Source organism: Medicago sativa, chromosome 6 (assembly GCF_051527215.1).
Source record: "Medicago sativa cultivar Bolivia chromosome 6, Bolivia_mono, whole genome shotgun sequence".
In the NCBI taxonomy this organism is placed as follows: Eukaryota; Viridiplantae; Streptophyta; class Magnoliopsida; order Fabales; family Fabaceae; genus Medicago; species Medicago sativa.
Genome location: NC_140754.1, coordinates 20487727 through 20631905, shown reverse-complemented (window position 1 = coordinate 20631905; position 144179 = coordinate 20487727). Strand labels below are relative to the sequence as shown.

Below are 144179 nucleotides of genomic sequence, written 5' to 3'. Positions count from 1 at the left end.
AGGTTACAGTCAACAAGAAGGCATTGATTATACTGAAACATTTGCTCCAGTTGCAAGACTGGAAGCAATCAGGTTACTTCTGTCCTATGCAGTCAATCATGGCATAATATTATATCAGATGGATGTCAAGAGTGCTTTTCTTAATGGTGTCATTGAAGAAGAAGTGTATGTCAAACAACCTCCTGGATTTGAGGATATTAAATATCCTGACCATGTTTTTAAACTGAAGAAATCACTATATGGCTTGAAACAAGCTCCCAGAGCTTGGTATGATAGACTAAGTAATTTCTTAATCAATAATGATTTTGAAAGAGGTCAGGTTGATACAACACTCTTCAGAAGGACCCTTGGGAAAGATATTCTTGTTGTGCAGATATATGTTGATGATATAATATTGGCTAAAGTGCAACTTTGGTCCCCTGTATTTCAAAAAGTTGCGATTTTGGCCCCCTAAGTTTGAAAACTACAATTTTGGTCCCCTATATTTTAGCCCCTTTGCATATTTGGTCCTTTTGATCAATTTTGACCGGTCAACGCCCATGTGGCATGCCACATGCGTAATTATTAAATTAAAAATAAATAAAAAAAATCATTTTTTAATTAAATAAATGAAAAATCTAATTAAAAACATTTAAAAAATCAGGAAAATTAAAAAATTAATAAAAAATTGAAAAAAATTCTGAAAATATTAAAAAATTCTGGAAAAATGAAAAATTAATAAAAATATAAAAAAATTCTGGAAAATTGAAAATTAATAAAAATGAAAAAATATGGAAAAAAATTTAAAAATTCTAGAAAAATAAAAAAATCTGAAAAAATACGAAAAATTTTTAAAAATTCTCGAAAAATTAATAAAAATAAAAAATGATTAAAAAATAAAATAATCTAATAAAATGAAAAATAATGAAAAATTCTGAAAAAAATAAAAAAGATTAAAAAAAATTGGAAAAATGAAAAATTAATTAAAAAATTTCAAAATTTTCAAAAAAATTAAAAAGATTAATCATGTGTATTTATAAACCGAGCTTAGGTTTTTTCAGTGTATTTATTTCCAAAAAATTTCAGTGTATTTTTGTGTATTTATAAACCGAGAATAAGGGAAAAAATATGTGTATTTATAAACCAAGCTTAGGTTTTTTGTTTATTTTTCGAAATTTCGAAATTTTCATCAGTATTTTTTCCGGGAATTTTTGTGTATTTATAAACCGGGAATTTTTGTGTATTTATACACTGAAAAAACCTAAGCTCGACATATATACTAATGAAAATTTTGAAATTTCGAAAAATACTAATGAAAATTCTAATTAAAATTCTAATTAAAATTTTAATGGAAATTTCGAAATTCTAATTAAAATTCTAATTAAAATTAGAAACGTGCCGAAATTCTAATTAAAATTCTAATTAAAATTTTCCATTAGTATTTTTTGAAATTTTCATTAGTATATATGTCGAGCTTAGGTTTTTTCAGTGTATAAATACACAGAAATTCCCGGTTTATAAATACACAAAAATTCCCAGAAAAAATACTAATGAAAATTTCGAAATTTCAAAAAATACACAAAAAAACCTAAGTTCGGTTTATAAATACACATATTTTTTCCCTTATTCTCGGTTTATAAATACACAAAAATACACTGAAAAAACCTAAGCTCGGTTTATAAATACACATGATTAATCTTTTTAATCTTTTCGAAAATTTTGAAATTTTTTAATATTTTTTTCAATTTTTTATTAATTTTTCATTTTTCCAAATTTTTTTAATCTTTTTTATTTTTTTCAGAATTTTTCATTATTTTTCATTTTATTAGATTATTTTATTTTTTAATCATTTTTTATTTTTATTAATTTTTCGAGAATTTTTAAATTTTTTCCTTATTTTTTCAGATTTTTTTATTTTTCTAGAATTTTTAAATTTTTTCCATATTTTTTCATTTTTATTAATTTTCAATTTTCCAGAATTTTTTTATATTTTTTAAAATTTTTTTATTAATTTTTCATTTTTCCAGAATTTTTTAATATTTTCAGAATTTTTTTCAATTTTTTTATTAATTTTTCAATTTTCCTGATTTTTTAAATGTTTTTAATTAGATTTTTCATTTATTTAATTAAAAAATGATTTTTTATTTATTTTTAATTTAATAATTACCCATGTGGCATGCCACATGGGCGTTGACCCGTCAAAATTGACCAAAAGGACCAAATATGCAAAGGGGCTAAAACATAGGGGACCAAAATTGTAGTTTTCAAACTTAGGGGGCCAAAATCGCAACTTTTTGAAAGATAGGGGGCCAAAGTTGCACTTTAGCCTATAATATTTGGTTCTACTAATGCATCTCTTTGCAAGGAATTCTCTAAGTTAATGCAGGATGAATTTGAAATGAGCATGATGGGAGAGCTGAAGTTCTTCCTTGGCATTCAAATCAATCAATGCAAAGATGGAGTTTATGTTCATCAATCAAAGTATACAAAGGAGCTTCTGAAGAAGTTCAAGCTTGAAGATTGTAAAGTGATGAACACTCCAATGCATCCTACGTGCACCTTAAGCAAAGAAGATGAAGGAGCTAAAGTAGATCAGAAGTTGTACAGAGGTATGATTGGTTCCTTGTTATACCTCACTGCATCTAGGCTAGATATTTTATTCAGTGTATGCTTGTGTGCAAGATTCCAATCAGATCCTAGAGAATCTCATATGACTGCAGTCAAGAGAATCTTCAGGTATTTGAAAGGAACAACTAATCTTGGACTCCATTATAGGAAATCCTTAGATTATAAGCTAATTGGATTCTGTGATGCTGATTATGCTGGTGATAGGATTGAAAGAAAGTCAACCAATGGCAATTGTCAATTTCTGGGTGATAAGCTTATATCCTGGGCTAGCAAAAGACAAACAATTATTGCTATGTCTACAGCAGAAGCAGAATACATTTCAGCTGCAAGTTGTTGTACACAACTACTTTGGATGAAACATCAGTTGGAAGACTATCAGATAATTGCTAACAGTATTCCCATTTATTGTGACAATACTGCTGCTATTTGTTTGTCTAAAAATCCAATTTTGCATTCAAGAGCTAAGCATATTGAAATCAAACACCATTTTATCACAGACTATGTTCAAAAAGGAATTTTATATATACAATTCATTGACACTGAAAATCAATGGGCTGATATATTTACTAAGCCTTTAACTGTTGAAAGATTTGATTTTATAAAGAAAAATTTGAACATGCACTTCGTGTCTGATTAAAGCTTGCTTGCTCCTGAATAGAATTTTTGGTTCTGAAGTCAGTTCAGAAGCAGTGGTCCATCAGAAGCTCTTTATTGAGATTCTGAGGAAAACTCATTTCTGATGATGACGTCAGCATCTGAAGTTCAGAAGCTGGATTTTATGCTTCTGAATAGTTGAGTTAGTGGAAACATTGGGAGTTACTTTATTTGGTAACTCCTGGCACACTAACTTGGTAGTTACTCTGAGAACTTCTGACGTGGCCTGTCTGTATTGGTGTATAACTTAAAAGGGCAATGATGATTCAATAGGTTTGAAAAGTACTTTCATGCACCCCCAATGTCATTAATGTTATATTTGTTTGTCTCTTTTGAATTGCAATCGTTTTTACTCTTAACACATTGACAATTTACACACTACTCACTTCACAACAAACACTTTGCTTTCAAACCTGTTCTTGCGAAGTAAGCGCAATTCTTTCAACCTTAGAACCCTAAAAGTATCATCTTCATCATCATCAATGGCGTCATCAAGCTCACAACGAGATGTTCCAGAGTCTACTTCAAACATGCAAGGCACATCAGGATCTGGTCCAGTAAGCAAACCCAGAACTATGTCTATTCCTCTGAAATCGCTGATCGTTCAGATAGAATCACTAGTGGACTTCGTTTCACTCAAGAAGTATGATGTGGACATGAAAGCATTGGTAAAAGCTCAGAAGTTGATTGAGTACTTCAAGATGTTAAATGGGCCAACGTATGAAAACTTGGTCAAAGACTTCTGGATTAGGGATGAAGTCTATCAAGAGAAGGATTCAAAAGTAAAGATACAGGCTTTGTTAAAGGATGAAAAGACGGAGATGGAAAAGAATCCAACTTCTTTCAGTAGCCTGGAAATAAGGTCTGAAGTGATGGGTATCCCTATAACCATCACCGAGGATGTTATAGCAAAAGCATGCAAAGTGACTGCTGAAGGAAGATTTCAGGAGATAGTAAAGAAGGATGATATTTTGCTAAAGAGCTACTATAACTTGCTTCTGGATGGAAACCCAAAAACGAAGACTTCAGAAATGGAAATTCACAACAGGATGCTAGTGAAATTCTGCAATGATTGCTTCTTTCAAAGAGGTGGAGGGTCTGACCAACCCAACAATCAACAGAAGCTAGCTATCTATTTCATGGAAATCCTTGACAAGATTAATTTCCCAAGATATGTTATGGATCATCTCTGCTGGGCAATAAACGAGGGCATCAACAAAGGAAGAAAGCAAGTGCCTTATGGGAGATTGTTGTCTGAAATCTTCCATCAAGGTAATGTGCTGGAGACTCTGAAGAGATCAAGGGATGCATCTGATAAATTCTTCGAAGTTTCTACTTCTAATAGGACTATCAATAGCAGGAGCTTATACTCTATGAAGTTTATCAAGAAAGCCCTTCAAGATGAGAAGTGGATGGAAATGACCACAACTGAATCTGAAAGGATCAGAGATTTTCCATCTATCTTCAAGCAAAGTGGTTCTGAAATCCTAGCTGGAAAAGTAGCTGTATATGACAGAGAGTCAGGTGTCAATTCTCAGGATGAGGTTGCTCCTGTTAAAGCTAAAGGAAAAAGGAGCAGAACTGAAACTGAATTTGTTGCGGCTAAGGAGAAAGGAAAGAAGCAAAAAGTTGTGGCTGCTTCTATTCCCATGAAAAGAAGTAAAGGCAGATCAGAATCCATCATCACCAAAGAGCATATGGATAAAACTCTTGATAGGATAAAAGCAAAAGAGCACAAGCCCAAGAAGAAGGCATCTGAACTAACCTTCACTCCAATGGTTGTAGTGACTCCTGATATGGAGAGAGAAGCTAATGAGCAAGCTGCTCAGATGTTGGCTGAACAAAAGAGAAAGGAAGCTCAGTACAAGCTGGAAAGGGATGAAAGGCTTAAAGCATCAGGGCATGGAAAGTGCGATGAGTTCTTCAAGGAGAAGTCTATGGAAGTCAACAAAGTGGCTAATAAAGCTTCTAAGAAGGTTGGAGCTTCAGAAGTTGGTGAAAACATAGAGCAAAGTCAAAAGGATCAGGGAGAGAATCCTGGTACAACAGAAGCTGATGCTTCAGGTTCTGTTTCTTCAGCTGGTGCACCAGAGGCTACCACTTCAGAAGCAAATAACTCTGTCAAGGTATATCAGATTCCAGTCATCTCTACCCCTATCCCACCCTTTTCATCACAACCACCAGCACCTGATCAAACAGAAGACACGTCTGTCTTGGACAATCTGATTAGTCACTGCTCAGGTGAACTATCAGAAGTCAATCCTAACTCAGAGAACGCCTCTGAGACAACCTCAGAAGCAGTTGTTTCTGATAAAGTTGTTTCAGAAATCCCCCAACAACAACAACCAGAACCAGAAAATACCACCTCACTCCCTTAACAATAATCTTTCGTTCTTGAACAAACCGTTCCAGAACATACTGTTCCTGAACCTTCTGTTCCTGAACAAGCCATTCCTCAACCCAACATTCAAACAGACCAAACCTCACCACAACAACCACCAACTAACACTGAAGCTGAAACCCAACCTAACCCATAACTAAAGCAAGCTTTACCCCAACCTACACCAATGGATATTGACAATCATCAAGTCAATTTCCAAGCTTCAACTTCAACAATACACATTGCTTCTGACCAACCATCTTCCTCAACTCAATCTGAATAACTCACCATTCCAGAACCTAATCTTGTTCTAAACCTATCCTCTAGTGCTTCTGACCAATCCTCAGACCTAGAAATCCTTGAACAACCACCCCTAGACATCCTGGAATCTGAGTACATTGTAACTGAGCTACTCAAGATCGCATCTGAAATGCAAGATCTGCTTCAGCTCAGAAGACTGCTGGACTTGCCAATTGCATATGAAGAGCAATGGTCATCCTTGAAGAAGAAAGCTTCTGACTTGCTAGATGCAGTAGGCAACAAGTGCATCAGAACAAAAACTGTTGCTGTCAGGAGATTCTTCAAGACCTCTCAGTCAGCCAAAAGAGCTAAAGGTCCAAGGTGGCTTCTGACAAATGAGTCGTTCTACTCAGAAGCAGAATATGTGACAAGGGAAGAATGAGTGTTCAAGCTGCTGAAGCAGAAGCTAGCAAGGCAACAGGAGGAAGCTAAGGCAAGAAAAGATGCTCTTATTCAGAAGCAACAAGCTCTTGAAGAGCTAGTGAAGAAGCAAGAGGAACAGATGTACGAGATGATGAAAATGATGCAACAGCAACAACAAACCAAACCTTAGTTGCACACCCTAGTGTCTATTTTCTTTGTTGATTGTTTTAGTTCCTGCTTCTGAACATTTCATGATTTGAATTTCTTACTGCTTCTGAATGATATTAACTTGCTTATTTGGTTCTGATTTGTATTGCCTTGATATTTTGTTCATATACATATATATTGCTCTGATTTACTAAGTTATTTATGCTCTGATTATATTTTGATAAGATTATAGCTTCTGATTGTAGTTATACTTTCTTCTTGTTTGAGTTTTTCTCAAATCTTTTTGTCTTTTTTGCTTATTTGCTTTTTGCTAATGACAAAAGAGGGAGTATATGTGATAGTATTTAAAGGCTCTGAGCCCCATTAATGATATTTGAAAATTATTTTGAAAAACTTCTATCATTTTTTACCTGAAAGGTATAAGCTATGAACGAAAGAAGGGGTATCAAATTTCAAATAAAATTAATTGAATCATTCTTCTAATCTCTAATCTATTTCTCAATTAATTACTGTTTAAAGCTCTGATCTTATATTTTTGTGCGCTCAATGAATTTAATTAACCTGGATAGAACTTAGGGGGAGCTTACAAACCTCACCTTAAAGACTATCAGACTCAGGGGGAGTTAGAGCTTACAAACCTCTGACTTTGAGCTTACAAACCTCAGAACCCCAAAGTCAACTTGTTAATTAGATTAACAACAATTGATCAATTTTAAATATTATTATTTGTCATCATCAAAAAGGGGGAGATTGTTGGAACAAAATGTGTTTAACAATGAACCTTAAAGAGTTTTGATGATAACAAGGTATTAAAAATTGTAAATTGGACTAGCTAATATTTGTTCAAGTGTACAGGACCATAGTTAAAAGTTTACATCATGTAAAGGTTCTGAAGAACAAAAAGAGAGCTAAAGAATCAAGAAAAGGAAGCTTTAAAGCATCTGAAAAGAAGTGCATCTGAATATGAAAGAGCATCTGAAGACAAAAGTGCGCCTGAAGAATGATGGCGTCATCAGAAGCTGAAGGTCATCAGAAGCTGAAAGTCATCAGAAGCGGATAGTTCAGAAGCGACTTCATCAGAAGCTGAAGCTCATCAGAAGCTGATTATCACCACAAGCTGAAGATTTAAAGATCAACATTTAAAAAGCTGTCTATTGGATTTGAAAATACTGCAGAAGACTAGTGGATGGTTGCAACGGTCATTTTGGTGAAGATTTGAAGGCATTGGAAGCTTATCTTCAAAAAGCGTTGACATTGTACTTTGTACGAACTGTACAACCACCTTCTCCACTACTCTGTTTTGTGTCCACGCTACAAGACAATAAAACAGCTCCAGAATAACAGCTATGCCTGCAAAGATGTTCCTTCACAATGGGAATGGATTTCAAATTGGTTCTTCATAAGACAACAACCAAATCAGGCAAAAGATCATTGTTGAAAGATCAAGCTTCAACAACGACTCTTTTGATGTGCTGGCAATTTCACAACGTCTCTTTCACACCTCTATATAAAGGAGTGAAGACTTAAGAGTTTTGGTAATGCTGAACAAAAGACTCTCAATATTTTTACAAGTGCCAAATCTCTGCTGAAATTGTTCTGCATTCACTTAGAATTTCTGTGTCTCAAAGTCATATCTTAGAAATTCTTAAGTCTTAGAGTTTGTATCTGATTTGTATTGTGAGCACCTCTGATTGTATATCAAGTGTTCAACCTTAAACAATTTTCTGTGTAATTTTGTTTAGTTAGAAGTCTCTTGTAGTTGTGCTTGAGCAGGGAAGTCTCTTGATTGTGTTCTTGAGCATAGGAAGTTTCTTGCAGTTGTGCTTGAGCAAAAGAAGTCTCTTACTGTGTGTTTGAGCATTTGTAATCAGATATTACATTCTAGTGAAATCTCCTTGGAAGTGCAAGGGGGACTGGACTACTTCCGGATTGTGGAAGGAACCAGTATAATTACTTTGTGTCTCTCTTCTCTCTCTCTCTCTCTCTCTCTCTCTCTCTCTCTATTTTATTCTGCTGCGTTCAGATTCTGATTATCACTTTAGAAGCGGTATCACTTAGCTTCTGATCAGTGTGTTCAGTTTTTAGGAGAAACGAATAATTTTTCAAAACACAATTCAACCCCCCTTCTTGTGTTTTTCTCACCTTCAGTTTATTCTGTCACTGATACTTAACTCGTATTTAGCTGACATCACGTAATAAACTTTTTCCATCATACTTACTTTCCATAACATTAATCCTATGGCACGTTCGACTGGTAATATTTCAATAATCGTCGAGTGGGATATTACAGTTCTTGTGGTTGACGCGTTTGTTGATTCGATTAAATGTGTACCTTGAAGGTGGTTAGTATATAAGAAAAAAGCGGCTCTTGATTCAATGAAATAGGTTTCCAATTTATTAGATTGTATCTTTAAGTATTGGCGGATCAAGTATTCTTTGTACTTAATCCTAGATTGTGGGTATAGTACCATTTAAATTTTGTCCACTATCAATATATATAATATACTTTTGTTGTTAAAAAAACCAATGTTTTCCAAAACCAAAAAAATCATGTAGTTTATATTGTGTTCAGAAGGCAATCATCAATCAAAAAAAATATTGCATTGAAGGGACTGAAAACCTCATTACAATATCATTTAGAGCACACAACATGGAAATCAAATGAGATAAACATAACTTAATTCAAAAGCTAATTGAAAACGTGTAAATCATACAAAACACCTAAATAATGAAACACACAAATAATGTCGATTATAGACTGTTGTTTTTGGATTTCCAAATTCTATTATCTACCGAAGTTGTTACTAGGTTGAGTCACGATCAGGTCGCTCTCTTTAAGACGTTTCGACTGCTATGTCTACCGAAGAAATTACTTATTGAGGTTTCGTTGTCCCTAAATACAACAAGGATAAATCAAGCAATAGAAATACATCTTTTCGACTGAAACAATGAAGTGCTTGTTGTTATAACAACAACACTAACGAAATTCACATATGCTACTTCGAATCCGTTTGAAATTTATTTTCAAAAATCAGAATCGCACTGTGAATGAATAACTCTAATTGCCAAGGGAATAGGAACCCAAAAGGTCCTAAATGAAAATCAGCAGCCACCATCAAGAATTGACATTGGTTCACAATTAATTTTTAATACAATTGTGAGAAACCATGTCATATGTCCCACAATTATATGAACATGTCAAGTGCTGCTTTGTAGCCTAACATGACTAAAGAGAAATTCACTGATATGTCTAGTTAAATCTTTCTAGTTGGTGAATTAAGTGAATGATGAATAAACATTAGCGCATCGTGGCATATTTGATATGATTATGCTATGTTCAAAACATATGCTACTGCTAAAAATAAGAAAGTGTTGTTATAATATTATAACACCATTAAAGTTGTTGGCATTGGAGATATGAAGTAAGAAAGAATCTGAATTTCAGATTTCTACTGAATAAGACTGAGTTGAATCAGGCTTGAAAGAGAGACTTGTGTACCATGCATTCATGTGGGAAAAGACTGTGCATTTGATGGTATGTTCAAAATTAAATTCTCGTTATATTTTATAAGTTGTCTGATTTTAATATTTGACATATCAAACCTTATTATGTGAACAATCGTTTAATTTTAAACTTGAGTAACTTGGACTTAATTCCAAAGTTATATGATTAGACAATTTTATTTTTTGCAGTCAAGATAAATGAACCAAAAGTTCATATAAATCAGTGTTTAGAGAATTTGAATCTCTAAACTTAATAAATTATGATATGCGCGAACTTGATGGCACATGACCTAGAAATGATAAAATGATAATTTATCATATTTATTGATGACTGCAAATTTTGAAAAATAAAATTGATATGCTTGAAATGTTCAATTTCTTTAACGAAAATTGAAATTTATGTTGTCTATAGTACTTTACGTTATTGATATAACTATCAATAATTATAAGCTATTGTTGTTTTTGGATTTCCAAACTGTTGTATTTGGATTTCCAAATTCTATTATCTACCGAAGTTGTTACTAGGTTGAGTCACGACCGGGTCACTCTTTTTAAGACGTTTCGTGGCACTACCCAAAATTGTGCAAGGTAGACTATCAACCACGCCGCCTCCAGGATAAAACAAGCTCAGGTACAACTGTGCGGTTAACTACTGCACTGTAGAAAACTGTTCGAGAATTACACATTCAGTATGGTACTAAGACCACTCTTTTAATACTGAAACCAATATGGTATTGTAACCACTCAATTATGGTGTTGAGACCACTCAAATATGGTGTTACCACCATTCTAATTTTTAACTTCTCCAAATATCAATATGGTATTTCAACCACTCAAATATGGTGCTACGACCATTCTAACATCTAACTTCTCCATGAATTGAAGAAGAATATATATGTTTAAGATCATTCTTATTATACCGAAAAGGGACTATGATCTTAAAATATTATTTATTCCAAAAAGACATAAATAATTGAAGGGACTACGCTCTTAAGACCATTCTTGATTCCGAAGGGACTATATGGTCTTAAGAACACTCTTAATTCCGAAGAGACAGAAAGAAGTAGAAAAAGGAGAAGGACTTGTCAACACAAGTCGAAGGAGGGAGAAGAGAGGAAAAACACAGGAAGCATCAACTGTGAATTTCGGTGTGTAGAATTAACTGTGTGAGCTCTCTATTTATAGAAAAAATTCACAACTAATAAATGAGAAACTTTGGGTACAAGTAATACATTACTTTGTGATTAAGTAATTCACATATTAGATCTAGTACAAAAATATCTCAATTGAGTACCAAAATATATTATATTGAGTACAAAAAATATATTTCAGATCAAGTACTAAAATATATTAGATTGCCTACCAAAATATTTCAGATTGTATTCCAAAATATTCTAGATTGCGTTCCAAAATATTTTAGCGAAACTTGGGGACTAAGAAAACACTTTCTAATAATGATTAAATTAATTATTTAATTTATCATTTCCAAATACTAAAATATATTAGATTGCCTACCAAAATATTTCAGATTGTATTCCAAAATAATCTAGATTGCGTTCCAAAATATTTTAGCGAAACTTGGGGACTAAGAAAACACTTTCTAATAATGATTAAATTAATTATTTAATTTATCATTTCCAAATAATAAAATATATATCAATATATATATTTTTTCCTCTAGTGCTTACTTCGTTCACATAATTATGTACCCCCATTAATTAGAGGTACACCCCCACTATATACACACTACTAATGTGTGTGTTCCAATGTGGACTTCCACATTTTTCAATTCACACAACACTAGTTCTACCCAACATGGAAATTTGTGTTTAGTCTTTTAACTCAATTTCCACACATGTTCCAACATAGACAAATACTACATTATAGACAAAAAAAAAAAAAGACAAATACTACATTAAATACTAAAATACACATGCCATAGAGATATGTTATTGAAATGAGCCACATAAATAATGGCGAATGTAGACAAATATTACGAAAAATATGATGCCTAAGAATCATTGAAGCAAGACAATAGTGCATCTTAAAACGGCAATCACAAAATATCTGGCTCGAACTAGATATTAATAGTGAGTAAAATCAACAATCAACTTGTTGTAATTACAAACACTTAAACAACACGTAGTCAACCAGGAGAGGGAAATCTTAGATATGGATATTGTGAAGCCGCCTAAGTCAGTAACGAGGATACCATCAGGTGATAATCTAGCTACGGTGGCTGCTAGACCGCGAGAGAGGCAAAGAGGTAAAAAAAAAAATACTAAACTCAAAACGTGTAGTTACCTTTGCATTAAGAGTAAATACTAAGATTTGTATATGTTAAATCTCCTATGTATGAGGTTGAAATCCAATACTTTACTATCTTACAACGACGATTTTTTGGACTAGATTGTGTTGAAAAAGTGAGAAAACATTATGTTGGTTCATGGCTGGATGTAGGGGATAATTCTTCTCATACATCTATCTATGAGCCAAGATAATTTTTTGAGTCTTTTTCAATACATACTTCACAAAATCGTCGGTATGAAAATAGAAAGAATTGAATATTTGGGCTACATATTAACTCTATAACAACTATTGGACATCTAATTTGCGATGATATTCTATTGATCGGAAATATAACATGATTCTAGAATCTTTGAAGTTAACAAAAATACTAATAATCAAGCATAAGATCTCTTCATCTTAAAAGCAAGGATGATATCTTGATCCCAATATAATTTTGGAACATATAGCTCGAATCTTCAAGCATAGAAATTTATTCTTTTACATAAATTAAGACTTTAGCACAAGGCTTAATCTTCCAACGTAATTTTTTGTTACAGAACATTTTTTGTGGTGTACGGGGTTTGAATTCGGACCTTGCATATATTATGCATTATCCTTACCAACTGAGTTAAACTCATAGAAACTTTTTGTTGCAGAACATGTACTTAACATATACATGAACATAAATATAAAACTTGAAGATAAATAAAATGCTCCAATATAAATATAGAGCATCAAAATAAATAATTTGCTTGAATATAAGAAAGGGCTTTAGATAAAGAGATTCAGTTTAATAAAGAGTTTGAACACAAACATGAATCATCTACTATTTGCCAGGGCCGGCCCTAGGGCATGGGCCGCGAGTGCGACGGCCTAGGGCCCTTGCCGGTAGGGGGCCCAAAATTTTTTTAAGGTGGGGGTGTATATGGAAATATTTGGATTTTGGAGGGTATATATAGCAAAATTCTCCGAAAAGGCTCAATCTTTGACATGATATAGGAATGGGCTGAAATCTGTTAATGTTTTTGGCCCTTTTAGTGACCCTCCTATAAAAATATTTGGTTGTTCTTAATAATATGCTCGAAAATTTATTATCAAAGAAATTTGTGATTTTTTTTTGGCCCTTTGTTCCTAATAATGTGTTTCACTAATATTAAAAATATCGACGATATTTATTATCCAAGAAATTGGGATAATTTTCATAACAAAGCAAATTCTATTTTAGTTGAAAATGGGGTTCTAAAATTTCAGTCTACTTCGCATGTGCTATTTTTCTCTATTTCTACGATATTTTATTTTGTTTTGGTGTATATAGAGTATTTAATTTATTTTCAGATGTTGTCTAATTTGGTTGTGAAAAGCGAAATAAAAAAACGAAATAAAGAACTAAAAAAACACAACAATAAAAATTATGATGTATTATGTAAGGGCCCTATTTTCATATTATGCCTAAGACCCGTAAAACTCTAGGAACGGCCTTGCTATCTGCTATTTTAGTAATCAAGGATCACATAATGGTCCCAACATGAATTTGGGGACACAAAATTTGTACCTTTAAGCAAATGAAAATTTGAACTTACCACACACATTAAAGTTGAGCATTACTCTCGAAATAAAACACAAAGATTGAATTTTTAAGAGTAGAATTCGAGACTTTATCATGAGGATAGTAACTTTGTTGCAAGGCATAAACCTTTGATATAGTTCTTTCTTATACATATAAAGTTTAGCGTTTTGAATCTTAACATAACTTAAACATAAGAAGAGGCTAGAAATTTGAAACTGTAATATAACTAAACGTTTGAACATACCATAAAACTTGAACATAATTATATAGCTTGAACGACATAAAACTTGAACATAATTATATAGCTTGAACAACAAAATAATAAACGCTTAAACTCAACTAAAATTTTAAAATAAATATAGAACTTGAAAAACAAAATAATGCTTAAACATAAATAAAGAAAACCTTAAAGATAAATATAGAACTTAAACTTAACATGTATCAAAAAAAACTTAAACTTAACAAAAAAGAAAAGACAACTTCTTTCAAAAAAAAAAAAAAAAAAGACAACTAGAAGTAGAATTAATGAGATAAGATGGATAGAAGAAATTGAAGTTTTTTTTTTTTTTTTTTAAGAAGAAATCGAAGTAATGCACCCATACACATGCCAACTTGGTGGGGAGAGGGAGGGAAATTTCTCTCTAAATGTTTTCTAAGTGTCTAAAATACATAGAGGAAGAGAATAAGTGTCTTGGTTCTCATGTAATTTGGATCCTTGTGAGGGCTTGGTTGGTCATTTCCCCCCTTGATTAGGGCTTGATGGGCCATTTTCTCTTATTTCCTATCTAATATCTATTTGTCCACATCTCATTTTTCTTACATAAAGCTTTTATGTTTCTTTCCTTCTTTTGTTTGTAATGACTCAAGTCCATTCAACAACCTATTTTGACTCATTAACAATAAATATTCACTTGGTAAAAAATTTAGAACGAAAATTATCAAATAATATTTGCACAATTGTTTTCTCTACTGGAAATTATAAACTTAGTCAAATTCTACTTAAGAATATTACTAAAAGCTATGGTTCAATTTTTATGAAAATCTAAGTTCATTTGAACTTCCTTGTGTGGTAAAAGTTACTCGACAATTCAACATGATGCGAAATTAATTTAGTTAGATTTTTGACGGAATTATAGCTGAGAAGCCAATGTATGCATAAGAAGATTGAGTTATATTCCATCACAAAAACAAAATCCTATAAAATTATGCCATTTATTCTTTTTTTTTTTTTGATCAAAGCTAGAAAATTAAATTGCAAAGCAGGAGAAGGCCTGAACCTTATTACAACATAAAAGCAGGCCAACTATGACCAAACTCATCAAAACAAAACTCAACTAAAACAACATAGATGCAAAGAAGCAAATCAATTGGCAAAACTAAGCTGCCAAACAACTAGCTACTAGCACAAATTAAGAAACATCTTTTAACATTCAGGCATATTTGGGATTGCTTTTAATTACACCCTTTTTGGAACGAGTTTGGACTTGCTCATTACTTGTGATGCCATCAGAGCCTTTGCCTCTTGCAGAGCTGCTACTCTTTCTTGGCTTCCTGCTGGACTGATGTTGGTGAAGAGCATCTGGTTGTGCCTCTAAGTACTTCAAAGCCACAGGATGCAGAATCATTTTTTCATTGTCAGTGTCAGGATCCAAAGTGCCATCTGTGGTGTTGTCAGAGTCCACCACATCACCCCACAATGTACTAAGAATTTGAACACTCTTCTTGCTTGCCTCTGAGCAATGCTTAGAGTTATTATCTTTCTGGATCTTTCCTTTGTCTGGTCCTAACACTTCATAGACAGTCACAGGTTCCACCAATTTATTAAAAATGGGCACCTCATCAACAGTAGTGTTAGTGATAACCGATTGATCTATACTCCTTCTTTTTTCAGGCCCTGGAATCGAATCTAATGTAATGATAGGAGCAGTTGGGAACTCAGAAGTAACAGTAACAGTGCAGTCAACAGGCTTTTCAGAAGTAATATCCATAGCATGATAATCTGACACAGGAGTATTGGCATAGCATAGCAGCCTCCCAGACTTGCTACTCTATGCTAGAGATGATGGGCCTGCAGTGGGGAATGACTGCCTCCCAATGGCAGAGCTCAACATAGTATTACTAGTACTCATAGTCACAAGCTCAGAGGTCCCCTCATTCATACCTGGGTCCTCTAAGTTTGAAGGTTGAGCCAAGTTTTCCTTCTCTAGTGAAATGTCCTCAACATTCATATTGATAAAAGAAGCCCCTATAACAGGCTCACACTCAGTTCCAAGCAGCTCAAAGGAGTTGTGCAGAGATACTTTTGTAGAATCCCCAGCCTTCTGACTTAAAACCATAACTGAACTTTCCACATCACCATTAACTCCTTCCTTCTCCACAGTTTCCAACAAAGGATTCTCAGTGTTCAAGGCATTTTGACCAGCTATAGTGAGACTCTTACCAAGTGAATCATTTATCTGCTGTTCTATGTGCAAGCTTGGTTGCTTTTTCTTCAAATTCTTTAGAGGTTGCTGCTGCTGGGAAGTAGCCTGAGTAGGAGGTTTTTTGACAGGTTTAGAAGCACCATCTTGCTTGTTCAGAGAGCCAAGTCTCATACAGTGTTGGAGAGAATGACCAATAGCTTTACAATGCTGACAATAACCAGGTTGTTTTTCATACTGAACCATGATTGATAGAGCATGCCCCTCTCTTTCCACCACTACAGATTCATACAATTTCTCAGAAAGATCCACATCAATTAAAATTCTGGCATAAAGACCAAATCTTTTGTTGAGTGTAGCTTCATCAATGGATAAAGGAGTCCCTAATCCAGAAGCTATTTCCAGCAAAGTTTTCCTACGCCAGTATTCCTGTGGTAAATGCATTAATCTAACCCAGATTTGTGCATGAGATTGAACCTGAGCCTGAGGGGTAAAATCCCTTGTCCAACAGTAAAATCTCAAAATTCCAGGGTTTAGGTTTAACACTCCCATGGCCCAAACCTTCCTCATATCTTCAACAGAATTAAAATTGAATTCGAAATAACCCTTTGCTTAGAGTCAATCGGCCATGGAGGTTGCGGCTGCAATCAGCGATGCCAAATTCATACTCCGCCTGGGAAATCTTGATTCGAACAGAATCGCCCATAACTACTTTGGATGGGAATTGAGTAAGCTGAACGTCTGAAGAGGTGGACAATGCCATTTATTCAATTCATACATATAATAAATTACAAGCAAATAAATAAAAGTAAATGAAAACTAAATGCAAGTACAAAAATGGATATATTCTCAATTATTTACCACTTTTCTTTTCGTTTTTTTTTTTAATATGGTACACACTCATAAAAACAATACACTCAAATCATAAATCACTCTTAACATTCCTCAAAAAAGTCACATTTCTTGGTTATTTGTTATTTGTTCAAATTGCAAAATTATTCCTAACACAATCTTTTCTTTAAACTCAAAAGACATGTCACTTGTTAAAAATTATTGTAGAAGGTCATCTTTTCTTTAAACTCTACAATCTGAGGTAGAGATCATCTTCTTTCCCACGACATTTAATAAATTTTCGAAAAATTTATATAAAGTGCAATGATAATGTACCAAAAACTACCGACACACATAGTTCATAACACTTGATCTCAGAAATCAGAATGTTAAGCATACCCCAATCTTGGTTACAACTGCTCTATAGTCCAAACATGGGCATACTTGGCGAAATTTATAATCAAACATTGTGTTTCATTGTTTGCATTTTACGTTTTTTCTTTCTTTCTTTCTACTTTCTTTCTATTTTCTATTTTTTTTGTACAAAAAGTTCTTTTTTTACTATGAGAAATGAAGAATCAGATTGAGACTTCTATTTGTTCTTCTTGGTGTTATTGAGTTATGAGTTTTCCTTTGTGCATATTTTCCTTTATGCGTATTATTAATTTGGTGTTGATATAATTTATTTTGAACAAGTTGGTTTTGATATAATTAATTGGAAGGAATTGTGATAGATACAAATTCTTTATAGTGGGATGCTTATAGGATTCCATTGGTAACCTGTAATTTTTTGTATTAATTATATTATCATTAAATAAGGGATTATTTGAGTCAATCACACTGTGTTCAATTACAAAGATAATTTGGCATAATTCCTTTTTCAACAAATCATGACCCAGGTTGCATATTTAGGATCAGGACCCTAGATCAGGGGTGCAAACACTTTTGTTTTGGATGACAAAACCAATACTCTTAAACAGAATATTCATGGACCTAAAAGACATGACGTTGTTATGCATGACCCTTTGTCTTATACAATTTTTATTTTTTATTCTCATAAAAAAGTCGGCACATTTTAGTACTCCTTCGTTTACATAAATGATTTTTTTATGTCAAAGATACCAATTAAACTTATTCTTTTTTTGGTACAAATTATATCACTTATTTTAATATGAGTTTTGCTAACAAGTGCTCTTAGGGCACTTGCTAAGGAAACCAAAATTAGTAGTTTTACATTGGAAACTATAATTTTTAAATTTTTAAGAAGTTGAATTCATCATTTTTAACACAATATTTCTACTCTTATTAATTTAACCAATGTCCTAAAAAGACTCTTTAGCATTTCCCTTCTAATATTTACCATTTAAAATTTGAGCGAGTAATATTTTCAATAATAGATACATATTGATCATATGAGAGGAAAAATCAAGGAAAAAAAAGAAGAAAACATGATAGAAGTGATGAGGAATAAATAAGACAAAAGCAAAAGTATATTACTGATGACTAATACAATTTATATATTACATTTGTACAATTAGGACATAGATGTTACATTGGCCCCAACGGTAGAAAATCTTGCTAAGTTCATGTTTGACACACTGTTGTCTTACATTAGACCCATTCGGCTGCTGGGATAGTTCTTTGTGCCTAATGTGTAAATTAAAACTTACAAAAGTGCAAAAAGATAGCGAAATTAATGCAATTTTTCAAAGTTGAAGGTGTGCACGTATACACTAAGTATCTCCACATATACGCATGTCCTCTTCTTCCCATTCTCTATATTTCTTGAATCATGTATCATCCAGATTTGTGTGTTCATTATTGAATTATGTATCATCCAGATTTGTGTGTTACGTTATGTTAATTTTATTTAATTGTTAATTTCTGGAATGTAAGTTAAATCTTTCTTATTTTAATTGACAAATTGCATGCAATACATAAGTCTTTATTTCTCATGATTGTAGTTGCCATCAACCTCCGTTGAAAATTAATTAGTAAAATGGAAACAATACTAAATATCCTCAGCGACGACAAAATTGAAATAAAAAAAAATGGAGGAAAATTTTTATAGAAAAAATGTTGAACCATCACCAAAGTCCATGTATGTGGAAATATTCTTTGCCACATCGAGGTCTCATGAGTGACTGAGCTACAGAAAGACCAAAATAGGATGAATCTGAAATGATAGGGGTAGAATATATGTAATTTTTTTATGGGGCTATTTTCATGTTTCATCTATTTACACGGGCAATTTCAATATTTAACCCTATTTTTAAAAATAAAACATCTTCTCATACATTTTAGATCTATTTTATGGGATTTTGTTCATAAAATGGTGTTTATTTTAAAAAATCTTAAAATATTTGTTTTTATGATTATATTATAGACTATTTGTTTTGCTCCCACTTTGAAAAGACTCTGAATATGTCGTTGGCCACCATACATAAAGATTAAAGAGGCACCAATAATTCATATATATAGTATAGTATACGTGTATATAAATATATAGAGGACACACAATAATAATATATGTTAATAGTTTGAGCAATAGCAAATTTTAGTACATGTGGATTCACAAAAGCGTATTTTATTTTACGCGCTTTTGCAAAAAGGAAAAAAGAAAATACAAAAGAATATATGAAATTGAATGAGAAACTAAATAATATCGATTTGACAATTTCACAAATATTAAGAAATATAGTTAATTTTGTATTGGAAAGAGAAATTATTTGTGATTTTACAAAATTATCTCTTATTAATGACATAAAAAAAGAATAAAAAAATTGTAGAAGATAGAATAATAAATGGTAACAGGTGTGATAGGAAATAATTCATGATGCATTGATACTTTAAACAAATTTGCATGCTAATTTTTTGGTGTCACTCAAAAGATAAGAATTTATATTATTTTTATTATATTGTTGATGTCACTGAAAAAGATAAGTATTTTTTGTTTTTTTTAACAAGATATGTATAGTTTATTTACAATATTAAAATGCAAAATATCTTTATTTATAATTTTAATCAAAATTAAAGCTTCGTAAGAAGTATTATTCATAACTTATATACATTAGAGTGATAAAAAGAGAAGACTGACGACACAAAGTGTGAGTCTGAACATATATTATATTTATTCTCACATGACATGTGTGAGTTAGAGTTATATTTAATATACGAAGAATGAAGAAGATGTGTATTCTTTGCAAGATATATTGGTGGTTCACGCATACAATTTGTGACGTTATTTGTGATTGAAAAGGATGAGTACAAGCAAGATTCATGTTTAATACATGAAGAATAATGGATGTATTCTTTGCAAGATATATTGGTGGTTCATATATGTAATGAGTGTTGTTGTTTGTGGTTGAAATGTATGACTCTAAAAAAAAAATTTGTTTTGTATGATTTATCTAATATTCATAATTTTTTAATTAAAAATTAACTATATATTAATTTTGTTAGGTTGAAAAAATAACGTTTTTGTTAGGTTGAAAAAATAATGTTTGTTACCCAAGTGAAGTTAAAATATTTAAGTTAATATTCCTAATTATCACGGCAGTAAAAATTGAACAAATATTAACTTCCAGAAGTATATGATAGAAATATAAACAAGCACCTAATGATGAAGCGATAATTCAAGGTAGTTATGAGTTTGTTATAATTGTTGACATTTAATTTTAACAGTTATGTTTTTTCTTTTTTTGCTTGTGTATAATTCAAGTGTGAAGGTTCCATTAGTCAGTGATCCAGGTTAATTGCAAATAAAAATAAAAACACTTGCACATTGTCACATGCTATCCTACACTTATCTCTTTTCCATTTATATTGTTTCCAATTCACCATGAATATGTTATGATATGTTTGTTCTCATTTTGTTGACAAATATAGTTTCGATTATACCCAAATTATTAATGCATTTTTAGTTTAGATTTTGCACAAAAGTAATCTGTCTTCCTATTAATACGGGCAGTATGCTCAAAAAGTATTATGATGCCATATGCGATAAGTTTCTCACAAGTTGGGGGTATTACTGGTTATAGAGAAAAAAATGAAGATAAATTTTTTGTTTTTTGTTTTGTCCCTATAAAATACTATTATCTCTTGAAGAAAAATACATATACACTATCATCTTAGAAAGAAGACAAAAAGAGGAAAATACTAAGTTTTTTGAATTATAATCATATTAAGAATCATAAAAAAGCAAAAAAGGACAATCCTCAAGTACAAAAGGATTTAGGTGGTGAATAGTAAAAGACAAAGGAGGACAGTTGTTGGAGGATTGTGTTGAAGAGAAACCTAACAACCTGTTAAAAGGGTTAGTTACACCAAGGAAATCAATTACAGCATAGACCGAAATCAATTTTTGTAGAAAGATCAAACATGGGAACCAAACAAAAATCTTGCAAACACCTGAAATAATGTAGGTGTGTTCACGGTTAACTCAAGTTATAGATACTTGTATGGTTCTATTCTCCTTACTCTCGTTTTTAGGGTGGATTTTTCTTGGCAATTGCTCCTTGCTCGACTTCCAATTGGAGCTAAATTTATACTCCATGGTGTCAATTTTTTAGTTGGCTTGGTGTTTCCCTAGTGGTTTTTGAAATTCTAGTGTACTTGTTTTATTAGGTTCTGTCAGATGTTTAAACGTTTGTGATGTTCCGATTAATGTTTCAACATCATGTGATAAACAGAAAATAAAACAAGAAAATAAAGTGCAGAAAAATAAAGAACACAGGAAGTTTGTTGACCCAGTTCAGCACAACACGCTTACATCTGGGGGCTACCAAGCCAGGAAGGAAATCCACTAGTGTAGTAATTATTCAATAGCTCTCAGCAAACTCCTCGTTTACACTATATGACCTAGGACCTACCCGTCTAGACTTCAACCTAGGAACTCCTAGATCTGAGATCCCATCTCACTATCCTAATGGTCAGTCACTACCCCAGTGACCTATTAGACATCAAACACAATAGAAGTAGAAGTTACCTTCCAACACAAACAACCAAACCTTGTTTCACAACTTCGGTTTGATGCACAAGAGTATCAATACTCACAAAACCAGTCCTAAACAAGTATCTAAACACGACACTAGCAAGAACACAGTAAAGATCCTAAACCTGCATCACAAACGATACAAGAGTAGAATACATGAAGACTCAAACCCTAAAAATCTAAACTTTTTAGCGTGACGGCTTGAATGAGCAATTAGGTCTTGAAGTCTTCCTTTTATACTGAAGCAACTTGGGCTAAATAATTCATTGGGCTTCAGTAAAATTGCAGATCGGTTCAGCAAACCTGCAAAACAGAATCATATACAAATCTGGAAAGTCCTAATATGTCGGAACCTATATTAAAACATTCCAAATCGTAACAAATATTTCCTAAAATAAAATGTCTATTTTAGTAATATTTACTTGGTCAGTAAGTAAAAGGAAATATGATTTCCTTAATGGATAAACTACGCGCAGATAAGGCAAAACCCAGGCATACTGAACCATGCCCGGATGTTGGAACATTGTATCCAACATCTCACAGAGCTACCTAACTACATGCTGGAACATTGGTTCCAACTTACAGAACAAGGATATTTGTTTTAGCAACAATGCAGCCAATACAAATACCCAACAATCTCCCCCTTTGGCAGATTTTTGGCTAAAACAAATTAAGCCCAATTCTTATGAAACTGAGGGATACAAAAATATATCATTCCTCCAAGAGCATGAGCACACACCAATGAAGAAACAACTAGCACACAGAATCCAAAGAGACACCATAGACACACTTCCTCAAGTCATCACGAACACATATTCAAAAAGAAGAAGTAGCAGATGATTTCACTCTAGAAGAAGCAAAAGTGTGCATACATAGAATACCCCACATATCTTCAATCACAGCTTGAGCTGGCAGAGGTATTACACTGGATCAGAGACATGCAGCAGCGGATCAGAACAGTAGTACAATCTCTAGAGCTAAGAAAAAATAAATTCCTGAGCTACAACTAGGGAACCTAAGTTCTTGTACAGGAGATGAAGAGAGAACCAAAATTCTCTCAAGAGCAGAGGAAAAATAAATCCCAATGCTACAGTCAAGGAAGATAACTTCCAACACAGAAGTGGAGAGAAGCAAAATCTCTCAAGAGCATAGGAAAAATAAGTTCCAATGCTACAGAAATAGGTTGTTTCAACATCCTATAACACATCAGACAGGAGTACCTGCCACACATAGAGGCAAGGGAAAAAATAAATTTCCCATACCTACAGAGTACTGTCACCAACCAACCATAGAAGCACAGAAAACTAAATTCCTATACTTACATGTGACAGACCTGGATGTCTTCATAGAACTATCACCACTAGCATTAAGAAGTCAGGAAACACAAATTCCTGAACTTACAAGTGATAGAAACAGATGTTTAAACTTCTGACACAACATCCTCCACCCAACTTGGTCTAAGAACAAGCACACATAGAAGTATCACTCCCCCTGAATATAAGATCTTATGAGTGACTACTTACAGGAATATTCCAATACTCCCCCTGAATACATGCATATAGAAAATCTGGACATTTAAAAAACTCCTAATGCATAGACATAAAAGATTCAGGATCTGGGCATAAAACATTCTAGGAATATTCACAAACTAGCAACCTATCAGCAGAGGTGTGCTAGCAGACCTGTCAAAGGTCACACACTTAACATTTGACTTAAAAAAGTCAACAGACATGTTCCATAAAATAAAGAATTTGCAAAGAACATGTACACTGGAATTCTAAGACAATACTCAGAATTACAACAAGATGTTGCAGCTGAAGTGCCAACATCTGCACAGAGTCTCATAGACATGTTCCAACCTTGGATAGAGCATTTGCAGGGAACATGTACAGCATCTGAGAAAAAAACCAGAATCTCGGAAGCAGAGAGATGTTCTAGCACAAGTGCTAACATCTACAATAGTCTTCATAGACATGTTCCAACAAATCAGAGAATGTCAGCAAGGAACATGTACAAACAAAATTGCTGAGAACAGATTCTCAGATTATCATGAAGACCTATAACAAATCATCAAGATGTTGCAACATGAGAGCCAACATCTACATATAAGCCTGAAATAGTTACAAAAGAAAATGCAACAACATGGAGTAGCAGCAGCAGCAATCATAATCAAACAGGCATACAGTCAAACAGGCATATATATATATAGATACATGCAAAGCACATATACAGAAGGGAGTATAAGCAAGAAACATCAATTTTTCTCCCCCTTTTTAGCCACAAAATATGCCAAAAAAAAAATGTTCAGAGCATCAGGAGCACATCATTGATTGTATACTCCACATTACAAAGACGTGCAAAAGTAGAAGTTGGTCAGCACGCCTCACACAGCAGATGATTAGGCTTCCTCATGTAGGCAAATTCCTAACTTGCCTCTTAGGTGTTCAAACTGTTTAGCATCCAAAGCCTTGGTGAAGATATCTGCCAGTTGCTCCTCTATGTCTACATGTTCAAGTGTCACAACCTTTTCTTCAACAAGATCTCTGATGAAATGATGTCGAATGTTCATGTGCTTTGTCCTGCTATGTTGAATAGGATTTTTTGAAATGTTGATAGCACTTAAGTTGTTACAGTATAAGGTCAGAACATCTTGTTCCACATTATACTCCTGCAGCATCTGCTTCATCCAAACATGTTGAGAACAGCTACTCCCAGCTGCTATGTATTCAACTTCAGCAGTAGATAAAGACACACAATTCAGTTTCTTGCTAAACCAGGAAATCAGATTATTTCCTAGAAAGAAACATCCTCCAGAAGTACTTTTTCTGTCATCAGCACTTCCAGTCCAGTCAGCATCACAATATCCTATCATCTTAGTATTTTCACAGGATGAGTACAAAATTCCATAGTCACTGGTGCTATTGATGTACTTCAGAATTCTCTTCACCTGAGTAAGATGACTCTTTTTTGGGTCAGCTTGATATCTTGCACACACACCTACAGCAAAGCTGATGTCTGGCCTGCTTGCAGTAAGGTATAGTAAACTCCCAATCATGCTTCTGTACATGCTTTGATGAACAGATATGCCTCCTTCATCCTTTGTTAGCTTCAAGTGAGTGACAGCTGGAGTTCTTTTGTGACCACCATTATCCAAGCCAAATTTCTTCACAATGTTCTTGGCATACTTACTCTGAGAAATGAAGATTGTATCCTCCATTTGTTTAACTTGAAGTCCAAGAAAATAAGTTAGTTCACCCACTAAGCTCATTTCAAACTCAGACTGCATCTGATGAATGAAATGTTGAACCATCTTGTTCGACATTCCACCAAAAACAATGTCATTAACATAAACTTGGGCAATCATCAGTCTTCCATTGTCATCCTTTACAAACAAGGTCTTGTTTGTACCTCCTTTTTTGTACCCCTGACCTACAAGAAATTGAGTGAGTCTTTCATACTAGGCCCTAGGTGTCTGCTTCAATCCATACAAAGCTTTCTTCAATCTGTACACATGATTGGGAAAGCTAGGATCAATAAATCCTTTAGGTTGCTCAACATAGACTTCCTCATTCAAGTACTCATTCAGAAAGGCACTCTTAATATCCATCTGAAATAGCTTAAATTTAAGAATACAAGATACACCTAGCAGTAATCTTATAGACTCCAATCTAGGAACAGGAGCAAAAGTCTCATCAAAATCTAGACCTTCTATCTGAGTGTAGCCTTGAGCTACTAGTCTTGCCTTGTTTCTGGTCACAATCCCTTGTTCATCAGACTTGTTCTTGAAGATCCACTTAGTGCCTATCACATTCACACCTTCAGGTCTTGGAACTAAGTCCCACACTTCACTTCTTTTGAACTGATTCAGTTCCTCTTGCATTGCTTCAATCCAGAACTCATCTGTCAGAGCTTATTTGACATTTTTAGGCTCAATTTTGGACACAAAGCAAGAGTTGGCAATGACTCCAACTGATCTTCTGGTTGTGATACCTTCATCAGGATTCCCAATAACAAGTTCTAGAGGATGATTCATTTGAACTCGTACGGAAGGACCCTTCTTAGTGGACATTTGATCAGGCTCAGTATCATTATTTTCATCTTTCTCTGGTTCAGACTCAATCACCTGAGTAGGTGTATTTGTTACTTCAGTAGATGTTGCAACATCATCATCAACATCAGGAACCTTCTCTTTAGGCACATAATCAATCACTACATTGATTGATTCCATCACAGTTTCAGTTTTAGAATTATAGACTCTGTAGGCTCTGCTGTTGGTAGAGTACCCTAGAAAAATTCCCTCATCACTCTTAGGGTCCATCTTCCTTCTATAATCTCTATCAGACAAAATATAGCATTTGCTGCCAAGCACATGAAAATATTTAACAGTAGGTTTTCTTCCCTTCCAAAGCTCATAGAGAGTTGTTGTGGTACCAGTTCTCAGTGTCACCCTATTGTGAATGTGGCAAACTGTGTTCATGGCTTCAGCCCAGAAACGATAAGGTAGGTGTTTAGCATGAAGCATGACTCTTGCTGATTCTTGGAGAGTCCTATTCTTTCTTTCCACCACACCATTTTGCCGAGGAGTTATAGGTGATGAAAATTCATGTTTAATGCCCACTTCAGCACAGTATTCACCAAACCTAGTGTTTTCAAATTTAGTTCCATGATCACTCCTAATTCTAACAATACCACACCCCTTTTCTCTTTGTAATTATGTACACAATTCTTTAAATACATCAAAGGTGTCTGATTTTTCTCTAATAAAGTTAACCCTAGTGAACCTAGAGAAATCATCAACAACTACAAGAACATATCTCTTTCCACCAATGCTTTCAACTTGCATAGGTCCCATCAAATCCATGTGTAGAAGTTCAAGTACTTGAGTGGTTGCTTGATGTTCCAACCTTGGATGAGACATCCTCGTTTGTTTTCCAATCTAACATTCACCACATATGCTGCCTTCAACAATCTTCAGATCTGGTAAACCTCTGATGGCTTCGGATGTCATGGCCTTCCTCATCCCTTTCAGATGCAAATGTCCCAACCTTTGATGCCACAACCTGATCTCTTCCTCTTTGCTCAAGAGACATGTTGAGATGAAAGATTCTTCCTGAGATACCCACAAATAGCAATTGTCTTTGGATCTTGTACCTCTCATAAGCACTTCTCCTTTCTCATCTGAGATCTGACATTCTGGTTTGGTGAAGTTTACTCTCAGACCTAGATCACACAACTGGCTAATGCTAATCAGGTTTGTAGTTAGTCCTCTGACTAGCAGCACATCATCAAGTCTTGGTAACTCATGTTTTATCAGGTTCCCAATTCCCACTATCTTTCCTTTAGCTCCATCACCAAATGTGACATAACTGGCTACATAAGGTCTCACATCCTCCAGGTAAGTTTCAACACCAGTCATATGTCTTGAACATCCACTGTCAAAATGTCAGTCCTCTTTAGAAGATGCTCTAAGGGATGTATGAGCAATTAGACCAGCCTTGGTGTTTCTGTGATTCCACCCATTCCTGGATAGATTCTGTTGAAAATGCATGACATCACCTTTCAGCTTATAGCAATAGGGTCTGATGTGTCCCTTCTCTCTACAATGATCACAAACCCATATCTTTGATTTCTTCTTAGTGGGATGTTCCTCAAAATGTTGGAACACTGACTCTGTTGACTTCATTCCAGTCTGTTCAATCTGATTCAGTTGTAGGTTCAACCTTGACAGTTCATCATTGAGTTCTGAGATATGGGCCAGATTGGCAAACCTTTCATCCTGCAGTTGCGCAATCTCCCTTGCTTGCTCTTTAAGTTTTTGAGTTAGTTCACTGTTTTAGTCCATTAGGTCATGATACAACATAGCAAGCTCTTCATAAGACATTTCTTCCTCACAAGACTCAGTGTCTGACATAATTCTACCAGCTAAGGCAGAGACATGATTGGCAGATTCAGCTTTAACCTCATCATCTGAGTCATCCCCATCTGACCAAGACACATCCAGACTTTTCTTCTGTTTCTTAAGAAAAGTGGCACACTCTGTTCTGATATGACCATATCCTTCACATTCATGACATTGTACCCCTTTGTATTGAGAGTCTGCTTCATCAGGTCTTGTTATCTTCTCTTTACTTGATTGACTGTCAATGTTTGGTCGGATGTTCTGCCCATTTGGTCTGGACCTTCTGTCAAATCTCTTGAAGATCTTCTTGAACTGTCTCCCAAGTAGTGCCAGAGACTCTGCCATGTCTTCATCATCTTCAATATCTACTAGTGTATTATCAGCATTCACACTAGAAGCAAAAGCAATACCTTTCCCCTTTTTGTCAGATTTGCTATTGACAGTTATTTCAAAGCTTTGCAGAGATCCTATCAATTCATCAACCTTCAAGCTTGAAATGTCCTGAGCTTCTTCTATAGCTGTAACTTTCATGTCAAATCTCTTAGGTAGAGATCTGAGAATTTTCCTCACAAGCTTTTCATCAGAGATTTTCTCTCCAAGGGACTCAAAAGAATTTGCAATGTCTAGGATATTTAAGTGATAATCCTGAATGCTCTCATCTTCTAACATTTTCAGATTCTCAAATTTAGTGGTAAGAAGTTGGATTTTAGCACTTTTTACCTTAGTTGTGCCTTCATGAGCATTTTTGAGAATTTCCCAAGCATCCTTAGCCACAGTGCATTGCTTGATCAGTCTGAACATATTTTTGTCCACACCATTGAACAGAGCATTCAAAGCTTTTGAGTTTCCAAGAGCCAATTCATCTTCATCAGCACTCCATTCTTCTTCAGGTTTCAACACATCAGTCCTGTTGCCATCAGCATCAAGTTGTACAGGATGTTCCCAACCTCTCAGAACTGTCTTCCATGTTTTGCTGTCAATAGATTTGAGGAAGACACTCATGCGTGATTTCCAGTAGTCAGAGTTGGAGCCATCCAACAGTGGAGGCCTGTTTACAAATCCACCTTCCTTGTCCATAGTGCTAGAATAAAACTCCCTAGAGCTCACCCTAAAACAGGCAGGGTGCCTGCTCTGATGCCAATTGAAATTCTAGCGTACTTGTTTTATTAGGTTTTGTCAGATGTTTAAACGTTTGTGATGTTCCGATTAATGTTTCAACATCATGCGATAAACAGAAAATAAAACAAGAAAATAAAGTGCAGAAAAATAAAGAACACAGGAAGTTTGTTGACCCAGTTCAGCACAACACGCTTACATCTGGGGTCTTCCAAGCCAGGAAGGAAATCCACTAGTGTAGTCCTTATTCAATAGCTCTCAGCAAACTCCTCGTTTACACTATATGACCTAGGACCTACCCGTCTAGACTTCAACCTAGGAACTCCTAGATCTGAGATCCCATCTCACTATCCTAATGGTCAGTCACTGCCCCAGTGACCTATCAGACCTCAAACACAATAAAAGTAGAAGTTACCTTCCAACACAAACAACCAAACCTTGTTTCGAAACTTCGGTTTGATGCACAAGAGTATCAATACTCACAAAACCAGTCCTAAACAAGTATCTAAACACGACACTAGCAAGAACACAGTAAAGATCCTAAACCTGCATCACAAACGATACAAGAGTAGAATACATGAAGACTCAAACCCTAAAAATCTAAACTTTTTAGCGTGACGGCTTGAATGAGCAATTAGGTCTTGAAGTCTTTGTTTTATACTGAAGCATCTTGGGCTAAATAATTCGTAGGGCTTCAGTAAAGTTGCAGATCGGTTCAGCAAACCTGCAAAACAGAATCAGATACAAATCTGGAAAGTCCTAATATGTCGGAACTATATTAAAACATTCCAAATCGTAACAAATATTTCCTAAAATAAAATGTCTATTTTAGTAATATTCCACAGCTGATTCTATTAAGATATGCGCGTTACTTGGTTAGTAAGTAAAAGGAAATACGATTTCCTTAATGGATAAACTACGCGCGTACAGATAAGGCAGAACCCAGGCATACTGAACCATGCCCGGATGTTGGAACATTGTATCCAACATCTCACAGAGCTGCCTAACTACATGCTGGAACATTGTTTCCAACTTACAGAACAAGGATATTTGTTTTAGCAACAATGCAGCCAATACAAATACCCAACAGTTTTGAAAGATCTTTATGTCTGGATGGAATTTCTTTTTCGGCAAGAGAACGGTTTGAATGGGCTATTGTCTTTATGTCTTGAGAACAAATACTATATCTCCTTTTTGAAAGTTGATGTGGTTGACAAGTTCGTTGATTCAATTAAATGTGTACATTGGAGGTGGTTAGTGAACACGAAAAAAGGCGGCTCATGTTTGTACTACAAATGGGTTTCCAATCTTTTAGATCGTATCTTTAAGAAATGTTTTATCCTTCTTTGAATGTAGGGTTTTTCTGTAAACATTTTTTGGTGGATCAAGTATCATTTGTAATTAATCCTAGTTTATGGGTATAATACCATTTTAAATTTTGTCCACTATCAATATAATATACTTTTGTTGTTAAAAAATCAATGTTTTTAAAAAAATTATCTAGTATATGTTGTGTTCATAAAGCTATCATCAATAAAAATAACAATGCATTGAAGGGGTTTAAAACCTTATTACACTGTCATTTAGAGCACATAGCATGGAAAGCAAATGAAATAAACACTTAATTCAAAAGCTAATTAAAAATGTGCAAATCATTCACAACACTCAAATAGTGTCGATTGTATAAAAATACTACATCAAATACACATGCGTAAGAATCATTGAAGCAAAACAGTAGTGCATCCCAAAATTGGGAATTCTAGATCAACTCCTCCAATCATATTCCTTTACCTGGACCAACCATAGATTACATCAAATTGAAGCAAGACAATAATGAGGATACTATCAGGTGATAATATAGCTACGGTGGTGGCTGGAACGCGAGAGAGGCCAAGTAAAAAAATAACGCTAAACTCAAAACGTATAGTTGTCTTTGCATTTAGAGTAAATACTAAGATATCGATCTCTAATCGTTACAAGATCATTGAAAATTAGATGATGCATACTTATTGTAAAATTACGCATGAGCCGAAATCTAAAAACCACCGTCCTAAAAGGATAATTCATTGAATTAGGTGTTGAAAAAATATGTAAAAAAAATATTATGTTGGTTCATGGCTAAACGTAGGGGATGATTCTTCCCCCACATCTATTCATGAGACAAGATAAATTTTTTAATCTTTTTCAATAGCTATTCCAAAAAACAACCCCAATAGAGCGATCATCTCTAGAGATTTGGGCCATATAACTGATTTTAAACAAATATTGAACATCTAATTTACAATTACCCTTGAATGCTTCTAATGGTCGGAGATTTAACATATAATTAAAAATTCTTTCAAGTTAACAAAAATAATCATCATCAAGATTTTCTCGTCTTAAAAGCAAGGATCACATTTTGATCCCAACATAATTTTGGAACATAAAGCTTGAATCTTTAAGAATAGAAAGTTATACTTATACACAATTAAGACTTTAGCACAAGGCTTAATCTCCCAACATAACTTTTGATTATAGATTTTTTTTTTTTTAAGTTTTGATTATAGCACATGTACTTAACATAAACATAAATATAAAACATGAACATAACTAAAAATCTTCGATATAAATATAGAACTTTAAAATAAATAATTTGCTTCAATATAAGTAAGTGTTTGGGTATAAAAAAAAAAGAGATTCAATATAAAGAAAGAGTTTAAACATAAACCGTAAATCATCTATTATCTACTATTTTTAAATTAATGATCACACCTTTGTCCCAACATAAATTTGGGGACAAAATTTGAACTTTTAATAAAATTAAAAATTTGAATAATCTTACTGTGCATAAAAACTTGAGCATTACGCTTGAACCCAAAACACAGAGATTGGATTTTTAAGCATAGAATTTGAGACTTTATTATGAGATAGTAACTTTGTTACAAGGCCTAAGTCTTTGACATAGTTCTTTCTTATACTCCACATATAGTTTAAAGGTCTGAATCGAAAAACAAAATCAATACTTAAACTTAAAGATAAATATAGAACTTAAACATAACCAAAAAAACAGAAGACAACTAGAAGTAGAATTAAAGAGATAAGATGGATAGAAGAAATTGAAGTTATTCACCCACACACATACCAACTTGGCCAAGGGGGAGAGAGAGAGGAGAGGGAAACAATTCACCACAAATTTCTCTCTAAATTATGGGAGGAATGACAAAGTATTTATAGAGAAAGAGAATAAGTGTCTTGGTTCTTGTGTAATTAGGCTCCTTGTGAGGGCTTGATTGGTCATTTATCTCCTTGGATTAGGGATTAGTGGGTCATTTTCTCTTATTTCCTATTTAGTATCTAAAGGTCCACATCTCATTTTTCTTAGATAAATCTTTTATGTACTCATTCCTTCTTTTGTTGGTATTGCAATGAGTCAAGACCATTCAACAATGTAATTTGACTAGTTAGCTCATAAATTTTCATAAACTTATGGATAATTATTTTATCGAATAAAATATGTATGTGGGGAAAATATTCTCACAAATGATTTTTTTGTAGAAAATTACAAACTTATTCGAATTCTCAGTTCATATGAATTTTACACGTCGAGTAAAAATTTACCGTCAGTTTAAAATGCAACAGTATTTCATGAAAGATTTTCCACGGAATTTCAACCATGGCCTGTTAACATTTAATATGTTAGGCGTATATTTTATCTTATAAAAGTAATAAATCACTTCATTAATAGATAACATTTGCGAAAATACCTTGACCAAAAAAAAAAAAACATTTACGAAAATACAAAATATGACTTATTATGATTATTGTAGTAACTAATCTGAAAGAGTCCAGCTCCATTTCCCTTATCCTACATTTAATCCAGTTCCTTTAGCAGATGTCTGTCATGTGGCAAGTAAAGATTTTAATGTCTTAGATTTAAACTTTGAAAATTTATTTATTTTTTAAATAAAAAAATACACGTTTTTACCCCAAAAAAAAAAAAAACTTGCCTCTTGGTGGGTTGTTCTTGATAATTCAGTACTCTCTTCTCTGCCCTCATATTGCATCCAATTTAACTTATACACCATGATGATGTGGTTATTATTGTCTTAGCAATTCAACCCTATATTTTTGGTATGCATCCCAAATTTGTGGACTTGGAAGAATTCTTATTCAGGAACCGTTCCCCCATGAATCATTACATAAGTATGCAGCGGGTTTGGAAACTACATGTTTTTGCTAGCATTCCAGTTTTGTTTGGCAATTTCTTCATGAATCAATCCAACAAAAGATATGACACTTCAAAGAGGGATCTACAATTCCTCTATATGTCTGAGATGTGAGTCCTTCCCATAGTCCATGGATCATTGTTTATTTTTATGTGTCGAATCAGTGGTTGTCTTGGAAAAAATTGGGTTAGATACACCCTTCCTCCATGTACAGGAGTTGATTTATTTGAATGGTGTAGAGATGGTAGCGTGAACTCGTCCCCACGCCACGAGGGGTGCTTTTGTCTAAATGTTGACGGTAGCTTGTTAGGTTCGACTAATCAATTAGGTTTTGGTGGTTCAATCATAAATAATGATGGTAAGTTTCTTTTGGGGTTATGTGGATATGTGACTGTTGCTAGCATTCTTTATGCAAAAATTGTAGTTATATGTCATGGTTAAAATCTTTGTTGGGATGTCAGTTATAGGAGAATTAATTATTTTTAGACTCGCTTCAATCAGTTACTCTTATCAAAGATGCTGTCTCTATCCAACATCAGTTTGCAAATGAAATATCTTTGGTCCGTCAATTGCTTGTCAAGGATTGGATTGTCATGCTGGAAAATAGTTAACACGTGGCAAATGAGCTAGAAAATATGGCAGCTAATTCTTCCACCTCTTTGGTTCAATTGTCTGACCCGCTTTCTGCTTTGTCGCGGATACTCTCTGTTGTCAGACCCGCCTTCTGTGTTGTCATGGATTCCCTCTGCAAATGTGTGCGAAGTAGTCTTCGCCAGGGATTAGTTTCCCTTTTCTTGTTTTTGTTTTTAGTTCTCTTTTTATTTACCAAAAAAAAAAAAGTTTATGTCTCTACCGCCATAACAAGAACTCGTTGATGCTTGTACCCCGACCATTCTCAGCTCCATCACTACCCTGCCTGACAGCCATTGCTAAGTTGGCCTCTTTGTGTTGTCTCAACATCTTGTTGACGTCTCAATTCTGCTCCTTTCAATTTAAACATTCAACATTTGTAAATTTTGCTCCTTTCTATTTAAATATTCAACATTTGAAATTGAATCTATTCAAATTATCATGTAATCAGATTTATGTGTTTGTAGTGCTTCAGTGTTGAACTACATGCTTGTCGTGGAATCATTTTTCTTTTCTTCTCTTAACAAATTTTGTTAGGAATAGGTTGATAAATAAATATCGTGCTGCACTTCAGAGAACATGTAACAATCCCACCGCCCTTGGCGACGAGCAGTAGGATATATTGCGGCAGAGCACAGTGAAAGACTTGGCATCAACGAGGTGCTACAATGTCGACGGTGTTTTCGCCATCCAAAACTGAAAGATTTTTTATTAAAAAACAAGTTGACCAAGAAAGTTTTAATCCGAGCCAATGTGTGCACAAGATTGAGTTATATTCCCTTGGAAAAAACAAAAGGCTATACAATTTAAGCCTTTTATTTAATTCATTAGTTACAAGCAACTAAATAAAAGTATTATATCATTGATTTAACAAACACTATCAACTCAGGAAGATTATCAAGAAACAAAGTAAAAATTGCACCTAGTACAAAAATCAAAATAAAAGCAAGAATTATTTTAACAATATATGCTGAGCATATTTGGTTAGGTTCTCTGCTTTTACCACCTGAAACCTGGAGAAAGAAAGTAAACAAATAAAGGTTTAGTTAATCATTTGGAACTGGATTAAATGGAGAAGGGAAATGAACCCCATTTGGACTCTATCTGCAATGTGTCTTTTTCTTTAGGGCAAAGTTATTGAGCCAATGTGTGCATAAGATTGAGTTTGTTGGAACACTAGTTAATTCTAGTGATAAAATTGAAAGAAAGAAAACACTATGAGAAACTAGTGTGTGGGTATGTGACTTAAAAATGTCCCACATTGGAGAGTCACCCCAACTAGTAAGTGTTTATATAAGGGTGGGGTGACCTCCAAGGGTGTGCCCTTGGGTACTCAATTTTGTGAACGGGTGAACGCTTACAACAGTGAACGCTTACAACAAAAAATATATATCGTGTGCCCTTGGGTACCCAATACCCAATTTTGTGAACGGGTGAACGCTTACAACAGTGAACGCTTACAACAAAATATATATATCGCGCGCGCGATGACGCCGTCCGTCCGACCGGCCGTGGGTCGTGGGTTAGTCACTTGAAAATGTTAAATTAATTAATTTTTCATTATACGAAAGCGTTACGCGTAACAAATGAATGTGTTACAATCCGACCCGATCCAAAACGCGTGTCCAGAAACTTCCGGATATATCCAATTAAGAAACAAAACATGTTTGCTTTTCATTATACGAAAGCGTTACGCGTAACAAATGAATGTGTTACAATCCGACCTGATCCAAAACGCGTGTCCAGAAACTTCCGGATATATCCAATTAAGAAACAAAATGCGTTTGCTTAAGGATTAAGCAGACTTAATCCTCAATTCACTCGTTTTACGAACTCTGCCTATGAAAGGAGAGCTTGCCCCACTCATTCTTTACACCAAATATCACAGTCGATGCTTCCTGTGTGATTTCTCTCTTCTCCCTCCGATTCGTGTTGACGAATCATTCTTCATCTTCTACTCCTTTCTGTCCCGTCGGTTTCGAATAGAGCGGTTACGTACCGTATCGAGTGGCTTCGATCGAACTATTGAACCATATTTTGAGGTGTAATTCTCGAGCGACTATATATTGTGCAGTGTATACTCGTAACAGTGATATGGGTTGTTTTATCCTAGAGACAGCGTGGTTGTTAGTCTATCTTGCACAAACTAGGGTAGTGTCGCGAAACGTCTTAAAGAAAGCGACCTAGTCGTGACTCACCCAGTAATTTCGTTCGGTATAATTTTTAAATCGAAAAAAAACAATTTTAAAACGTTTCTGAAAAACATGAGTACCAACAACGAAATTACTGTATCTGGAACAACTATCGATTTCAACAAACCGTTTAAGTTGCACGGTAGTAACTTCAAGCCTTGGCAAACAAAGATGATGTTTTTCTTAACTACGAAAAAGGTTGCCTATGTCTTGAAGGACAACATACCTATGATACCATCAATGTCGGTCCCTATGGAAACGACTAGTAACGGTAAGACAGCAGTGGCTACAAATTCTTCTGTATCTGCTAATAATGCTGAGTTGGAAAGGCTTAATGCCGAACATGCTGAAAAGGTGAAACAGGCTGAAAAGGATATACTCTTTTGGCATGAAAATGATTACCTGTGCAAGAATTACATATTGAACTGTCTTGCGGATTATCTATATGATCTGCATCTGATTCATAAGACAGCTAAGGATGTTTGGGATGCTCTTTAGAATAAATATAATACTGAAGAGGCTGGCTCAAAGAAATTTGCTGTGAGCCGGTACCTAAACTATAAGATGAACGACGAGAAATTTGTCGAAGAACAATCTCAGGAGCTTCAAAATATAGCTCATGAGATTTTTGTTGAAGCGATTCAATTACCTTAGCAGTTTCAGATTGCTGTGATAATTGATAAACTGCCCCCTGCTTGGAAGGACTTCAAGAATGCCCTTAGGCATAAGACTAAGGAGTTTTCTCTTGAAAGTCTGATTACTCGACTTCGTATTGAAGAAGAGGCAAGAAAACAAGAACTGAATGAAGAGGTGTTTTCTGTCTCGAACAACAACACTAAAAAGAAATCTGTGGGTGCTGTTCTGAATCTTGCAGGCAAACAATTTAAGAATCAGAACCGTCCTACAAATAAGAATTCCAATCGGAATAAGAATGGGAACCCACAAAAGATCCCAAGAGCTCAACCATCAAAGAATGACCCTGCTCAACTGTTTAATTGCTACAATTGCGGACAACCAGGTCATATGGCACGAAAGTGTAGAAACCCATCCACTAGACCTGTAACACCCCGAAAATTAGATGTAATGATTTGATGAAGTTAATTAGAAGAATTCTTTATTTCTAATAATGGTGTTATGATGCGAGAATATTATGTTAGCTATGAAGAAATAGGCATATGATGATTAATGACGTGCTATAAGGGTTATTATGATGAAAGGGAAAATAAATAAAGAATGTAGAGGCGGGGGGTGTAGAATAGAAGTTTTAATTAAGTGGGGGAGGGAGGAGTAAAAATAATAGGAAATAGAAATAAGTAGAATAATGGTAGGAAGCTAGCCCAAGTATAAATAGAGATTTAACAATCAGAGTTCTCATTATCTACGGAACGTGAAAAGGAATAGAAGAGAGGAGCGGAGGCAGAGAAAACCCTAGTGCAACAAGGTCAAGGCAAAAACCAGAGTTTTCAAAGGAGTCGAGGTAAGGGGGAGATTCCTACCACTTTAGGTTGTTTAATTTATGATGATCTATTTAGTATGATGTATTAATGTAATACAATTTATGATGGAATTATGGTGGTGAACAAAGGTGATGATGTTGTTGAATGAATTGAATTTACAAGATCAATTTTGGGTTTGAGCGAGATTGAGGATTAATGGATGAGAAGTTATTAGATTGATGAAGAGACTGTAATTAGACCTTAGATAATCCCCATGATGATTATCAGAAGAAATTTTGAAGCTAAAAACTATGTGATTAGACGAGTTATCGGTGAGTTAAGAATTAGGGTTGTGAGGTTTTTGAAAACGAGTTTTGAGTGGTTTAAACTTGAATTTTTCTGTAGAATATGATAGAGCTTAGTGTCAGGAGCGCGTAGGCGAAAACGGCATCGAAAACGGATTAACGGTTTAGGTTTTACGCACGAAAACGTGAAAGGTAGAAAATCTGATGTTGTCTGTTGAACTATGAACGTGCCACGATGGAATCCCAACGTGCCACGATTTTTCCAGAAACAAAACCATTTTTAGGCTGTCCAAACGTGCCACGATGGAAACTCAACGTGCCACGATGCACCGTAGACTTAGACTATTTTTGACCTATTTGTATGCCTCCAAAAGGTTCCTAAGAGGTATAGTAAGGCCCCAAATCAATAAACTTAAATGAGATGAATTTAATTAAGGGTTATAGGAGTAGTTCCTTTGGCCATAATGAATTTAAAATAAGATGGTCATCAAAAGTATTAGAGAAGAGTAAAGGTGGAGGTAAGATTAGTTAGAAATAACATGAACTATAGCAAACCAAGAATACGAAGATAGAATTCTAGGGTATAGACGACAATAATGAGGGACTAATACATGAAGATAGGATCTTAAGAACGTAATAAGCTAGATGTATAGATGGAAACCATTATGTGGAGCATGGAATAGTGATTGAGGATGAAGGATATAATGTGTCTATAGAAGTAAAAGATGAAGAGAACGAGGGTAAATTAAGAATGGATGTGGGATCTAAATATGTAGATATGATGTTAACCGACGGATGCGATATTCACGTTATAAGATGATGAGGTATGATGATAGTATAAATGTAGTAAGATGATGATGATGAACGACGTAAATAAAGATGCTTATGAAAGACTTGAGGGGAAAGTAGAGTGAGTTGTAAGAGGGTTATTCATGAACTAATAAATATGAAAATGATAGTAAATTATAGTAAGGGAATGAATATAGCGATGAGGCTATATGAAGAGTGTGAACTTAGGAAAGTTGTCAGGTAGATGCGGAAAGGAGTCACACGATGAGGCGTAGGTGAATGAGGATTAGAGAGGAGTAGGTTAAATAGAGAGATGTGGTGAAAGATGTGATGAATATCGAGTTACTTATGATTAATGATAAAAGATCATAACGATAGAAATAACGAGGATGAATTTAGGGAACTGATTACAATGTTGGGGTTGTTAGGATGAAATGTAAAATGAGATAGGAATTTGTGTACGAATTAAATGAACGGCGTGAGGGGTAGTAAGAGCGGTGAGTCAGGATATGAATCTAATAGAAGATAGTAAGATGAATGAGAAGAAAGGTAAGGGATAAGATAAGAAAAGATGATTGTTTTAGGAATAGTTCATAAACAAGGGACAAAGATAATAGAAGCAACTTAGAATAAAGATTGAGTCTAATGATTTAAACTATACTTTTAAAAGTACAAACCAAGTAAAATTAGTGTATGATGTTAGAGGACTTAGGTAATAGACGATAATAATGATGAATTTAATAACTGACAATAGGGTCTTATGACTTAATAAGTCTAGTCGTATGGACAGAAGTTATTAGGAGGAAAGACGAGGGAGTAGTAAAAATCATAAAGACCTAGGATGAAGGATGAGGTAGGTTACTAGGAGTAAATGGTGCAGAGAATGTAGAAGAAACCAAGGATGAGTGTAGGTTCTAAACATGACATGAGTTCTAGTAAGAGAATGAGTTAGATATAATCAGATGAACATATGACGTTAATTAACGATAATGTGTTAATGATGATGTATAACGACGTTATGATTGTTAAGATGATGAAAGACGAAGAATGACGAAATATGAATAATGATGAATGACTATGACGTAAAGATGATGTGTTGTTTATGTGTCTTTCTAAATGATGTTTGGTGAGTCTTCATGCATCATATCATACTGCATAATGACGAATGACGAATGACGAATGACGAAATGTATGTTTCAGTAACACATCTCTGAACTACATTATTATGACGATAGGATCCGGTACCGGCATGCATGTAGGTCTAGGAATGAAGTACGTTGCATATAGGTCATGATAGGTGAACTGTGATATGTGCTAAAGATGTGAATATGGTATGTGTTAAAGGTGTGCATAAGATGTATGTGTTAATGATGTTTATGTAATAAATTGTATGAGTATCATGATGAATGATTGATGATGATATGATGAATAATTGATGATGATGTGAATGGAGGACCAATGATGATAAGATTATCTTCTTTACTATTCATGTACCCCAATATATGTTATGTTGTGAATTCTCACCCCTTTGTTGTTGTTTGTGTATTTTGGTGTCTGTATCCTTGGGATACAGACACTCAGGACGAGGAGTTTTAGCTTTGCGGGACGCTTAGAAGGTGGCAACATGGATATACTCCTGTAGTTACTATTTGTGATATAAAGTAGTCGAATAAATACGTGCTCTGATCTGTAACACTGGGTTGGGTTAAACGTTGAATGTCCCTGAATTATGAAGTTTAAGAATTTTGATGTTTTATGCTATTTTTCTTAAATAATTTTGAAGACAAGATATTTTTATAATAATGAAATTTTTATGAAGGATCTTCCGCTGTTGTATCTGATTCTTTATTATTTTATTACGTAGTATGATTAATGAATGTGTGTGGCACCCTTTTTCGTTAAAACCATGATTATTATTATGTAAAATTATCGTCGGGAATTAGGGTGTTACAAGACCGGCTCAAGCTCAGGCTCACTTGACAACAAATGAGGAGCAGCCGTATAATGCAATGATAGCTGAAATCAACATGGTGGGTGGATCTGATGGTTGGTGGATAGACACTGGTGCCTCTCGCCATGTCTGTTATGAACGTGCTATGTTCAAGACATACACTGCTGCTGAAGATCAGAAGGTGATGTTGGGAGATTCCCACACCACTGAAGTTGCTGGAATCGGAGATGTGGAGCTGAAATTCACCTCCGGGAAGACTCTCATCACTACTAGAAAAATTGGGAATAGAGACGGGCAAAATCCGTCTCTAAAACAGGAAAAATCTGTCTCTAAACATGTCTGAGACGGAATCAGAGATGGAAATAGGTCCGTCGTTGTTTTTGTCGTCTCTAAAACCTTTAGAGACGGAATTTAAATTTCTGTCTCTATCAGAGACGGATTAAATCCGTCACCAATATATATAATCCGTCGCCAATGTTTAAATGAAAGAAGAGATTAATCCGTCGCAGTTGGAGACGGAAACCACCGTCTCAGATAAATATATTTCCGTCTCTAAACTCTGTCCCAAAAATTATAAAATCCGTCTCTATTCAATGAAATTCCGTCTCTACGGAGACGGATCACAATTCCGTCTCTAAAAACCTTTTTTTTTATATATATATTCTGCCATAATATTCCATAAATTTAGTACTAAAATAATGTTTATAATATTCATTATGTTTATCTAATTCTCAAGAATGTCCCAATTATATTTTGATAAACATCAAATTTACAAAAGTGACATGAAAGTAGACTCATACAACAAAATATCACTTGATATCAAAAGTTAATGATTCAAAAGTACATTCATACAATTATGTTTCTTCTCAAGTTCAATAGTTAATGCTTCAATCTTAGCCTCCATAGCAGCAACTTTTAATGCCAAAGGTTGTATACATCTATCTTAACTTGAACTAAGCGTTTTTCAATGCCAAAGACCCCCTACTATTGAAGCTCTTTTTAATAATAGCTTCATCATTTGCAAGCAACTTTGAATTTAGCCTACGAACAAAAAAATATCATGAAGTTGTGTATTTTGAAAAGGACGATGAACTTTCAACCTAAGTAACAATATGAAGCTTCATATTTCATATCATATAAAGAAAATAGTATATCCCCTAAATAACTATATCTCTCTATTTATGTAACTGCCACTATTTGTAACAATTGTTACAACCATTTTCCATTTCAACTTTCAACCTAAATAACAACAATATTAAAGCTTCATATCTCACATCATATAAAGCAAATAGGTCAGAGAGCAACAATGCAATAAATATAACCAATCTTCACCAATATAAATACAAGGAGAATGCTAGATAAGATTGAAAGAAAGAAAACTGAAACTGAAGTAAACAACCAACAACTAGAGCCACAATTTCTGCCACATTAAATCCCTTAGAGTAATAGTAAGCAACATAAGGATTTATGGAATACAAATCTCCACTTTAAGAGTCATAACAGTCCAAAAACTTATATTAGCAGTTAGAAAAGGGAAGAATAAAGACCAAAATTCTGAACTTGAGAGTTTAGAGGATAAAGAGAGCATGTCACCAAATCCACCAGCTTTAACATTAGACAAATCAAGAGGAAGGAAGTGAGAAGAATGAGTATTGGAGCTTAGTACCTCTCAAGTTCTCTAATCCAAGTTTCAATTCCCTACCAACCACAGCCATCTCTAATCCAAGTTTCAATTCCATAAGGCAAAATCTGTTAGCATAAGGCAAAAATGTTACATTATAGTTAGGCTCAATCATCAAATCAAATACATGGATGCATAAAACCAAATCAAAGTAAGTTAATAGACCCTAAGTCACACAACTCAGTCACCTGAATAATTTTGGTGAAAATATTAAACTCCATGAGTTTCAATTTCCAATTAAAAATCTAAACTGCACTAAAAAATCAACATCTAACAATGAAAAAATATTTGTAGAAGATATCATCATAATCATAAAAACATAAAAACAAAAAATGAAACTAAATTGAAGTGATAATATTTAATAATAAACTATTTTTAAAATTCCAAACTAAGCTAGAACATTATGCCAAAATATGCCAAGAATTTTACAGACTGGCAGTGTTGTTTTGCCTTAATATAGTATAACCATAGGAACTCAATTACCATGACAACATGAGGTAAAAAAGCTTCAGACAAATAGGTAACAGCTGCTACATACAGGAAGGTAGTCAGTCTGGTTGGTGAACCCATATTCCATCTATTTCCATTAAACAAACATTATAGCCATTGCTGGTTGGTGAACCCAAGTTTCAATGGCCCAAAGCAAAAAATGCAACGTGTACATCAATACCAATTGAATGGACAAATCATTTAAGCATAATATAACAAATATCGATGGACATATGCACCAACCTACAACAATATGTGATTAAAAAAAACAGTGAATGCATTGTTCCAGAGCTACTACTCTGGTCAAGGAAATCCAATGGTAGAAGCTGAAGTGATATTAGTGATCCTCCATGGTGTTCAAGAGACCCTGATGATCTCCCCAATCCAACTTAACTTTTTCGTTCCTCATCCACTCCCATTTCCTTCCTATTCTAGCTTCTACTCTTAGCCAATAACTAAACGATTAGTTACAAAAGTTAGACATGATACCATCCTATTTCTCCTAGTGTACTCAATTTTTACTATTTGTCGCTTATCAACAAGAGATAGCAAGCTAAAAGTGTTGCACCAGAGGTCCTTTCCGTTCTGCTATTCTGTGATTGCAGCACTGTTAACAACATAACCTACACCAATATGTGATACTACTCTGGTCAAGGAGATCCCATGGTTGAAGATGAAATGGTATGAGTCATCCTCCAAGGTGTTTGAGAGACCCTGATCCTCTCCCCAGTCAAACCTAACTTTTTCTTTCCTCCTCTACAACCCCCCCTTTGCCTCCTATTTCAATTTCTACTCCTATTGAATAAATAAACGAATAGCAACATAAGTGCGACAACAACAGAACACAGTTTCACCTGGCACTGGAGAAAGGAGTTAACTTCTATGAAATATATCAAACACCCAATTACAAATCAAATTAAAATGATAAAAGGAAAATCCTTATTTCAAAACATCTCGACTCAATGCGAAAGGATAACTGATACCGACCTTTAACTCATTCCAATCCTTTCGGATCAAAGTCCGAAAACAAATGCACATAACAAGAAAGTCCTAAATGACTTAGACGACACAAGTTTACCGGCTATACATAGAGCCTAACTACGTGACATAAATAAGGTTTTGTGGGAAACCTTATTCATGAAAGCGGATTCCAAATGGTTAATGGTTCTTGTGATCAAACCAAAACTGTGAAATCAATACGAATAATCAACTCATAACACAATTAGCACAACTTACAAAACCAAGCAATTAACAAACAAACAAGCAATGAATCATAACAACAAATAGCAGATAATAACACAAAATACTCAATCAAAGCACTTCATATATTTCAAACAAACAAGCAATGATTCAAATATTCATAATCACACAATAGTTCAATTCCCAAAATACCCCTAAATGGTTAATCAGCCCCCACCTTAATACTTTACCGAATTCTCCCGCGTAGCAACTACAGAACGCTGACTTCACTGCTCTGATTCCAAAATGCTTCCAAGATGCCCCGGAGCCAAAGTTATTATAGTCAATCGGGGAAACCTCACGCTTGCATATCATGGCGGTCCAACACAAACAACAGTAATAAAATCACATCAGAGGCCAAACATAAATTTTAACATCTAACAGGGTGAATTGATTTAAAAGACGGTGTGATTCTAATATGCAAGGAAAAGAGGTGTTTCGGTTTTCAACAAAGAATTTATCCTCTAAAGCTTAAATAAGAACTAAGAGCAAGATAAAAGTTTAAACATCAAGAAAATAATCTTTTGTTGTTTAAAACGCCAATTTGATCAAAACAACTTCACATAGCATTCTTTAAAAATGAAACATAAGCTTTCTGATTCATAAATTACTAAAAATCATCTCCATTTCAAAATTTGAATTTGACATATCTGGTGTCCAATCTAAACCTCATCAACATTTCTTAACAACAATTCAAAAGAATCTAGTTCCAACTTTATATTGATGTAACCTTGATTTTCAATGATAAAATGGGACTAACTAGTATTCTTATAACAACTTAGTCTATTATATCCACCAAGGCCCTAATAGGAAGTTTAAAATGATCAATTTGACAAAAATAACATGTCTTATTTTATGCATTTCACCAAAATCCGAAAATAAATAATTAAATCTCTTAAAAATTAATTTAGAGACAAGGTAGAATATGAAACTCACCAAAAGAAGGAAAGGATGTGAAATAGTCGCAAATCACGTTTTCCGGCGCGGCATAGACGATTCCCAACGCGGCGGAGGTTAGCTCCGGCAGGGTGGTCACCAGTGAAAATACTCCGATCAAGAAATAATTTGAGGGGTTTGGTAGAGATCGTCATGGGAAAGAAGGTTTTCACTTTATTTTTTTCAAAAACGGTCTCATGGTGGCCGAAATTGAGAGGGAAAGTGGTGATTGGGGTTTTTCAAAATCTCACCAATCTAAAAATAAATTAGTGGTTATTGAAGAGGAGGAAGAGAGGAACTCAATGGTGGCGGTGGGGTTGTCAAAGGAGGTCGGACGGAGAATTAGCAGTGACTGGAAGTTGCTATGGTGGAGGTTGTCATGGAGAAGAAGAAGCGTATGTGTGTTGTTTTGGAGAAAGAGAGAGTGATAACAATTGATGGGAAAAGAAACACGTGTGGTGTTTTGTTCTAAAGATAAATGAGAAGCAAAATAAAAGGGAAATAATAATAATAATAATAATAATAATAACAACAACAACAACAACAACAACATCAAAAATTAATAAAATATACAATTAAATTATCGGGATGTTACACTTATAATGTAAATATGATTGCATAAAATTATTTTACACATATATTCAATTATGTGTTGTCATGTTAATTAATAAAAATGACCGTTTATGTTTTCATATTTAATACATCGTTGGTTATAATTGAACATTGACAGTTTTTTTAAACAAAAAATTGTACATTTTTTTTTGGTTACAATACATGATAATTATATTGTTAAGTTTAAAATAAATGTATTTTTTTTAGTGGAATAAATAAATATGTGAATTATTTGAGAGGAGAAGTGTTGGAGGGATGCCTTTTTTAATCGAAAAATATTGGAGGGAATTTTGACCTTTAGTGAAATGAAGCCTTTGGAGCCAACACAGGGAAAAATTACTTTAGTTTATATCTTTTAGTTAGAGACGGAATAATTTGGTCGCTAATAATATGTTTATTCATTAGAGACGGAATTAGAGACGGAACTCATTTGACACGGAACATTCTGTCTCTAAATGGGGTCTCTGAACAATTGTTGACCTTATAAAAGTGAAATTTGACCTAATAGAGACGGATTTAGTCACGGAATATGGTTGTGACGGGAAAAATCGTTTCTAGATTCCGTCTCTAATGCTAAAGATAAACTTCCGTCTCTAACAATAAATTTCTGTCTCTAATTCCGTCTCTGTTAGAGATGGAATAAAATCCGTCTCTAAATTCCGTCGGTATTCAGAACTTTTCTAGTAGTGCATATTGAAGAATTTAGTTTCTGGTTTTTTATTGAATAAGGCTGGTTTTGAACAGATCATAGCATGTGATATGTACTCTATTACTAAGGATGGGGTTTTTGTTGGAAAAGGGTATGCTACTGATGTTATGTTTAAGTTGAATATTATGAATAAAATTTCTCCTTCTGCTTATATGTTGTGTGATTTTAATATTTCGCATGCACGACTCTGTCACGTTAATAAAAGAATCATTTCTAATATGAGCAATCTCGGTTTAATTCCTAAGTTATCTTGGAATGAATTTGAAAAATGTCAGTTTTGTAGTCAAGCAAAAATAACAAAAGGATCTCATAAATCTGTAATAAGAGAAACCGAACCATTTGAATTAGTACATTCTGATATATGCGAACTTGATGGTAACTTGACTAGAAACGGGCAAAGATACTTTATAACTTTTATCGATGATAGCTCTGATTACACTTATATGTATTTAATGAAAAACAAAAGTGATGTGCTTGATACGTTTAAAATATTTGTCAAGGAAATTGAAACTCAATTCAATAAAAGAATCAAGCGCTATCGTAGTGACAGAGGCACTGAATATTTATCACACACATCCAATGAGTATTATAAAGAGCACGAAATCATTCATGAAACAACTGCACCTTACTCTCCTGAGATGAACGGTAAAGCGGAAAGAAAAAATATAACCTTTACCGAGTTAGTAGTTGCCATCATGCTTAATTCTGGTGCAGCACCTCATTGGTGGGGGGAAATTTTATTAACTGTTAGCTACGTGCTAAATAGAGTACCTAAAACTAAGAACAAAATTTCTCCTTGTGAAATTTTGAAGAAAAGACAACCAAATTTGTCTTACATTCGAACATGGGGCTGTCTAGCCTATGTAAGGATTCCTAATCCCAAGAGAGTCAAACTAGCAAGTGGAGCCTATGAATGTGTATTCATTGGGTATGCCTTGAACAGTAAAGCATATAGGTTTTATGACCTAAAGGCTAAGGTGATCATAGAATCAAATGACGCTGATTTCTATGAAACAAAATTTCCCTTTCTATCGAGAGATAGTGGGGGTAATAGTGGGGGCACAAATATGAACACTACACCTGATCACACTCCGGTGATTAGGGATAGTGATAAGAACATCATAACTGATGTAACAGAACTTCGAAGAAGTAAGAGAGCAAGAACTGCTAAAAGTATGGACCTGAATATGTGGTCAATACATTAGAAGAGGATCCATCAAATCTTAAGGAAGCTTTGTCTTCCTTGGATGCTGACTTATGGCAAGAAGCCATAAATGATGAAATGGATTCTCTACAGTCTAACGAAGCTTGGCATTTGACTGAACTGCCTTCAGGCTGCAAACCAATAGGTTGTAAATGGATTTTGAAAAAGAAACTGAAACCTGATGGAACTGTTGATAAATACAAGGAATGCCTTGTAGCCAAAGGTTTCAGACAAAGAGAAAATATAGATTTTTTTGATACCTACTCACCAGTTACTCGAATCACATCCATAAGGGTACTAATTTCCTTGGCTGCTGTTTATAACTTGATTGTACACCAAATGGATGTGAAAACTGCTTTTTTGAATGGTGAGTTGGAAGAAGAAATCTATATGGAACAACCTGAAGGTTTTGTAGTCCATGGACAGGAAATCAAAGTATGTAAGTTAAACAAATCTCTGTATGGTCTAAAACAAGCCCCTAAGCAATGGCATGAAAAGTTTGACAACTTAATGATTTCGAATGAGTTCAAAGTGAATGAAAGTGATAAATGTATCTACTACAAGTATGATAAAAACATTTGCACTATCATATGTCTATATGTAGACGACCTACTCATATTTGGGTCAAACATTCCTGCCATAAATTCTGTGAAATCACTGTTGAGTAACAACTTTGATATGAAGGACCTAGGAGAAGCTGATGTAATTCTTGGCATCAAGATTACTAGATCAGATAAAGGAATTTCCTTGGATCAGTCTCATTATGTTGAGAAGATATTAAGGAAATACAACTACATTGCTTGTAAACCTGTAAGCACACCCTATGATCGAAGTGTAAAACTTTTTAAGAACACCAGAGATGGTGTTAGACAAACTGAATATGCGAGCATCATTGACAGTCTCAGATATGCCACTGATTGTACTAGACCAGACATTGCCTATGTCGTGGGACTCTTATGCAGATTTACAAGTAGGCCAAGCAAGGAACATTGGCATGCTATTGAGAGAGTCATGAGATACCTGAAAGGGACTATGACATTTGGACTGCATTATCAAATATATCCTGCTGTACTTGAAGGGTACAGTGATGCAGATTAGAACCCCTTGTCGGATGATTCCAAAGCGACCAGTGGCTATATATTTAGCATAGCTGGAGGAGTTGTTTCTTGGAAGTCTAAGAAACAAACTATCCTGGCTCAGTCCACAATGGAATCTGAGATGATAGCACTAGCTACTGCTAGTGAAGAAGCAAGTTGGCTAAGATCCTTGCTAGCTGAAATCCCTTTATGGGAGAAACTGTTACCGACTGTGTTAATTCATTGCGATAGTACCGCGGCTATTGCAAAGATTAAGAATCGTTATTACAATGGTAAGAGACGACAGATAAGGCGAAAACATAGCACGATTAGAGAGTGTATCTCTAATGGAGCGGTTAGAGTTGATTTTGTACGTACGAATGAAAACTTAGCTGATCCTTTGACGAAAGGACTTAATAGAGAGAAAGTCCTAGAAACATCCAGTAGGATGGGACTAATGTCTATAGCCCACTGAATGATGGTAACCCGACCTATATGACTGGAGATCCCAAGATTTAAGTTCAATGGGTAAGAACAAGTCATGAAGTGGTAGAACATGCTATGAGAGAAAGAATATAGAAAGCATGATCCTACAGCGAAAGAAGGATGAGGTAATAGTAACTCTTAATGAGATCTATTCTCTATGTTGAGTGGGGTACACAGCTACAGGAGTACCCTTGATAGACTCACCTATACGACTGTGGAACTTAGGCCGGTCCTATGGAATTTAGAGGCAGAATTCCTAGAGCATTCGTTAAAACCGAGATACACGTGCAGGGCCTTATAAAAACGCACGAGCTTTTAGAATACACCTATGAAAAGGTTTGTGTGTGGATTCTATAATGTTGTAAGCAACTCTTGTTAAATCAGATTACCTTCCACTATGCAAAGGTTCAAGTTGTTGGCGACACCTTTGTATATTAGCAAATCTTATGGAAACGTTTTACGTTATTTCTCGAAACCATTTTGAAGTCAAGTGGGGGATTGTTGGAACACTAGTTAATTCTAGTGAGAAAATTGGAAAGAAAGAAAACACTATGAGAAACTAGTTTGTGGGTATGTGACTTAAAAATGTCCCACATTGGAGAGTCACCCCAACTAGTAAGTGTTTATATAAGGGTGGGGTGACCTCTAAGGGTGTGCCGTGAACGGGTGAACGCTTACAAAATATATATATATCACGCGCGCGACGACGCCGTCCGACCGGCCGGGCCGGGCTTGGGCTTGGGTCGTGGGTTAAAAAAAATGATATATATTTTTTGTCACTTGAAAATGTTAAATTAATTAATTAATTTTTCACTATACGAAAGCGTTATGCGTAACAAATGAATGTGTTACAATCCGACCCGATCCAAAACACGTACCCAGAAACTTCCAGATATATCCAATTAAGAAACAAAACGCGTTTGCTTAAGGATTAAGCAGACTTAATCCCCAAGTCACTCATTTTTTGTTACGAACTCTGCCTATAAAAGGAGAGCTCGCCCCACTCATTCTTTACATCAAATCTCACAGTTGATGCTTCCTGTGCGGTTTCTCTCTTCTCCCTCCGATTTGTGTTAACGAATCATTCTTCATCTTCTACTCCTTTCTGTCCCGCCGGTTTCAAATAGAGCGGTTACGTACCGTATCGAGTGGCTTCGATCAAACGATTGAACCATATTTTGAGGTGTAATTCTCGAGCGACTATATACTATGCAGTGTATACTTGTAACAGTGATCTGGGCTGTTTTATCCTGGAGACGGCGTGGTTGTTAGTCTACCTTGCACAAACTAGGGTACTGCCGCGAAACTTCTTAAAGAAAGCGACCTGGTCGTGACTCACCCAGTAATTTCGTTCGGTATAATTTTTAAATCGAAAAAACAACAGAGTTATAGTCCATTAAAAAACAAAAGGTTACCACTATGATCAGTGAAGTATATGTACTACCTTTAAGTTTTAGTCATATATATGTTATTTGTTAATGGCTGCTTATTTTGTTGTTTTGAGAAGTACATATTATACTCAAATTCTTAATACATTTTTAGTTTCGATTATGCACAAAAGTAATCTGTCTTTCTATTAAAAACGCATCAGAGAACTGAATTGATTGCAAAAAAAAACGTATTTAAAAGCTAAAATGACTAATAAAAGACATACTTCTAGATCTATTTGTATTCAAAAAACGTTATAGTCCTTTTACGTATTTCTCTGTTAATTTAGAGTTGAGATATTTTGCACATATGGTGGTTGTAACAATTTACTTACGTGGCCGCCGTCTTCTCGAAAATTATGAATTAGTAGAATTAAGGTTGATATTTTTCAAAATTTTCATGGAAGCAGCATGTTATTTCACATCATTGACACTTTTTTAGGTCATTTTTCACCTTAACTATGTCAACACAAATACTCTCGTAGGTTAAGCACATATTAACTTTAACTTCATTTATATAATCTTAATTTCACCGTCGTTTTAGTAAATTTGAATACAATTAAAATTGATTTTAAACTTATATATATATATATATATATATATATATATATATATTAACCTTAACCAAACATATCGGGAAAGTCAAACATTAATGAATAGAATGAAATATCACACTTAATGTATTTTTTTTGTGGTGATCGAGGTTTGAACCCAAAACTATGTATTGTCACTATTAACTGAACTAAGTTCACGAGAACATACTTAATGTATTTGTTAACAAACTAAAAGTCTCAAACTAATACTCCCTCCGGTCCTATTTATAAGAGAAAATTGGGTCAACAAAAGTTGATGGATCTGGACCAAATTGTTAACAAGATACATCAACTTTTATTGACCAAAATTTCTCTTATAAATAGGACCGGAGGGAGTATTAAATTTTCTTCCGAAAATAAAATCTCAAATGTAGTCCATTGACATTGCCCCCTATTAAGTGATTAGATACTTGATTCAGTCTTGCAAGCGCATCATTATATTTTGCACTTCAAAGCAGCATCTCCCTTCTGAGTCCGATTCAACATGATATTTTACATTTTAACAAATCGCATTGATTGCAGACCTAACCATTCCACTTGAAAGGATTGCTGAGTTGAATTAACTAGACTTTCCACCCGTGCTGCCGCACGGGTCATATACATACTAAATGTAGTAGACGAAAGAAAAGTTTAATATCTCAATTACGACTTACAATGTTAATGTCATCATTTTTTAGTACAAATATTCATTTTGTTTTTACATGCCTGCAAATTACGGAATACTTCTTTAAATACTACGTTTGAAGTACTGTTAACGCATACACCATCTACCAGCAATATTTTGACACCATCTTCATGCAAAAAATGTTATAAAAATCTCGAAGAGCATGTCATCCTTTTGTCAAGTAAATGCATATGTTGTTCCTCTTCACCAATACCTCAAACTCGTTGCATGGGTCGAATTTACTATAATTTATAAAAATAAAATATACCATATTAAAATGTTGATGTTAAATAAGTCGTATAACATTAACCTATTTTTTTTTTTAGGAATTTAACCTATTTTATTATAAATTATGAAATACTTCTTTATATACCACATTCAAAGTTACATTAGTTTCTTTACCGTATTCACCAGTTATGAATATCTTCAATCATTCTCTTGCACTAACTCTTGAAATTGCAACGTATAATTGATCATAGAAAAAATACAGAAGTTGGTAGATATATTCCAACATGTCTAAGCAACCGTCATGACTCTTATTAATAGTCATTGCAAATGAAACAACTGAAAGAAATTTCTTCGTTGAAACTTGAAAGAATTTCTTATATCAGAAGGTGTCAAAGATAGCATGGGAAAAAAAATTTGTCACAAATTTTGCTTTCAGATATCACATTTCATTCAAGCACATATTTTTCCCGTCCTTCTTATTATGAACCTTGTTTCATTGGATAATCCTAATTTTTTATCTACATTTCTTAATAGCATGACTTGCACTCAAACTTTAATCTAAACTTACGGTTTGGAATTCCTGAAGTAGAAATTGTGTTCAACACTGACCAAAAAAAAAAAGAAAAAGAAATTGTGTTCAACAATTTATGAACATCATCAACTATATCACTATCCAAGTTGCACCAATATGGAGTATCGTTACTCAAATATGTTTTCTCTTCACCTAGTCCAACATATAAACGTTGTTCTTTTAAAAAAAAATGTATTTTGAGGAGCTAATTTAGAAATATTTTGGAAATAACTTAAGTCTTTCATATTTTTCAAAAGTTTCAGATATAAACCTTGAATGAAAATTGGTTAAAAAAATATCACTTTAGACTTCAAACCAAAAACAATTTTAATGAGTCTTACCATGTTGAAATACAAAGCAAGACTATTTTTTTTTTTTGAAGAAATACAAAGCAAAGCTATTGTAAACTTTTGTCTTAACCATGACACTAATTCATAAGAGTTGCTATAATCATTTTCAAATTTCGAAAAATAATTGGATTAAAACCACAAACACACGTAACAGACAATAAGACTCTAAGAGCCATTATTGTTACCATTAACTGTGTTATCACAAAAAAATATAGACATACTAATATAAAAAATCTATCTTTATTATTAACTGAGTTCCAAAAACTACAAATATACTAAATAAAAAGAGGAAAGTAGTAAGGAATTCATGGACAATGCTTCATTAAGCTTGCCCAATAATCATACATAAACTCCAAACATCTTTGCAAATATAGTGAGAGAAAAAAAAAACTTCTAGAAATTTGACCATAAATTCAAGTGATACAACATTAGTTTCTCAACCAAATCTTTCCATTTCAAGCTTCAAATTTAAAATGATCTCTTGAGGTAGATAGGTACATGCAGACAGCCAGACACTAATCAAAATGATAATGACATCACAAATCATTAGCTGATACCACCATGGCACCATGAGAAAAGTAATTGCTTCATGTGTTGAAAGAAGATGAATTGAGCACACTAAGAACGTTTTCAATGCATTAACTCATAGTTTTCAAAATTTAAAATTAAATGCTGATACAGTTTCAAGGCTAAAATTCCAAGAGGTGCAAGAGGTGGGGCATTGGTAAACAAAAAAGAATATTAATTATCTTGTTGTTTACAACCACATGTGTGTAAAATATAGGGGGGCGGCAGTACATTTGTCAGCATAAAGATCAATTAAGTGTGCGTAAATCATGTTGTGTAAGTTTAACATAGCAAAGGATAATGAACTGATGCCATTAATTACTGCTAAGCAAAATGTGTAAACCACATTTAATTCAGGTTAGGTGGTGCCAAATTGAGTTAGGGTTAGGGGTGTGCAAATTAGGTTTGCATTGTACTCAAAGATTAGAAATAAGGATTAGAAATAAGTATGGAAGTATGGACAGATATATGTTTTTATTAAAAAAATGAGTTTTCAAATCACAAAGTTATAGATTTTCGGTCGAGAGAAGATAACCCATATGAGTCCACAAATTTCCCAATAGAGATTAGTTATTTTTAAGTGAATATGAAAACTTGAAAGACTTCTAAACTTTTGAATGAGAATTCGATCATCAATAAAATTTGATCATCAATAGAGATTAGTTATTTTTAAGTATGTTCAAGTATAAAATTTGTTTTTATAAAAGAGTTATATATATTGTCAACTTGTTAAAAAGTTAAAAAATTTAAAAAGTGATTTGATAAATTACCGAGCATAAAAGTTGAAAAGCCATACAAAAGTCATGATTTAGCAAGTCATGATTTAGCTTAATCCCATTCAATCTAAACATGAACTTCAACTATTATGTGTATCTAATTAACCACAGCTGTAATAGAAACAATTAGAATCAATGGATCGATTAAATATAATAGTGTAGCATAATTGATTAATTAATGTGGAGAAAAAAAATGAAAAACAACTGCAATAATACCAAGGCTGCAACTTGAACCGAACGAAATTAAACCAAAAATGAGTCCCAAGACTCAACTAAAACTCATGATGCTGCAATTTGAGCAGAATGGAATTAAAAAGAGTCCAAATACTTTTTTTTTTTTTAAAAAAAGTCTAAACATCCAAATGAGTACACAACATCAAACCCCAAGTACATCCCATTGCAACTGCATTCAAAATTAAAAACATCTACTCAGTTAGTTCCTTCTTAATCTCAACAAACTTCGGCATTTTTGTGGTTGAAGGGCTGAGTAGAACATTCTTCAATGGTGGTGGATACATCAAAATCACTAAACATCATCTTTCCTTTAATATGCACAACGTGGATGGAGTCTTATCCTCAACATCATTCTGAATGATTTAAATCAAAAATCAGTCTAAATTAGCATCAAACAAATCATGTAATATAAGATGAAATAAATAAACATATAAATGGGATTCTAGGTGGTACCTTCTCACAACTTTTATCAATGTTTGAAGCAACCCCTTCAAATATCACCAACATTGTTGATGAAATGGATTGGAAATCCCAAAATCATGTCCATACCTGAAGTTTGATGAACCTCTTCAGTCTCTTTCACTGCAGAATGGAAAAACACAAATGAATGGTTGAAACAAACAAAATTGAGAAAAGAAAGATGAAGCAAAAGAAAGAAAATAAAAGGGGATCGCTTACTATTCTGAAATTTTTGAAGAATATGATGAAAGTTGGAGTTTGAGTGTTTTGGTATTAAAATCACGATGAGGGAATATGAATGGGTGTAATGATAATTAGTGAGTTATTGGAAATGGTAATCAGTAATTGAAAAAAAAAGAAAAAGGTCATCCTTACAGTGTTGTATGTGAACCGAGGAGTGAAAGAATGCTTGCATGGAAAAGTGCATATATATAGACACAACAGGTAGTTGATAATTGGAAAAGTGCATGGAAAATGCAACATCGTTATTAATGGCATGGGGAAGTTTCAAAGAGAATGTAGTCTGATCGATTATAATTAATTATATAAAATAGAAGCCAATTTAATTGAGCAATAGAGATTAATCTAACGGCTGAAAAGATTTGGAGCCAAAAAATTAGGTTATGTAAGTGGGATTAGGGTTAGGATGACTGCTAGGATTAGATATAAAAGATTCTTAGAAGTGAATCATTTCAATCACTTGTAATAATCCATTCAACTGATCAAACCATAGTCACAGAATTCGCTGCCTACCAAGGGAACCGCGAATTGGTTCGCGCGTACCGGTTCGCGGTACTTTGACGAACTGGTTCGTCTGAATTCGTGTCTGAATTCGCAGTAAACAACGTACCGGCAAGATGAAGAGAGAACCGATCAAAAAATATCACAGTTTTTCCCTTTTTCAGTTTTGAATTGCAGTTTAGGGTGAAGAAAAGGGACAATTTCATGAGTTTTCATCATTCGTTTGTTAATTGTAAATCGAAATTGAAAGATAAATCAACAAATCTGGAGAAAGAAGAATTAAAGAAGAGATTCAAAGAAGATGAATTTTTTTCCTTTTGTTCTGCAGATGAAGATGAAGTGTTAAGAAAGAGAAAAGAGTTTGTGTTTAGCCAAACAACAACCACATGCGTTCTTTTACCGAAGTCCAAAACAAGTGCCAATTTCCAATACCTATTTATTACAGTATTCTCTGTTTACAAGGTTTCTCTTCACTTTTCAAGATTCACAATAACTTATTCCTTCTTTTTTTTCGGTACAAAACTTATTCAACTTTATTTTTTTTGTTACAAGGAAGTCAACTTTATTTAACTGACCTTCAAAAATAACTTTATTTAAATATTTTATGTGGTTATCTTATTTATTATATTGAGGATAAATATTTCAAAATCTTTATTTTTGTAACTATATTTTTATTATATTAAGGATAGATAACTTTACTATTTGTTGGTTTGAAAAAACTAAAAAATATTTTTATTCTTAGTATACAAGTTATTATATTTTAACAAACCACGAACCCATAACGTACCAACTCTCTATACCCCTCGCGTACCGAATTCTTTTAAGAGTTGCGTACCGCGTACCCGAATTCGTACCACGTACCGAAGCGAACCACGAACCGTGTGACTATGGATCAAACCATCCTCGTAGAATGATTTAAGTGCAATCAACAACATGGTAATCCAGGAGGGTGTGTGTGTGTATTAAGGGATAAGTAATTCAAGGTGTAGTCGCTAAATCGTCCTTAGTCTGACAATATATAAGCTTCAACAAGCAAAATATTAGAGAAGTGTATGACATAAACTTGAGCATAAATATAAAACTTGAACAAAAATATAAAATTTGACAATAAATAAAATGCTGGAATACAAAAATGGAACTTGAAAATAAATAAACTGCTTGAATCAATGGGTGTTGCTAGCATCCTTCGTGGAGATTATGATTAATTGTTGTTGTTGCTCTCTAACCCTTTTCACTAACCCGCTCTTTGCCTTCTCTCTAACCCTCGGATCTGTCGCCCTTCCTCACCCTCCAAATCTATTTCTGATGTAGCTGCAAGTAGTGGTGGTGCGACGAGCTACGCCTTTCCATCACCGACAAGACACCGTTTCTCTCCTGTCTTGGTGGATTCAGGTGTCCAGCTTGTTTTGAGCGCTTGTAATCACAATTGGATTTCATTTCCTAGGTCGTCGAATCTGGTGGCTCGACGTGGGTCGTGTTCCTGATTGGTGATGGTTTTTCAACCTGTAGAAGTCTAGTTTTACCTCATTCGCGGTGGTTAATGGCACTTCAAAGGGTCGGTTCTTTAAGAACAGGTGGTTGCTGTCAAAATCCTCGGTGGCTGTAGATGTGCATCACTGTTGGACTGTGTTTTTAGTAATTTTATAGTCGTTGTTTTCTTCCTTGGATGCGGCGGTTCTGTGTTTCACTTGCAAGATGATTGTGATTCATTTTTGGCTTTGTTTTCCTGATTACATCACAAATTGTTGAGATTTGTAGGGTTTCAATGTTTTTGGATTGTGTTAGTCATGCATGGGAAGATGGGTCACACGGGTTCGGTAATTTCAAACTTGTGTACTCCGTGGTTTTGTATCCCAGCTATCATTTGTTTGACATAGGATGGTGTGGACTCGAAAGAGTCATTAATGCTTGCAGCGTGCATGGAGTTGATGGATCTTGAATGGTTTTTGTGTTGGCAGACGATTCATACGCCAAGTTTAATCGCCATTCACTTTGTTTTATTTGGACTGTGAAGCTCGAAATATCGTTTAGCTTGTTGCCATTGTTGCAGGGGTTGATGGTACATGAACCGCCTCCGTGTTGACTGAGGGATCAATCACCGCATCGAAGACCTTTAGTTAGTTTTAAGATTAATTAGAGGTTGATACACTTATGTGTTGTTCTCATTTTTGTATCAACCATTTAGGGTCGACCTACAGTCTTGTGTGGTTTTACTGGGTTAAGTTTATGTCCCCCAATTTTTATATTTTTTTTCCTTTTTTTTTTAATAATATTTATGAGTTACAGCAAGGTACCAACTTAGTTGAAAGGCTTTCTTTTTGGATGTCATTTTGCACTTATCTTATAAAAAAAAATCCTTCGTGCAGATATTTTAGTTATATGTCATGATTTAAATCTTTTTTGGGATGTCGGTTATAAAAGAGTCAACGATATTCAGACTCGCTTCAATCCGTTACTCTTATCAAAGATGGCATCTCTATCCAACATCAGTTTGCAAATGAAATATCTTTGGTTCGTCAATTGCTTGCCAAGGATTGGATCGTCACGTTCGAGCATATATACTCTTAGAGAAGGTAACATGTACACATATGAGCTAGAAAATATGGTAGCTAATTCTCCCACCTCTTTGGTTCAATTGTCTAACCCGCCTTCGGCTTTGTCATGGATGCTCTATGCAAATATGTGGGGAGTAGTCTTCGCCAGGGATTAGTTTCCTTTTTCTTTCTTGTTTTTGCTTTTAGTTCTCTTTTTGTTTACCAGAAAAAAAGTTTATGTCTCTACCGCCATAACATCAACTTGTTGATGCTTGTACCCTGACCATTGCTAGGTTGGCCTCTTTGTGCTGTCTCAACATCTTGTTGACGTCTTAATTTTCCTCCTTTCAATTTAAACATTCAACATTTGTAATTGAGTCTATTCAAATTATGATGTAATAAGATTTATGGATTTTGTAGTGCTTCAGTATTGCACTTAATTCCGTTCAAAAAAGGAAAAAAAAAAAAAAAAGTATTGCACTTAATTCTTGTCGTGGAATTTATTTTTTTTTCCTTCTCTTTACAAATTTTGTTAGGAATAGGTTGATAAATAAATATCATGCTGCACTTCAGAGAACATGTAACAGTTCCACTGTGGCAATTTGGCCACAAAGCAGTGGGCGTATTGCAGCGGAGCATAACCAGTGGCATCCAAAACTGAAAGGTTTTTAACGAGGAACATTACGCCACTATAATTTACATTTCATGGAACATGCACTTCAGTAGGTACATACACTAAAAATATGAACTGCCATAAGTACAGTACACCATACAGTAAAAATATGAAATTCCACAATTACATGACATGAGGAAGTGATAATTCAAGTTTGATAGGGTTACTTGTCTGACAAGTTAGTTGCTTATCACACAAGGTAGTTATGAGTTTGTTATGATTGTTTGAAATTTTAGCCAGTTAGTTATGTTTGTATGCTTGTGTATAAATATATAGATCATACAAATGTAAAGAAGATAAGTGAGTTGGAACATACCATGGAATTTAATAGCAGAGAGAGCTATTGAAAATAAATAAAAATGGTGAATGATAATTAAACTCAATTCTTCAAAAGTATGAATAATATATTTCTTATGTTATACACTATATAAACATGATTTATAGTTCAGATTATCCTAAATTAAGCTAATCAGACCAATTATTAGCTAAACTCCCTTTTGTCTTCACCTTTATAAACTTAACTTCATTCTCATTCTGTTGAGAAATATAGTTCAGAAATATAGTTCAGATTTAGACTCGAATTCATTGTAAGTTTTTATGCCACCTTTTCTCATACTCTCCAATTTCTAATTGTAATAGTTACCTGTAAATATTTTGGCATTAAACTAGATACTTGAATAGTCTTTGTAAATATTTTCTCATCCCGAACACTTTCTATGGTTTGAAGAGAAGGCCCCGAAGAAGGTGGTCCATGTGGTGCAAGAAAAAGAAACAGATGCCGAAGAAAAGATCACTTTATCGAAAAATCGGCTTGAATTTCTGAACTCTAATGCTACTTCATTACCCTGGTGTGATGACTTCCAAGTTTGTATTTTTTTTTTTGTATTTTGAAATAAGATAATGATAACAATGTACAGTAGAAGGCTCCCAAATTTATGGACCTTTGGCATGCCTTGGTGAGAGAGTTCTCACAAGCGTCCATTGTTATGGCATGCTAGGGTGCGTCTTTGGGTAGAAAAGGTCAAGAGTCCTGTTTTTAGGAATTTTATATTTAGATGAAAGAAAATTCTGATTTACAATTTTAAAAAATTGAAATTGAAATACTTATTTCATCGTTTATTTTAAAATAATTATCTTTTAAATTACTCTTATCATTAAAAAATAATATTTGTCTTTTTCACAAAGAATTTCTCTAGTTAACATTCCGAATCTTTGGATGTTACAAGTCATATATAAATAGGAAAATGTTAGATATCAAGAATGATTTTATCAAGAAAGATTCAAGAATGACATGGCAAAATAATCACTCTTAGATTTTAGGAAAAAAAATACATAACACCCATCACCCCATGATTTCCGGCCAGGCTGAGATTTTATTGGCTAACATTTATTTCGGAACAATTTCTTGATAAAAATCTAAGGATGATTATTCTGCCATGTCATTCTTGAATATTTCTTGATAAAATCTTTCTTGATGTATAGCATTGCTCATATAAATAAGCACGTGTTAAGGTAAAATACGCTAGGTTAACACGGATTCTTTTTTTTTTTTTTTGGTCAAGCAACCTAGTGGCTAGATTCACACACATAATGTGTGGAGAAGTGGAGAATTCAGGGTTCAAACTCCAGCCCCTGCATAAATTATCTCTGGTAGCTACCAACTGAGCTACACTTGCGGGACGGTTAACACGGATTCTAGACTAAGGTAAAACTATATTTACTATTCTTTTATTTATTTTGAAATTAAATATATTAGGTTCACCTCAAAATTTATTTTTTCTTTCCTTCACTAGGTTAACACATATACTCTCATGAATTAAGATAAAATTAACCTTAACTTTATTTATATAAATCTTAACTTCATTCATGTTATATAAATTTGAACTCCATCAATATTGATTTGAAACTTAGTATATATTAACCTTAATCAAAGTCAACATGAATGAACAGAATAAAAAATCACACAAAACATATCCTTTTTTTAAAGTTAGTCTCTAACAAATATTGAATTTTCTTCTAAAAAAAGTAAATATAATAATAGCTAAAATCTAACCATTTTACATCACTGATTACTGACTTGTATTCATGATCTGTATGAATTTGTACTAGTGATTTTTGCAGTCATTTTTGTTGGGAAATAACAGGGCTGAAGAAGAAAAATAAACAACAACACAATCACAACACAAGAATATAACGTGGAAACTCCAAAACCGGAGAAAAACCACGATCGTGGTCTAAACCGACAACCAGAGAATTATTACTATGTGAAAATTGTTACAACACATAGACTTCTCTAACTCTCACCCAATGCCCCAATACACCCACACTCTCTCAGAGCAAATATTTAAACTAAGTCAGATATAAGCTTAAAGTGCTACTGACTGGTGCATCTAAAAACAAAGAAACTAGGTTCAATATATAGCCTTGGTCTTCCCCTAGCTTCATTGAACTAAGCGATGTGGGACATAAAAATCACCAATAACTAATATTTTCTAACCTCCTTCTTTATTCAAGATCCGCTTCCATTGTCTACACCGACAATCATACTCCACCATAAAGAGTATACTTCACTTGAAACTGAAACATTCCAAGAATTTCTTCACTTCGAAACCTTGCTGAAAGATTATGGTGCAACTCCCATGTTGGCTTCCAGGAAGTTCTTCAGCAATCGACATATCTCACCACACACCCTGCATCAATGCCAACCAATGCCCGTGTGTTGTTCTGAATCCGCTAGCAATTACTTGTCCTTTTGCATGGTATAGCGGAAATACCATAAGGACATGCTTAATCTTCTAGAAAAGATCATTATCATCTCCCGAAACAAGGGAGACATTACTAGCACTTGCCTCAGAGTCTTTTTCAGAAACTGCTCCACCTGGACAATTTCTCTTTAAATGCCTGGACAGTCCACACTTCCAACACGAATTATTCTTTGCATGGATCTTCTTCCCATTTGCCCCACTTCTAGTTAACAACATTGAGCCTGATGAAGTGCTTTCATCACTTTTCATCCTTCTTTCTTCGGAAATAATTTTAGTTGCAACTTCTTCAAAACTCAAACTTTCCTTCCCATACATAAAAACAGGTTTGAGATGAACATAAGAAGGTGGAAGGGACAAAATGAGCCTTAACGCTTTATCTTCATCATCAATCTTAACTTCAATAGATTCTAACTCATAAACAATATTATTCAAAGTACTAAAATGATCAGAGATTTTCGTACCCTCATCCATGCGTAAATTGCGGAATTGCTCCTTCAGCAACAACCGATTTGAGATGCCTTTTGCCTGATATAACCCTTCAAGCTTTTCCCAAAGTTCCTTGGCTGATGATAGATTCTGCACATTTGCAATAACATTCTTTGCCAAACACAGACGAATTGCACTTGCAGCTCTCAAATCTAGTTCCTCCCACTTATCTTCCTCCATCTTGGAAGTGTTTCCTTTCAGCGCCTTGTGTAAACCTGATTGTATCAGCACATCCTTGACTTGTACTTTCCACAAGGCAAAGTTGATTCTTCCATCAAACTTCTCTATGTCAAACTTCATTGCACTTGAATAAGACATAGCAGTTGCACAATACCACTCTTTTTCAGCACCTTCACAATATCACACTTCTTTTTTCTGATGTGGAAGATCAGACAATGCTGCAACCACAGAGCATACTAAGAATTGTGATATATCACCCTTCTTCAGCACCTTCACAATATCACACTTCTTTTTTCTGATGTGGAAGATCAGACAATGCTGCAACCACAGAGCATACTAAGAATTGTGATATCTCACTGAACCGAAGTTCTTGATACCACTGTTGGGAAATAACAGGGTTGAAGAAGGAAAAATAAACAACAACACAATCACAACACAAGAATATAACGTAGAAACTCCAAAACCGGAACCACGACCGTTGTCTAAACCGACAACCAGAGAATTATTACTATGTGAAAATTGTTACAACACATAGACTTCTCTAACTCTCACCCAATGCCCCAGTACACCCACACTCTCTCAGAGCAAATATTTAAACTAAGTCAGATATAAGCTTAAAGTGCTACTGACTAGTGCATCTAAAAACCAAGAAACTAGGTTCAATATATAGCCTTGGTCTTCCCCTTGCTTCATTGAACTAAGCGATGTGGGACATAAAAATCACCAATAACTAATATTTTCTAACCTCCTTCTTTATTCAAGAAACTTGACAATCAAACCCAACAATTTTTTGCAAGTGTTCCCTTGTACAAAATAATGCAAATCATATGTTGAACGCCGACTCAAAAGTCTGATACTGCTCCAATTGAAATGACATGCTTGCAAGATTGTATTAAGTAAGAAATAACTTTATAGTAAGACCATTACAATAGACTAGGTTTGATATATTATTTTATCACCGGTCTTTTAGAAGAAAAAATCCAATAAGAGTTAGAGATCATCACTTTTTTAACAAATACATTTGGTGTAATTTTTTATTCTATTCATTCATTCACGTTTGACTTGTCTAATATGTTTGGCAAAGGTTAGTATATATTACTTTCCTATCAATCTAACTGTGTTCAAGTTTACTAAATGAATATAAGGTTAATTTGAGCTTAATTGATGAGATTATTTGTCTTAACCCTAGTTATGGTGAAAGAATGGATTTAAAAATGTCAAGGAGGTTAAACTAGTTAAGGTAAAACTAGAATCTCTGATTTCAAATAACACACAACTAGAAAAGAAAGGGCCCTTTCGAACAAAATTCCATATTCGGGAATTGATTATATGTAGAGAAATGGTTAGCTTCTGTAAAAACTACTTAGCCTCTAATTAATTGTGCAAAACTAGATTTATAAAATATTTATGTTCTATAGAATTTATTTTTACACTTGTTTTATAGAAGTTATCCCTTTTTTGCTCCTACATATCCACTCCGTAGTTCTTGGTATTTATTGGTTTGTGTACTTTGAATTATGAATTTGAATTTGTCTAAAAAGTACCTCTCAAACATTAGATTTTTTGGTTACATTCTTAAACAATAATTAAGGAAACTAATGAAATATTGTTTTATAGAGTATAATTTTTGCTTTCTTAACTAGTGCCTTGGCATGACCCTAACTTTTAATAAATCATTAAATACACATAGATCCAACCGTAAGTTATGAATCTATCAATACCTAGAATGAAACAAAAAATCTTTGTGAAATGCATAAACAAAACCTTAAATACTCAAAAACAAAAACCAAACATTTAGGATGAAACTATTGGAATGACAATTGACGATAGATTTGGGGATACTTCAGGGTTTCATTGAGGCATAGAGCCTTACATTGTTTATTGAGTCGGATAGAAAACCTTGATTCTGTTTGTTTTGTTTAAGTTTTATTATCATTGTTATTATTTTTGCAAAATTGAACCAAAATTTACTTGGCCTCTGAAACTGGGTCAGTCAAGTGACTATCATTCACAATTAGCAGAAAGAACTGGAACCTTCAACCAAAAATAGAGATGTTAACACAAGCTTTAACCTTCTTCCAACATATTTAGATCATATAACATAAACTTAATTCTTTCTTAAAATTGAACATAAATATATAACTTGAAGATAAATAAATTGCTTGACATAAATACAGAGCTTGGACATAAACATAAAGCATTTACTATCTACTATTTTTTAAAGTAAATATCACATCTTGGTCCCAATAAAAATTTGGGGACACAAAGCTTGAACCTTTAAGCATGTGAAATTTTTTAGCATAAAATTTAAATTTCTGACATTATTACTCTTAAAAGTAAAACTAAAAGCTTAGATTTTGAAGCTTAAAAGTTGAGACTTATCATGAAAATGGGAGGAATGAGTAAGTATTTATAGAAGAAGATAAAGAAGTGTTTTGGTTCTTATATAATTAGGCTCCTTCTGAGGGCTTGGTCGGTCATTTTTCTCATTTGGTTAAGGTTTGGTTGGTCATTTTCTCTTATTTTACTAGTTAGTATCTAAATGTCCCACGTCTTATTTTTCTTACATAAAGCTTTTATGTTTTCTTTCCTTCTTTTGTTTGTAATGACTCAAGTTCATTCAACAACCTATTTTGACTCATTAACGGTAAATATTCTATTGATCAATGTTTTAGAAAGAAAATTTATCGAATAATATTTGCACAATTGTTTTCTCTACTGAAAATTATAAACCTGGTCCAATTCTAATTAAGAATCTATAATCTTAACAATCAAGAGCCATGGATTTCTAGCTGTTGATATCAATTTTTGATGTTTTTCCTTTTTTTTAACCTTTTTTCATTAATTTTTAGGAAGCTTCCATATAAGTCCAAAGATATCTTTATCAGAGCGAATCCCAAGATTGATTTGGCGGCGGTCCTTGAGTTTGATGGTTGTACGGATGTCGGGAATGTGTCAGGGTGTGGAAGAGAAAACATTAGCACGTGGTCATCATTTATTTTGGTGTGATTTGACTAGACAGAGTTTCAAAATTCAAAAATAGAATCTTACCGCCAATTTCGTTGAATGTATATGGTAATTTTCTCTATATATAGGACCTGGAACCCGTTTATTTTTTGTATCATTCCTTGCTTGTGTGGTGCTGAGTAGAGTTTTATATAAGAGCTTTAAAACCAAAAGTTGTTGTACCCCTTACTGTAAGCTTCAATGGAGAAGAAGGTTGAAAGTGCCAACAAGTTTGACTCTTTGGCTGAGGTTGTGCCTGGGAGGGAAACATGGCGGTTCAGAGTTCGTGTGCTTCGTATGTGGAGAGTCCCTGCATTTCTGAATCCAATTGATAAGAATTCAATTGAGATGGTGGTCGTGGATGAACAGGTAGCGTTGTGTTTACAAACATTTCGTTTGGAGTTCCTTTGTTTTTGCGTTAGTATTGTGGAAATTAAGTAACTTGCTTTGTTGGCTTTATGAATTCAGGGTGCGAAAATCCATGCTTCTATCAGGAAGCAGTTGATCTACATGTTTGAGAACAAGGTTGTGGAGGGACAGGCGTACCAGATGTCCTTCTTTTCTGTTGGGGCGAATGTTGGATCATATAGGACAACTCTTCATCCATACAAGCTTATAATCCAGATGAAAACAAAGGTTAAGTTGGTTGAGAATGTTGCCATAACCCTTCATGATTTGTCCATAACAAGTCTTAGTGATATTAATCATCACACCCATGATTCAGACTTTTTGGTTGGTTAGTAATGTTTGATATTCATTATTGATGTTTTCTATGTTGATTTTCAATTGTAATTGAGTTATTATTGATGTAATTTGAATGGGATATGTTGCAGATGTTATCGGATTAATGACTGGGATTTCAGTTGAGAGGAAATATATTAGAAATGGCAATATTACTAGAATGATTTTGATGGAATTGACTGATGAAAGGTGTGATGAATTTTATAATGCCACTGCACAAAGTATTTCTTTCATGGACTGATGTTTGTACTTTTAATTCTATATTAATAGTGGGAAGATCGAATGTGCTCTGTTTGGTTATTATGTTGATGAGCTGAAGGCAATGATGGGCAGATGTGCTCATGGAATGCCTGTTGTTGTGATTTAGTTTGCAAAGGTCAAGATATTCAGAGGTTGTGGCTTATCTCATCTCTAATAATTTGTAATATTGTTTTGATTGACCATCATATTGAGTAATATTTGTGTGAAATTGTGCAGAAAGGGCATCAGTGCAAAATGTTTTGAATACTACCAGGATAATGGTCAATCCTGAAATTCCTGAGGCTGATATCTTCAAGGATAGGTTAGTTTATACTTTATGTCGTCTAGGGTTTTTCATGCACATTTGATTATCATGTGAAATGCTTCCGACGTATTCTCTTAATGCAGTCTTGCTCTTCAAGGCATGGATGCATCTGGTGAAGTGCAAGCTATGAGTTTGCGTGTTAGGCCCTCACTAGAGGACGAATTCCTTCGGATGCATCCGAAGAAAACAATTGTTGAGTTGGTTTGTTTGGATGAGGAAGGTGTTTTTGTCGTCGGTTGCAAGGTTGAGGCCTTGGTTGACAGCGCCGATTGGTGGTATTCTACATGCAGATGCCATAGGAGTGTTTCGGCTGACTCCGGGTCATATTATTGCAATGGTTGTGTTAGACATGTCTTCCAGGTTGTTTGTGTTTGCTCGCTTAATGCTTTGGCTTTGAACGATTTGCATATGATCCTGATCATTTTTCATTGTTGACTTTGTGTCTTCGATGTTTGTCTGTTGTTCTTGCTTTTGCAACATCTTCTTATTGTGATGGTTCAATTTCAATCTGTGATTTTAACGAACCAACATAAAAGAGTTCAGAATCAGACTAAATACCGTCTTTGAGCTGAAAATATATGCTATCAACGTCCCATTCGAATTTCAGGTCACAAGAAGAAGATGAAACGACGAGTATTGGTAACTGATTTGACACTATTATCATTCTTCTTTTACGAGAAATTGGTAATGAAGGAAGTGAAACGTTGGAACTTATTGGCACTTTCAACCTTCTTCTCCATTGAAACTTACAGCAAGGGGTACAACAAATTTTGGTTTTTAAGCTCTTATATAAAACTCTACTCAGCACCACACAAGCAAGGAATGATGCAGAAAATCAACGGGTTCCAGGTCCTATATATAGAAAAAATTACCATATACATTCAACTAAATTGGCGGCAGGATTCTATTTTTGAAATTTGAAACTCTGTCTAGTTAAATCACACCAAAATAAATGATGACCACATGCTAATGTTTTCTCTTCCACACCCTGACACATTCCCGACATCCGTACAACCATCAAACGCAAGGACCACGACCAAATTTTGCTCTGATAAAGACATCTTTGGACTTATATGGAAGCTTCCTAAAAATTAATGAAAAAGGGTAAAAAAACGAAAAACATCAAAAATTGAGATCAACAGCTAGAAATCCATGGCTCTTGATTGTTAAGATTATAGAGACAAAGACAGTGTTTGGCCAAGACGAGGCATGAAAAACGTTGAACGACATGTTTGGAATGTGCTTGCCCAAGTCACGAGCTGCAAGACGACCCCCTCTTTCCCACGTTGGGGGACAGGCTGGGCTACCGACGGGACGTGGTCATGTCTCAGCCTGTCCACTCCTACTTTGAAGTGATGTGACATATCAGAATGATTTAATTTTTGCTATGATCATCATCTGATACAATCTTCTTAAAAAGTTCATCGTCATTATTCTTATATTAATAAATGAGTAATAAATAAAAAACTATGTTAGCCAGCTATAAAGTGCAAGTTGTTTTTAGCTTCAAACAATTATCAATTTATTATCACAGTGCTTTTCAGATAAAAAAGTTATGCTCATTCGGGCAACAACTTGTAAGTAACCTTTTTTTACCATTTTTCTTTCTTACTTTCTTATTTTTTTAGTACAAAATGAATAAAGAAGTGGTGCAGATATCTTTTTTAGGGTAACCAGGGGGCTTAGGTTAGAGTTGCAAGTAATGACCACTAAAAAGCATTTTATTCGTTTTACATACATACATCAAAAAGCACAATTATCACCACCAAAAACTATTCTACAAGCAAAGAACCACAGCAAAATAACTTCATCTTCACAACAAGATTAGTATTATGGCTTTTCATCAATAAAGAACGATTCACTATGGACGTGGAAGTGAACCTAATGGAATGTATTTCTACCTAACCATTCAACCCCATCAGTTGCATGATCAAGAGCTTGTAAGCATTATTATTTAGCTTCTTTCCTCCTATTCATTCATTCTTTCTTTCCATTTTTTATAGCATTATTATTCTTGTAACATTGGGTTCCTATCCTAAAACTTGTTAATAAAAGAGGGTTTATCAAGGGTAAACATGAAGATGTTTTAGGTTTTGTTGTTGTTTATGCTTTCTGTGAATTTATGGTTTAAGTGAAAAGGTATGTATGGCATCCCAAAAATAAATTTTTATTGGTGTGTAGAACTTTTTTGTTGGTCCAACAGTTTAAACATGTAAATCATCGTCTTTTGTAGGTTCAAAGTTAAGGTTAAGGTTAGTGACGGTGAATGCGAAGCTGTGTTTGTGTTGTTTGACAACGATGTGAGTTACATTGTAGAGAAGTCATGTGCTAAACTTGTGGCTCATGCAAAGGTTTGTTTCATTATCAGACCTGTGTGCCAATTAAAAGTGTGATGTCGAGTATTTTGTATGTGTATGTTAAGTACTTATATGTCATATCAACATATTAACAAATGTGGATGCCCAGGGTGAAAATGCTGGATTTTATCCATCTGAGTTGGAATATCTCATTGGTCGAAAAATGCTTTTTGTTGTTGACCATTCATCCAGTCCAGCGGTGAGGTATGATGGAACTTATCGTATCAGGAGGGTATGTACGGATGGAAGAATTATTGAGTTGTTTGAGGATGGGGATGCAAATTCTTCCAATGTTAAGGTTGGTTAGTTATTCATGCGTTGAGACAGTACATTGGGTTTGTTTAGAAGCTTTACGAGTTTCTCCTTTTTGTGTTATAGGGAATTGTGGATGAATCCTCTGTATTGGATAAGGTTGATGATGCTGATGCTGGAGCAGAGTCTGCTGAAATGATGTCTGGGTTTAATGGTGAACTTGTTGAAGTTGGTAAAGGTTCTGTTTTGATTCCTAAAATGGTGCCTGCAGATCTGTTGGGCAAAATGAAGTTGACTAAGGTTTGAATGTGATATAATTGGGTTGTTTTGTTTGAATTATTGCTTCTGTAGTTTTGAATTTGATGTCGTTGCGTAGGATGTTGTGGAGGATCGCACTGACGTTGAAGTTGTTCTGGGGGCTGTTGATAGTCCAACTTCTTCCAATAACATAATAATTAACCAGATGATTGGTGCAAGTCGTTCTAAAAGAAATTTGAATATGGTATTTAACTTTTCTTACTCATTGCCTTTGCATGTCTACATGCAATACATGTATACTGAGGTGAAATTTGTAAATTTCTTTGCAGTCTACACCGAGGGTCTCCGTTGACATTTTAGATGATGATGAGGTTGTCCCTAAGACACAAGTCGAAGAATTTTTGGATGAGTTGATTGTGAGTCCCCCTGCTGCAGAAGCTAAGCAAACAAAATTTGAAGTGGTTTCTGGCGGACGATTGAGGAGGAACTTGACCAAGGTTTTTGAAGAAGTTGCTGCTACAGATCGTAAGAAGCGTTTGAAGCCTGTCAAGGTTGAGAAGGAATGAAATGTGTTCTATGATTAATGATTAATGCCTTGGTAGTTCGCTGAGCGATGTGTCATCATGCGCGTCTTTATCGTATTTGTGTATGTTGCCAAATAAGACACATGTGTGCTATGGTATCCAAATAAACCTGCAAGGCTGGTGTTTAGCTAAAAGTTTGTGGTGTTGTATTGGAAGAATCACGGTGTTTGGTCAATTTGTATGATCTAAATATGTGTGTATATAAGAATTTTGTTGTTAGCTTTGGCAAAATGTTATGTAATTGTCCGTGTTGGATGCATATGTAATGTCGAAGCTATGAAATAATAACTGTTTGATTGTATTGTCGAATACTGATGTTTGTTATCTCTCTTCCCATTTGCTCTAATTTAAGTGTCGAATTGTTTGTGATGGCAAGGAAATGTTGAGTTACTTTTTTATGCGATACATTGGCTAAACTGATGGCAAGGAGTCCATTGATTCATCTCCTTCCTATTTTCTTTTAGTTTAAAAAGGCTAAATGCATAAATAATTCTATCAAAATAGTTAAACCATAATAATTGGCAAGTAGTGTCTATACAGTTTTTGTAAGAAGCAATGTGTCATAAAGATTGAAGAAAAGTTAGACTATAATAATTGGCAAGTAGTGTCTTCATAAGAAGCAATGCGTCATGAAGATTAAAGAAAAGTTTATGTAAATTGACCAAACTATTTTTGTATTTATACCGGATTTTTCAATTGATTTGATAGGCGTGATTTAGGAATAGAAATGTTGGTGAGTTAAAAAAAATACTAACTATTAAGCTTTCTTTTGTTGATTAGTTTTTTGGTATTGAGAGTTTAGGTTTGTTAACCACCATGGAATACATTACTGATCATTTCAGTTTTCTCATCATTCCAATGGGTTTGGATCAGGTGTCTTATTCATGTTATCTCCCATATACATTTGTAAATATGCTAGACTTCATGTGATAAGTTTTTGTTTTGAAGGTTCCATGTGATTGGTATGTTGCATTATTGTCTCGATGTATATAAACTTAACCCAAGCAGCACACTCCTTTTTCGGCTGGAGGAATTCATTGGCATGGTTGATATAATAATTTTAGTTGAGTTAGTCAGATACAAGTTGGCAGATTAAGTTATTGTTTTAGACTCAATGTCCTATTTGTTTGAAGTTTTGGACATGTGGAACAGGGATAATGCTTGTGCTTGAAGTCCTGGGTGTGTTATTCAAAATTTGATTTATTACATTAATATTTTGAGGTATCATTTTAGTATAGTCTATTAATTTATTATAGGTATGTTATTTAATTTTGTTGCGTTGTTGTAATCTATTGTTGCTCAAGAATTTACAATGTTATGGGATGTTTATGTTCCTGGCTCATACGATGATGGTGGAGATGTTGCAGATTTTCAGTTTTTAATTTCTAAAAAAAATTTGCCGGGTATTTTGATTGTATTGGGAAGTTGGATACTGATGTTGATGGTGGGAATGATATTATGTGGTTAAATATGAGTTACTTCTTTGATCAATTTTGTTGTGGTGTATCTATTTTTTATAAGTATTTGTATGGTAGCTTCTGTATTGAGGGTTTAGTAAGTGTATGATGTTGATTTTTGCGTAGGTTTGTGTGTATGATTTGAGAAATTAGACCTTAGGTTGTATACACAACTATAACGGCCATGTTTGTGTGGAAAGTTATGAAAAAAATTCTCTTTATAGGTCTCTGTGGATGATTTTCATGAGGTTTTTATATATATTTTGTTTGTACTGTTGAGGTAGTGTGTTTTTTTGTTTTAAATGTCACTGTCACAACTTTCAAATCAAGAAGATTTGGTCATTATTTTTATAGATTTTTCTCTATGTTACCTATATTTCAATTTGTCTATGGATTAAAATATTAATAGAATCTCTAAACTTGATTCAAACCCAAATTAAATTTATTTTGATATCCAATCATCAATCTAGATAAATTAGAAGAGAATATAGTCGAGTGATAAGACTAGATAATTTATCTTCGAAATTTTTTGTTTATGTGTGCCTCCAAATAATTTTGATTTGAGGTAGCGCCTGTGTAATAATTGAAGTCATACGTAGTCGTAAGAGTTACGCTTGCACGCTGTACAATTCTTTGTATTACTTTTGATAGTTACGTAATCTCCGTCTTCCTAACCATGGTTTATTTAATCTCTGTCATATTTTTTATTTTGATATTTGAGCCAAGGAAAATATTAATTTGTATATTTGCGGCCTGTTGGTAAAATATAACACAGACACTGACATGTTTTAAATGTTTATAATTTGCAGATATTACATGTTTAGATCATGACCTGGATTAGTATATTTTTTTGTGTGTTGTATAATGTATGAAGCTATGGAATTTCGTTGCTAAAAAACTTATTATTTGATGATCGTTTTTCTTAATTTTAGTTTTGAGGTATGATATGCAGCGGCAACAACAGGCAGGTCTTATCCCACTAATTATGGTTGGATACGTTTATCAAATTACGCCGTAGTGATTTAACAAAAGCTAAATTTGGATCAAAGTTATCGACATCTAAATCATGTACGATGGTATCTTGGATTTTTTTCCTAGGTCTTTCTCTATCACCATTATTTTTTTTGTTTATATGTAATTTATTTGTGTTATAATACTTGAGTGTTACATTTGTCTATGTCAGGAATGTATCATTAATTAGGTGATATCACCCACCATTTCATGCAGGTTATTATGTGCAATTTTAGTTCATTGTGGACTTGACTATTCTTGGCATGTGCAATTTTAGGAATGTAGCCATGATGTTTTTAAATTTTTTTATTTGTTTAATAATATATTGGTGTTATTACGTGTGTATATATACCCCTATTGAGTGTGGCCTCATATATCACTCCATCCATACCTAACTAAGCAAGTAACAATGGACAAAGAACATGACTGTGTGTTGTCAATCAATCATGGAAGAAGAGACTGGTTTTTGAAAGTAAGGGTTGTGAGACTTTGGAAAGAATATAATGTTGTTGAACCATTTATGATCAAATCAACTGAAATGGTGCTGACAGATAGATATGTGAGTGTTGTAGATTTTGCATTCTCATTCATTATGTATGTATGGTTGTTTAGTGATGATGTTTTGTTTATGTGCAGGGTCATAGTATTCAAGCAACTATCCCCCTACCATTGGTCCCTCTCTTTCAGGACCTGGTTGTTGAAGGAAATGTTTATGAGATGCATCTCCTTTTGGTTGCTCTGAATGTTCAAGAAGCTATGCCTACTTATCATACACACAGGTTGCTTTTCTTGATGAGGACTATGGTGATCCCTGCTGATTGTATTGCAATTCCCATGTATGGATTTTACCTAATTGATTCTGAAGCTGTTCTTGAACATTCTAATGGATATAGCTACTTGGTTGGTTAGTAGTGAAAATAAATGAATGTTTTGTTCTTTAAAATTTTCACTGTTTATTTTCATTTGTGTTTGGTTGATTTTGTTGTTAACTCATTTTGTCCATGATTAATATGTATTCAGATGTGGTGGGTGTGTTGACCTCTATTGTGCATGAAACTTCTATTCTTGCTAATGGGGAGCTAATTGAGAAGGCCACATTTAATTTAACAGACCATAAGTATATTACTAAGTTGAACTTTTCCAAAAACTTTGTAAAGATAGCTAGACTTGTGGTTTGAAACTTTTCATTTTTCTTGATTTGTTGTTGTTATGGGAACTTTTAGGTGTGAACTATCTGGTAATCTTGCTGTTCAGTTTCGTAGAATGATGGAACATACTTGCCCTAGATTTCCTATTGTCATAATGCAATTTGCTAAGATCAATAGCTTTAGAGGTTCATTCAAAACCTTAATTCTCTGTAGTTGTTTTGCTAATCATTTGTCAACTTTCTTGAGTTATGTTGATGTTTTTGTTGATCATTTTTTGACTGGTTTCACGTGCCAGGTTGGATGGTCCAAGGTATTGAACATCTCACAAGAGTGATGGTGAACCCTCCTATCTCTGAGGCTGTTCTGTTTGGAAAGGGGTAAATATCTTTGTAGGTTTGGCAAAATTCTATCTTTATTGGTATATGAGTAACCTTGAAATGTTTTGTATAGGCTGGTTATCCGTGTTGCAAATGTCCCGAAGTACACCAATATGAACCTTCTATCTAATGTTATGCTTGACCATAACGAGTTTGATTTCGGTCGAAACTACCCTGTGAAATCAATCCATGAGCTGAAAACCACACCTGAGATTGGTGTATTTGTTGTTGAGGGTTGTGTTGCTGGCTTCTCACAGTTGGACCCTTGGTGGTATCCAATCTGCTTGTTTCATAGGATCGTGGAAGGTTGCCTTGGTCTGTTCTATTGTCATATGTGTCAGCAGAGAGACTTCCTTATAATACCAAAGTATGTATCAGCTCCATCTGTTGTTCCAGTGTTGTTAGTATTTATGTTTATGTGACATGAGCTTAGTTTATAGTGGCTGGAACTATTTGTTTTGCAGGTATATGATGAACGTTACTGTGTCTGATGGTGTATCTGATGTGGTGTTCAATATTTTTGATCATGTACTGCACTATCTTAGTGTTGAGAGTGCTAGCACAAGTGTAATAATATGTTGTTAGGATTCAATTTTATGAATGTAATGGCCACAATATTTAGACATACAAATTTCAGCAGTCTCCAATTATTTCATATTATGACAGGATTATGTACCAGATGTTCACCCATCTTCCTTTGGCTCATTGGTTGGGAAAAATATTATGTTCATGATTAAGAAGTCAAGCAATGCTCCTGATCCATTGTATCAATCCTTCGAAGTTGTAAATCTCACCAATAGCATGCGAATTATGAATCAATTTGCCAATGATAGAGTAAACTTTACTCCAACTAAGGTGATGTTTTTTCTGCATCTGTTGATCGTATTGTAGTCACGGGATTTTTGACATTTTGGTTATGTTTATGATCTTCGTGTCAATTTTTTTTACAGTCCATGTTTCAAGCACCGTTTATGGGTTCATCCACTGACAATGGGACTGAGGATGACATGGCTAGAGCTGCAACTGCAAATATCCTCTTGACATTCAATACTGTTGACACTTGCCCCTATCTTGAACCAAACAATGGAGAAGTTGAGACAAACAATGAAGAATTAGAGCCAAACAATGAAGAAATTGAGCTATCATCTATGGAAGATAGTCCACCATTGATGAAGACTCTTTCTCTGTTTCCTATGAAGTAGTGAAGGTTGGATGCTGCAGGGCTTGGAAGGATGGATAATCTACCTGAATAATGTTATGCTTTTTGGAGATTAACTACTTTATATTTGTCTTTGCTATGTCTATTGTCATTCTAGCTATAACGTGGAAGTTAGTGTGGTTTTGTGATGTGTTGTGTTTGTTTTGAACTTTAATGTTTTGTTTTTGTAATAACTTAGTTTTAAGAAGCATGATGTATGGTGAAGGCTGGATTATGTGTGTATGTTTAAAATATGGTGGATGATCCTTTTACAATGGATGGTGCAGGGGGTTTGCTATGTACTTGGTTTAAATAATTATTATTGAGTGTGTATTTATGTTGAAATGGTATTTGCAAAAATGAGTAACTAAATCTCTTTGTATTATACTGATCTAATATAGCTATGTCATTTGTTTATTATCGATATATTGTTCCTGCATTTTTTTTACATGCCTTTTTTTTTAATTCTTTGGTTGAAGTGATTAGTGGCAAATCTTTGCAAAGGTTTATGATACTTTTTTGTCCTAACAGGGTTTACTATTGTGTTAATTTAACATTATTTGTTGGCCAATATTTAATCGCTATTAATCATTGGTACTGGGTTATTTTTCGAGACTAATTGAAACGGCAGACCTTAATGTTTTGTATAAATTATAATTATAATTATAATGGGTTTGCTAAAGGATGTGCAAATTTCTGTGGAGATCTTATAGCCATAATAAAATAAAAATTTACCTTTTAGACGCATTGCTTTCAGGGGAGACATGTTTTTCTATCATCCTATAATTTTTTTGGCATTTATTGAGCAATTGGTCAAGATTTATTTGACTTGGCAGTGGGTTAAACCATGAGGCATGAGGGATGGGGGATATTTATTTCCATTTTGGTTCATAGCTGACTTATATATTTTTCCTTTATTTGGTGGGGCCACTTGCACACGTTGGATGAGGAAATTTTCAAAATATTTAGACATGATGTGATCATTATGTTTTATACACTGCACATGGTTTTGTTGGATGGCTGTCTGGATATTCATTCAAAATAAAATAGATCAAATCTATCACATTAATCTCATATCATGTGGATTTATTCGTTGGCATGTATTCGTGCACACAACACATCAAAACATTTTAATTGATAAGTGATTTAAAATATTATTCTATGCAACCATTTAGTATCTTTCAATCAGACGCATTGATTAACTCTTGGTTGAATGATTTAAGCGATGTATTTGTAAAAGCGATGTATATGTAAAGTAACTTTTATTGTCCTCATTCGATTGATCTTGCTCATCTCACACATTATTTTGTGGGTTTAACCGTGTTGGCTAACAGTCTAATTTTTTTTGCATGTACGACCGATAAAAATATTGTGATTTGCCATGTCAATTGGATTATTGCATTATTTTTAATTGACGTCACAATTTAAAATCTTTTCTTGCACTGCATGCCAAATTATTTTTGGGCTCTCGACCCACCACAATTAAACTCTAATAGTATAATATATAAATAAAATATAAATAAATAAATTTATTGGTATTCATGTGACAAACCATCATTGCACGGACCCAAATTTGATTTTATGTTGTCTATGCCTAACCTTTTTGTGTTTTAGAAATCCTTATATATAGCATTGAAAGCTCTGGTTTTGTTCACTTCACTCCTTGCAATTTGTGTAGATGCGTAGATTAATTGCCATGTCGTAATCTTGGTGTGTATTCTGGACTAATCAATACGGGTTGGGGAATTAGGCAGCATGGATGATGTGGTTGCAAAACATGCATTATCGAAGCGGAAGCGTTTTGAACGGAAATAAAAGCTCAAGGCTAAGCATATTAAGAGATCAATTATTTTAGAGAGTCGTGGTGTTCGAAGGGGATGTTAGTTTTGAAGTCTTTTTTATACTAGATTCTATATTGAAGATTGTAACTTGCATTTATTGAGTCTGATTTTTATCCTAATTGTTTGTGTTAAATTCGTCAGTGTGTTGGCAAATGAATCCACGACATTCGTCTCGCTCTTAGGCTGCTGATAAATGTGCTCCGTCAACCTCACGTAGTATGATTTGTTCTTAAACCATAGTTAGTCTTTTTTTGTAAATGACTCATTCACTAAAGTTGTTTTATTGTTTCATGTTTAGGACCATCTTTTTACGAAGATCAATATGCTGCTACTGCGCAAACCGATCGTTCTTCGAACAATGTAATTTTTTGAGTGGCCGAGATACAAGGTATAACGTTTTAGATATATTATTATCGTCGATTAATTTAACTAATATCCGCGTTGTTTCATAGTGTATTAACTTCATTTCTTTTTTTAGAATACATGGATCTTGGTGACATGGTGAGGTTGCTCGAAAGAATCGTAACTCAGATGAACCACTAACCTCATTGTGTTGTAGGAAAGGCAACATAACTATTCCTCTCATGATAGAACCACCCACTCGTATTCAAAGTCTTTTTAATGGTACTCATCCTAGGAGTGGCCATTTTTTGTTAAATATTAGGTTTTACAACAATATGTTTTCATTCACATCCCTTGGTGGTAAAATAGAATCTTCTTCTTCTGATGGTGCTGTGCCACAGCAGTTTGTCATATCTGGTCAAAATTACCATCGGATTGGTAGTTTGGTTCCATCTGATGGGAAACCATCCAAATTTGCTCAACTGTATATTTATGATACTGATAATGAAATAGCTAATCGCCTTTCTCATTTCAGGTGTGTAGTATGTGTACGTTATTCAAATTTACGTTTATTATTTCACATAGGATATGGTATAATAAATTTGCCTTTTCACTAGTTAGGACAATCGTTCAGTTGATTTGGATCCCAATTTGGTTGAAGAAATATTGAATGTCATGGATGAACACAATGTATTAGTCAAGAGCTTTAGGATGGTTCGAGATTATATCAGAAGAAATGAGAATGTCTCAGTCAGTTTAAGGTTATTTCAAAAACGCGACTGTGATTCAAGGAATTATAATGTACCAGAGGTTGATGAAGTTGCTGCACTAATTGTTGGTGATCTCGATGATGCCGAAGATGGTAGGGATATTATTGTTCGTGGAAGAGATGGATACATGCAAAGACTACATGAGAGTCATTCTAAATATATACCATTGCAATATCCTTTGCTGTTTCCATTTGGGGAAGATCAATATCAAGAAAAGATTGAGTTAAATTCAATAACCACCACGTCTACGGTAAAGAAGAGAGTTCGTGTATCTCTTCGATAGTTTGTTGCTTTTCGACTTCAGGAGAGATTCATCGAAGATTCCAATGTTTTGAAGAGTCGAAGTCTTTTTCAGCAATTTATTGTAAATTTGTATTCAATGGTTGAATCTCAAAGGTTGTCATATATTAGACATAATCAAGGTAAGATAAGATCTGATTTTTTAATGGGTATTGAGGAAGTTGTTGATCGAGGTGATGTTGTTGCCTCATCAATTGGTTCTCGCGTTGTTTTACCGGCGTCTTTTACTGGAGGTCGAAGGTACATGTTTAACAATTGTCAGGACGCGATGGCGATTTGTAAGAAATTTGGCTACCCGAATCTGTTTCTGACTGTTACGTGTAACCCGAAATGGATTGAGATTCAGAGGCATTTGCTAAAGTTGAAAAATACAGCCAATTTTAGACCAGACATAAATTGTCGAGTGTTTCGGTTAAAATTGGATCAAATGATGAATGACTTTAGGAATGACAAATTTTTTGGCCCAGTTGTTGCAAGTAAGTGGTATTGCATTTTGTTGTCTAAGCATTTGCATTTTATTTTCTCGCTATTGATTTTTTTTAATATGTGGCTGGTGTGCAACTACGTTTTTTATTTTAGGTATGTATAGCTTTGAATTTCAAAAGTGCGGCCTTCCACATGCACATATTCTTCTCTGGTTGGGTGCGAAGAATAAGTTATTATCCCTAAGCGCAATTGATTCTGTGATTTGTGCTGAACTAACTGATAAGTCTTTGTTCCCACAGTTATATCAGACTGTTACCAATTTTATGATACATGGTCCCTGTGGGTTTTCTAGACTAAGTTTTCCTTGCATGAAAGATAAAAGATGTTCAAAGTTTTATCCCAAATGATTTGTTTCAAGATCTCATTCGATCCAAGTGGGTACCCTGTTTACAAACGTCGAGACTTCGAAGTCACTGTTGTTAAGAAGGAGATTGAGCTTGATAATCATAGTGTTGTTCCATATAACCCTAAACTCATCATGAAGTACCAGGCCCATGTAAACATAGAATATTGCAACAAGTTTAATTGCATTAAGTATTTGTTCAAATATATTAACAAGAGTGTTGATCGAGTTACGGCTGCAATGGGGAATGATGATGAAGAGTGTGTTGATGAGATCAAGAAATACTATGATTGTAGTTACTTATCCCCCTCGGCGTCTATATGGAGGATCTTTGCCTTTGATATTCACAATAAATGGCCTCCGGTTTGTAGATTAACTTTTCATCTCGCTGGGAAGCAATAGATGGTCTATCCGAAACAAACTCGAAACTTAAAGGACCTATCTAAAACTTAGAAACTTAAAGTATCTAGTTGAAACAAACATGAAACTTAAAGGACCTTGGGAGGTATTTGGCCTATATTTAATATACGAAGAATGAGGAAGATGTGTGTTATTTGCAAGATATATTGGTGGTTCATGCATACAATTTGTGATTGAAATAAATGAGTCTAATATTCATATTTAATACATGAAGAATGATATAGGCATGGCAACATAACCCATACCCGCGGTTACCCGCCCGAACCAAACCCAATTTGACGGGTTTTCCCCGTTTTGACTGGGTTTGGGTATGAGTATGGGTTTTCCCCAATTTCAAAACACGGTTATGGGACGGGTAATAGGTATATAGGTACCCACCCCAAACCCATACCCAAACCTGTCCCAAATGTATAAAATTACTTTATGTTGATATGTCATGTTATTTTGTTTGATAATTGTCATGTTAATAAAAACTACCATATAAAGGATCAACTAAATCATTTCGTCTAACAAATGTTAAAGTGAGCGTATTGTTAGATAATCTATTACAACGTTGTTCTTGGGAATGCAAAAAAACTTTTTTTTATTAAAAAAAAAAATTCAATGCGGGGACGGGGATGTGGCGGGGATACCCGAACCCGTCGGGGAGATGAGATTCAATTTCTCATCCCCGTTGGGTATGGGTAGGGTAACGGGTAAGTATATGAGAATCATGTATGGGGACGAGCAAGGTAAAACCCGTCCTATATATATATATATATATTCTTTGCAAGATATATTGATCATTCGTGCATGTAATGAGTGTTGTTGCTTGTGGTTGAAAATACATGACTCCAAGAAAAATTGTTGTGTGATTTATCTTACATTCATAATTACTTTTTAATTAAAAATTAACGATATATTAGGTTGAACAAATAACTTAGTGAAGTTAAAATATTATAATAAATATTTTGTAAAAAAATATTTATTTTTTTTTGAACAAGAAAAATATATTTAAGTTAATATTCATAATTATCACTACAGTAAAAATTGAACAAATATGAACTTCTATCAATGAATTATGAACTTCCGTAATATTTGATAAACATATTTAAGTTAATATTCATAATTATCACTACAGTAAAAATATGAACTTCCTTAAGTACATGATAGACATATAAAGAAGCACCTAATGATGAAGTGATAATTCAAGTTTGATAGGGTTACTTATTGATAGGGTTACTGTAACACATGATAGACATATAAAGAAGCACCTAAGACCATCCCCAATGGGGTTATTGAATGCCTATTGAAAGCTATTGAACCATTGGAGAATTGCTTGTTGAGAGTGACATGGAGGAGTTGGGTGATTAATTCATTCAACAAGTTGAATTCTGCACACGGGAGCCACGCGGCGCGCTTTCATTGTGAGAAAATTGGCGCGTGCAGTACACGCGCCGACAGGGCGCGTCAGCTGCAGGGAGGTCGAAGAGAGAAAGATTTTTGGTTGGATAAGGAACAGCTGGCGCGTTTGTATTGGCTGGCTGGATTTTAATTATCTTCATTTTTTGTCCTCAATTATTTCGATGGAAATAAATTTTTTTTTTTTTTTTTTACCAAAATTCATGATTTTTTTTTCTCTATAAATAGAGACTTGGATTATTTGATTTGGACACAGAAAAAAAATCAAGTTTTTCACTCTCTTAATCTTATTATTAGCATTTCTTTTGAAGTTTTAGTCTTTGATTAGTGAAATGGATCCCAATAACAATCAATTCAACACCCAAAATTCTTCTGATTACCCACTTAACTACCAAAATCCCAACAATTATCAACACCCAAATCAATTTCCCAACCAACATCCTCAAAACCCAAATCAATTTCCAAACCAACATCCTCAAAACCCAAATCAATTTCTCAACCAAACTCCTCAAAACATGCCTAATTTTGGTTTTGCCTCAAATTTCAATCACCCATCCTCTGTTCCAAACAACTTTCATCCATATTATAGATCTATGATGGGATATCCATCTCAAACACCCCCATATAATGGTTATATGCCGATGATGAATGAAAATTCTCAGAGTCTTGGTGAATATCCCGAATTTTCATCACAAATAAATCGTGGTGGAATGACAAGATCTAATGAAGTCACTCCAGAGGATACAACTCCTAAGAGCAAGAGAAACCAGCAACCATCATGGAACACTGAACAAAATTTGGTGTTAATTAGTGGGTGGATAAAATATGGAACATGCAGTGTTGTCGGGAGAAACCAGACAAGTGAATCATATTGGGGTAAAATTGCTGAGTATTGTAATGACCATTGCTCATTCGATTCTCCACGCGATGTCATTGCATGCCGAAACCGTTTTAATTATATGAGCAAATTAATAAATAAATGGGTTGGTGCTTATGATACCGCTAAGCGTCAGCAAGCAAGCGGTTGGTCGGAAGATGATGTTTTGGCAAAAGCCCAAGAAATATATGCAGGTGGGAAGAATGTTCAATTTACTTTAAAGGAAGAATGGCGTGCTCTCCGTGATCAACCTCGTTATGGCAGTCAAGTGGGAGGAAGTGTTGGCTCAGGAAGTAGTGGATCTAAGAGATCTCACGATGACTCTGTAGGATCTAGTGCTCGTCCAATGGGTAGGGAGGCAGCTAAAAAAAAAGGAAAAGGAAAAAAGAAAAGCAAGGACGCTGGTTTCGAGGAGGTGGAACAGGAGTGGGTTCAATTCAAAGAAATGAAGGTGCAAGAGATGGAACACTTTAAAGAGTACACCGAAAAAATGGAAAAGTACACCGCAGTGCAACAAGAGAAAAACAAATTGAAGAAAATGGACATGTACATAAAGTTAACTTCCCAAGAGCATCTCGATGACAGGAAAAAAAAATGGTGGAAAACTTGGAGCGTGAGCTGTTTGGAAATTAATTCACTAATATTTGTTTGTATTCGGTCAAAATTGTCAGTGTTGTCTAGTCCCCAATGTTTACTTTAAATAATTGTCAGTGTTGTGTAGTCCTCAATGTTGCTTTAAATAATTGTCAGTGTTGTCTAGTCCTCAATGTTGCTTTAAATAATTATGCATAATATTTGTCCCGTGACTTTTTTCACAAACTTTAATTTCACAGCCCATGGTATTCCTCACTAGCCCATGGTATTGCTTTAATTTCACAAACTTTTTTCACTATTTTGTCAGTGTTACATCCATGGTATTGCTTTAATTATGCATTCCAATATATATCGTGATGGTATTGCTACAACCCATGGTATTGCTTTACTTTACTAGCCCATGGTATTATGCATTCACAAACTTAATTATGCATACTTTACTATGCCACAGCCCATGGTATTGCTTTACTATGCCACAACACATGGTATTGCTTTACTATGCCATAGCCCATGGTATTGCTTTACTATGCCACAACACATGGTATTGCTTCACTTCCCGTGCTTCACCTATTTGCTTATATATATAGGGACTTGAATAACATTCATATCTACTTCCAACTTGAATATTGTTTAAACTATTTCCTTTCTCAAATTGCATTCCAATATCTACTTCCAATATCTACTTCCAATATCTACTTCCAAACACTATCAATGGATCCTTTTGGTTTTGATATGAAAGCCTACTTCGAAAAACGTGATGCTGAAGACACGTATATGGTCAACCGATTTATTCAGCGTCGAAAAAAACTAGAGGAAGGTAGTGGATCAGGTAGTGGATCTCGTAAAAAAAAATATTTAAATAGAGATCATGCAGCAGCTAACCAAAGACTCATTGACGACTACTTTGCCAATGAGCCTACATATGACGATGCAATGTTTCGTCGTCGGTTCCGGATGCAAAAACACGTTTTCCTTCGAATCGTTGGAGACCTTTCAAGTAGTGATAACTACTTCACCCAGCGAGTTGATGCCACCAACAAAGAAGGTATATCACCATTAGCAAAATGTACCACAGCAATGCGAATGTTAGCATATGGTGTGGCAGCAGATGCGGTCGATGAATACATCAAAATTGGAAGTAGTACAGCATTAGAGTGCTTACTTAGATTCTGCAAAGGAATCATACGACTGTATGAGCAAGTGTACTTGAGAGCACCAACCGAAGATGACCTGCAAAAAATACTACATGTTAGTGAAATGCGGGGGTTCCCAGGGATGATCGGGAGTATTGACTGTATGCACTGGGAGTGGAAAAATTGTCCTAAAGCATGGGAAGGTCAATTTACCAGGGGGGATAAGGGAACCACCACAGTTATTCTTGAAGCAGTTGCATCTCATGATCTATGGATCTGGCATGCCTTTTTTGGATGTCCGGGAACGTTGAACGATATAAACGTTCTAGACCGGTCACCAGTGTTTGATGATGTGGAACAGGGAAAGACTCCAAGGGTGAATTTCTTCGTGAATCAACGTCCCTATAATATGACATACTATCTAGCTGATGGTATCTACCCTTCTTATCCAACTTTCGTCAAATCAATTAGACTTCCTCAAAGTGAACCCGATAAGTTATTTGCAAAACAACAGGAGAGCTGTAGGAAGGACATCGAACGTGCTTTTGGAGTGCTTCAAGCTCGATTTAAAATCATCCGTGAACCAGCTCGCTTGTGGGACATAGCCGATTTGGGTATCATCATGAGGTCATGCATCATATTACACAATATGATTGTTGAGGATGAACGAGATACATATGCTCAACGTTGGAGCGATTTTGAGCAATCTGAGGGAAGTGGATCTAGTACACCGCAACCATACTCGACCGAGGTGTTACCCACTTTTGCAAATCATGTGCGTGCTAGATCCGAGTTGCGTGATCCAAATGTTCACCACGCATTGCAGGCAGATCTAGTGAAGCACATATGGACAAAGTTTGGAATGTTTTGAGTTTGAAGATCATTTGTATCGTACTAAATAAATTACGTGTGTGTTGTGTGCTTGTTTGTTGTCTTGCATTTTAAGCTAATCGTGTGTCGCGTGCTTAGTTTGTTGTATTGCATTTTAAGTTAAGAAAATAAAAATAAATCATTTAAAAAAATATTGTTTTTTTAAAAAAATTATTTGTATTATTTTAATTTAATTATAATCGATAATTATAATTTTATGCAATTATAAAAACAAAAATTAAATAAGAATAAGAAATAAAAAGTGGTGGGGTAGGGTGTTGAATGAAAACTATTGGAGTGGTAAAAATTGAATGGGTGTTGAATTAAGAGAGAGAAAATGATGTGGAGTGTTGGGAATTGAAAAAGTGGGTGTTGAAGGTTATTGAATAATTTTTGCCATTGGACATGGTCTAATGATGAAGTACTGTAACACATGATAGACATATAATTGATAGGGTTACTGTAACACATGATAGACATATAAAGAAGCACCTAATGATGAAGTACTGTAACACATGATAGACATATAAAGAAGCACCTAATGATGAAGTGATAATTCAAGTTTGATAGGGTTACTTATTGATAGGGTTACTGTAACATCTTTTTTTGCTAGTGGCCGGGGTTTGAACCCCGGACCTTGCATATTTTATGCATTGTCTCAACCAACTGAGCTAAGCTCACGAGGACATAGGGTTACTTATCTAATAAGTCATAAGGTAGTTATGAGTTTGTTATAATTGTTTACATTTTAGCTACTTAGCTATATTATTTTTTGTTTATAAGTATATGGTGGATTTACTTAGTTATATATTTTTTTTTATGAAACTAAATCTCTTTCTCTATAGGGTTTTTTTCTAGATTACCCTCTTTTGTTTAGGGGGTATTTACCCCCTCATGATATCAACCAATCAAAATGTAATATACAATGACAACATTAAATGTCAAATAAATGAGTCAATTTTTTCTAAAAAAAAATCAATTTTAATCATAAGGTAACTTTTAATACTTTTAATTTTTATTTAATTATAGACAAAATTACATTAGAGGTCCTTTATCTTATTTATTTGTAACACTTTGGTCCTTTATCTTTATTTTTTTCAGTTTAGGTCTTTTATCTCTCATAAAAGCACATATAAATCCTTTTTCTCATTTTTTTATTAAAAAAATACATTTTTATTTTTTAAAATATATTTTTATTAAAAATGAAAAAAAAAAACCCAGAAGTATGATGAAGATGTTCATCATCTTCATCTTCTTCCTTTGAATCTTCATCATCTTCATTGAATCAACAAAATTTTTACACAAATATATCTCCAAATATCATGAATTAATGCTATGTTCACCTCAAATCTTCTTTTAAACACAAAAATCAAAACCCTATAGAGAAAGAGATTTAGTTTCATCACAAAAAAAATATTTAGTTTTATAAATTGTCACACCGTATATTATATTATATTATATTATATTATATTATATTATATTATATTTTATTATATTATATTATATTATATTATATTATATTATATTATATTATATTATATTATATTATATTATTATTATTATTATTATTATTATTATTATTATTATTATTATTATTATTATTATTATTTTCTAACTCAATATTCAAACTCGGCATAAAAATAACTTCAAAATTAAGAGCAGCTTTGCACATAAATTTTGTTGTTTCCAGAACAATCTTAACTTTCGTAAAGCCTAACCCTTCCACCAGTGACTAAGCCTCCACCATCCTCCTTGCAACATTTGTGTAATTAAGGTTTTGATTTTTGTGTTTAAAAGAAGATTTGAGGTGAATATAACATTAACTCACGGTTTTTGGAGATATATTTTAGTAGAATTTTTTTTGATTTAAAGAAGATGATGAAGATTCAAAGGAAGAAGATGAAGATTGTAATACCCGTCATGTAAAAATTTAGTATCAGTTATTCTATCCTTGGAATTTTTAAGAGAAGGACTTAATGATAATTGTGCGTAAGACTGTTCAGGACCAAATCATATTATTCCAATGGACTTATTATCACGCATAAATCTTTCACGGCATTTTACCAGATATTTTTGTTTGAAGAAAAATGTAAAAAAAAATGGGGCAAAAATTGTCATTTTCATCAAGAGATGCATATAAAGACAAAATATATAAACCTTCCACACTTTTCTACACTTTTTACTTGTCGGGAAAAAGTTGCCAATCCACTCAAACATGACGATGTTTCATTAGATATTTTCGATAAAATTTCTATCAAGACATAATAATATCAAATAGGTCAAGAATATAATTTTATCTTGGTCAATTGGTGAAGTAGATAAAATAGTTTTTTTTTTAAAGAATTGTAAATAAAATAGTTTTTTTTAACCAATTAGTGGATAAAATAGTTGACAACACAAAATACGACTAATTATAATTAAGGTGGTAGTTAACTATGCTAGAATCTAAAGTAGGTCTTAGAATTTCAGTTTCTTGAAGAATCAAAGTTGACGAGCCAATGTGCACATAAGAAGATTGAGTTAAACTATCATCTCTTGACAGGAAAAAAAAATTAGATAGAACTTAGGTACTATCTATTTAAAATCAGATAAATCTTTTTTTTTTTTTTTTCCCTATAAAGTACTATCATCTCTTGACAAAAATATACACTATCATCTTAAAAAGCAGACAAAAAGAGGAAAATACTTCATCTAAGTTTTTTGAATTATAATCATATTAAGAATCATAAAAACAAATGGATTGTGTTGAAAGAGATACCTCCGGATAACAACCTGTTAGAGGGTTAGTTACACCAAGGATAGTAAGCATATTCACTCACTTTACCATTGTATAAATACCTATACATAACTGTTACTCATTTTATAATTCAATAAACTCGGATTCACGAGTTCTCTCTCTGCGACTTGACTAAGGGATTAATCATTTAGGTTAAGAGGATAGTCCCTCTATCACTTATTCTATTTGGGCCATGTGACACTTCGTTAGTTTTTTTTTAATGTTTAGACTTATAGCATAGACCGAAATCAATTCTATTAGAAAGATTGGATACTGGAACCAAACAAAAAAATTTGAAAGCACCAAAACCAAAAAGTGGTGTAATTGCGGGACAAATGATATATTTAAGCCAAATATAATTGAAAGAGCAATGATGAATCAAGGTGCCATCATCTCGATGGAGGTATGTTCACTATTAACTCAACTTATAGATACTTGTATGGCTCTATTCTCCCTAATCTCTTGTGGGGAAGCCTTGCATCGTCAAAAGCCATTGATTTTTCATAGAAATTGCTCCATGCTCGACTTCCAATTGGAGCTAACTTATTCAAGAGGCGTGTCTTTGGTGATGGCTTTGAACCGAATTTATACAACATGTATACATTTTTTAGTTGGTTTGGTGTTTCTCTAGTGGTTTTGAAAGATCATTATGTCTTGATGGAATTTTTTTTGTTCCATATTTTACCAAGGGAAGGGTTTGAACAGGCTATTGACGATATATCATGCAACATTGTGGATAATTTTGAGAACAAAGAATGACTATATCTCCTTTTTGAAAGTTGTTGTGGTTGATGAGTTCGTTGATTCAATTAAATGTGTACATTGGAGGTGGTTAGTGTACACGAAAAAATGTGGTTCATGTTTATACTACAAACGAGTTTCCAATCTTTTAGATCGTATCTTTAAGAAATGGTTTATCCTTCTTTTGTACTTAATCCTAAATTGTGGGCATAGTACCATTTCGAATTTTGTCTACTATCAATATAATAAACTTTTGTTGTAAAAAAAAAAAAAACTATCTAATTTATATTGTGTTCATAAAGCTATCATCAATAAAAAAACACATTGCATTGAATGGGTTTAAAACCTTAGCACACTATCATTTAGAGCACATAGCATGGAAAGCAAATGAGGTAAACATGACTTAATTCAAAAGCTAGTTAAAAATGTTTAAATGATTCTGACAAAATACTACATCAAGTACACGTATGCCTAAGAATCATTGAAGAAAAAACAGTAGTGCATCTCAAAATTGGGAAATCCAGAAGAACTCCTCCAATCATATTCCTTCGTGGACCAACCATAGAGATATGTTATTGAAATGAAGCAAACAAATAATACCGAATGTAGACAAATATTACATCAAATACAATGTCCAAGAATCATTGAAGCAAGACAATAGTGCATTGAAAATGGCAGTCACAAAATATATTTTTTTTTGAAAAAGCCAGTCACAAAATATTTGGCTCAAACTAGATATGAATAGTCAGTGAAATCAACAAACAACTTGTAATTACAAACACTTAAACAACACATAATCAGCCATGGAGAGGGAAATCATATATATGGATATTGTGAGGCAACCTAAGTCAGTAATGAGGATACTATCAAGTAATAATCTAGCTACGGTGGCTATTAGACCGCGAGAGAGGCCAAGAAGTAAAAAAAATACTAAACTCAAAACGTGTAGTTACCTTTGCATTAAGAGTAAATACAAAGAGTTGTATATGTTAAATCTCCTATCATTACAGGCTCATTGTGAACTAAATGAAAATAGTTGTTATAGAGTTATGTATGAGGCTGAAATCCAATACATTACTATCTTAAAACATCGATTCTTTAAAATGGGCTGTGTTGAAAAAGTGAGAAAACATTATGTTGGTTCATGGCTGGATTTGGGGGATAATTCTTCCCATACATCTATCTATGAGCCAAAATAATTTTTTGAGTCTTTTTCAACACATACTTTAAAAAATGGTCGTTTTAAAATATAAAGCATTGGATATTTGGGCTACATATTAATTCTATAACAACCATTGGACATCTAATTTACGATGATATTCTAATAATCGGAAATATAACATATGATTCTAGAATCTTTGAAGTTAACAAAAATACTAATCATCAAGCACAAGATCTCTTCATCTTAAAAGCAAGGATCATATCTTGATCCCAACATAATTTTGGAACATATAGCTCGAATCTTCAAACATAGAAATTTAATCTTTTACATGAAATTAAGACTCGGGCTTAATCTTCCAATGTAATTTTTTTTATAGAACATTTTTTGTGGTTTCCGGGGTTTGAACTCAGACCTTGCATATATTATGCATAATCCTTATCAATCGAGCTAAGCTCACGGGGACTTTTTGTTATATAACATGTACTTAAGATAAACATGAACATAAATATAAAACTTGAAGATAAATAAAATGCTCCAATATAAATATAGAGCATCAAAATAAATAATTTGCTTGAAAACAAGAAAGGGCTATAAATAAAGAGATTTAGTTTAATAAAGAGATTGACCACAAACATGAATCATCTACTATCTGCTATTTTAGCAATCACAGATCACATAATGGTCCCAACATGAATTTGGGGACACAAAATTTGTACCTTTAAGCAAATGAAAAATTTGAACTTTACCACACACATTAAAGTTTAGCATTACTCTCGAATATAAAACAAAAAGATTGAATTTTTAAGAGTAGAAATCGAGACTTTACCATGAGATAGTAACTTTGTTGCAAGGCATAAACCTTTGATATAGTTCTTTCTTATACATATAAAGTTTAGCGTTTTGAATCTTAACATAACTTTAAGAGGCTTGAACATAAGTATATAGCTTGAACGACAAAATAAACGCTTAAACTTAACTAAAATTTTAAACATAAATATAGAACTTGAAAAACAAAATAAATGCTTAAACATAAATATAGAACTTAAACTTAACATGTACCAAAAAAAAGAACTTAAACTTAACAAAAAAGAAAAGACAACTTGGTAGAAGTCGAATTAATGAGATAAGATGGGTAGAAGAAATTGAAGTTATGCACCCACACACATACCAACTTGGTGGGGAGAGAGAGGGAGAGACAATACAAATTTTTCTCTAAATGTTTTCTAAGTGTCTAACATGCATAATAAACGGGAGGAATGACGAAGTATTTATAGAGGAAGACAATAAGTGTCTTGGTTCTCATGTAGTTTCGATCCTTGTGAGGGCTTGGTTGGTCATTTTCCCCCCTTGATTAGGGCTTGATGGGTCATTTTCTCTTATTTCCTATCTAATATCTATTTGTCCACATCTCATTTTTCCTTACATAAATCTTTCATGTGTCATTTCCTTCTTTTGTTGGTAAGGACTAAAGACCATTCAACAATGTAATTTGACCAGTTAACCGTAAATATTATGCTGATAAATTTCCATGAACTTATGGATAATTATTTTATCAAATAAAATACATGTGTGGGGAAACATATTCACACAAATATTTTCTTTTTAGAAAATTACAAACTTATTTGAATTCTAAGTTCATATGAATTTTACTCGTTGAGTAAAAATTTGCCGCATGTCATAATGCAGCGATATTTCGTGAAAGATTTTTGATGGAATTTCAGCCATGACAAAAAATAATATCTAATATGTTATGAATATAATTTTATCTTATAAAAGTAATAAATCACTTCATTAATAGATAACATTTAAGACAATACAAAATCTGACTTATTATAATTATAGTCATACATTTAATCCAGTTCCTTTAGCAGATGGCTGCTTTCACCCAAAAAAAACTTGCCCTTTGGTGGGTTGTTCTTGATAATGTAGTACTCTCTTCTCGGCCATCATCTTGGATCCAAGTTAACTTGGTTTCCTTAAAGTGTGTGTGATGATTTAGTTAAAACTATCATGATGATTTAGTTGCTAGACTGCAAAATGTAGCTTTGTTAGGCAAGCTTGTTTTGGTTCTTTTTGTTGTTGTTCATGATACTGCTTTAAAAATTAGTGGTTTAATGGTGTATGTCATTTAAATTTGTTAAAACTATAACTGGCTCTTGAACCCTCCCCCAAGAATCATCACAGAAGTTTGCAGTGGGTTTGAAACTACATGTTCTTGCTAGCATTCCATTTTTGTTTGGAAATTTCTTCATGGATCAATCCCAACAAAATATGTATTATTTCATAGAGGGGTCTACAATTCATCTATATGTTCTAGATATGAGTCCTTCCTAGAGTCCATGGATCATTGTTTATTTTTATGTGTCGAATCAGTGGTTGCTTGGAAAAAAAATTGGGTTAGAGAGCGCCCTTCCAGTTACAAGAGTTGATTGATTTGAATGGTGTAGAGATGTAGTCCTCAAGCAAGGGATTTGATTGCGCGAAAGGAACATTTTTTTAACAACATCAAGTCACCCGTTCATAACAGTGTTACAAAGATTTCCTCTCCACTGAGTTCATTCTCCACAGCTTTTAGAATTGATACTCCTACCTCTGTAGTTTATGTTCCTCTTATGGTAGCATGAACTCGTCCTCACGAGGGGTGCTTTTGTCTAAATGTTGATAGTAGCTAATTAGGTTCGACTAATCAAGGAGGTTTTGGTGGTTTACTCATAGATATTGATAATGATGACAAGTTTCTTTTGGGGTTATGTGGATCCATAGGTGTTGCTAGCATCCTTCATGCAAATATTATAGTTATATGTCATGATTTAAATCTTTGTTGGGATGTCGGTGATAGGAGAATTAACTATTTTCAGACTCACTTCGTTCAGTTACTGTTATCAAAGATGGTGTCTCTATCCAACATCAGTTTGCAAATGAAATATCTTTGGTTTGTCAATTGCTTGCCAAAGATTGGATCGTCACACTCGAGCATACTCTTAGAGAAGGTAACGTTTGCCGATGAGCTAGAAAATATGGAAGCTAATTCTCCTATCTATTTGGCTCAATTGTCTGACCCGCCTTCTACTTTGATACAGATGTTCATTGTTGTCAAACCCGTCTTGTTCTTTGTCACGGATGCCCTCTGCAAATGTGTGGGGAGTAATCTTCGCCGGGGATTGGTTTCCTTTTTCTTTCTTGTTTTTGTTTTTGTTTTTAATTCTCTTCGTTTGCCAATTTTTTTTTTTTGTCTCTAGCGCCATAACAACTCGATCATGCTTGTACCCCGACCATTCTCAGCTTCATCACCACCCTGACAGCCATTGCTAAGTTGGCCTTTGCGTGTTGTCTCAAGATCTAGTTGACGTCTCAATTTTCCTCCTTTCAATTTATACATTCAACATTCATAATTGAATCTATTCAAATTATGATGTAATGAGATTTATGGGTATTGTAGTGCTTCAATGTTACACTACATGCTTGCCATGGAATTGTTTTTCGTTCATTCTCTTTACAAATTTTGTTAGGAAAATAGGTTGATAAATAAATATCTTGGTGCACTTCAGAGAATATCTAATAATCCCGTTGCCCATGGCAACGGAGCAGTGGGACGTATTGCCGTTGAGCACAATGAAAGACTTGGCATCAACGAGGTGCTACAATGGCAGGCATCGACGGTGTTTTCAGAGTCATTCAAAACTGAAAGGTTTTTAATTAAAAAACAAGTTGACCAACAAAGTTTTAATCCGAGCCATCAAAATATTTTGCCATGTGGCAAACATCTGCTAAAGGAGCTGGATTAAATGTAGGAGAAAGGAAATGAAGCAGATTTGGACAAAGTTGCTGAGCCAATGTGTGCACAAGATTGAGTTATATTTCATTAAAAAACAAAAGGCTATACAATTTAAGCCATTTATTCAAATCATTAGTTACAAGCAAATAAATAAAAAGTATTATATCATTGATTTAACAAAAACTATCAACTGAGGAAGATTATCAAGAAACAAAGTAAAAATTGCACCTAGTACAAAAATCAAAATAAAAGCAAGTATTATTTTAACAATATATGCTGAGCTTATTTGGTTAGGTTCTCTGCTTTTAGCACCTGAAACCTGGAGAAAGAAAGTAAACAAATAAAGGTTTAGTTAATCATTCATAAGTTAAAACAATATAAAAGGAAAATTAATAATTTCTACAAAAAAAAAACACTAGAAGTGATGGCATTCATGCAAAAGGGTACAAAGTTATGTTTTTAGTTTAATATGAAAATAAACTTACATGTCTTGGTGTCTGCTTTGCCATTCCTTTTCTCTGTTCTTCTGCAAACAATAATGAAACATTTCTCAATTATTCGAAAATGGCTCTTAACATCGGTGAAACAAGTCATAGATCATTGCTTTCATGGAAATTTTTGTTAGCTGTTTTTTATTTAAATTCTGAAACTATGCTTAAATGTATGTACTCAAAAGATTTAAAAAAGAAAACGCTCATCAAAATATAACAGATAAAACTATATACACACGAGCGGGTTGAACACACAACTAATTGAAATACAAAAGTTAAACCCTTAACGTTAGATTTGAGTCAATCACAGAATAATAACTTGATGCCCTCAATTATTTGACTTATAGCCTAAATCACATTATTCATTGATTTTCAATTTGATCAAATAGTTCCCATGTAAATAACATACAACCTCTCGCGTCGCTCTGCTAGGGTTTCACCCTAGTAGGATTTGTGGCGTATAATTCCATTCCAATCCCCTTGTTGTTAGTGTAGTTGAGATCGAGTGCTGGGTCACCCTCATGGATTCGTGTTGCGATCAGAGGAAGGTCGCCAGAATTACTTTTCGCAGTCAAGGTCGAGAGTTTCAAGCAGGATCACTAGGTTTTTCGTGTTGGGCTGGCCATTTTGTAGGGCCTTGTTGAAATGGGTCGGGTTTGGTGAAAAAGACCATTTTCACCCGTTTCTTCTTTCCTTCCTCACTTAGTACCACGACAAACTGATCAATGCTCATTATTTCCTCACATTGCGACGTTCTCACCCATTCAACCTTCTCTCCGCTTTCTGTGGACAGAAACGCCGAAATCGCCATACTCCCTGCGACGCCGGAACCACGTACTCCTTGCTACGCAGGTAGCTTCTCCACCATTTTCTGTTCTCTCCTCCTCCCTGCAACAAGCTTCCCCCACAGCCCTGTCACGCAGGAAGTCAACTCTCCCATTAGACCCTGTTCATGTGGGCTCCTCTTTCACATTGGATTTATCTTCTCATTCCTCTTCCTATAGTGAGTCCAATGAAAATAAACCCATCACAATATATTTTTCTTCGTTGTCACTAGTTGTGAGCCCTCCCCCAAAACAACCGCCGTTAGTAGGGACCATAGTTACATCAGACGTTGAAAATCATACAAGCCAAAGGATCTCTTATTCACAACTACTTGAGGATGTCATCCCTCCACCGAATCTCCACCAAAACCACCAAATTTAACATTAGTATGGACAAAGGGTGTTGTTGAGTTGTTTGTGAAAATAGTCATAGAATCAACAACATTGTGTGGAAAATCACAGTATGTGTGCAGAGAATTGTGGCTGAATCATTTTTCAGTATACTATCCTATCTGCAAATGCTTACTAATCATAGGGCCAAGTTGGACTTTTGCAAGACCGCTAATAGTCAAACTGTGTCTGCAGTGAGCCAGTGACCACAGTTTGTTGTAATTGGAGATAGGATGTTAGAATATGAAAATTGGCTTGTTGCCTCTAACTAACTTTTGTACCCATTCTATGGCTTGTTGCCCGGCTGAATAAACTTGCTTGTAATGATCCTAATTATAGCATGAGAATGAAATTTTTCTTTTCTTACCTAATTAATCAACAACAACAAACAAGTCTTATCCCACCAAGTAAGGTCGGCTACATGAATCAAATTACTTCATAATGGTCTATCATAAACAATATTTAGATCCAACTCATAAATCTCTAAATCTTTCCTAATAGTTTCTCTTATAGTTTTTCTAGGTCTTCTTCTACCTCTTGCAATCTGACTATGCTCCGTCTGATCAACTCTCCTTACTATAAAATCTACATGTCTTCTCTCACGTGCCCAAACCACCCACGCCTATTTTCCACCATCTTTTCTACTACAAGTGCTACCTCAACTATCTCTCTAATGTTGTCATATCTTAATCATACCCCGTCTAGTCTTACCACACATCCAACACAACATCATCATCTCCGCTACGCTACGCTTACTTTATTCTCGTGTTGGTTCTTACATGATTTATCAATGTGAATGAAAATACCATTCCACACTAGTCTAAAATATAATAATCATACAGCGCTAACAAATATATTTAACTCAATTTATTGACTATACATACAAATAGATAAAATTAAAATAACATAAACATTAAAATTCTAGGAATAAAAAAAAAAAAAAAAAAAAACTCATAACTAAGTAAAAAAAGGTAAAAGTAATAATAAAAAACTCAAGAAATTGGTGATAATGGAAAATTGAATGAGGTAGAAATTAACATACCAGAAGAAAGAACAGTTTGAAGCTTCCAATTATGACCAAAATTGGAAAGAATGGCGTTTGGTCCAAAAGCGATTGTCTCTTCTTCTTCTTTTCCATCTTTTACAGCTTCAATATGTGCTGCTATTGGAACGGTTCCTTTGAGTTTTCGGTTTATCAGAGCCACCGCAAATCCCGCATCGGTTCCAGGAGCAAACCGGAGTGTCTTGCCGGAGGTTCTGCAGGTAACCTCTAGGAATTGTGGTGAGTCATCTTCTTCTTCAGCCATCGATCGTGTTTTGAGTTTTGAGTTGACTTTTGATGTGAGACAGAGAGATTGTGTTTTTTGGTTTCGTACCTGTGTTGTTTATTTCAAGTCCAGAAACTTTGATCCTTAAATAACTAACTAGTATTTTAGGATTGGGTTTTATTTTTTACTCTCTATCTCAAAATAAATGATTTAATGGACTGTTTTATATTTTTTTTTTGAAGTATGTTTTATATATGTTAATGCACATTTTTATACTTAAATATCTTTGAATTATGTATTAATAATGTTATAAAAAAATTGATTTTTTTTTTTAAAATATCTAGAGACAAATTCAACATCTTTATATGTTAGTACTTTTTTTTTTTGCAAAAAATATGTTAGTACTATTTATTTTAATATAATAGAAGAAAAATATAGTAAAAGTATATCATTAAAGTAGTACACGTAATCAAATTAGATCACTTATGTTATGACCGAGAGAGTTTAAGATAATTTTATTCTTTATCTTTTTTTTTCAATGGATAAATAAATATCTTTTCTCACAGCGCGTTAAAAATTAAATATAAATTACTGTAAGAGTTGGTTGAATATAAATTACTGCAATGGCGAGAATTGATTAAGAATTTCCTTCAAAAAAAAAGAATTGATTAAGAATTAATTGACTTGTTTAAGAGTTGGTTGAATATAAATTACTGTAACTTTTGTTTGGATAAAAGTGAATTGAACAATAAATTCAATGTTATAATCAATTGTAGAAGCTAAAAGTTACAAATTTTAGTTATAAGCATAATCATTTCTACAAATACTGTCAATTCTAGTTTTTTTTTTTTTTTAGAAATTCCACTTTTTTTAAGAGGAGGAAATAACATTCATTCATTGAAATGTTAAAATACAACGATACAATCAAAAAGATTGTCAGTTAGGACATTTAGGACATTCCTCATCCATAAATTATGACTAAGGATACATATTGAACTTTCAGAAGACATTAAGGCATTGACAAAACAAAATCCAAATCGTAACAACCAGGTATTCTCTACACGCAACTGCAAAGACTAATGCATCGATCCGAGTATATTGTGTTTTAAATTTTACGTCAGTATAACTTTTGTTTTTTAATACTATTCTTTTCAAATTTAGAAAACATTTATATGAAACATAATTTTACTCTTCTAAGACATCTAAATTTCATCATCCAAACATACCATTAATGCTTTAATCAAGAATTAAACATTTGTTAAAGAAAGAAACAACAAATCAAGAATTACACATAAGTTATTTTTTAAAACTGATTCTCTTCAAATGGAAAACTTGGGTGGGGATGGGGAGGTAGGAAAATCAAACATAACCAGAGAATGAATATAAGTTAACACCTCTACAAACCAAAACATCATAATCTCGAGTCATGATAATTACAGTATGCATATAAGAAGAATAAACCTTATACAGAGAATGAGTGAAATATCCAGTAATTAATACAATCAAAATGTAGCATAGAAAAACAAACAACCATCATTCAGCCAAATGTTGCAATGAGGAAAGATTTGTAGATGCTCATGAACTTGGCCACAAATGCTGCCAATGTAGAGACAAAAAAAGATGGTCAGCAATCAATTAGATATTGTATAAAGCAATAACTTATATCCCAATCTATACCCACTTTGTATAAACTTATTGCTATAATCCATGTTTATGGCTGAGAGCAGAGACAAATCTCTCAAAGCACCAAGACCTATTTAAAGTACTAATCTTTTCAACAAATGTTCTTCTATACATTAGTTTCAAATTTTTCCTGGACCACATGTTTAGGGATTCTAGTCATCTGTCAACTCTGCCACACCATATTGGTGCTATAACCCATATTTACTTTTTATAAACATGTAGGTGTAAACACACACGTAGACTGATGAGTATCCAAGTACTTTAGCTATCAAAGAGGAAGAGCCATGCTACTTAAATACTCAACTAAGCATTTGATACTACTCAACGTGAGACTCAAACATCCCAAAATAGCAAGTCCTTATCAATCCCAAAAGTAAATATAGACAGTGTTTGAATTAGAAATCGTGACCGGTTTATACTAAGTATGCATAGACAGCACATAAGCTCAAAAAGATGTCACTGTAAATCTCATATTGCACATTAAGGTCAAACTCAAAGCACCTTCGATGTGAAAAATGGCCTTTTGTCCAAGGCGCATCCTATGTTCCTGTTTCAATGAGGGGAAAAAAGAATCAGCAACTCCATACTTAGAAACAATATAGAAGTAAGAAAGGGTAGACAAAATCTTTACCTATGAATTTATTTAATTTCAAGGAAATGAGGAGTGTATGGTGGGGAGAGGGGTGCATATAAAATGAAAAGAATAATGACTAACATAGTTATTTATATTACTTATAATTAATATTACTTAAAATAATAAGATTTTTTTTTTTATTTTCACTAGGAATTTGGTTATTGGCCGATTTTGACTTTGTACTTTCCAATATTTGAACGATTGTGCAAAGATTCAGAACAATTAAGAAGATGAATGCTAATACACCAAAAGTGCATAGCAGAACTACATACGAACTATTGCTTGAGTTTACAAATTTATGTAAAACAAATACAGCAGGCCAGAACTCTTGCACTTACATAATATGCTGCCCAATGGCAAACTTCGTGCTTCAGTTCAGCATCCAGTTTCCTCAAAAGCTCATAAAGTAGCCTCTGAACAAACAAAATGATGTTAAAAGTCAAGTATGAACGGAAAAAAACAAACTTACATAGGGACAGCTTAAAGCGACACATTTACCTTCAAAATTATCTCTGGAGGAATACAGTTGATTAGAAGCTCATACAACTTTCCTCGAACTTGAAACAACCTAAAATATATAACACGGGAAATGAAAGATGCATTGCATGTAAGTAACTAAAAGTAAAAGATAGTTGACAGCATATTCGGGTAGGTGATTCATAAAACTGATTAACTTCAAGGTTCAGTATAACATTTTGTTTATCATGAAAAATCAGAAAACTATATGCAAAGTGCAAACCTTTTTGGGCTCTGTTCCTTCATTATGTCGGATGCAATTTCTGAAATATATTCCTCCCAGTCCATTGGGGGAATTGTTTGTTTGTCAGTGAAAGGATACCTTCAAGTAACACATGTTACAACATGCAAAAGAGATAGCTGTTAATAGTTATCCATAAAACAAATCTTTGAAAAGTAAGTGAAGATCTGAGATTAAGCATCACATATTAATTGAGAAGCTTGTGGAGCTTACTGTTGGACACGGCAAGTCTCAAATGATAATATGGCCCTCCTCAAATTCCGATTTGATTTCTCTGCTATACGAGCAGCAAAACCAGAAGGAAGTTGTAGCCCTTCTTTCTTACCAATGAACTGTAAAACTTCAACAATCTGCCACACTCCAAATATTTAGTAAAGATGAACATTCAACTTATAAAATGGATATGCTAGACAATATGAGTAGAAAGTATATAAAATAACAAAATATAGTCCATTGACATCATATTCTATGGTGGATGCTCATTTGATAAATATTATACAGAAAGTTCGGAATCCTATGAATGCCTTTGGCATGATCCTTATAGTAACTGGAGTAAAAATAAGGAGAGCAGTATCAGAGTCAAATAACCTAACTATCCCATCCATATTCAGGCTTTTTTTTAGTTTTCAAGGAAGTACTTGGCCTAACCACAATGTTTATAAAAGAGAACTTGGCCGAATCAATGTTTATAACAGAGACCGCGGCCGAATCCCAGAAAGTGATATAGAAGCCCTTCACTAAAACTACAAAAGCATTCTATAATCTAAATCAACGTTTTCAAGTGGACTAAAGCATAACAAATCACTATTGTCCGTGGCCGTGATATGCCCATCAATGTTGTCAAATAGCGAGGCTATAGCATTAGCACTATAACATAGAGGAATTTGAACAAAACTATTATCTTACGTGACCCGCAGTTGACAACGCCGATCTAAAACGGAAACTAACTTTCTGAGTTTCTTAACCAGCATGTCATAATATGTCTTAACATGGAATAACTCCTAACAAATTGAAAAAAACAAAAATAAAAAATTTATGAAGTATGGACCTAACCTACTATCATCTTGCAATACCAACAACCATGTGATAGAACATCATTCATCTATGGGAAATAACTAACAAGCAAAATATGAAAATAATATGGAAAACAATTAAACAGCTTACTACTAATAACCCTGCCAGAAAAAACAATCGTCCCAATGCTTGAAAAAAGCCAAAACAAACATAATTCTTTTCATTCCAATGTCACTGTTGCAGATTTAAAATTTACTAACCTGTTCTTCACTTGGTGCATTTATTCGTACATTAAGACAACGGGAGCGGATGGCTTCTGTGACTCTTGAAGAACTATTGCAACATAAAATTAATCTGCAATAAGCACTGTATTTCTCCATCGTTCTGCGGAGAGAATGTTGGGCTTCTCTAGAGAGTTTGTCCACATCATTAAGCACCAGCACTGATAGAGAAGAAAACGAAATATCAGCTTGAAAAATGAAGTAAACTAACGGATAAAAAAGGTAACGTGAATGCTGGTAGACCTAAACATGTATCATACAAGCGAAGATGGAAGCACTAAGATATAGTATGAAAACACAGACAGCAAGTATGTTACCTTTAAATCCTTTCTTCCCTTTAGCATCAATAGGTCTATTTTTAGCCATTTCTTTGATTATTTCTTGAACAATGTATCTGTCCTGAAAGCCTGCATCGCTTGGAGTCATTTCGATATGATTGGCACTTGATAGTGTTGTCAGTTCTAAATCAATAGATCTACTCCCAGCCTGAAACCAATTCCGCAGTACTTCAAAGTTAAAATAAATAAGCCAAATGAAAACCAATGATTCAGTTTAGTGTACACAACAAATCCAACGAAATACAACTCAAAGTATTGCCTCAACAGTGGCACCACCAAGAATAATAACTTAAAGCTGAACGAGTGCTGTGCTACTTCATGAAGTGTTATTCATCACAAATTACTAAGGGTACCAGCAAAATCATCGAAACTCCCAAACAATACATATGTAAGTGTTTCACAAGTTCACAACGACAACACAAAAATATAAGGGTATAGTTTGAGAAAGAATGAAGCTTACATCTACTTTCCATGTCCTATTTTCCACCTTCACCTGAAACACCAACCAACAGAGACGATTTAAAATGGAAACAAATTACAGCACCAAGAAGTAAACAGAAGTAAATCGAACATGAGCATGATATCTATAAACACAAATCTTAGAATTTTAGTCGGGCCTAACTCAACTCTTACAAAACCAGCTTGTAAGGAGATGACTAACTACCCACCACTTATAAACACATTCTCGAGCCTTATCTCATCAAATGTAGCACTCTTAACAACAAACAATCAAAGACTAAAGCTACATTATAACAACAAATGAGAAAGACAACAGGGGAACTAATTAAATTTCTCTAGTTAAACCTTAAATTTTTATTTGTAATGCAACAGGGAAGGTGCTTACACAAGTATCCATTCTAAGAGAATAAACCAAAAACCAACTACATTCTTCAAAATTAATTAGATACACTTTATTCTAATTTTTCTTGTCTAGAACCTCAACTATCTAGAAATCACATTAGACCCTCACTGTCCGTAAAAGTTAAGACTATCCCAACACATTTTGTTTTCACTATCGAGCAAGGTATTGATAAAAAGTCCACTATCTAAGTCACGACATTAAGGTTTTTGATATCTCCACAATCGTGACTAAGTCCTTGTTTGTATAAACAACTTATTTGAAGTTCATTTCATAGCACAAACACTTATTATGATAAGCACTTATGTATAAGTTATTTATATAGCAAAAGATAAAATAAAGTTAAATTTTTTTCAAATACGCTATAATCTATTTTCTTAAATTATTACAAAGAGCTTACGAGAATGAGCTGAAAATAGCTTATGAACAGGTCATAAGTTGTTTTCATAAGTTCTCCCAAATAATCTCACAACATTTATGTCAATAGATAAGCTCAAATATGCCAATCCAAACAGGTCCTAAGATCACATCAGCTGCATTTGACAACAATTCTATGTAATATTAAAAAATCATGTCACCGTTATCGCGATCACAGTTTAAAACCCTATTTAACAAAGAGCCTATTTTTATATTTACAATTATTGAACCAGGTGGTCCATAAGGCCTAGCTCAACTGACAATGCCAATAATGATAAACTGAACACCTTCACCCGAGTTCAAACCCAAGACATTGCAGTTGTGTGTGTGAGTTTCAGGTAGTGATTGTCACTTCGTCTATGGACCCAAAAAAAAAAAAAATTTGAACCCAAGTGTGTACTTTTTATTTTAAAAAAAAAAAAACATTCTAATTGAAACAAACACACTGAAAAGTAACAAAAAAAACAACCTTTTCAGCGCCAGGTCCAAACATTTGGCGGAGAAGAGCCATGATTAGGGTTTTCTTGCCAGAACCTGAAGGACCATAGAACAGCAAATGAGGACAATCATGTTCCGAAACCTGCAATAAAAAAAAAACCCTAACAAAAATTACAAGAATGTTGTATAAGAAACACAATTAAGGAGATTAAATGTGTGAGAAAAATTACCAATTTTTTGAGATTTTGAGCGGTGTCGTTGTGAACTAGAACATTGTCTAGGGTTTTGGGACGATACTTGTCTACCCACAACATCGTTCTTCTCTCTCACTGTGTCAAAATTGTGGTGGCGGGAAAACTACAGCCTTTTATATGCTGATGCTGATGCTGATGATCACTAAGACACTAACTCAATCTATGTATTTTGTGTTACTCCTCCATTTCATAGAGGTCTTAATTGAACTCAGTTCTTGTGACCAATTCGTCATTCGTCTAAGTTTATTAATCATTTGAACTTAATTGTTTAGTTTATTTATTGAGAAATGATAATAAAAAATTTATCATAAGACAATTGTTCAGAAGTTTACAGAGGAAAATTTATATCGGTAATGATGTATGTTAAAAATAGTTCGATATACCAACAATGAAGTCTATGTTTGCTTTCGTGATGGATATGTCAAAATCACGTGGATCGTCGCTATTCTAACATAGCCATTGTAATACCAAACATACATGAATTGATGCGATTAAAAAGAGATTTGGACTTCTAATAGTGATGGTCAGGATTGGAAGTTAGGCCAATGATTTTTGGGTATGGAGAAAATTCGATAAGAGGTCTGAAGCCACGTTACGTGCTCCACGTATTCTCTTATAGAAATTTGTCCTTAGAATAGCTAAATTTTATAAATAAATTAGTTTGCAGTAAACTTACTTTGATGTGATATCAACATGCAATGTGACATGTCTAGTTAACGTGCCACATATGAACTATTTTTTAAATGTTATTTTACAATTTCAAACATATATTTGTCAATTAAAAATAATAAGGTTTATTTTAATCGATGACTGCCATGTCGAGAATTTTTCGATTCACTCGTTTAATTACTTTTTTTTTTATTAGAACTCCTTTAATTACTTCATTCATGACACCTCTTCACTTGTGATGCAAGTGCAACCAATGGGACAATTCACTCACATGATATGGTGATGTAACACAAACACACAAAGTACACAAATAAATATGGTGACCCACAAAAAATTAACACAAACTCTTTTTTCTTGGTATTATTAGGAAGTTTCCTTCAATCAGTCAAAAAAATAAAAACAAAAGGAAGTTTCCTTCATGGCAAATTTGAGACAATATAGATAACTTTCTACTCAAATTTTTTCTTGACATGTAATTTCATTTTCATACATAAGTCCAAAAGACACTATACGAAACTTCTTAATATGTCTACTTGCATTTAGAATTAAGGATTATACAAGATAAATGTTCTTGTATGTATATGCTAAATGTAGTACTAAAAAAGCTCTTCAAAATTGAACTTTCTTTATCTGTCATTTTCTTATACCTAGGTCCCTTTCTTTTTGGAACTTCCCATGCATGTTCTATTCTAACCTCAACCAACATATATACCAAATTCCAAATCATAAATTCATCATATCATGTGAACAAATCTTCTCAATTCTCTATATATTCACACCATTAACATATCCTCAAGAACCTACCTACTCTAAATGGCACCTTATACTTTCACTTCCAACTCCAAATCACAACCAAAAAAACTCACTCTTGTCCTCAACACATCCTTCCTCTTCATCCTATTTTTTTCCATCAAACTTTATATCAATCCTTCAAATTCTAATTCTCATTTTCATCATGTTTCCTCAAAACTCTTCAACCATGCTAGAATTCTCACTAGTGACATCATCGTTGATTCATGCTCAGAACTTCACAATTACTCAAATTACACTTCTAAGTGTATTTATGTCAAAACACATTCTGATTGTAGATCAAAAGGTTACATAAACTATCTTCAAATCTTTTATTGTAACCTTGGAAATTCACCAATTCTTGGTCACACACTACTTGTTTTATGGCTAGTAATTTTATTCTATCTTTTAGCCGACACGGCTTCAAATTACTTTTGCACATCTCTAGAAGGTTTGTCTAACATCTTAAGACTTTCTCCAACCATAGCTGGTGTAACATTACTCTCTCTAGGTAATGGTGCTCCTGATTTCTTTGCTAGTGTTGTTTCTTTCACAAGTTCAAACAATGGCGCAGTTGGTTTAAATAGCATTTTGGGGGGTGCATTTTTTGTTTCCACAGCTGTCTTAGGCATCATAAGTTTTATAGTTAGTTCCAATGAAGTTTCAGTTGATAAAGCTAGTTTCATTAGAGATGTCATTTTCTTCCTTTTCTCTTTGTTCATTCTCCTTATCATCATTTCCATTGGAAAGATTAGTCTTTTTGGTTCAATTTGCTACCTTTCTATCTATTTTCTTTATGTCTGTGCCGTCTCGGCCACACATTTCATCTATGAAGTTGACAAAAAAGAAGTTGAATCTTCATCATCTTGTGATGATTTAGTTGAATCCGGCATACCATTATTAGGTTATGCCGACGATGATACTGATAATGATAATGATTCTCATCAGAAACCGATTTTACAAAGTATTGAAGTAAAAGAGGAGAAGAAAGAAATTTTTAGTACCTATTACTTGTGGAAGTTTCTAGAAGTACTTGAATTACCACTTTGTTTACCAAGAAAACTCACTATACCGGTTGTGAATGAAGAAAACTGGTCGAAACCATACGCGGTTATATCAGTTACCTTAGCACCGATTTTATTCGCAATTCTTTGCAATACACAAATGGAAAATGTGGATCCAAAGAGTAGTTTAGTTGCATATTTAACATCATCATTAATTGGAATTGTCTTTGGAAACATGGCATGTGTGACAACAAAGAGTACAAGACCACCAAGAAGATGTTTGTTTCCTTGGCTAGCTGGTGGATTTTCAATGAGTGTGACATGGACTTATATAATAGCTGAGGAACTTGTTTCACTTTTGATTTCAATTGGATATGTAATTGGTGTTAGTCCTTCAATTTTAGGGCTAACCGTTTTGGCTTGGGGAAATTCTCTAGGTGATTTGATAGCAAATGGTGCTATGGCTAAAAATGGTGGTGTTGATGGTGCACAAATTGCTGTTTCAGGTTGTTATGCTGGTCCTATGTTCAATATTTTGATGGGTTTAGGGTTACCTCTTGTTCTTTCAGCATGGGGTGAATACCCTAATTCTTATGTTGTTCCTAAGGATAGTTCACTTTTGGGGACAATATTGTTTTTGATGGTAGGGGTACTTTGGTCACTTGTTGTTTTAGTTAAGAAGAATATGAGGCTTGATAAGTTTTTAGGAGCTGGTCTCTTGACCATTTACCTTTGTTTCTTGTTTATAAGGTTAGCCATGGCAATTGGTGCTCTTAATTAATTTGTAGACTTGTGCACTTTTTAATGGAAAAAAATATATGTCTAATTCATGAAATTGAGTTATGTTATTGTTGTCTACATAATTTAAAGTCGAGAATGAGTAGTTCAGTTGTATGAGTTGAATTTTTTTGACAAAAACAAAGTTATATAATTTCATTAGTCAAAGTATGAAAAATATAAGATGGAATTGAATCAAATATATGGTTATTAACATAGTATGAGTTGAATTATTGAAGAAGTATCCTCTAAGATTGTTATATTATAAAATAATTTTTGGATTTGTTTATTTCATTTATAAGAAAAAAGTTAAATTTGTATCAAGTGTTTATTTTTCCAAACATACCCATTTTACATCTTTGCATATGTTCTTTCTATTGTTGTTGTTGCATTAACTTGGTCTTTTGTATATAAACCAAATATATTTTCGACATGTATCTGCATGGACTAATCATCTCGTGATAACTGATCTTGATTTAACTGGTTGTCATCTCTCAACAAATATTTTTTGGGAAATGTTAACCAGGGGCACTGGTTAAGGAAGCCAAATGTGGTAACGTTGCATTGAAATTTGTGCATTCAAGGTCTTAAAAGTATAAAAAGTGACATCTTCAATTTAAAACTTTCTCTTTTAACTTCCTCGAGGCACTGGTTAACATGACTCATTCATACACATCAGATAAGAATCAAACTCTGGACTAAATGATCAAGAGATCTAATTATATACTTTTGTTCATTTTATCACGCAAGCTTTCAAGAATCAAATATTTTATCACTTGTGAACCTCTAGAGGCAGTGAACCAAATCAACAATAATTCACCAAGACGCATATAATTTGTAACCAAAGCAAAAGGCAGTGTGTATTGCCCAAATGTAGAGATCTACTAAACTAGATAGGAAAATAATTGTCCGTGCGTTTTACCATTTTACCCTTGAGGGGGCATTTTGGTAAATTAGAAATTGAAGCTCCCCTGCCCTATATATATGTGAAAAGCAAAAAAAAAAAAGAGAGAGAAAGAAACGGGAGAAGAAGGACGAACGGGAACGGGAGGAAAGGGAGGAGAATTCTCCTCCGTCACAACTGCTGCGAAAAACGGCGGCGTCGATTGCTTTCTCTCCGGTATTTCTCGTCTTTCTCTCCGGTTGCTCTATTTCTCAGGTTCGGTTCCTGTTCTGTTCATCATCATCATCATCGCGTTTTTTTTTCTTTTTCTGCTTGCATGTCTGTTCTTTGTGTTGTTTTTGTTGTTGTTTTGCCTCTTTTATTTATGTAGCTTGGTTGATTCAGTGTTTGTTTGGTCTGTATGTTGTGTTTGTTTTGATGGATTGAGAGATTTTGGTTTAATTTTCTGGGTTGTTATTTTGGTTCAATTATTTTTTTGTACAATCATTATTCTCTCTCTTTTGTTCATCTAAGATCATGCATGTCTCTAAAAATGCTTTATTGAATCAGTTTTTGTTAATTTAGGTTGGAATTTATGTTTTTTCTTTCAATCTGATGTTAAGGGTTTGTGTATGGCATTTTTTTCTTATTTTCTGGGTGAATTTCGGCTTTAATTTTGCTTTATACAGGAGCTGTAAGAGAAGTGAAGGAAGAAACTGGGGTAAGATTGATTTAACTTAAAGATATTCCTAAGTTTTGATGTAAATTAAATTAAAAAAGCCTTATGTTGAACTTATTCATAAGGTTGCATGATAGGTTTCAATTGCTTAAAATGAAGACTTCCTTTTGATGCTAGCTGCTTTGATGTTGCAGATTGATACAGAGTTTGTTGAAGTCATAGCATTCAGGTAACACTATCATGTCATCAAGAAATTTAAATAATTTTTAATGAAATAAATTTGAAATAGTTACCATTGATTCTTTGAATATACATTTATATAATGTAGTTATGAATTCTGATGAACTTCATGATAAATTCTAGGCATGTACACAATGTGGCATTTGAGAAATCAGATTTGTTCTTCATCTGCATTGGTAATTCATATGTATTGGTAATTCATATGCAGTATTTAGACACTATGTAGTTTGAAGAAACTTTATTTCTGTTAGGCACTAGGTAGTTAGGGAGTTAAAATGTCAGTATATGGTCAAATGTAAATATGGCACTTCTGAAAAAACTAAGTTAATTATTGGTTGAGATTCCTCCCTACTGCAGGTTGCTGGATAATTTTATTTAGGAGGACTATTGAACAAGAAAAAATTGAATAACCTTTGGAATGAATATTAATCATTGAATTTTTTTATGATTGGTTGCTACTATTTGTTATGCTTTGGTAGAAATTTTTTAGATTTTTTGTGTGGAGGGTGGGATTAATGTTTAGCTTTAGCTGCAGTTGTTCTTAGATAATCCCCTCTTCTGTTTTTTCTGTTTTATTTGGTTCCACTAAGCTTGCAAATTTATTGACATTGTTATGTTCTAGAAGCAGTGACAAGCTCATCTGTATAGCAAGGGTGTGAATTTCTATTTATGATGTTGGAGAGGCAATCAAATTGAAGGTATAATCCTGGTTTTTAATCATGGCTTGAATTTCTATGATGTATGATTTTCTATTTTCATTTTCATGCAGTAAAAGGTGGATAGAAATTAGATTTGTGGAAGTTTGTACAAATGAGTGTTGTGTTTGTAGTTTTGGATTGATTTTGCTTCAGTTTTTTTTTAGATATTTTAAATATTTGGATTCAGTTTTGTATGAAAGCAAGTGTTGTTAAATTCTGATTCATAGGTTGCTATACTACAACTGGCAGGACTGAAAATATAGCATGTTATAACAATTAACCAGAATTTGTTTAGCAGACATGCAACTGCTCCATGAAGCTTATGATTGATATGACTATAAGAGTTATCCATCTAAATTTTTATTACTAATGAAAACTAATCTATCACTCTAATCCCTTTGATATTTCATGGCCTTTTTCTCTATTAAAACCCACAATAGTGGCATAGCCACTTTCAATAGTGGAAGAGGTTCGGGAATGTAATTTTTTTGTACAACTTTGTATTTTGGTTGGAAAGTGACATTTTTTTTTTGTTGAGTTTGTTGGATTGGATCCAATTTTTGTGGTGGGTTTGGGGTTTGATTCAATCTGTTATGGATAGTGTTTGGTAGATTGGATTTTGAGATTGTGAAAGTGAGATTTTAAATATAAATTTTTTACAAAAAGTTGTGATGAATTTTGCTTCTTTATCAGGTTCTCTTGAATTGGGTCTCTTCAATTTTGCAAAAAAAAATTGATTGATTTTTCAGTTTGTTTTCTGAATTAGGGTATTTCAAACAACATTTGGAAAAATTGCCATTAATATATGTTATTGTAGGCACCATTGTTTAAATTGGTTAGCTTTTGGCTTAAATGGTGCAGAAATTGTTTTCAACCTTGCTGCCACCGTTGGTGAACTCAGCGAACCTATGTGGCCAATAGAGGTCAGTTGTTTTGTATTAATGGAAGACATGTTAGACTCCTTTCTACTAATTATTGTTTCTGATTCTTAGATTGGTTTCTGAGTATTTCTTAATGTTCATGACATATTATTCTATGCTTATACCTACAGGTTGACATTCAGCTGGAAATTAGTTCATAAATGACTAAAAATAATAAGAAAATTGGCATGATTTTATGGCTCATAGGTGTTATTGTTTTTCAGGCACGAAATGCTGCAATAGCAAATAGTTACTTTGTTGCTGCAATCAACCGTGTTGGGACTGAAACATCTTGCTCAATATGTGAAACCAGAATTTGAGGGTATTTAACCAGAATTTGATAATTGTTATACCATGTTAACAATTAGATACTATGTTTAATTGAGGGTTTGATTTTTTGGTTTTGGGTTTTTCCAGAATTTGTTTTTTATTCGATGGTGATTTTCTTTGTTGCTTTGATAATGTACATTTTGAATTGTACTTGAGTGAGGTGGTGAAGAGCATCAATAATGCTTAATTCAATATTTTAAAACTTGGTGCAATTTATTCACAGTGACGACATAGTCTTAAAATAGAAGATGAAATCCAACAATGTAACTGGCATGATCTTATATCTGTTGTTTTTTATTCATTTATATTACCATTTTCTAACTGTATAATGGTATGAATGTAGGTTTCTTCACTAAATTTACAGCTTATGATGGGCTCTCACGCTATCGCACTGACTTTCATGAGATTGAGGTACCATGTTTCAAAAGGAATTTTATTTGTTGAGAACTGTTTTGAATTGGTATTACCGTCATCATATTTAACTTTATGGTTTTGTATAATTCTTACTTCTCTTATCAGCAAATTGGTTGAGGGAACTTTAGCTGTGTTTTTAAAGTATTAAAATGAATAGATGGCTGCTTGTATGTTGTGAGTTATAGCTGGATATTGAAGGCTCGCGAACGAAAATGTTGCTCAATCCGAATAGTTTTGTAGGTAGTGATGAATAAACTGGTTTGGGCTGTTTGGGGACTGTTTTTGGATGAATTTTGACATGTTTCATGCAGGAAAATTGGGTTAAATCTGCAGAATTGTAATTTTCCATGGAAGCTGGCTCGAAATATTTGATCTTAGGTGCATTTTCCTCTGGAATCTAACTGTTTGGGTACGACCGGACAACTACCGATATCTAAAAATATCCTTTCTTAGATGTTTGAATCCTTTAGGCATTTTATTTTGCTGTTAGGTAAGTTGTAACGACCCTTTTAGCTATCTGTCATGAGTAATTGATATTTTTATACTTCTGATTGTTATACTGCTTTCGATTTGCAGCATGGCCAAGGAAAGGTAACAAGGTTCTGCCTCATTTTTTATGTTCTGACTTCTGATGCTTTTATCCATGGCCTTCAATCTAGATGTAGCACAACCAAAAGCTGGATATTTAATATGAAAATAATGTGTAGTCTTGGCTAAAAAAAGGTATATTCTAGATTTGATTTCTGATTAGGGATTGAAGATGCATTCATGGTTTCAAGACAGCATTGATATTATTATTATTGTAGATGAAGTATTTTGGTCTGAATGAGGTTATTATTTTGCAGAAACCCATTGACAGTTATGGCATAGGCTTTGAGGTGCTTAGATTTGATTGAAGTTATTATTTTTCAGCTGTAAACTGTGAGTTTTCATATCTCTTCATGACTTTAGTTGCATAATTTTCCTTATGTTGCTTCTTTGTTTTTTATGCAAAACTTATGTGTATAGTATCCCTTTTAATTTTGTTGCCCCTGGGGACATCAATGCAATCAAATAATCTGGTTAGTCCCTGTAAAAGGTTATTCATGAAAAAAATTCTGCTACAAAATCATACGAATAGGGAATTGAAAGCGTGACATACTAACTTCAATTTGTACAACTAAATGGAATGCAAGACAAACTTTCATTTAGTTTGAGCAGCGTGGGGTTTGAGGTTAGTAGCTAAGTTGTCAAACCTGTTTGATGATTTCTTTTTAGAATAATTCCAATCTCAAATAAGAGCTTCACCAAAAGAAACAAAAAATGCCATGTTTGATTCAATGTTAGATTGGTTTCAAAAACATAAGATTATGTTTGAATGAATGTTTTGTATGTGAAGTATCAATGTAAGTAAAAATTGTTGACGGGTTGTTTTTGCTGTCATATTCTACTTATTAGCCACTGGTATAGTCCCTGTTATCTTTCTGTTGACATGGTTTGGACTTTGGATGCGAGGTTTTCTTCATATTGGGCTGGTGAGGTTCTTTGCGTTGATTTTAATCATTGTTCCCACTTATTGATGGCAATATCTGCTTGTGTTTTTGCAACTTTGTATGCATAAGATCTTTGAAGTAGTTGTATGGTATCCTGGCTGTGTGAATTTGTAAACAGGGTCCTTTTAATAGTTATGGATTGCGATTGCGGTGTTTGGAAGATTGAGTTGGATTTCAGGACACTCACATCAGATGATCTCTAATTTTCATTAGACCTTTTTTTTTATGAATAATGTTGCTTAATTGATTGAATTTCCAATTTTTATGTTATCATAGCAGGTAAACAAAATGACACATTTGGGTGAAAGGTGAACATGTTCTAGAGTGGTGTTGGACTTGCTTACTGCTCTGCGATTTTTGCAGTGGGTTCGCTATGTTCTGGTCCAGTTATGGTGCTACGAGAGGTTATTTTTTTTGCATTCTCTTTAGGTTACAATTGGATGCACGGGTATAGCTTTTAAGGGTATTATGTGCAGCTATTCTCCGTGGTTGTTTTGTGGTAGTTTTTCGATGGTTTTTGTTCTGTTTTTATCAAACCGAACACATATTGTACTAATAATTGATGACAAATTATAATAAAACCCAGAACCAAATATATATGTATATCCTTTCTTAGCTTAGAAGGTTTTATATATTTGTTTTAAATATTGAATCAAAATTGCAAATGTGTGCTTTATACTATTTAAACTTATAATATATTGATTTAGTTCTTTCATATATACATGTGTTTCAATCTTTGTCATCTAACTTTCTCTTTTTGGCTATTCATGATTGTACATTCAACCTAAGATATGAGTTCAAATACTCAAAATGTACTTAAAGGTCTTCTTTGTTGGACGGATTGTGAATTGTGGCCTTCTTTACTCTCTTATTCTGGGTTTGGCAATGTAGATTGTATGTAACATGACTATATTGCTCGAGAGTAGTTTTGCACAGCTGCTACTATGTTGTGAATAGATACCCTTCTTATCTCTACCCTTCTCTTCTATTGGATTTATTAATAACAGTTTGAACCTTAAATGAACTCACCAGAAATTGTAATGTACTCCATAATTTTCATGTGCTTTAGCATTGAATCATAATTGGATTTAAACGCTTTCCACCTCATAAAGGTCGTTTTGTATCTTAGATGGATGTAACATGCGGTTTTTAGCTTAGTTTGTACCTCCCCTGATTTCAGACCAGGAGGTTTTCTTGTGGTGATGTTCTGTTGTCACAAAATGGATCTCTCTACTGTTGTACCTAATATAAGTGGTAGGGGAATATAAGGAAGTTTTTAGATCATTCTAAAACTGAATTTGAAAAATTTTCCTTGTGTCTTTCATATATCATGAATGCCAAAATTTGAGTAAAAATTCTCACTATAAGTTTGCACTCTAATCCTTCAACAAAAAAAAAAGAAGTTTGCACTTTAAGTCATCTAGAGGGTTTTTGCTTTAGTATTTTCCTTCTGGGCAAAGACGATTCAATTTCTCCTATTCCCACACAGTGGTTGGATTTTGAGTTATTCTGTAGTGTGTGGAATAAGTTGCATTCGTTATAAGTATGCCAATGTACATGGTTGCAAGGCTCTCCAAGACAAAATATTGACAGGAGGTGGGTCTTGAAATGTTATCTTTGTCTTATGTCTGGGCTGGACAAACAATTTAAATATATCCATATGGCATAACTTCTATCATATAAGTGTGTATGTATAAAGATATTTCTATAATTATATATAAAATAAAGTCAAACTGTTTTCATATAAGCTTAAATTGTTTTCATAAACTATCTTTTAGAGCTTTTGGAAATGAGATGATAGCAATTTATAGACATGTCATACGCAAACAGTCTCATAAGTGCTTATGCCACTATTTATGCTTATATAAATCAATCCGAACAGACCCAAGATTTTCTTTGTTATTATTTTTATTGTTGTTGTTGTTTAAATTTAGATGTGATTAAAAGTATTTTATATTTCCTATGGATTATGTATGATTTATGAAATTTTGAACGGATTATGTATGAATGTTTAAAAGTTGAGGTTTTTTTGTAATTAAAAAAAGTTTTTATTTGTACCAAAAATAAATAAATTCAAAACTCCATGGGTACCCATGGATACCTGAATACCCACGAGTACCCGTATAGTGGGTACCCACGAGGTTAGATTGACTCTGCATAGTGCAGGGGTGGTGGATTAGATCAAGTACATAGTTCACAATTATTCTACTAAATTAACTTTACAATTATTGAGTTGTTGAAAGCCACTACTTTTCCAATGCACGTTTAGCCTTCTCAATTGTTGTCTTCGCTGCAACTTGCTTTGTATCTCTCTCTACAAAAAAAGTCCTTGACGTTTTCATTTGTTACTCGTGATAAGCCGTTTTGAACATTTCATTTTCTAACCCGTGATGCAGGAGTACTCTAAATATTGTGTTATGGTTTATAATTATCTGTCATTTCGCAATCTATCTGTCCGATATAATATTTTGTCAAAAAAGTAGCTAACCCCCGTGCGAAGCACGGGTTTGCAACTAGTAACATTGTTTAAAAAAATTTCATTGTCATTTGCATCTATGATTATGATAAATCTAAACATTACTCCCTCCGTTTCAAAATACATGTCCAATTTTTGCAATGTGCACTATTCATTTGATTTACTTTGACCATATTTTTTAACTAATGTATAAATACAAATATTAGAATGTAAGATGTTGTTTGATTTGTCTCGACAAATATTTTCAAAATATTAAATTTTTATAATTTTTTACTTCAGATAATTAAAAATATTAACTGTCAAAATTGTGCATTGGCATATGTGAAGTGGTTGACTTGGACATGTATTTTAAAACGGAGGGAGTAGTATTTTTAGTTAATAATTAATCCTTAATTAGTTCAATTTAGCATGTTTTTGGAACTACGTTTGCAATCCAATTTTCGTGTCATGAGACATTTTCATCGTGAAAATACGTAATCTACAAAACCAAACTTTTACATCACCGTAGTTTTAGCAAACGTTTCGCATAATCAAACATATACTTAGTTGTAAAGTGGTATACTAAATGCATTCAAAAGTAACAAGGTTTTATATCTTAAAAGTCACGAAAACTATTATGCTTTTCTAGAAGAATTTGAATAAGTGTGCACTTGAAAGAACATATACAAATATTTTATGGCATAAACACTTGTAAAAAAAATATCTAATATTATGTCAATAAGTTGTAAAAAGTATCTAAAATATTTTATAAAATATACAGAAAAAGAACTTGTAAAAAAACTTCATTATAGAAATCCTATATAAATAAGCACTAATACAACAGATTATAGAAATCCTTATCTAGACTAGCAATATGGTATAGATGTACATGAAAGCTAGGTACAAAAGAGAACTTGAAAAGATACAACTAACAAAGTTACACCTATCTATCTTTGTTACAAGTGCTCAATGACAAATTTAAAACATGTTATATCTTACAAATACTAAGAATCTAAACTTACAGCATATCATAAAATTGGAGAGACCCTTGTGTTTGAATCAACCTCAAAAACAAAGAAATGAAGTAAATAACTAAAAGTCCTCCTCCTAATACTCCATCAAGTTTCATATCTTTTCTTAACAAAACCAACAGTGCAAAAACCAATCCAAACACCAAAAACATCAATGTCTCCCATAGATAAGGATCTTTAGGAATCACAATAGGTTGTGGATACTCTAACCAAGTAGAACTTACAAGAGAAAACCCTAATCCAACAAGAGTATTAAAGATAGGACCAGCATAACAACCTGAAATTGCTATTTGAACCCCCTCTTGTCCACCATTTAAAGCCATTGTTAAATTTGCCATCAAATCACCAATTGAGTTACCCCAAGCTAGAACCGTTAACCCTAAAATTGAAGGACTTATTCTACAAATGATACCAATTGAAACCAACAATCCAACCAACTCTTCAGCTATAATATAACTCCATGTCACACTCATTATAAACCCTCCTACAAGCCAAGGAAATAAACACCTTTTGGGTGGCACTAACATTTCTGTTGTTAAAAATGCTATTACACCAAATATAATCCCAATTAAAAATCCAATTCCATAAACAATAATATTTGTGCTTGAAATACTATATCCCTTATGAGTGTTCCATAGGAAAGATAAGAGAATTGGTGCTAATATCATTGAAGAAATTGCATATAGCTTTGACCATTTCTCTTCACAAACAATAGGAATTGTTAATCTCCTTGGCAAGTAAAGTGGCATCTCAAGAGCACAAAGTGAAATTCTACATATTGAAGATCTCATGAAGCAATAATTTTTCTCTATATTCAAATCACACTCTTGAATACCATTTTCAACACAATCAATGGACCCATTCTTCACACCACTCACAAGAGATACATTCAAATTCATGTCATTTCCATAACTTGAAACACCATCATCACTCTTTTCATCATCTTTCCATTTGGTAGAAGAGACATAAACAAAAATTACATAAACAACATACATGAAACAAAAACCTATTGCTCCAAAAAAATTGATCTCACCAATGATCAAAACACAAAGCAAGCAAAGAAGAACAAAAACTAGAAAACAAACATCTCTTACAAAAGCATACTTTATAACATGAACACCTCTTTGATGAACTGAAATGGTAACTATACCAACAACAACACATGACACAAAAGAAACACCTCCAATAATTGTGTTCAAACCAATATTGCGGGTCCCACTTTCTTGAAAAGAGACAAGACTAGAGAAAACATCACAAGCACCATTGCCAAGAGAAAGAAGAGTGACCCCGGAAATTGTTGGTGACAATTTTAATAATTTAGATAATTTTTCAAGTGAAGGACAAAAATAATAGGAAGTTGTATTTGCCAACAAGTAAAACAAAATTAAGAGACAAAGAAACAAAAAGGTATAACCTAATAAAGGGAATTTTCCAAATTTGCAATAGAAAATGTAAAGGTAATCAATGTAGCCTTGAGAGACACATGAATTGTTGGATTTAAGGTATAAACATTTGGTTTTGTAGTCATCTATGTTGTCTAATCTATTGCATCCTTGTTCATCACTTCCATCATCAAAGGTAGAGTAGTTTTTGTTGTTCCTCACAACCATAACAACATCTTTTGGTGTGTTAGAGTGAATAATCATGAAAATAGAAATCACCAAGAGGAAAGAGGTGTTCATGAACAAAGTATATTTGGACCAAGAAACTTGTATAGCCATGGTGTTTGTGGGGGAGAGAGAGAGAGAGAGAGAGAGACTCAATTTCTAGAATTGCTAAAAGGTGGTAACTTGTTGATTAAGGAAAGTCATATGCTAAAAATTACACAATTAAAAAAAAGGAACACAAGAAATAGAACAGTGAATGAAAAAAAAACTAGAGAGTGAAGGAAATGAATAGAACTCAAATTTTGATTTTGTAAGAATTTTTTTTATTGTATGAAAGTAGAGAGTGAAGAGGTTGAGTGAGGATATCAATATGGCAAATAAAAAATAATTAGATTTGTAAAAATAATAATGATATCAATAAGATAGCACATTATCAAATGGTTTAGATTGTGACAAAAAATGACTATATACACTTGTATTTTGAGTTTTGAAGAAGAATTTGAGAATGGTGAAAGTCAAATCTACTTATATATATAAGAAAGGAAATGTATAAGAAAGGAAATGCCCCTTGAAATTACCAATTTGCCCCTATGAGGGGCATTTTGGTAATTCAATTATTGGAAGTGGTTTTTTTTTTTTTTTTAAGGTTTGACCTATGAATTTCCATTTTTGCCCCTAACCAATTTTTTTAATTATTTTCTTATTTTTATATTTTTAATAACATTTAATTATTTTCCAATTTTTATATTTTTAACTATTTTTCAATTTTTCCTCCCAAATTCAATTGCTTCTACATTGCCGTTGTGGGAGATTAAGGTATCGTTTGACCCGACTTTTTTCAAACTTCTCTACATTTTTAAGGAGAAGTTAGGCCGAATACAATATCAATTAAGTACTTACTAAAAAAAGTACTTTTTTTGAACGCATAAAATTGAATGGAATGAGCTTTGACCAGAAGCTGTTGAATGTTACTTTAAAAAACTACTTCTCGACAAGTTTTTTTTTTTTTAAGGTTTGGCCTATGAATTTCCATTTTTGCCCCTAACCAATTTTTTTAATTATTTTCTTATTTTTATATTTTTAATAACATTTAATTATTTTCCAATTTTTATATTTTTAACTATTTTTCAATTTTTTCTCCCAAATTCAATTGCTTCTACATTGCCTTTGTGGGAGATTAAGGTATCGTTTGACCCGACTTTTTTCAAACTTCTCTACATTTTTAAGGAGAAATTAGGCCGAATACAATATCAATTAATTACTTACTAAAAAAAGTACTTTTTTTGAACGCATAAAATTGAATGGAATGAGCTTTGACCAGAAGCTGTTGAATGTTACTTTAAAAAACTACTTCTCGACAATTTATTTCACAAGCACCTCTTTTCAACTCACGTCGGGAACTTTTTCTTTATTTTTTAATATTATATTTCATTATGTTTTTTTCTTCCATTTAACTTTTTTTTAACCGTTCCATTAATTTTTTAAGGAGATTCCATTTAATTTTATTACCTTTTTTTCAAAGGAATTTTATTATCTTTTTATCACTTATATATTTAATTTCAATATCGTTTAATCATCACAATCTCACAAATATTTTTATTCACGATGTCATTTAATGATCCCAAATATTTTTATCTCCTTTCTTCAACCTCGCGAATATATACACGCATTAACGTTTAGAGTAATATTTTATGTCCGTCTGTCTGTTTTTTTGTTACGCTAATGCATGTAATTTTTTTAGTGTTGCTTGGTTGAGTGCTACCTCACCAATTTTTTTAACTATATTCAAATTTTTATATTTTTAAAAACTTTTAACTATTTTACAATTTTTTATTTTTAACTATTTAAAACTAAGTTGATGGTTCATAGTTTTTAAGGTTTATATTTTGACATATTATAATGATTCACAATTATCCGTCATTTTACCATCTATCCTTTCAATGTAATCTTTCAGACTGAATATTACTAAGCATATGTGAAGAGACTGAATATTGCTCAGTTGATATTACTTTTTTGATGTCAAAGAGATTTTTTATTTTTTAACGGTCAAAATATTAATAACCAAGTTCCTACACAAGACGCTAAAGAGTTTAATGTGTTTCTTTCGTTCATTTTGTGTCATGTAAATATTGGTGTTAATCCCTTTTTGGTAACTCTATGACAGTAGCGCTCACTTTTATAATTTTAACTATTATGTAATTTATGTTGTTTTCCTGCTCTTGATAAAGCTTTCATAAATATTTTGATAAAGTTTTTTAATTTTTGTGCAATATTCATTAATTTGTTCATTTTTCCTTCGGAACAATTTTTTTATAAAATACGTTACTGAACCCCATGCCTTAAACCATGCATCACAAATATTTGGATTATGCGAACTTCATTCTCAAATTTACTAAGAATGGTAATATTCCGTAATTTGAACATCTCTCCTTTAAAACAAGTTTTTAAAAGTGCGTATAATTCACATGAAAGGACTCGATACTAAATTGCAGTTAATATCTGCCTTTGCTGTAGATCATGTGAAATGATTTATATACATTGAAACTGAAAGGCAAAATGATATAAATCAAGTAGAGAGACATTCAACTATCTGTCTGATTCAGAAGTTTGTTCACCTGAAAGGAATGGATACTAAATTGCAGTTACTATCTACCTTTGTTGTAGATCATGTGAAAGGATTTATATATGTGGTACTAAATTGCAGTTAATATCTGCCTTTGCTAGGGGTGGCAAAAATACCCATGCCCATGGGTACCCGTGGGTAAAATCCGTCACGGGTATGGAACGGGTAGCTAAACTGGTATCCACGGGTATAATAAACGGGTATTTGACTACCCATTATTATATGGACATAGACACAGATTGGATTGTATCCATACCTATGGGTACCCATACCCGATAATAAATTAAGTAAATTACTAATATATCTTTATATATCACATCTTATTACTTAAAGTTGGTACCTTATTGAAGAAAATTTTACCCCCCACCTAAAAATCCTCAATAATAACCTATTTTTATTTTAAATTTTTTTAATTCATCTTATTAAGTTCACCATTTCTACTTCATTCACATCATAAAACATATAGATTATATAAGAATCATGAATTTTCTATGAATTATGTATGATTAATGAAATTTGAGTGGATTATGTATGGATGTTTAAAAGTTGAAGTTTTTTGGTAATTAAAAAAAGTTATTATTTGTACCAAAAAATAAATAAATTCAAAACTCCATGGGTACCCATGGATACCTCAATACCCACGGGTACCGGTATAGTGAGTACCCACGAGGATACGGGGCGGGCACGGGTATCATACTTATCCAACGGGGCGGGGACGGGTATCATATTATCCGTACCCATGGGTATCCATTGACATCCCTAGCCTTTGTTGTAGATAATGTGAAAAGATTTATATACGTTGAAGCTAAAACACAAAATGATATAAATTAGGTAGAGAGGCTTTCAGCTATCTATCTGATGCAGAAGTTTGTTCGCCTGAAAGAACTGGATACTAAATTGCAGTTACTGTCTTTGCTGTAGATCATGTGAAATGATTTATATATGTTGAAGCTGAAAGTCAAAATGATATAAATCAGGCAGCTTTGGTAATAGGGTTTTCATTGGTTTATAGATAGATATCAATTATTACTGGAAAAGTGTTTCTACCGCTGACAAAATATGTTTTCATTTGTTACTTGTGATCAAACCATTTTAAAGATTTAATTTTGTAATCCGTAATGCAAGAGTACTCTAAATATTGTATTATGGTTTATAATTATCTGTCATTTCACAATCTATCCTTCCAATATAATATTTTGTCAAATACGTTACTGAACCCCCGTGCGAAGCACGGGTTTGTAACTAGTTATAGAGGTTAAAATCGAGTGGACCATAATGGTAGTCGGTAAGAAAGTACTCATCAAATAAGACTTCATAGATAATTCTAAGATATAGTTAAAGACTTAAAGTTGAGGGCTTACATCATATACTAAAAAAAATTAACCAAAATCACTGATTGTAAAATTAATTATTAATATATACAATAATATAGAACAAATCACTCACCAATTTCATTGAGAAATCTAACTCATGACCTTTAATATAATTTTCCTTCTAAACCACATATTTCATCCAACATAAAATCTTGATTTATTTTAAACAAATTTTTTTTGAGGGAATTTTAAACAATTTAAATCCAATCCAGTTCTATAGAATTAGAAATGACACCATTAGAGAGAGAGAGAGTGGGGGTAGCACCTATAGTAGAAAAGTTGGTAGAAAATAGGCTTAGATGGTTTGGACATGTAGAGAGAAGACCTGTAGATGCCGTTGTAAGAAGAGTAGATCAAATGGAGGAGAGTCAGGTTAAAAGAGGTAGATGAAGACCTAAGAAAACCATTAGAGAAACCATTCGAAAAGATTTAGAGGTCAATGAGTTGGATCCAAATATGGTTGTTGATAGAACACTATGGCGTCGTTTGATCCATGTAGCCGACCCCACGTAGTGGGATAAGGCTTGGTTGTTGTTGTTGTTGTTGTAAATCCAATCCAGTTCTATTTGAAATAATTAATGTAATATTGGAAATTCACCACAAAAAAAAAATGTAATTTTGGTAACTATAGAAGAATGACTTTAAATTACATCGTGGCCCTTTTTTTATAATTACGAAGTTTCCATCATCGATTATCAATGAATAATCTTTGTCGGAAAATTTATGAGACACGTAAGGTGGATTCTCTTTTACAATCAAATTTCTCTAAGCAAAAGTCAGAGATCGAAGTCTCTCACTTGCTTAATGAATCCAAATCCGTTTCGTATTAGACAAATTCATTATTTGTCACTATGACCTTATGTAAATTATTGCAATTATTAAAATCTTTATTGTGAAAAATTCCAAACCAGTAAAATTCAAGCAGCCGCAATTGAGATAGAGATTTGATGTAAAGTTGGGGAAACTTTAGAAATTATATAATATTGTTTGCTCAAAAAGAAAATTATAATATTGCACCTTTAGTTATGGTTAATTAATCCCCACGCAAGAACAAACATCTCCTCTTTAACAAATCTTAACGTTCTTGCAAAAAAAAAAAAAAAAACAAAACAAATCTTAACGTAACTTTCGGTTTAAGTTTGTGTTGTCTGCCATGCCATTTACTCCTCTAAAGTTTTTGTTGAGTATGGCTCATAGGTAAAAAAAGAAAAGAAAAAGGTAAGGGGCGAGAGAGCTGAACTAGCATAGCATTGTGAAGCTCTTTGCGCCCCTGCCCCTTACGTTTGGCCTAAATATACGTTAGGACCAACTCTTTATCGTAACACTTTAAACTTTGTTCATTCAAATAATATACAAGAACTACGAGCATGCTTAACCAAACTGCGTAAGCAAACAATAGTATTTATTTTCTTATGATTTATCGTTTCTTTAATCTTTTGTTATTGGTTGCGCCTCTAATAGAAAATTAGGAATCAGTAAAAAATGGAATTCATTGGTTTATTTATATTTGAAACAAATTGGGCCTTTTACTTGAAAGTTGAATACAACTACAACTACAACTAAGAGAGTTTCTTTTCTTTTCACATATATATATATCTCTTCTTCTGGATGCAATTATGTTGATAACAACATATTTGACCTCAATTTGCACGAAAACAAAAAAAATGATTTGAAGAACCAATTAATGAGAATGAAAGGATCATTGCAGGGTGTTTTTAATATTAACACAAAAGATTCTTTCATAATTAAGGTTCTCTAAAAATATATTTTTAGTAAAATTAATCAAAGTTAAAAAAACGTATATAATACTAACTATAAAGTAAAAATAATAATTGGTATGCCCCTAAAAAAATGTTGCTCCTTCTGTCGTCCCTCCCGCCTATGTCATGGGTCATCCTTACACATATTGTTAGTACTAAAAGGAAAAGGAACCCTCTAGTCACATGCCAATGAGAATGAAAGGAACATTACATGGCATCAATGTATCATAATTGGAGACTACAAAATTACATTTATCTATAATACAAAATTATCTCCAGCTTGTTATTTTCAGCAAGTTAATTTGCAGCTAATATAAATTTTTCAAAATTATTTCTCCTAATGTTTTCTATACTTGAGATCTTTGCAACTGTTCCATACGCATTGGGATAGTTGAGTCAAAATGAGTGCTTTGTGGGTTCTCTGCATAAGCAACATAGTAAGCAGAGACACATGCTTGTGGACATGCCAATGCCAATCGAACCTGCAAAATATATAGAGTTAAATATGTTTGTGGTCGCTAAAAAAAATATAAAGATATGTTACTTTTGGTTTCTTTAACAATTTCATGTGGGTTAAGTCCTTAAAATGCAAAACTAAGTGCTTTTAGTCTTAATGAGTGACTGATGAAGGAATAAAAATATACTATTTCTAATAAATCAAGAGACTAAAAATGTAACAAAAAAAATATAATATACTAGTATGTGCTAAAATCAACAAATTTTTATTTGAGTTAATTACAATTTTGATCCACTATTTTGTTAAATTGAAGATTTTTGGTCCCCCGTTTTAAAATATATGAATTTGATCCACAATTTTTTGACATTTTTTCTACCAATGAATTTTGAGATAGAAATCAGATGATGTGTCAAGTTAGGGAAATACTTGTGTGACATTAATGTCACGGTGACATTAAATCTGGGCCACACATTGGGTGACATTAGATGTGTTGTGTGGCTCAGATGCAATGATAATGACAATGTGTGGCCCAGATGCAATGGCACGGTGACATTAATGTCACCAAAGTGCCACCCGTCAAGTTATATGATGATGTGAAAGGTCATGTGATGATTTTATGAATGATATGATGATGTGAACGTGATATTGGTGACATTTTTTGCTCAATTTGAATTATTTCCAAACAAACCTATAATGCACCTATTTCTTCAATTTTAGCCTGTTTTTGGCAATGTTTTACATCATAATTTTTTTACCCAATTTCACAAGAGAGCAAAATGTTAGAAGATTTAAAAAATTGAGGGGCCAAAATCCCAAATATAAAAATGGAAGGATCAATTACTCAAAAAAAAAAATAGAAGGATCAAATCTCCATATTGAATAAAATTAGGAATACTTTTTTTTGAAGAATAAAATTAGGAATACTAAAACTACATATAATGTAAAAGGTGTGAAAAAACCCAATCTTAAATGTGTGAAATGAAAGATGAAGATTGTTGTCTACACTCCAAACAATGCTAAGAAACACCAGTAAATAACAATTTAAACCTCAAATTCCATCGGCGGTTAATTGCCGCCGGTTAAAAACCATCGACAATTAATTGCCGATGAAGTTAATTGGTATTTTCCTAGTGTTTCCTAACACCCTTTGATGTGGGAACAACAATCATCATGAAAGATAAGTTCATAGTTCTTACCATAAAGTACCCAATGAGGAAACCATAAATGGACGATTCAGTAGCATAGTTCTTGTGTAATACAATGCTCCAAATTCCACACACTAGGCTACTAACTGCACCCCCAGCCACTCCACTAAGGAAACAAAATGATCCAGTGAGATCCAAGTCTATAAGTTGCACCAAACCAACCCTATTAAAAATGTCCCAAGTATCACATGATGCTTGCACAAACCCTTTATTATAAACTCCAACATGCACAAAACCAAACCTATTTCCACAACTCACAAGAATTGATGCAATTCCCATATAGCAACTAACACAAGAAAACATGAACTCATCACTATCTCCTCCAACAATTTTTATTGACCTAGCAAATCCCCTAAAGGTTGAAACAAATGGTACTAATATTGAACCAATTGAAACACTTCCAATGAAGTGCTTTAAAGTGTCATTCAATGCAACACTTGTGTCCATCATTACTCCACAACCTAAATTCATATACTTTACCCTTGAAATTGTGACTTGAATCACATTCTTAAGAAATTGCATGGTCCATCCTAGGCTCAACAAAATCACCAAAATGAATAAGGAAGTTAGCTTTGTTTTGTTTTCAATTGCTCTTGCTCCTCCAATTCCAAACACAAGAAAAAAGCAATAAAGAATTCCAATGAGGATTGATGAAAATGTCAACATCATCATGCTTTTGGAAGGAAAATCAGCTATTGAAGTTGACAAAATTTTGTTGCCATATTCAAATCTATGACTGACCCAACAACTATAAAGGGATTGAATCAATGAAGAAACCAAAGCAATAACACCTATTGTAAGACTTATTGGAGATTCAATGTACACAAACATAATGGCCATTGCACATGTAAGCAAAGGGCTAAGCCAAAATGTTGCTCTTAAAGCTTTTTTAGGGTTCTTGAGAGTGATCCATTGCCATGTGAAACCAAAAACTCCAGCACATGCTATTGAGATGAAGAATGGAGGGTACCATTTCATTGGATGGAAATTGTGGGTTTGAGAGGTAGAGATTAGGCCATAGATTGTGAGGATAATTACCAAAAGTGAAATTAGAAGCAAGTGGAGATAGAAAAGAATCTTGAAGATTTTTCTCACAATATTTCCGGTTAGTGTTTGGTTTAGAAAGCTTGAATCTTGTGCCTGCACAAGAAAACACAAGTTGACATGATAATTTTTCAATCACATAGATATATAACAAATGCAATGGTTATATTAGGGTTTAAAGAAAGTCCACAACTGCGATTTCGGCTGCGAATGGGGATTGAGGATACAACGACCCTATACTTCCACAATTCTCGACAATATCAAAGATCAAAATGCGACTGCCACTTATAGGCATGGTTTTTAATTGCATTCTACAATCGCAATTGCGGCTGCAATATAAAGTTTTAGAGGTATATGAAATTGTATTACTTGCGCAATTGTGACCACATCGGTCACATTTTCTCATATTTCTCATGTATGGTCTTTTTGTTCTTGACACATAAACAAGGATGCAACACAAGATAGTAGAAATGAAAGATTTGAGAGAGATACTATACCTTGGTAGAGTTTGTGGTGACATTGAAGTTCTTCAAACTAGCCATGTTGGTTCTATTTTATTGCTAATTTCACTTTGAATTCCATGCAAGTGTATTTTGCTTCAATTTCTTGGCCTTTTGTTAGTGATGAATATTTCTCATAAACCTTGCAAATGTTAATCTTAACCTTCTTAAATCATTCAAATTTCCTATAGTATGAGCTACTATATAGGTGTAATATAGTTTTTTTTTAATGTCACATGGTGACGTGGAAGAAGTTCTTGTAATTCACGTGACATGAAGAAGTGATTTCCCCAGGAAAAACGTTGAATCTTTAAAAGTTGTAACGGAAAAGTGAGAAAAAGCAAAGGGTTCCTTTTTAGTTCTTATCCATCAATCGATTTGTTTGAGACGTGATGGATATTCTAAAAACTTTTTGTATGTGTGACCAAATTATATCATAAATACATAGAACATATTCAAATTTGTTCTATAAAATATCTATGAAATAAGTCATACAAAATAAATCAGTCTAAAACTATCTATGTATTTATATCATAAATGCATATATATATATATATATATATATATATATATATATATATATATTTTTTTTTTTTGTCTTAGATGAAGTGATAATCCACTGAAAATAAACTCACATACAATTGCGAGGTCCCGGGTTCGAACCCGGGTCACAACGTACGGCCTTGCAATTTCAGCATTTGTCAGTTGAACTAGGACTTCTAGACAAATACATAGATCTTTCTTTTTGAATAATATGAAATTATGTTTTAGGCGTAAATAACTCTTAAGGTTTAGACAGATTTATTTTGTATGATTTATTTCATAGACATTTTATAGAACAAATTTGAATATGAATATATATTCTCCACAACGATGATAATTTGTGTGTGAGGGGTGCGGTGCAGTGGAGACTGCAGATCACCTTCGATTCAGCTGTGACATCTTTGGCAGTGTGTGGTCCGCGGTCTTGCAGTGACTACATTTATCTTTTGTTGCTCCAGCATTGAGTAAGTATCATTTTCTTCAGTTCGGGCAGATGGCTGGCATTCCGCGTTCTTCATACATGTTCTTTTGGATAATCTGGATGGCTTGTATCTAGATTATTTAGAAGGAAAGGAACAATCACATTTTTCATTAGAAGGTTGCAGCTACTCAAACTTTATCAGAACAGGTCAAACTGTTATCTTTCCATTGGTTAAGGGCAAATATGCTTACTTTTGTCTTTAGCTACCATGATTGGTGGCAGCATCCTTTATCCTGTATGGGTGTTGGGTTCTAACTTTCATGTTTCTTTTGTTTCATTACTTCGGTGCTTGTTTTTTGAGCATCTGTGACTAGACTTTGTATTTTTGTGATTATTCTCTTTTGCACATGTTATGCGAGATGAATCATCAGTGGTAATTTAAATCTCATTTTGCCTTATTCAAAAAAAGAATATGAATATATATATTACATAGACGAAAATCAATATAAAAACTAACTAAATATTTCCAATGTTTTAGAACTAAACCAACCAAAAAAAATATAGTGTCTTTCACAAAAATAGTAAATTGAATAATAATACAGTGTCTAAAACAAAAACAGATGTGATGGATATTCTAAATACTTTTACGGTCTGACCGAGTGACATGGAATGAGTTTTTTTTGTAATGTAATCAATTAAGTAGAACTAAACTGACCTTGTAAGTAACTCCTTTTTTTTTTTTTGCCGGAGTTCGAACTGTGGACCTTGTATATTTTATGTCTGAGTTAAGCTCACGAGGACAAGAGTTGTAACTCCTTTAATTGAATTATAAAATTTTGAAAAATATTAAAACAATTTTATTTGAAAATATTTCATTTTTCACGACTATTTCGTTATTTCTGCGTGTTCTGGATAAATGGTGGCACGTGCTAGGTCTAAAGATTTTTTAAATTTTTTTTAAGTCTAGATACTTCTAATTAATAGGTTTTTAAAAAAGTTCTAGTCTCATTTATTTAAGTAACAATTGTTTGGTATGACAATGATTTAAGCTTTGTTTCATAAAAGTAGTAGTAACTTATAAGCTAGCTAATACCGGGAAACTTATAACGAATAAGTTTTTTTTTTTCTTGTTAGGAAAATAACGAACAAGTTAATCATGCAAATGTTATACTTTTTTTAAAGGTAACACATTACACATCTCTTATTTTTAAATGTTAACCCGTGACGCAATATTAATCCTAGATTTAATCTAATTTTTTCGCGTGACTTTACTATATTAACCCTAGATTTAATTTATGCAAAATGTCTTCTCTAATTTTAACCTAATTTTTCCCTCCACACTTTTGCAGTTAATGTTTATCTAAAGTAAAATAAAATTATGTTCCTAATTATTAGCTGTTTTTTTGGAAAGGAATAACTATTAACCCGTATCGCTATACTTAACATAATCTCTTACTTATAAATGTTAATCCGTCTTGCTATACTTAACCTATTATGTTACGTTACGGTATCAAGGACGATGTCATGGAAAATTATGTTATGGTACAGTACCAATGTCTATGCTTCTTAATATTATGAAATATTATATGACAACTATGACATTCATCTAAACTATTTTGTTACCTATTACCGTCAAATATTACCTTCCATATGATCTGTGCGTTAGCACGGATCGATGGTCTAGTTAGACATTATCATCTACTACAGATTAGTAATGTTGCCTTGCGAAACCTAACCCTAATAATATATGCTAGATGGTGTACTCATGTTGGTGATCACATAATCGTCTTTTTCCTTTGAAATGGAATAGGGAGATTAAAGTGAACAACTCAAACACTGCCTGCTTACCACTAAGATAGGAACTTCTAAAAGACATAAGTAACGTACACGTTTTAAGGATAAATAAAAGGTAAATAAAGTTTCGGGACCATGTAACCACTAAATACCTCTTCATAATGGATGTAGGGTTCGATGAGAGTTGTGATTGCAAAATCTACACTTTGTAGTTTTACAAAGAGATATTCTTGCATGAACTCTTACCTAAGAGATTTTTCTTACACCCAACCAATAAAAATACACGTGTTATTAACTTTTAAAAAAAATATGATTTTAATTAAGGAAATGGAAATATAAATGGTGGTGGGTGGTTTTTGTTGGTTAAAGAAAGTGGAAAAAGGAGAGAAATATTAAAAATAATGAGAAAAAATTATGATATTAATTATTTTTTATTATTTTAATGAGATGTTTGATTTTAATTGGTTGGGTATAAGAATGATCTCTTAGGTAAGAGTTCATGTAAGAATTTCTCTTTTACAAAACCACGCCGACTCTCCGTAAATTGTCAATCTCGATGTTAATTTAGACAAGCATCGAATTGAGTTGCATTGTGGAACTATACCTTAAATTTTTAACTTGAAGGATCGCATAAAAAAAGGTAAAATGATTGCATGTGTTGTTTATAAAGTTATGTATAACGTCTATATTTTTAGACAAGTATTGAGTTACGTTGTGGAACTATACCTTGAATTCTTAACTTAAATACCTTGAATTCTTAACTTAAAGACCGTATGAGCAAAAGGTCAAATGATCGCATGTGTAATTTTGCTTATAAAGTATAATGTCTATTGTTTTGGCATATCAAACATATCCTACAGCCATTGTAAGAAAATTAATATATGATGGTTCACCCATATCGGTCTCTTACAAGTGATTTGGACCCAATATTTTACAAAAATCTTCAATATATTTGACATAGGTGTTCCCTCACTCGTGTTTCCTTAAACTCTTTTACTCATTCTTTATAAACCAACAATTTAGAATTCAGAAAGTCGTATTGTATACATGATTTTAAAGAAAGAAAACTAGGAGAACTAAATGAGATTTTTGATCAAATAGAAAAAGGTTTTCTATGCACACAAATTATATAACAAGTTTTAAATTATGAAGTGTTTCTAAAGCTACTTTCCGATTTCTAAGCACTGATTGCAAAATTGTAGGAAAGCAAGCTAATTTAGGAACTGTTTTGGCTAAATTTTGTGAGGAAGGTCAAAGTTTTTTTAAGGGAGTAAGGTCAAAGTTGAAACTCTAATCTTTATATTAAGTCAACTACGTAAATCATGAAAATGAGAACATTATATTTTGGTTCTTATCTGCTTAGAAAAAGCTAGTGACCTAAGAAGGTACAAGGAATATATAAATTGATTGACTTGATGAATTCATGAAGTTTATGAAGTTTTTTGTTATACATGAAACCATGCCTCAAATTCAAGTGCTATATTATATTTATTAATAAATACATTAGTATTAATAAATTTATGGAGTATGTAGCAAGCAATGTTGGATTATTGACCTTTGCTTTTGTTATTTGTATTTTAGTAATTCCAAAAGATGGGGTGTGTATAGAAGACATCCCCTTTTATGATGCCTTTGTATTTGAACGACTTGAGCCTGTTGGGCCTTTGTCTTTTTTGTCTAATGCAATTGTTTTTAAGGAAGTTACTTTTCCTGCCCTATGAGTTTCTCATGCGCCCTGTTCGGATTCTAAAATCTGACATATTTTAACGTATTTTGAAGGATTTTGTAGGGTATTTATGTCATTCGAATTTTATAATTCGGACTTGATAAGACGCGCGAGAAACTCAATAGAGTGGGAAAAGAATGTGCCTTGTTTTTAATCATTAATCAAAAGAAAAAAACAAACTACCAATTAAATGTGAGTTTTTTTTTACCCCTGCTTGTTTTTGTTACATGTATGACTATTGTAACTTGGAAGATCCTTAGGAGAAATATCCTTAATTTTCTTTCTTTCTGATATTTGGAAAATGGTGGTTATATTTTGTATTGCTGTCCAATGTATAAATATAAGTATTGAGTCATGAAAGTTTGTTATGTCTTTTGGCATGGTTCATGTTATTGTTCCGTTTTGTAACCTTCTAAGAAAGCAATGTCTTTTGTTTACTTGTCATAGACTCCTTACATTGATGCTTTGATTGTACCTCATGATGAGGACTATAATTACAAATAGTTGTATTCTTGGTATAGAGTCAAGATCGTCTTAAACAATTTGGAGACCCGATTTTGGAGTATCCAATTTAGTCGGCTTTGTATCGCATGATGCATAGTATTTACTATCAAAATGTTTAATTATTTGTTATCCAATTTACTCTCAACATGGTTTTTTTATGTTCCAAAAAAGAAATTATTAGACCAATGAGATTGAGATAAGTTATATAATAGTTTATGGTTTTAAATTGTGATTGTAGTTGCACAATGAACTTTAATATTACGATAAAATGTTGACAAATATAGTTAACGCACAATTGTAATTGTAATACTGTTGTATAGACCTAAAAAATTGTTATATTGCGGCCACAATTGCATGTAATTACATACCACAATGGCATCAAATATGACTAATGGATGGTCTAGAGATGTTGTTTCTAGATTTGAACCAGTCTCAATGTAACAACGTCACCGTTCTACCAAAGCAATCTCCATTTATTTTTATAAATGAAGAGGGTTTTAATTTATGGAACTAACATTAGGTGCACAATTAATATTGATTCATCTCAACTTCATGCTAAAAAAAATTAGGCTGGACAAGTGTGAAATACAAGTTTTCTTGATTTAATTAAAGAACATGATGATTTTTTAAAAGGTTGGTATTAGTTCTCACATAGCTTTTCATGAGCAGGAGCTAGTTGGTGTGACATAAACTGATTAGAAATTATTTTCCAATTTTGGCCATACACTTCCTGAATGGTAATTACAACCCACATGGCAGTGAATCAAAATCAAGGGTATTTTTGTAACCAAACCACAAAGGTAAAGAATAAGAAATTTCTCTTTACTTTACAAACTTCTTTGTTCCATCCGAAAGTGGCAGAATATGAGTCTCTAACCTCTTTTTGACTAGGACACTTGAAATGAAGAAAAAAAATAACACAAGGCAATCTAAATATGGTTTTCTAGAAATATTATGAATTATTTCAAAAAAAGAAATATTATGAATAAAAATAATAATAACCCTTTCAAATATGCAATTATTTTTACTCAAAAAAAAATATACAATTATTTATTCAAGTTGAAATTGATCTCTATAATATTCAATTTAGTTTTTATGTAGCACGTTTAGAGGGATAGACTGAAATCAAATGTTTACATCTTACAAATATAAATTTTGATAAAAACAAATATTCCACAAAATAAAACAATAACCCTCCATAAGTTTTAACTCAATTAATAAAAATGACGATATTATTAGGTTTGACACCGTGATATGGATTCAAATCATAGCTTCTCTATTTATGTTTGTGTATGAGTTTTCGATGAGTATTGTCATTTCGTAATTATCTAATAAAATCACCAAAATAAAATAGTATATTAAATAGAACTAAAAGTACCGAAAAATTTAGGAACTAAAAACAAAAAAGCAGTATATTTAAACCTAATTTATAATTTAAATAACTGAAATTTTTCCAACAAAATTAACATATCACTGAAAAAAAATTTCCCATAAATATCATTGAATAATTTGGGTTAGAAGAATCAACAAACTATAAACTAGTGCATGTGATTGTTCTCCTAGTAGCTCCTATGATGGAATCTACATATTTCCCTTATCAAAAAAATCATTGACACATGGAGAGGCCTTGTTATAAAAGAAAAGAATCCAAAAATTAAGTAAACCACACACTTCAAAAAATTTAGTCCCATTATATTCACTCTTCAACTAAGTCCCTTTATCAAAGCATTTAACCACTTCTTCATTACTCTTTACTCAACTCTCATATATTTTCTTCTCACTTTCTCTCCCATTCCCAAACTTAATTTCTTCACAATCATCTCTAAAATGGATATCAAAATTTTCATCATTGCCTCTATCCTTACCTCAACATTGTTCTTTGTTCTTTACATTCCCACCAAATTAACCATACCAGCCTTAAAATATAGTCCTCCAAAACCAATGAACACAACCTTCAACATCTCCAATACCAACAAAAAATATCCAATTAGTTTTGCATATTTAATTTCAGGTTCAAAAGGAGATGCTATGAAAATCAAAAGGTTGTTGAAGGCTTTGTACCATCCAGGAAATTATTATTTGATTCATATGGATCATGGTGCACCAAAGAAAGATCATAGAGATGTGATTGATTATGTGACTAATGAACCTGTTTTTGGTCAAGTAGGAAATGTTTGGATTATAAAGAAGAGTAACTTTGTTACATATAAAGGTCCAACTATGCTTTCTACAACTCTTCATGCTATGGCAATTCTTCTTAGGAGTTGTAAATGGGATTGGTTTATTAATCTTAGTGCATCTGATTATCCTTTGGTTACACAAGATGGTATGGTGAGTGGCCTTTAATATTGGATCATGCCATTTTATTTTTTGAATCATTTGTTTTTTTTTTAAATAATTGCATATTTTGTTATCTAGCATTATGTGAATTAATTATGAAATCTTCCAATTTTCAGATCTGATCCATGCCTTTTCTGGAGTTCCAAAGCATATGAATTTCATTCACCATAGCAGTCATTTGGGTTGGAAATTGTAAGTACTAAGTAGTACTAGTATTGCTCTATTACTTTTATAAAAATAAAAATAAAAATTGCTCTATTATAATATTTTTGTTTGAATCAATGTACTAATTTAGTCCCTAAAATTATAGAATTTAATTAATTTGTGTCAGTCAATAAAATAATATATGAAATTATAAAATATTTAGTCTATTGGCTCAGTCAATATTTAGTCTCTAAAATTACCTCAAAGGAACTAATGTGATGAATTATTTTTAATCTCATATAGATCATTTTAAAAGTTTAATATTTTTATTTTTATCATGAGAACATTTACAAGCTGCACACCAATCACTTGTACTATGCCCCTATACTAAAAATTTATTAATTTAAAAATAATCTATCGTCCAAATTTTAGTGACTAAATTGGTGATTAACTCAATTTTTTATGACCATTTTACTCAAAATTCTAATTTTTTATACATATTTTCCAGCAATAAAAGAGGGAAGCCAATATTTATAGATCCAGCACTTTATAGCCAAAAGAAATCAGATATTTGGCAGGTAACTAAGCAAAGGAGTCTCCCAACAGCTTTTAAACTATATACAGGTGTCATTTTCTTCTGCCTTTAATCCTTTAGATTTGTTCTTTAGTATCATCATATGCAATATGCATCTAAATCTTCAACTCCATGCATTTGTAATTTACCTTTCACGTGAAGTATTTTATTATTAATTGACTTATCTATAGCATGTGAGGCTCTGAATCCTAACAGAGTAATCGTTATAGTTAGAGTTTTCCAATATTGCATCACTCGAGGGCATTCATTTATTTTGGTCGGTTGGATCTATTTTATGCACCATAATTTCAAAGAATATTCGTCGTGGTTTGAATTGATTTATTTAAACTTATCTATTGGTATAAGTATTTGTGACATTATCTGAATAAGTTCTTTAAGATAGTTTATGAAAATAGTTTATGATAAATGTTTTTATCATAACATGCTAAATAACTTGTTTATTGAAACACACTCTTAGTTGCTTTTCAATATAAAAAAAAAAAAAATCGTCTTAATTTACATCATGTGTGTCTTTTTTTTGTGGTGACCGAGATTTGAACCTCAAACCTTGCATATATTATGTATTGCCCCTACCAACTGAGTTAGTTCAAGAAGACCTCTACGTATGTGTTTTGTTCATAGGTCAATGTGACGATTTTTAGGACCACCTCACGACCCAATAACAATAGTGGTTAAGAAAAATACTTGTATGATCACAATGATTTTAACATAAAATTTGAACACATCCACCAAAATACATATTATTTAATTATTTTAAAAATATATTATGGAATTATTTTTTCTTTATACTTTTTTTAAAATATGTGAGTGCGTTCAAATATGGTGCCCAAATGATTGTGACTACCCATATAGTTTGTGTTGATCAATGAACTATAATATCATGTTAATCATCTAGTAAATGTTATTAACCATATAGTTGGATGGTAATTTCAAGTTAAATTGTTTTCCAAATTAATGCCAAATTTATGTGCCAAAAGATTGTTTCTGTAATTTTATTGAGTTGAACTTCCAATCATTCATTAACTTGTTATTTCTATTCAAAAATCTAGGTTCAGCTTGGACAATGCTATCAAGATCTTTTTCTGAGTATTGTATTCTTGGGTGGGAAAATTTACCAAGGATCCTCCTCCTATACTACACAAATTTTGTGTCATCTCCAGAAGGATATTTCCAAACAGTTATATGCAATTCTAAAGACTACAAGAACACCACAGCTAATAGTGATTTACACTACATTACTTGGGATAATCCTCCAAAACAACATCCAAGATCTCTAACACTCAAAGATTATAGGAAAATGGTTTTGAGCAACCGTCCATTTGCTAGAAAATTTAAGAAAAATGATATTGTTCTTGATAAAATTGATAGAGAACTTTTGAGGAGAAATCGTGGACAATTTTCTTTTGGAGGATGGTGTTCATCACCATCACAAGGTGGAAAGCATAGAGCATGTCATGGTTTGAAAATTGAGAATTATGGTGTTCTTAAGCCAAGTCTAGCCTCAAAAAAGATGAAAAATATGCTTTCAAATATTATTTCATTTAAAAATTTACGCAAACAACAATGTCGGTAACTTTAATTTCAATTTTCATATATAGTTGATCACTTGTAAAGAATTTAGTCATATGATATAATGGAGAAATTTTGCGAGTTCAAGATTTATACTTATGCAAATGATTAATCTCTTTATTATCAATAAAGGTTGATGTAGGGCCGTAGGTTGTATTTTTTTTTTCTAGGCAAAAGAAAAAATTATATTAAATGAAAACAAAGAGATACAGTGGGGATATTAGACCTAACTCGGGTACAACCCAAACGGAAATACATTGTGATAAATCAGACCTAGTGCCTTAATTTATCTTAACAAAAATTCCCTAATCATGGACGCATGCCAACGAACCCGCGTGCGGGTGCGAAACCGAGTTACAAAAAATATGGAAAGTGAACATCTGTAAAAAGATACAGTTAGGGATTAAATCTGGCGAATGGATCGACTGCCAACATGGTTCCAACAGCTCCCTAAACAAAGCAGCAAGTATAAAAGCTCTTTCGAGTATGAAGTACCAGAATGTAGGCAGGCATGAAGCCTTGAAATCTGCAGAGTTCAACAAATCTGGAACAACAAAAAATTGAAGAAGTCAGACCACCTAACACAACAAGTTTTAACCAGACTCGTAAGAGACTCAAATTGAGTGACGAGTTCAATATATTAGTAGCTAGACCCTTTCGGGTTAACATAGCCAGATTCTGTTGGGGTTTTGAACATACCCTTTATGTTTTTGAAACCAATGTGTGCGTTCAAGTCTTCATGACTTAGATGGTGTGTAAATACCTTCGTATGTATTTTTAGAACCTTGTTGTTTCTATAATCTTTACAAGCCGCCACAACCACTTTGGGTTGTTTTAATTTGAAATTGAATTTTTTGTTTGTTAACCCTTCGGTTTTTAGGAAAATGGACCCTAGTATCTAAAGATTGAGAAGTAAGTAGAGTCTGATCAGGAATTATTTCACCAAGTTCTCTCGAACTATTCATCATTTGGTGAAGTTTATTAACCCTCTAAGATCAATCACTTTGTTGAAATTTAATAATTAATTAGTAGAGAAAATAGTATTGAACAAACATTTATGTTATTGAACAACTTTTTGTCATGTATGGTGTTTGATAAACAATGACCAACACAAATAAAATGACATGAATTTTACTATAATACCTTCTTCTTTTCTTTTATTTTCTTTTTTGGTACAAATACTACCTTCTTTTCTAATCATACTATAATACTTTTTATGAGATATCTATATTAAAGTAAGGTAATTTTAATTAACGAAATTCTTATCTGGCTTTATGCATCCAAATTTTATCTAATTTTCATTTTCTTTTATTTGGCATAAATATCTCAACTAACACCCTTTACCATCGTCCTTCTCCTCCATCCCCTCAATTCAATTCCATCAGTTTAAGATGTAATGTTGGTTCTTGTCTGCTCTACCACCACTGACAACTTTGGTTTTTCACGGTTTAGCAATCTGGCTTGCTAATGACACGATTATAAGTTTATTTTTTAGTGAGGCTTAGTTTGATTCTAGTTATGATAGTCACCTCTTGCACAATGGTTGTTTCAGGTTCGACATCAACAAATGGGTTCAAAAGATAATGTTGGCTTTGCATCTAATAGGTCTGTTTCCAACATTCTCATTTGGGGATTTCAGTTGGAGCGTTTTCATAAACATATATAAATAAATACTAGAATTTAATATGTCATGTTAAGATACCATAAAATATTAGCATGGTATTTATTGAAATCTTACATACTCTTCTATTTAAACTATACACAATATATAAACATCCAATGCAATTGACTTGTGCATTGCACTAATACAAGTTCTAGTTCTTATATAACAATTGAAGTGTTAAATAAATTCTTTTAGCTAAGTTTAGAATATTCATTCAATCTTTTCTCTTTCAACTCTTTTCAAAGGGATATATGATTGGATTTATGTGAGTATTATGCTTAATAGTCGATTATGATTCTTTATTATCATATGTTTCGATCACTGTTATCTTTTTATGGTTAACATCACTGATCCCATCTATTGTTCCTAAGACATGTAAGATAGATTTGGTTAAAATATAACAAAGTTATAGATCAAATTGCATTGAGATATAATATTTGGATATTGTTATACTACTCAGAAATGTATGATCATATATCTATATTAAGAAAACTCGTTGAATTAAAAGTTCATATCATACAAATTTTCTTTGTAAATCTAAAACCGTTGGATATGTCATCAAGCTATGTTAAAATTATATGACTTGATTAAATATTGTTAATATTTACATAATTAATTAGTAGTGTTGATTTTAATGGTAAAATGTGTTTCATTTACCAAAACACCCTCATTAATTATACTCCCTCTGTTTCATAATAGTTGTCCTCTTTACTATTTTTCTTTGTCTCAAATTATTTGTCTCTTTTACAATACAAATACATATTTATTATTATTTTCCACTAACATACCCTTATTTATTGCCTTTTAGTCATCTAAGCACTCCACTAACTATAATTAATGAGTGTGTTTTAGTATATTAAACATATTTTACCATTAAAATTAACACTATTAATCATTTATTTAATAACCGTGTAAAACTTAAAAGGAACACCTATTGTGAGATGGAGGGAGTAGTTAGTGGAGTAGTTTGATCATTGAAATGTAATAAATAAGAGTATAATGGTAGAATAGAATAATAAATGGTGTATTGGAATTATAAAATGGACAAATAATTTGAGATAGATGAAATAGTAAAGAATCTAAAGATGGTGTATTGGTATTTCTTTTGGATTATCAGTAGTTTTTTGTTCATTGCATTATACTTTTCTCCACCATAATTTTATCATATTAGATATCTTGTTAATATTATTAATAAAATATTTGTTGTTCTGCACTATTTATTTTCTTTAATTTTGGCGTACTCCCCCAAGTTTTGTATTCTTTTTTTAGTTTATTTTAATAAATTTATTTAGGTGTTGCAAATGATAAGTTGTATTTAGTATGTGAATACAGTTGTGATATCTTCTTAATTATGTGATATTTTTTGCATTAAATTTTTTTACTTGGAAAAATTTATGGTTGTGCATTTGACATACCGATTTGGAATAAAAATTTGAAAATAATTTTTTTGGATGAAGATATACGTACAAACATGAATATAACATTTCTTGATTATTTGAACATAAGTTTGTGTTAGATGACAACAATTATATACACACACACACTTTTATAATACATATCATTTTAGTATGTTCGACAAAACCTTGTGAACATATAATGTCAAATTGACGCAACAATAATGTCAAACACCATGATGATAACTATTGATGATCAATCAAAAGAATGCTAGTGTTTTATTAATTTTCAAATAAAACAAACTGACGCAACAATAATGTCAAACACTATGATGATACGTGTCACAGTACAACTAAATATCTCACATTGCTTGGCAACTGAAGTCAAGGATATTTTATTAGTTTATTATAAACAACATCCTTTACCCATATCTAATATAAATAAACAAGTTAACTTAAACAATAATTGGAAGATATCTCATTTTTTAGTGAGACACAAAAATTAATCAAAGAAGACCAATGTTTTCTTATTTTCAAATAAAACAAACTGACGCAACAATAATGTCAAACACCGCGATAAACATCATGAGAGTAAGAAATATAAAATAATCATATCATTAAGTCATGTGAAGATATAGAAAACAGTAAATCATAGCAACAAATATTTCGAAACATAAAGTTGTGAAATATTTTCTAGGGTTGTCCTTTTGAATATATCACATGTTATTTGAACATAGTAAGCCCTTCACAAACTAAATATTAGAGACATGATCTTTGTATTTCATTTTATTTGACAAGGTTTTGCAAGAATTGCAAATAGTTATAAGTAAAGAAAGTGAGATAGAATAAAACTAAAACAGACGATTGCTTACATGTGAGCCAATGAAATAAGGTTTTAAATCCAGTTTGAGGTCAAACCGAACTTTATTTTCATTCATTAAGCCAGGGTCATCAGCACTGAATCTCTTTAACTGAATTACTACCACGTTAGGTGCTGTATAAATTGTTAGCCTTTTGCTAGCAATCTCTTCAACTACTTGCAACATCAAAGATGTGTTGAAAAGGAGTAAATCATAAATGCAGAAAAATAATATGGTGAAAACAATTTTATACGGAAAACAATTTTATAAATTGTTAGTTTTTTTCTCCTTTTCTGACTTCAATTGTAATATTTGAGGATTCTTTTTTACTATGTCTTTTTCGCTTTCATTATTGAATATCAATACGGATTCAAACTACAATAATAAAAATGAAAAATAGTTAGATACATCTTTTTGAGTTCAACATATACTTACACGCATAAATATAATATAGTAAACCTTATCACATTTTATTTCTCTATGAATTAAGATTTAACACAATTGAGAAATTTCTTATTTATCGCAACCATACATCGTGATTTGTCCAATCAACATTTAACAACTAATGTATTTACAAATTATATATACATTTATAGGGCAATATTTTGTAGCCATGCTTACAAATTTTTGAGTTTATATCGGATGAATTACAAGTTAAACTTTTTATGTCAATTTTACTTTTATATCTTAATTAAAAAGTTAATTAAAATATTTTTTTGCGTCCGTCTGAATGACACTTAATGATAACTACAGTAACAAGTATTAGTTGTTTCCATCATCTACGACTCTTGTAATGTCATAGATACCTTACCATTTTTTTATAATATTAGACATAGTAATTATTATGGACACATTAAACCAAAATAGTATATAAAGTTTAATACGTCTTTATCAACTTTCCATAAAAAAACAAACTCAAATCAAATCAAATCACAATTCGTCATGTCAACAACCATTAACCCTCTTTCCACTCACTCTTCTGATTCCGATTCGTCGTCTGATTAAAACTCCAAGAAACCGGATCTTTCCTCTGATGCGAATGCGAAAAAGGCAAAGCCCTTCATCGCTCTCGACAATGTAGTCAAAGTCGATCGCAAGGAGGAAGTGAAGGAGTTGAAGGCTGTCGCTTCCATCGATGTCACCGGCGAACCTGACGCATTTCTCGCCGAACCTAGGAAGAGATTCCGCTATCCGCCGAAACCTCGTCCGCGCAAACCTAGAAGTCCTCCTAAAAGTCCTCCAGGCAGATCATTACTCGAGCGCCGTAAGCGCTCCTCCGGCGAGCTCAAACCGGAGGTGGAAAAGCTTAAATGAAAATACATTCAATAACAGTTTAGTTAGTTTTAACCTAATATTTATATTTAACTCATCTTAGTTTACATGCTTAACATCAATCATTTAGTATTAATCTTTGTAACGTGTTCCAATGTTAGCTCATTTTTTGTTGATTGTGTCTTTGACATTTTAATTTTAAATTAAAATAGTTTATGCAATGTCAACATTTTATAATAGTTGTTTTCTGATTGAATCTTAATTTCTTTCTAATTATACTTTTGGCCACTTGAGGAGAAATAGTTTCATTCTTAATATTTTTGAATCTTGGTTTGTATTGAAATTTGTGATATAGAGAACTGTTGATATCTAATTTGGGACTTTGTGTATAATGGTTGAAAAGGAAAGTGAGAGGAAAAGAGAATGAGTTAGTTGTAACTGGTATAAAAGATCTCATTGTACATATTGGATACCTCACTTTTACTTTTTCAATGAAATGAGAACAATTATCTATGTGATTATAAAATAAGAAATTGAGAATCAGTTGTTAATCAAGGTATATTTGTTTCAAGATGATGGTTTTGTTGTTGTTAAGTAACAAAAGAATTTAGCACCATAAAAAAGTTTGAATTTTTAATTTGACGCTCTCAAAATGTTTACGCTTACATTGCATTTTAAAGATCCTATTCAGTTCCATTAAAATCCAGTCATTAGATGTATTAAATAGTTGTGACCTTATTATTGACACAAACAACACTAGGATTTAAGAATTTAACATTTAATCTTGGTTAAGAGTGGAGAAAATATTGTGGACAAATAAATAGAAAGTCATTGCTCCTTTTTTCTTTAATAAAAGGAACTCTTTGAGCTTCCCATATGGTGGATTCTTTTGAGGAAAATTTGTTGAGCAACTCTAATTTTATTAATTGAAGTTTACTAGTTCTTATGTTCTTTGAATTTTTTTGTACATAGTATTCATTTGGTACTCAGCACTTAATTAATGTCTCACTGCTTGTTTTTGTGGTGATTATGGTTAAAATACATTTATGTCTCACTGTTTGTTTTTGTGGTGATTGTGGTTAAACACAGTTTGCAAAATCTCTCTATATGTCTTGCTTCTTTTTTATCCTTTGATTTAGTAGTCAATAAGATTATTTTTAACGTAAACAAATATGATGAACGAGACGGAAATGGAGTCTAGTTTGTGGAATTCAATTTGTTGACACCATTGTCATATAGATTGTGATTAGATGTAGTAAAAATATCTTACAACACTACAATTGGCACATTTTGACTCTTGAGCCAAGTACCAAAGATTGAAATATGATTTGTTGAAGTTAAAAAATTAATTGTTTCATCTTTTATCTAATGGTTGAGATATGTAGATTGTAGTGATTACAAGGTATTTCAAGTCTAGGTTAGTGTTTTTATAAAGAACTAGATTTTTGACCCGTGCTCCGCTCGGTTTTATTGTAAAAAAATTGACATACGAAATATAAAATGCAATATATAATTTTTTTTGAAGGGAAATGCAATATATAATTGGTAACGGTGAAAAAAATAACACGTGATAATCTATAGTAGTCAAAATAAAACACTTCATAAAATGTATGAAATCTGAAAATATTATAAAAGAAAATTAGGTTAAGTTGTTGCAGACTTAACAAATTTAATAAATAAGGATTAGGGTAGAAAATATTTGCTTAAAAAAAAAAGGCAAGAGGGTACTTTTAGAAATTCATACTTTTAAGGTTTTATTAGACTTTGTATACTTTGGGCCCAAGCCCATTTATCCTTACCCTAAAATACAAGAAAATGAGGAGAGCTCAATTCTGTCGTCGGTGGCCGTGGCTCATCATCTCTCCTCTTTATTCTTTCATCTTCAAATAAAAAATAAAAAGTACATCCCCATCTCATCTCTTCATTCTTTTTCCACTCTTAACTCAATAAGATTTTTCAGATATCCATCCCATCAAACTTAATCCATTAATTTCATTCTTTTTTTTTCTTCAGATGTCCATCCCATCAAACTTAATCCATTAATTTCATTCTTTTAAATTCATTTATCAAAGTTCAACAACCTCACAGAGTGTAGTTAATACGTTTTTTGTGTAGAAGTAGTTTATATATAATCAAAATTGTGTAGTTGATTATACAATTTACATGGAAAAAAACACTCAACAACAAAAGCAAACAAATCTCAAAAAACGTCTTGTTTGCAGCAGTGTTGCATCATGTTCTTCTTTCAAAAGACCACGAAAAAAAAAAGCAAATTGAAGATGACAACCTCAAACATAAGTGAAAGAAATGTAAGTTTTATTTTCACTAATTTTTGATATATTTTCTTAGATCTGGAAGAGGTTTTTGATATATAATAGGTCATAGGATAAACGTTAGTAATGGGCTATGATTACTGTAATCGACTTCAAAATCTTTTGGTTTATGTTTCAATTTTGAGATTATGTTCTCCTAACGTTCATGTTAAAATGACATTTGGATAGAAAACAGTTGACGTTGGTTTTTTTGGTTTTTCAGTACCCTGATTTACATTTTTTTTTATATGGCTTCTTTGGGTTTTTTTAAATGCCATTTTTTTTTCAGTACCCTGATTTCACTTTTTTCTCCAACTCATGCTTTCATTTATAAATTCGATTAAGATGTCATACCCCAATTTTTGACCTAAGGATCCTACATTCATACACTGACACGTGCCCTTCGTTCCTGATCGGTCCCTGACTTTTCAGTTAAAAATTCGGCAGTGAGGTATTTTAAAATACCTCATGTTTGGTTCCGAGTTGGGCCCTCTTCTTTTTTTAGTCGTTATTTCCATCTGTTATTTTGTTCAATTAATTTTGATTTTATTATATATTTTTTTAATTAGCCATTTTTTTTATTTCTTTTATTTATTTATTTTATTTTATTTTAATTAGTCATTCTTTTAATCAGTAATTTCTTTTTTTTCCTTTTTAAGATAAGTCCCAAAAATCAATACCGTGTAGTTATCCTCTTCTATTTTCATTCCTTTGTTATTTGTGTTATTATTATTATTTTTTTTTAGTTGATAACAATCAAAAAGAGTCCCAATCCAAAACAGCCTGTCACATAACACTCAATCTGTAGAGTTTATTCCTCCCCAAGCCAAGGCAATTTTGTTGCTTCTCTTGAACAAACCCTAATGCTATAAACACAGTTTCACAGGACCGGGAGAGGGGGGAGCAGCTTTTCTTTGGCACATTCATTTTCGTTTTTTCCTTCAAACAATAGGTTGAAACCAACACATCACAAACATATTTCACTCATCCATATTCCATATACATGCTTTTTTATTACTTCCTATCATTATTATTCACGCTATGAATTTCAACATGCACATATTCCACTCTCTTTTTTCTTTTCTTACATTCATACTTCATATACATGATTTTTTTTTATTAATTCCTTATGATCCATTCCTTTTTTTAATTTGTTTGCTTTTCCTATTTTTTTTCAATTCAAAATCCAATCGGTCCTTACCCTTTTGTTTACCTTGTTTTTCTTTTCTTTTTCTTTTCCTTTTTATTTGTTGTCTAGTTCATGTTGCTGCCTTAATCATGAATCAAATTCATGTCATCTTTGATTTTTATCAATGATGCAGTAACCTCATCTTTACAAC

The 144179-nt window shown here is 33.1% G+C and overlaps 8 protein-coding genes, 3 long non-coding RNA genes and 2 pseudogenes across 29 annotated transcripts; 4 read left to right on the top strand and 9 right to left on the bottom strand.

Annotated features, from left to right (window-relative positions):
- Positions 1–15880: 15880 nt before the first annotated feature.
- LOC146913585 (uncharacterized) lies at positions 15881–17015 on the bottom strand. Its single transcript, XM_085720953.1, has 2 exons — positions 16858–17015; positions 15881–16751 (listed from the first exon to the last, which is right to left on the bottom strand). Exons 1-2 carry the CDS (start codon positions 17013–17015, stop codon positions 15881–15883), a joined length of 1029 nt encoding a protein of 342 aa, XP_085577079.1.
- A 9997-nt stretch (positions 17016–27012) lies between these two features.
- On the bottom strand, positions 27013–27492 carry LOC146913584 (uncharacterized). Its single transcript, XM_085720952.1, has one exon. It carries the CDS (start codon positions 27490–27492, stop codon positions 27013–27015), a length of 480 nt encoding a protein of 159 aa, XP_085577078.1.
- A 27-nt stretch (positions 27493–27519) lies between these two features.
- Positions 27520–29052, bottom strand: LOC146913583 (uncharacterized). The gene is made up of 2 exons (XM_085720951.1): positions 27986–29052; positions 27520–27904 (listed from the first exon to the last, which is right to left on the bottom strand). The coding sequence occupies exons 1-2, from the start codon at positions 29050–29052 to the stop codon at positions 27520–27522; spliced, it is 1452 nt and encodes a 483-aa protein (XP_085577077.1).
- Positions 29053–34724: 5672 nt separating this feature from the next.
- On the bottom strand, positions 34725–96187 carry LOC146913579 (uncharacterized). 2 transcript variants are annotated; one of them, XM_085716772.1, is made up of 3 exons: positions 95812–96175; positions 93550–93590; positions 34725–34939 (listed from the first exon to the last, which is right to left on the bottom strand). In XM_085716772.1, the coding sequence occupies exons 1-3, from the start codon at positions 96074–96076 to the stop codon at positions 34781–34783; spliced, it is 465 nt and encodes a 154-aa protein (XP_085572898.1). In that variant the 5' UTR covers positions 96077–96175; the 3' UTR covers positions 34725–34780. The 2 variants fall into 2 exon arrangements, with proteins under 2 accessions (XP_085572898.1, XP_085572897.1); XM_085716771.1 differs by lacking the exon at positions 34725–34939 and adding an exon at positions 93128–93383 and having other exon boundaries at positions 95812–96187.
- Positions 41333–45407, bottom strand: LOC146913582 (uncharacterized). Of its 4 annotated transcripts, none has more exons than XR_015013658.1 (3): positions 44187–45384; positions 42266–42348; positions 41333–41640 (listed from the first exon to the last, which is right to left on the bottom strand). It is a non-coding gene; the product is annotated as an uncharacterized LOC146913582 (long non-coding RNA). The 4 variants fall into 4 exon arrangements; XR_015013659.1 differs by lacking the exon at positions 41333–41640 and having other exon boundaries at positions 42006–42348; positions 44187–44311; positions 44945–45404; XR_015013660.1 differs by lacking the exon at positions 41333–41640 and having other exon boundaries at positions 42006–42348; positions 44187–44305; positions 44945–45403.
- On the bottom strand, positions 54430–55299 carry LOC146913581 (uncharacterized). The gene is made up of 2 exons (XR_015016284.1): positions 54895–55299; positions 54430–54794 (listed from the first exon to the last, which is right to left on the bottom strand). It is a non-coding gene; the product is annotated as an uncharacterized LOC146913581 (long non-coding RNA).
- On the top strand, positions 77752–78469 carry LOC146913580 (uncharacterized; annotated as a pseudogene).
- Positions 96188–97399: 1212 nt separating the features above from the next.
- Positions 97400–103026, bottom strand: LOC146913578 (replication factor C subunit 3). The gene is made up of 11 exons (XM_085716769.1): positions 102689–103026; positions 102490–102600; positions 101205–101237; positions 100724–100892; positions 100386–100567; positions 99325–99461; positions 99094–99192; positions 98853–98922; positions 98693–98767; positions 98222–98267; positions 97400–97633 (listed from the first exon to the last, which is right to left on the bottom strand). Exons 1-11 carry the CDS (start codon positions 102770–102772, stop codon positions 97575–97577), a joined length of 1065 nt encoding a protein of 354 aa, XP_085572895.1. The 5' UTR covers positions 102773–103026; the 3' UTR covers positions 97400–97574.
- A 1079-nt stretch (positions 103027–104105) lies between these two features.
- Positions 104106–106009, top strand: CAX7 (calcium exchanger 7). Its single transcript, XM_085716768.1, has one exon. The coding sequence runs from the start codon at positions 104195–104197 to the stop codon at positions 105953–105955; it is 1761 nt and encodes a 586-aa protein (XP_085572894.1). The 5' UTR covers positions 104106–104194; the 3' UTR covers positions 105956–106009.
- Positions 106010–106830: 821 nt separating this feature from the next.
- Positions 106831–112250, top strand: LOC146913576 (uncharacterized). 14 transcript variants are annotated; one of them, XR_015013645.1, is made up of 13 exons: positions 106831–107110; positions 107524–107555; positions 107708–107742; positions 107877–107929; positions 108382–108451; positions 109269–109374; positions 109596–109693; positions 110045–110112; positions 110427–110605; positions 110692–110838; positions 110961–111036; positions 111553–111629; positions 111766–112250. It is a non-coding gene; the product is annotated as an uncharacterized LOC146913576 (long non-coding RNA). The 14 variants fall into 14 exon arrangements; XR_015013647.1 differs by having other exon boundaries at positions 108379–108451; XR_015013644.1 differs by having other exon boundaries at positions 108376–108451.
- Positions 112251–114880: 2630 nt separating this feature from the next.
- Positions 114881–117173, bottom strand: LOC146913575 (cation/calcium exchanger 2 pseudogene; annotated as a pseudogene). The gene has a single exon (XR_015013640.1). The product of XR_015013640.1 is annotated as a cation/calcium exchanger 2 pseudogene (transcript).
- A 5275-nt stretch (positions 117174–122448) lies between these two features.
- Positions 122449–125871, bottom strand: LOC146913574 (protein PNS1-like). Its single transcript, XM_085716766.1, has 3 exons — positions 125700–125871; positions 124150–125298; positions 122449–122978 (listed from the first exon to the last, which is right to left on the bottom strand). The coding sequence occupies exons 1-3, from the start codon at positions 125742–125744 to the stop codon at positions 122844–122846; spliced, it is 1329 nt and encodes a 442-aa protein (XP_085572892.1). The 5' UTR covers positions 125745–125871; the 3' UTR covers positions 122449–122843.
- A 6341-nt stretch (positions 125872–132212) lies between these two features.
- Positions 132213–135431, top strand: LOC146913573 (beta-glucuronosyltransferase GlcAT14A-like). The gene is made up of 4 exons (XM_085716765.1): positions 132213–133016; positions 133147–133222; positions 133683–133798; positions 134819–135431. The coding sequence occupies exons 1-4, from the start codon at positions 132518–132520 to the stop codon at positions 135340–135342; spliced, it is 1215 nt and encodes a 404-aa protein (XP_085572891.1). The 5' UTR covers positions 132213–132517; the 3' UTR covers positions 135343–135431.
- The last annotated feature ends 8748 nt before the right edge of the window (positions 135432–144179 follow it).

Bases quoted from the DNA above. Each gene is read 5' to 3' on its own strand.
- LOC146913585 (XM_085720953.1), bottom strand. From the start codon at position 17,015: ATGGCATTGTCCACCTCTTCAGACGTTCAGCTTACTCAATTCCCATCC. The intron at 16,752-16,857 runs GTTATTTCGAAT...CTGTTGGACAAG, and splicing joins CGATTGACTCTAAGCAAAGG to GGATTTTACCCCTCAGGCTC.
- LOC146913583 (XM_085720951.1), bottom strand. From the start codon at position 29,052: ATGGACAAGGAAGGTGGATTTGTAAACAGGCCTCCACTGTTGGATGGC. The intron at 27,905-27,985 runs GTCAGACACTGA...GGACTAAAACAG, and splicing joins GCCTTAGCTGGTAGAATTAT to TGAACTAACTCAAAAACTTA.
- CAX7 (XM_085716768.1), top strand. From the start codon at position 104,195: ATGGCACCTTATACTTTCACTTCCAACTCCAAATCACAACCAAAAAAA.
- LOC146913584 (XM_085720952.1), bottom strand. From the start codon at position 27,492: ATGACTGGTGTTGAAACTTACCTGGAGGATGTGAGACCTTATGTAGCC.
- LOC146913573 (XM_085716765.1), top strand. From the start codon at position 132,518: ATGGATATCAAAATTTTCATCATTGCCTCTATCCTTACCTCAACATTG. The intron at 133,223-133,682 runs GTAAGTACTAAG...CATATTTTCCAG, and splicing joins AGTCATTTGGGTTGGAAATT to CAATAAAAGAGGGAAGCCAA. The intron at 133,799-134,818 runs GTGTCATTTTCT...TCAAAAATCTAG, and splicing joins AGCTTTTAAACTATATACAG to GTTCAGCTTGGACAATGCTA.
- LOC146913579 (XM_085716771.1), bottom strand. From the start codon at position 96,076: ATGGCTGAAGAAGAAGATGACTCACCACAATTCCTAGAGGTTACCTGC. The intron at 93,591-95,811 runs GTATGTTAATTT...TATTGTTTGCAG, and splicing joins TCAAACTGTTCTTTCTTCTG to AAGAACAGAGAAAAGGAATG. The intron at 93,384-93,549 runs GTAAGTTTATTT...TTCTTTCTCCAG, and splicing joins CAAAGCAGACACCAAGACAT to GTTTCAGGTGCTAAAAGCAG.
- LOC146913574 (XM_085716766.1), bottom strand. From the start codon at position 125,744: ATGGCTAGTTTGAAGAACTTCAATGTCACCACAAACTCTACCAAG. The intron at 125,299-125,699 runs GTATAGTATCTC...TTTCTTGTGCAG, and splicing joins TCACCACAAACTCTACCAAG to GCACAAGATTCAAGCTTTCT. The intron at 122,979-124,149 runs GTAAGAACTATG...TATATTTTGCAG, and splicing joins TCCTCATTGGGTACTTTATG to GTTCGATTGGCATTGGCATG.
- LOC146913578 (XM_085716769.1), bottom strand. From the start codon at position 102,772: ATGTTGTGGGTAGACAAGTATCGTCCCAAAACCCTAGACAATGTTCTA. The intron at 100,568-100,723 runs GTAACATACTTG...CTTCTCTATCAG, and splicing joins AGGGAAGAAAGGATTTAAAG to TGCTGGTGCTTAATGATGTG. The intron at 99,193-99,324 runs GTAAGCTCCACA...TGTTACTTGAAG, and splicing joins GAGACTTGCCGTGTCCAACA to GTATCCTTTCACTGACAAAC.